General features: G+C 38.9%; 7 protein-coding genes across 13 annotated transcripts in view; 4 read left to right on the top strand and 3 right to left on the bottom strand.

Moving 5' to 3' along the window:
- The window catches only part of abca2 (ATP-binding cassette, sub-family A (ABC1), member 2), a 93941-nt gene extending 47606 nt beyond the window's left edge, over positions 1-46335 (bottom strand). The window contains exons 1-2 of the mRNA XM_079813841.1: positions 46143-46335; positions 3400-3493 (exon numbers count right to left, since the gene is read on the bottom strand). Of these exons, the coding sequence (XP_079669967.1) occupies positions 3400-3493; positions 46143-46208 (160 nt within the window). The 5' untranslated portion in view covers positions 46209-46335. The remainder of the gene's footprint in view (positions 1-3399; positions 3494-46142) is intronic.
- A 6183-nt stretch (positions 46336-52518) lies between these two features.
- On the top strand, positions 52519-53579 carry LOC307125120 (alpha-(1,3)-fucosyltransferase 7; the record flags this gene model as incomplete). Its single annotated transcript, XM_079814753.1, has 1 exon — positions 52519-53579. The coding sequence occupies one exon, from the start codon at positions 52519-52521 to the stop codon at positions 53575-53577; it is 1059 nt and encodes a 352-aa protein (XP_079670879.1). The 3' UTR covers positions 53578-53579.
- An 18360-nt stretch (positions 53580-71939) lies between these two features.
- LOC307124925 (major histocompatibility complex class I-related gene protein-like) lies at positions 71940-79407 on the bottom strand. Of its 2 annotated transcripts, none has more exons than XM_079814427.1 (5): positions 78202-78326; positions 77842-78117; positions 77346-77645; positions 77068-77169; positions 71940-73970 (listed from the first exon to the last, which is right to left on the bottom strand). In XM_079814427.1, the coding sequence occupies exons 1-5, from the start codon at positions 78320-78322 to the stop codon at positions 73885-73887; spliced, it is 885 nt and encodes a 294-aa protein (XP_079670553.1). In that variant the 5' UTR covers positions 78323-78326; the 3' UTR covers positions 71940-73884. The 2 variants fall into 2 exon arrangements, with proteins under 2 accessions (XP_079670553.1, XP_079670552.1); XM_079814426.1 differs by lacking the exon at positions 71940-73970 and adding an exon at positions 79279-79407 and having other exon boundaries at positions 76609-77169; positions 78202-78465.
- Positions 79408-82106: 2699 nt separating this feature from the next.
- On the top strand, positions 82107-88249 carry carnmt1 (carnosine N-methyltransferase 1). The gene is made up of 8 exons (XM_079813847.1): positions 82107-82366; positions 84339-84534; positions 84669-84835; positions 86049-86189; positions 86502-86680; positions 87180-87293; positions 87407-87510; positions 87593-88249. The coding sequence occupies exons 1-8, from the start codon at positions 82176-82178 to the stop codon at positions 87767-87769; spliced, it is 1269 nt and encodes a 422-aa protein (XP_079669973.1). The 5' UTR covers positions 82107-82175; the 3' UTR covers positions 87770-88249.
- LOC307124548 (uncharacterized protein) lies at positions 88206-90237 on the top strand. Of its 2 annotated transcripts, XM_079813858.1 has the most exons (3): positions 88206-89074; positions 89321-89489; positions 90187-90237. In XM_079813858.1, exons 1-2 carry the CDS (start codon positions 88706-88708, stop codon positions 89462-89464), a joined length of 513 nt encoding a protein of 170 aa, XP_079669984.1. In that variant the 5' UTR covers positions 88206-88705; the 3' UTR covers positions 89465-89489; positions 90187-90237. The 2 variants fall into 2 exon arrangements, with proteins under 2 accessions (XP_079669984.1, XP_079669983.1); XM_079813857.1 differs by lacking the exon at positions 90187-90237 and having other exon boundaries at positions 89321-89972.
- A 1264-nt stretch (positions 90238-91501) lies between these two features.
- trpm6 (transient receptor potential cation channel, subfamily M, member 6) lies at positions 91502-115721 on the top strand. Of its 3 annotated transcripts, none has more exons than XM_079814959.1 (40): positions 91502-91644; positions 92090-92168; positions 92545-92624; positions 92758-92796; positions 93335-93518; positions 93625-93838; positions 94222-94346; positions 95200-95371; positions 95465-95639; positions 95734-95857; positions 96818-96890; positions 96976-97076; positions 97158-97292; positions 97387-97440; positions 99205-99345; positions 99566-99688; positions 99794-100041; positions 100211-100439; positions 100991-101146; positions 102328-102429; positions 102531-102659; positions 105280-105528; positions 105689-105863; positions 106051-106165; positions 106369-106559; positions 107150-107282; positions 109560-110476; positions 110565-110641; positions 110736-110856; positions 110989-111032; positions 111138-111193; positions 111282-111304; positions 111415-111465; positions 111561-111626; positions 111698-111999; positions 113800-113882; positions 113998-114203; positions 114285-114336; positions 114459-114568; positions 115238-115721. In XM_079814959.1, exons 2-40 carry the CDS (start codon positions 92166-92168, stop codon positions 115303-115305), a joined length of 5646 nt encoding a protein of 1881 aa, XP_079671085.1. In that variant the 5' UTR covers positions 91502-91644; positions 92090-92165; the 3' UTR covers positions 115306-115721. The 3 variants fall into 3 exon arrangements, with proteins under 3 accessions (XP_079671085.1, XP_079671086.1, XP_079671087.1); XM_079814960.1 differs by having other exon boundaries at positions 91512-91644; positions 99794-100035; XM_079814961.1 differs by lacking the exons at positions 91502-91644; positions 92090-92168; positions 92545-92624; ... (3 more) ...; positions 94222-94346; positions 95200-95371 and adding an exon at positions 96200-96293 and having other exon boundaries at positions 95499-95639.
- A 4059-nt stretch (positions 115722-119780) lies between these two features.
- rorb (RAR-related orphan receptor B) lies at positions 119781-142690 on the bottom strand. Of its 3 annotated transcripts, XM_079814958.1 has the most exons (11): positions 127974-128135; positions 127681-127725; positions 126474-126559; positions 125731-125872; positions 124162-124581; positions 123862-123983; positions 122758-122890; positions 122502-122609; positions 122282-122392; positions 121975-122087; positions 120238-121845 (listed from the first exon to the last, which is right to left on the bottom strand). In XM_079814958.1, the coding sequence occupies exons 4-11, from the start codon at positions 125741-125743 to the stop codon at positions 121687-121689; spliced, it is 1179 nt and encodes a 392-aa protein (XP_079671084.1). In that variant the 5' UTR covers positions 125744-125872; positions 126474-126559; positions 127681-127725; positions 127974-128135; the 3' UTR covers positions 120238-121686. The 3 variants fall into 3 exon arrangements, with proteins under 3 accessions (XP_079671082.1, XP_079671084.1, XP_079671083.1); XM_079814956.1 differs by lacking the exon at positions 127681-127725 and having other exon boundaries at positions 119781-121845; positions 127974-128102; XM_079814957.1 differs by lacking the exons at positions 127681-127725; positions 127974-128135 and adding an exon at positions 142437-142690 and having other exon boundaries at positions 120326-121845.
- Positions 142691-144179: the final 1489 nt, after the last annotated feature.

Raw genomic sequence — 144179 nt, 5'->3', positions numbered from 1 at the left:
GCTTTAAGAGATGTGATCCTCCATTAGAGCATCAGTCAATTCAGATTCAGCTTTCGTCTCCATTCACTTTGGCAGCCTTGTCTGAAATGCAAACATGAGGCACCTGGCGCTGACGAAGTGATCTAGAAGGTTACTTAATGGTAAGTGCTGACTCTTTTTCCTCCCTTAAGTGTTCTGTCACTGCGGCGTGTGGCCTGTGGAGTTCCAACGTCGCCTGCTCTAAAAAAACAAAAGAAAAAAAAAGAGCCCTGACGCAACACACCACGGCGATTTCACCCAGTAGCAGCAGCGTTAGCTAAACAATGCTTGCAATCAGCACCTGTCGACTCTGCAAAAAATGTCCCTCGATTGACGTTAACACTGAGGCGTGTTATATTTCTGCTGTTCCAGTGACAGGTTGTATGCTCACAAGAGGTAGCTATGTTTATTGCCTCGGTTTCCTAACTCTTATATCTGACATCTGCTCCCGCTCCGCAAACACCACTGAGGATTAAAAGAGCAAAGATCAGTTCGGGGAAATAACCTGATGGCTCAGTAAGTAGATGAATTCAGTCAGTGTGTGTGTGTGTGTGTGTGTGTGTGTGTGTGTGAGAGAGAGAGTGTCTGACAATTAGAATTACAGCTCATTGGTTGAGGAAAGCACAGATGTGTCATCATCAAGACAAGATGTTTGAATAACGTGCTGTTGTAAAACAGATCCTTTGTTCACAGTAGATTGTGGATTATGTTAGTGTTCAGACACATATAGGGGCCCAACACCTAAACCTCTTACACCAGGCGTGACGCAATGAAATGGCAATCGATATAAAGCTATGCTAATCCTAGTTCCGGTTCCTATTACTTTTAACATCTGCAGCATAGTGATGGGGAGCCTCGTTTCCATGGGACACTCATTGGATAAAAATCACCCTTCAAATGTTTGAAAACGCCCTATTAGTTTTTAAAATGCCTTTGGACAATATCAGCATAATTTTTTACCATTTTGGGATTACTTTTCATTAAAAATGAAAACTCACATTACTGTTCAAAAGTCTGTAGGCAGGGTTGCCAGGTCTGTGCAACAAAACTTGCCTGATGGCCAATCAAAAATAGCCCCAAAATCGGAGAAACCTTTTACCCATGAAAAAAATTTAAAATAAATAAATTCGACCCGCGGCAACAGTTTAATAGTAGCAATGGGAAACCAGACTTGGCAACACTGTCTGTAAAATGTTTTAATGTTTTTGAAAGAAGTCTCTTATGCTCACAAAGGCTACATTTAAAAAAACAACAACTGTAATTTATTTTAAAAAGGTAATTCTTTGATGGCAATGCTGAATTCTCTGCAGCCTTTACTCCAGTCTTCAGTATCACATAACTTTTTCATTAAAAAAACAATTCTTCTTATTGTCAATGTTTTGATAACAGTTGTCTTTTTGTGGAACCCATTTTTTTTTTAAGGATTCTTTGATGAATAGAATGTCCAAAAGAAAAGCTTTTACTTCAAACAGAAATATCTGTAACATTATACACGTCTTTACTGTCGTAATTTTTGTTTACATTTGATGTCGTCATCCTTGCTGAGTAAAATTATTAATTTCTTAAAGAATAAATGGTTTATTTAATAATATATAATATTTAATAATAAACAAAATAAATAAACAAGGGGCATGTCTGATTTTTTTTTTTTGTATTGCTATTATGTAATGCAAAAGAAAAACATTACAAGTTAAGTTGTTTTAATGCATTTATGGCAAGAAATGGAGGATTTATGCCAATATTGTCCACTTTTTTATAACAGGCCATTTCAAAACTTTTGGTGAGCACTGAATATTTAACATCAAATATGGACGAGCCTTAAAGAGATTGATAGTGGCTGTTGAGAAACATATGACAAATATCTCATGGTAAAACATAGAATGGATGATGTCCGGAGAAGCAAATTGGAAGTTATAGAAAAGTGTTGTGCAATGCAAATGCTACAAAGCACAAACAGACAGAAGTAACCCTTACTGTTCTGATTGACTGGGATTTGATGCATCACAGCTTTTTCACTCTTAATGCATCACGCCTGGTTATATCACAGTGAGTGTTATTAATTTTCTTATGTCGTGTGCATGTGTGTTGACATATAGGCAAGCCCAGTGTGCACACACTGCTGGAGTTATTTGGGCCCTTTTACCATTAGATTGATGCAGTTGACATGACAAATTACACAATAACAGCACAATAAACACGTTAGAGTCCACAGAAAAGCACACTCACAATTAGAGAACACACAGTGAAATGATCCCACAAACCCAAAAGAGTTAAGGATTTAGCCACACACACACACAACAACAAAAAAAAACATTTTGACTTACACACTGGTCCAGCATGCAGTGAACATGCACGGTAAGAAAGAAAGAATGAAAGACAGAGGTAGAGAGAGAGAGAGAGAGAGAGAGAGAGAGAGAGAGAGAGAGAGAGAGAGAGAGAGAGATGAGGACAGATGACAGAAAGAAGCAAAAATAAAACAAAACATGGTGTGATTTCAGCATTGAAAATAACAGACATTGTGATGACATAAAAATGAGGGTGTTCTGTGAAAGAAAAATACATGGCTAAAGCTCTGTCTAACAGCCAAGCAATCTTTGCAATCAATGACAGATTGGCAAAGTTGTATGATGCAACCACATAGAAAAATGGATAAACATCATCATATACCACAAACAACACTTAAAGGGATAGTTCACCCAAAAATGAAAGATCATGTACTCACCTTAATGTCATTCCAAACCTGTATGAATTTCTTTTCTTCAGTGGAACACAAAAGGAGATGTTAGGCAGAATGTTTACTCTTTTGTTCAACAATCATTGCCGATTTGTCTGCAATTTGAACGCACATAAATGCGGTTTAGGAGCTATGGCAGAGAGCAAATCATTTATATTCGTGTGTGCTGTTTCAAGAACAAATCTATTGTGTGACTTCAGAAAATTTGGAATATAGTGCAGAAGTTGTATGGACTCCTTTTATGATACTTTTTTGAAGCTTGACAGCTTTTTTCACTAGAAAATAACAGCTAGAACATTCTGCAAAGTATTTCCTTTTGTGTTCAACAGAAGAAAGAAACATGCAGGTTTGGAACATCATGAGAGTGAGTGAATAATGACAGAATTCTTATTTTTTGGAGTGAACTATCCCCTTAATTACTAATAAAGGCTAAAGGACCCAGTCTAACTAATTCAGACACACTTACAGAGTATTATTACAGTGGGATGTGAACTTCATAAGAACCCCAGGTAACAACAGAACAAGTGATCTGACCACTGGAGGGCAAGAATGAGCTGGGTTGGGGTAAGAGCCACCTTATGTTTCCTTCCTTCCTTCCTTCACCCCCTACTCATGATCTTCTCTCTCTGTGCTGTCATGAAACTTACCTTCTTTCACAGGAATGGCCGGCTTCTTCTGTCGCAAGCCCAGGAGTATGAAGAAAAGCACCAGAGGGATGAAAATCTCAAACGCAAGAACCCACTGCAGAGATAAACAAAGACAAAAAGGTTATGAAAGCCACATGGGCTGCAATGGCTGGAGGTTATGTACATTTATATTGCATGGTTGGTTGCATCCTCTTTGGTTGAACATCTGAAGTGTTACACTTACACTAGGCCTCATCAATAAAGATGGTCTACTCAATTTTAGGGGCCAGTGTGAGAGAGTTCCAGGCCAGTTGATGGAAAAATAATTTGCCCATTCCGGCCAGTTTTTTGCAATTACACTGAAAACATGAATTGAGCTTGAACAATCATTTATTGTGCCTTGGTTTTTTGTGTTGCATTCTACATTGTTGTTGCAAAAATGGCAAAATTACCTCTTGAAAGAATCAGTAAGAATGTGTTGAAAACTACAAGCTAATCAGTAATGATTTGCCCCATATTCCATTGTTCTATGAATTTATTTATCGGCTGAAACTTTACTTCATAAAGTTTTAAATATGGGTATTTTTCTAACACAAAAGCATCGATTCGCTTCAGAAGACCTTTATTAACCCCACGGAGCTGTGTGGAGCATGTTATTTGATGGACAGATGCATTTTCTATGGACTTCAAAAACTGAGCCATTATAAAGCTTGGAAGAGCCAGGACTTTTATTTAAATATAACTTTGATTTTATTTGTCTGAAAGAAGAATGTCATATGCACCTAGGATGACTTGAGGGTGAGTGAATCATGGGCTAATTTTCATTTTTGGGTGAACTAACCCTTTAAGAAAGCTTTTGTGAAAGATCGAGTGACACTGAAGGCTGGAGCTTTCAGTGAAACTCTGCCATCAGAGGAATACATTTAATTTTACAAGCAGAAAAAAAAATCTCATTGTTAAGCCTTGCCAACTGAGTCCAGTCCACTGTCAGGGATTGATCGGGTAAATACAGATTGGCCAATTGAAGAGTTTGCTTAACATGCAATATTTGCTGGTGTGTTGGCTAAAACACCTGCTAGTGCTTCCAAACAGCCCATTCTAAAGATTATTAAATGAGGTGGAGGAGATATGAAAGATATTGCACGCGCACACACACACACACACACACACACTCCACAGCAGGTGGTCGGTAGGAGATGTCAAACGCTTTCAGGCACATTGTTTAAAATGTGCGTGTGCAAAATACAGCAGAAAAGCTGCATCTCTTAACATTTCCCCCTGCATTATTTCCTCTCGCTCTCTCTCTCTCTCTCTCTCTCTCTCTCTCTCTCTCTCTCTCTCTCTCTCTCTCTCTCTCTCTCTCTCTCTCTCTCTCTCTCTCTCTCTCTCTCTCTCTCTCTCTCTCTCTCTCTCTCTCTCTCTCTCTCTCTCTCTCTCTCTCTCTCTCTCTCTCTCTCTCTCTCTCTCTCTCTCTCTCTCTCTCTCACACACACACACATACACACACAGTCTCTCTGCAGGAGGCTCATTTTTGGACAAATCTGAACTGAAGTTACTGAGAAATAAGCTGTTGGTTAAAGTGTAGACTGTGATTAGAAACTCACAGGGATATAGCCAAGGATGCTATTTATAGCTGACCTAAGATCAGCCGCTTATTATTACTCCCTCTACAAATGTGAGAGCCTGCCGTCTGTACTTGACTGAGAGAGGCTGATCTCAGATCAGTATCTAAGGGCATTCTGTCCCCAACCACAATGTGTCTTTCACTGCAGCACAGTGTCACCACAACAGCATTCAGTCCACATCCCGTCTTTGTTGACAAGAGAAGGTGAAGAGTTTTTTTTATCTAGCTGTTAGACGTTCTCCCCATGCATCTCTGCCATTTCTGAAGGTCACAACAAACAAGAAGCTCCTTTTACATGAATCTCTCACAATACACAAAGCTGCATCTGACATGACACACAAAGCTTTGCTTACGAGACCCTCGGAGCTGAGCACGGAGGGGTGCACACCAGCCAAAGAGACCTTGTTTCTTTTTGTTAGAAAGTCCTGTGACTTATAGAAGAGGCAAAGACAAACATTTGAGTTGAATCTCAACTCACAATGAGTTTTAAAGGGATAGTTCACCCAAAAATGAATGTTCAAAAATACTGAAATCTTAATAACAAAAATCTTCTTTCAGAAAAAAAATGTCCTGGCTCTTCCAAGCATTATAATGGCAGCCCAAAATTTAAAGCCCTAAAAAGTGCATCCATCCATTATAAAAGTAATCCACACAGCTCCGGGGGGTTAATAAAGGCCATATACACCTAGGATGGCTTGAAGGTGAGTAAATTATGGGATAATTTTCATTTTTAGGTGAACTATCCCTTTAAACCGTAAGTTGGAGGCTGTTTGTCTACTATTCATGGAGATATTGTCTGTCTATTAGCATTTCTCATAGCCATTACACAGAATCGGCCAGTAATTGTATTTAAAGGTCCCATGGCATGAACATTTCATTTTATGAGGTTTTTCAACATTAATATGAGTTCCCCTAGACTGAATATTGTCCCCAAGTGGCTAGAAAATTTTATCGGTGTAAACCGAGTTCTGTCAGTCTTTCTCTGCCTGTGAGAAAATGACAGCTCAGACGAGCTGATCTGGAATTTTCCTGTTATGACGTCATACCAGGAAAGGTTACCTCCCCTTCCACTGCTTTGCCCGTCCAGAGAATGTGGAGAAAATGGATTCAGTTTATGTCAGCACAGGCTTTACAAAAAGATTTTACGATATGGATTCGACAGCACCGCGACTAACAGTGAGTAACAGTGTTCATTAATGCCTGATCTGTGATCACTGATTTCTGATGTGTAGCTAATCATTCAAGTTCACTCAGAAGTTCCCTCTTTCTAGATCGTTTAATGATCGCCGTCTTGATGCCCTAAGCGTAATGCATCAGTGAATTAAGCCAGTGACTAAAACGATCATTTCTGTTAGTAGCATGAAACAAATACAGGGAGTGCAGAATTATTAGGCACGTTGATTTTCTGATCATATTTTTTTTCCAGGCACATTTGACCAATTCCAAACCACAGTAATCCTAATAACTACTATTGATTTAGTATTTAATAATGTATAAGTGATATATAATTGTTCATGAAGGCTGGAAATGAAAAACACCTCATATTCAGGTGTGCAGAATTATTAGGCATGTTTTCTTTTACAGATAAATTGAGCCAAAAAAGAGATTTAACTCAGACTGAAAAGTCAAAAAGTATTAAATGCCCATGAGAAGGATGCAATACTAATGCAATACTAGACATTGCAGTTAAGGCGTGACCATTGGACAGTGAAATGCTCGTTGGGTCAGCAGGGTCAGACAAAAACATGTGGCGGAGAAAAGACACCTATTAACTGCAAAAGAATTAAGAATTAAGGTGAAGAATTAAGGGTGAAACCATCAGGAACCCTTTAGTCTCCAGCGCCACCATTTTCCAAAGCTGCAACCTACCTGGAGTCTCCAGAAGTGCAAGGTGTCAGGATCTCAGAGACTTCAGTTAGGTAAAGAATCCTAAAAAATGACCCCCACTAAATAAGAATCATAAGCTGAAGTGTTGTAAAATACATGAAGCCTGCTTTTTTATAGGCTTTATAGGTTTTATAGGTTGAGAGTGACTCTTGAAGGACCAGCACCACATCCTCTAGTACCACTGTTTGAAGAATTCATCTTCCAGAATCTGGCAGTACGTTTTGGGAGTTCATTTTAGTCCATCCTGAAGTCCGTTTTGCAGAGATGGACTAAAAATGAACTCCCAAAACGTACTGCCAGATTCTGGAAGATGAATTCTTCAAACAGTGATACTAGAGGATGTGGTGCTGGTCCTTCAAGAGTCACTCTCAACCTATCTGTCCATAAAGCCTATAAAAAAACCTTCTTCATGTATTTTACAACACTTCAGCTTGTGATTCTTATTTAGTGGGGGTCCTTTTTTAGGATTCTTTACCTAACTGAAGTCTCTGAGATCCTGACACCTTGCACTTCTGGAGACTCCAGGTAGGTTGCAGCTTTGGAAAATGGTGGCGCTGGAGACTAAAGGGTTCCTGATGGTTTCACCCTTAATTCTTCACCTTAATTCTTAATTCTTTTGCAGTTAACAGGTGTCTTTTCTTCACCACATGTTTTTGTCTGACCCTGCTGACCCAACGAGCATTTCACTGTTCAATGGTCACGCCTTAACTGCAATGTCTAGTATTGCATTAGTATTGCATCCTTCTCATGGGCATTTAATACTTTTTGACTTTTCAGTCTGAGTTAAATCTCTTTTTTGGCTCAATTTATCTGTAAAAGAAAACATGCCTAATAATTCTGCACACCTGAATATAAGTTGATTTTCATTTCCAGCCTTCATGAACAATTATATATCACTTATACTGTTAAATACTAAATCAATAGTAGTTATTAGGATTACTGTGGTTTGGAATTGGTCAAATGTGCCTGGAAAAAAAATATGATCAGAAAATCAACGTGCCTAATAATTCTGCACTCCCTGTAATTTTTTTAAGTGATTAAACTACAGAGAACGATCAAAGAACACTCTTTATGATGTCCGGAGCTGTCAATCACACGTCGCGAGTGTATCTGCACACTTGCCCAAACTGCCGTTATAATGAATGACGCTGTTATGCTGCACAAAGCTCTTACTGTATTCATATCGACGTCGTGTTTGCTGTTAGTTATGGTGAAAGCATTTTGTGAGAGAACGTGTTGCAATGACGAGATCACTGCATTCACGCGATCAACAGACTGTCTGTACTCAATGCTCATCACTGCAACCGTTCATGTGATAGGAATAGATCATAAAATAATGCTATAATCCACACTTTGACGATTCGTTCATCTCAACGGCTGTAAGGGTACATTACATGTGTTACAAAGTTCGTAGAATAAGGTGGAAGAAGACAGAGTCGACGTGACTGGGACTGTTTATTCAGAACTCTCAGCTACAAATAAGCTCGCGCTAACAGCACAGCGCTCTCAACAACTCAGTACAATAAAACTTCCTCCAGCTCTCCGTGGTTCACGAGGGTCCTGTCAGTCTCTCTCTCTCTTGCATGCTCTAAACCACGCCCCCTCCGCAACATAATCTAACACTCATTTCAAATGCAAAGATGTCAGCCAATCACAACAGTGGGCGTTTTCACTGAAGACTCACAGCAGACACGCCCCTTGAAACAGAGCATTCAAGCCAGAGGGAAAACATCAGTATAGAAAAAATGGCTTTTATTTCTAAATTATGAAATTTTTTGATGTAAAAATCATGCTAACAATATAAGTACACCTCAGGCTTGTAACATACATCAACTTGATGCAACCTGGACACATCATCAGTGATGTTACCTGGGGTCACGGAGTGTTTCGGGTCTTTCAAGCATCATACACTCTCACCCAGGCGACCCAGCTGGGGTTGATCAGGCCCCAGCTTGTGTCCAGGTAGCCCTACCCAACCCATGGTTCTCCTCTCCTTATCCACAGCCACCTTGAGGCAACTTCTGCTGCCTCCGTGGCCTCCTTAATGGCCCTTCGCTTACTGGCCCCTATGATGCCCAGGATGTTGTAGGCCCTGCAGAGAGACTGGCCAGCAAACCCTCTGCATCCCACCTCAATGGGCTCACACCGTGCTCGCCACCCATTGTTACGGCACTCCTCCACTAGCTCAGCGTATTTTGCCCTCTTCCTCTCATTGGCCTCTTCGATACGGTCCTCCCAGGGTACAGTGAGTTCCAGGAGAACGATCTGCTTGGAGGTCTCTGAGATGAGTAGCATGTCAGGTCGCAGTGTTGAGGTGGCGACAGCTTCTGGGAATTTCAGTTGCTTCCCCAGGTCAACTTTCAACTCCCAGTCTTGTGCTGTTGCTAGCAGGCCAGATGAGGTGGCCCTAGCAGCTAATGTTGGCTTCTCCCCAGCCCGGACGAAAGCAATGGTGTTCTTCACTGGGCGGAGGCGCTTACAGTGGCCAATTCCACAGCTGATGGTATTTGCTATGGCCTTCAGAACTTGGTCATGGCGCCAACGGTAGCGCCCCTCGCCCAGTGCTTTCGGACAGCAGCTGAGGATGTGCTCCAGGGTCCCCCTCTTTAGGCAGAGGCTGCAGGCTGGTGACTCCACCAATCCCCAGCTGAACAGGTTGGATGGGCTCGGTAGTACGTCGTAGACAGCCTGGATCAGGAACCGTATGCGGTGGGGGTCTGCTTTCCACAGCTCTGCCCATGAGACTCTACGGTCCACTGCATGCTCCCATCTTGTCCAGGCTCCCTGCTGCCGCATTCCAACCATCCTACTGGCCCGCTCCTCCTCTACTGCTACCCGCACCTCTTGCTGCACCAGTTGTCTCCTGTCCTTCCCCTGTGCCTTGTAATGAGATGTTGTGCCGGTACCCAGGCCAGCTCTTCCCTGAGTCACTGCTCCTATCAGTGCCCTGTGCCGTAGTCGTGACTCAGCCACATCCACCGCCTCTGCTGCCCTCCACTTCCGTCCTGTCCTCACCTCGATCCCAGCCTGGGAGACCTTCGGGTCTTGTGACTCTCTGTATTGCAGCACCTCCCTGGCACGGCCCACCTTGAACTCCTCATTCAGGCTGCTGATGGGAAGCTTCAGCTTGTTGTTCTGGCCATACAAAGCGATGCTGCTCAGGCTTCGAGGTAGGCCCAGCCACTTTCGTAGAAACCTACTGACTCTCCTCTCAAAGCCCTCGATGGTGGAGATGGGAACCTCATAAATCAGGAGGGGCCAGAGAATCCGTGGGAGGATGCCATGTTGATAAATCCAGGCCTTGAACTTGCCCGGTAGGCCTGACTTATCCACTGCAGCTAGCCAGCCTTCCAGTTCAAGGTTGGTTGCATGGATGGCTGCCGTGTCTTTCAGGCTACAGTCGAACACCTTTCCCAAGCTCTTCACTGGTTTCTCAGTGATTGATGGTATCTGGGTCGTGCCAAGTGTGAAGCGGAACTTGTTGGTAACCTTTCCTTTCTTCAACACTAGAGATCTAGACTTTGCTGGCTTGAAGCACATGCGAGCCCAGGTGGTCATCTCTTCCAAGCCCTTCAGGATCCACCTGCCCCCTGGGACGTGTGGTGTTGTCACCGTCAGGTCATCCATAAAAGCCCTAATGGGCGGCTGGCGAATACCGGACTTGGTGAGCGGACCTCTACACTGGACCTCTGTAGACTTTACCAGCATATTCATGGCAAGTGCGAATAATATCACTGAAATTGTGCATCCAGTAATAATACCTTTCTCAAGCCTGTGCCAGTCTGATGTTGTAGACCCTGCAGAGACTCTCAGACTGAAACTACCGTAGTAGTCCAGGAAACATTATAAAATAATAGAAAAATGCCATGCTATGGGACCTTTAACACATGCACACTTTTGCCTAGCTATGAGGACATATACTAAACGTCTATTGTTATTGGTCTAATTTTATTTATTCTTATTACATGGCAGTTAGTTCCTTGAATGACACAGCAGAGTGCTAATATTTAGTATTCAGTATGATATCATGTATGTTTATCTGTGTGTGTGTGTGTGTGTGTGTGTGTACACGCAAAGTATGCATATAACTATGCCCACCCACACACAATTCTAGCCAAAAATACACATCCAGACACCATTATGCACTAAAATAGTCTAGTCAGTGTCTTTCAGCTGTCCACTCTTTATACTTTATCTCCTAAAACACACTTTCCATTCTTCCAATGATTGAATTACATCTTTGTGCCGCTGTCCACCGAGCACAGCATCCATCACCAACCGACAGGCAAATAACGCAAGCTAAAACACTTATCCTCCAATAACAATGCATGCTGAGAGATATGAGGTTTTCTGTCAAGTAAATTTGAGATAATGGAATTGCTTTTACTGTGTGAGAACTGAAGAATGTCTCATATAAACCTCCATATATATACACCTCTGAAAAAATATATCTTCTCTTTTCTCTGCATGTCTCACCCCAGACAGCTCATATGAACGGAGCCTTCATAATCAGATAAAACTCACATGCACAAAACATCATTTAGCATTCATAATTACATTCTTAACAACGAATGCAAACAGGCCCCATAGTAGGGTGACCACCATCAAACAAACCAAATGTGGGACGATTACTAAGTTTGTGTGGGAAAATGTGGGACATGTTACCAACACGACATAACCTGAAACTGTTGTATAATCTTAAATTCAACATCACTGAGCCCAAAGGCAGCAGGCATCATGCAGATAACTACTTTTGAAACAGTTCTGACCAAGTGCAACTAAAATCCAACTAAATAAATAATGAAACAAATAAAACAACATTAAATTAGTTAATCTTATATATTAATTTATATATATAAAATAATAATTTTAAAATAAATATTTTTTTTTGGGGGGGGGGGGTTGTAGTTTATATATATATATATATATATATATATATATATATATATATATATATATATATATATATATATAAACTATATATATAATATATATAATATATATATATATATATATATATATATATAATATATATATATATATATATATATATATATATATATATATATATATATATATATATATATATATATATATATATATATATATATATATATATATATATTATATACACTCTAAAAAAAAGGCTCGTAATCATAGGGGAACCTTTTTTAGTGCTATATAGCACCAATTTTGGTGCTTCAGTGGTTCTTCAGAGGTGCTATATAGCACCTTAGTCAAAGAACCGGTGAAGAACCTCTGAAGAACCGCTGAAGAACCTCTGAAGAACCGCTGAAGAACCGCTGAAGCACCAAAATTGGTGCTATATAGCACTAAAAAAGGTTCCCCTATGATTACGAGCCAAGAACCATTTTTGGTGCAATATAGAACCTTTTTTTTTTAGAGTGTATATATATATATATATATATATATATATATATATATATATATATATATATATATATATATATATATATATATATATATATATATATATATATATATATATATATATATATATATATATATATATATATATATATATATATATATATATATATATATATATATATATATATATATATATATATATATATAAATTTATATACAGAACTGTATTTATTTATTTATTGTTTTATATATGAATATATATATATATATATATATTCATTTATAGCCTATACAGAACTATCCATTCGTTTTCTGACAGGGAACACATGGAACGAATCACCACTCCACATTTTGATTGACAGCCGTCACAACCTACTAGTGACCGTGTTTACTCCTTTCTTTTCAACCATTGGATATGGTTTAAAAAACGGCTTTTGTATTTGTGTAAGGCGGGATGTTACTTCTGACGAAGTGCTGTTAAATATAGGTGAAAAACGATGCCGCAAAAATAAAAAATAAAATGCTTTCTTAAAAAGGCAAAAGAACGCATGCATGTTTTCTCAATATGATCATTAAAAATCAACAGACTGGTGAAAATGCGGGACATTTTCTCAATATGATCATTAAAAATCAACAGACTGGTGAAAATGCGGGACATTTTCTCAATATGCGACATGCGGGACAAGGGGTGAAAATGCTGTGCGGTACAACGCAAAGCGGGACAGGTGGTCACCCTACCCCATAGTCGCCTGGGATCGAGACACTGAGTGTGGTTTGTGTTTGTGTGAGAGATGTTTTTGAAAAGGGTATCTTTAGGGCCCGAGCACAGATGTGAGGACCCTACTGTAATTGCTCAGCCTATTATTCTTCTTCACCAAAATGAATCTTCTCGCATTTTTGAGGGTCTAAACGTGCTCGAAAACTCATGAAACTTTACATACACGTCAGAAGTGGAGAAAATTTACGTCTGATATGGGTTTCAGAATCAGGTGTGGCATTTGTTCAGTCTAATCTTAAGGCCTTGGTGATGTTAAATTGTGAAGATCTTGAGTTTTCGCTGAAGGGCATGTCCGTGGCAGCCTGACAAAGTCTGATGTTTTGCCATGAAACAGAAAGCTCTTGTAAGTCAGGCATACAATGTCCGATCTGCCCCAAACTTCACATGTTTGATAGTCCTGGTCTGAAGACATCTACATGCCAATATTCAGTTAGTCTTAGCGCCACCTGCTAGAAGCAGGGAATGGCATGCTTTACACCGTAATTCACACCCAGAAACACATTTAAATATGCCATGAAGTGCCAAACATGCTAGAAACACATTAAGTCATTCAACACTTGGCTAAGTGCTAATGTGTGCGATTTACGCCACGAAACAGGAAGTTGTTGTAACTCAGGCATACAATGTCCAAACTGCCCCAAACTTCACATGTGTGATAATAGTCCTGACCTGAAGACATCTACATGGCAATGTTCAGTTCAAAGCATAGTCAAAGCACAACCTGCTGGCAGCAGGAAGTTTAGCACATTAAAATGACTGCTATTTTTCTCCAAATTTTACATGCTTAAATGCAAACTATTCACTATATTCCTAAAGTCGCAGGGTGGCGGTGGCCCCGGGTGCCAGGGCCCTTTTATCACTGCTTACAGCTTTAATTTGTAATTATTATCTTGTGCATGATCCAAAAGTCTGTACATTTCAGTGATTTTACCACAAGTATGGCTCATTAAAATGGCGACAACAGCACCAATGGGTCCCATTACATTTATTATCAATAATTGTTGGAATAATTAGTGAAAAGTAATATAGTACAATCCCTGTTGCAACATTTATAGCCATTTTAAGGCTCATCCAATTAGAATTTAGACTTTAGAACCATCCCTGTTTTTATATCTACCTGCTTGTGCAAGACTTGAGCATTAGGCAACAAACTATTTTAATGGTGCTTTAAGACAAATTGTGACTGTTAAAAGCCTGATACATATTCATCTTAACTGAAATAAAATGAGTAAGATGAATTAATGGCAAGTGTGTTGAATGTTCTTCATCTAAAAGGTGTAATGCAGTTCCCCGTTCCTATACTCTACACTTGTGCTCTAGGCAGCCAGGGTTTGAGGAATGGATCTGTGGTCATTCTCACTGGATTGATTACCCATCTCCCCCTCTGTTAATACGCAACAGCTCCAGGCTATAGACATATTTCTCCTGAGACTCACTGGGACATTGCTGTATTTCCCTTCCAAACAGAAACAATTCCACCCAGCCAGCAACAAAAGACGAGGGATCTCAATAGATACAACATGCAATGCTTTGTTTTTTATTTGAATAACTCGACTAGATGATGTACGGATGTAATATTTCAGGCTCTGATCACAGATCATTAAAGTTTTTAAAGTTTGAAACATTAGTGGGTTTGCTCAACCTCAATACAACAGTACATTCAGAAGTGATTAATAAAAGTACATTCTGTGCTAAAAGCTCTCAAGTTTAAACAGTTTAAGTAAGTGCATCTTGTATTTTTAATCAATAACAATGAGCTTTGTACCACCAGCTCCTTTGCAAAGCTATTTCTGAAATTAGACACCCACCAGAGTTACCAAACCTTTTCACCAATGATTTTCTGTTTGTTTGTGATTACTGGATAAGGATTAAAAACATGTTATGTGTGGGATCGAGTAGATTTCCATTTGTACGTCAGCTACAAATCCTTGGAATTAAACGTTTTAAAAGATTAGGCTTAATATACAAATGTCTCTAATAAATCTCTCCTAAAACGTACATAGGTTTGAAGGGTAGATTGACCCTACCTAGTGCTCACATTACGATATAAAAGCTTTAATGAAGAACAATAGCTAGCCAAGGAAAAATATTTTACAGAAATAATAAAATAAAATAATATTCTCTAGGGATGTATGAGATATCAGTACCTTGGCTTATAAATTGTTTCCAGATATTTGACATCTTTAGTTGATTGAAACTGATGGTGGAAATGGGAATTTTCAATGGGGGGGGGGGGGGGGGGTGTCAATAATTCTGACTGTATATAGTAAACATTAAGTAATAATGTACTGTACTTCTACAGCATTTCTTAATCTTTGTTAATTTCAACATTTATAAAAATCGTATTTGTTAACATTAGTTAAAAGGTGCAATAGGTGATCTGGGGGAAATGCTAACTTTGAAAGCATATGATCCCACCCTCCCTGCAAATCCAAACACAACAAGATGACGGTATGGGTTTACATCATGTATCATTCACCAGTGAGAAAACTTTACAGTAGCTACGAGTAACAGTACTACAATAATGAATGTAAACAACTTTTTAAAAAAAGTTTTCAGTTGTGTAGCTAGCAAAACGTATGCCAGGGTTTCCACGAATCTGCTTGCCTCCGAGTCTTTCTTCTCGTAGAACCTTTGCCAGTGCCACTGCCACTTGTTGTCGGTTCAGAAGGAACTTGCCTGCCATTCTCGCTGTCTGCAAGGCGCATGCGAATGCTGATGACGTATGACGTCTGCGTGAACAGGCTACGCAGTGGTAAGCAAATACATGTTGACTGACAGGGAACACATGCTATCATTTAATTTAGACCAAATGCAATGGTTGAACGAAGATTTTATGGTCCTACACCTTCCACAGACAATATACATTTATAAAAATACATTTAGACCGCTTAACATAGTGATTGCTATCACAACTTGGTTTAATGCCAACTTTAGCATTGCCATATCGGTATGGCCCAGAATTGTAATACTAGTGCATTCCTAATATTAATGTTATCCATGATCGTGGGAACTCTGATAGAAACGGAGGAGTGATGTACTTAGTGTTTTCTCTCAAGGTCGATCCTCCTGACCCTGTGATCCTGCTCACCTCTCACACAGCAGTGCTTAAGGTATCACTCTCAAAAGACTCTGTTCTTCATCTACTATGACGTTAGGCTCTATTCAGAGATCCTGTTTCTGTTACTCACAAAGGCAAGCCTGTGCTTCCCCTGTCTTTATTGAGCTTGAAGAGTGTTTGCTCAGCCGTTTCTGGGGAAAATTTGTGATGACCCACTTTGAATCGATTAATCTAACAAAGCTATAAATCCTACAGATATAATTGCAGATATATGTTTTAAAAAAAACTGTATATGAATACTGTATGTAAAAATGCACTGGCCCTGTCTAGAGGCCAGTTAAACAAATGGCAGCATTACAGAAAACGGCTCGTCTAATTTAAAGGTTAATTAACCTCTGTGTACTTCCAGTTGCAAATTCATCTCAATGTAATGACTGAGAGAGTCATTACAGATGAACCCATTATCTATAAAAAGCTTCTGAAAGCTGGAGTCAGAAAAAAGGTGGAATGAGACAAGACATTCACATGCATGTGTTTAACATTGTATGTAATCTCTCTGTGGGATCATTGTGCATGTGAATTAAATAGAGTGGGAGTCAAAATGAGTGAAAGAGAGCGGTAGAGATTAGGAGAGAGAGAGAGAGAGATGAGGAAGGGTTAAGTACAGGTCAGTGGTGGGTGGTGCCTTTTATATTTGTTGAGTAGCTTTACAACAGCTTCCCTTATATCATCATGGCCACAAAGCAAGATAGTACACGTAATGCAAATAACTGAAAAATGAATATGCAAGATGTATTTCCTGCACAACTTTTTTTGTAGGGATCTTTCTACGTTCTATCTAGGGAAGTTTTTCTACGTACATAAACCTAGTAATGACAATAAACCCAGTAATATTTAGTATTAGGGATGCACAGAAATCAAAATTCTTGGCTGAAGCCAAATAATAATAATAATTATAAAATGTTTTTTTTTGCTTTTTACCATTTTGTCCTCGACTCGAAAGCGAGCCAAGACCGCTCCATTTACGATCACTAAACGCTGTCGCTATGTCAGTTCATTGCGATCTCACAAAGTACAAAGTTCAAAGAAGCTGCTAACAATGCACAATAAATATCTTACTTGCGTCGATTCGTGTCTACACTTTGTTTGTTTTCATGAGAGGTTTTGCGAGCCTGTCACCGCTGCAGAAACACGTAAATGGATACATTTGACGTTCTACAGACACAAATATACAATGGAGCATTTACCAATATATTATTACAGTATCAACTGAGGGTGCTCTTGCTTGCATTTGGGGGTGCTTAGACAGTGTCTGCAAACGGCCATTTTTGCATCTATCTCGGACACATTAATGCTTCCACACTTCCGACATTGCTGCATTTAGAAGCGTGCTTGTGTCGTGTGCAGAAAATGTCAATCTTCAATATTGAAGCCTGCACAGATCATGCAACGCACATACACAAAAGCTCCCTATAATCACAGCTCTCCCAAGGTTGGAGAGTCTTAACTACATATCAACAAAACACTTCACCAAAACATGCTGATACTATGTGCTTCTCTCTCAGTGAGAGGTACAGACAGGCCAATTCTTTAGTGTTTCAGTAAAAGGAAATATAAAATATAATGAAAGACAACTCCATATTTAATCTCTGGAACCCGGGCTAAATGAGCAATCCCTGTTACTGCATTCCTGTCGAGTTAGAGGTGTGTGATGCCTCCAAAATCCAAACACACGACAACATGTTCTGAAAACAAGTGTTTTTGCGAAACATCACACACCACCAGGACAGACCTCAGTCACCACTCAGAGACCAAATACAAACTTTAGAAAATATAAAGGAAGAAACAATCATTGGTCCTCTTGATTTAAGCAAAATCACAACTGGAAAGAATCATTAAAGTCATAATAATTATAAAGGCGGATGAATATTGATAGAGGCTTTGATTATGAATTTAAGTAGGATATATATATATATATATATATATATATAGAAAAGAAAAGCTTTTATAGACACCAGGCCCAGAAAACGAGAGCTCTCACAATATATCGACCATTGACGTAATAGGACGCAAGCACCGCCTCAAGCCCGCCCACCGACTCGTGGAGGTAAACGGGTCGAGCAATAAACATGATGGTTCCAGCTCACGTGCGTAAGACATTGCGTTTGTTGGCTTCATTTCACCGCGGAATCGATTGTAAACAAGATAGAGGTTGAGACTGGATTTGCAGACATATTGAGATTAAAACACAATGCTGTGCCTTCTATATTGGATCCGACAGGAACGGTGCAACACACTTATGTGAGTAAAACATGCTTTTTATATGAGATAGTATTGCATTGTTACAGATCGTTTGATATCTATTGATTACTTAGCACGATGTCACAGGCTGGAGAAGGTGTTATTGGTTCATTCGTGATCAGACTCGGACTTGTAACGCCAGCTTGCAAAGCCCAAAGTCCCAGGGCTATGTGTTTTTCACACACCTCAGACAATAGTATAAAAAATAAAAAAAGTCAGTTCATGACACCTTTAAATGTATTCAGTCTTTTCACTTATTATTAATAATTTCGGTTGCGGAACATTCGGTGCATCCCTATTTAGTATGCTATTTCTACAAGTATACCAAGAACCTAACTAATAAAATCACACCAAATTCCACCCTAAGGAAACAATGTGTCCTAATCAAAACTAAATTAAACCGCAAATACACTTGACAGCAAATCTTAAAATAAATAGGCACTTTTCATACATTACAATGTTGTGATGCCTATATTCCTTTGTAGCATTTAAATAATACAAAAATATATTTAATATCGCCATTTAGCGATATGGCACCGAATTGTAATATTGGTGCATCTCTTTTATTAAACTCAGCACGAAACGAGATGTATACTAGAGTGTAATGGCTTCTCGAAGTTATGCACTGACATAACTGATAAAATAAAACCGACAAGAAACAACGTGTCCCAACCAAAACAAAATACTTTGTAAGCTTAACATTCTGGCACAATCACCCTTTAGATGTCCAATGTAAATACTGTCCAATGTAAATACTGTAAATGAGTTCTGGTGTAATAACATCTGCTGTATTTAGACTAGTATATTCCTGATAGATTTTTACACACACTAGTATACTTCAACACAGTGTGAAGGAAAATGGACAGAGACGGCATGAAACATTGAAAAGGAGAATAAAAAATGAGGCAGCCATTCGTGAAAGTCCAGTGGGAATTCAGTCTTTTGTACTAAAACAGGTGTAAGGCTGAGAAAGGGCAAAGGGAAAAACAGAACTCAACTGTGCCACTTCCTTTCAGGGAGAAAGTGATAAAGGGCAAAGGACAGCATGTCAATCCTGTCATGAATTATGCACGGCCGAGAGATGATGAATAGACATGGAACGCTTACCGGAGCTCAAGGCCCGGAGCCTGTTGATGACACAGCTGCTAAAATCTACTGCAAACCAGATCAAACTGACTGACAATCAACCTCATAACCTATAAACACTCATCTACTGGAACGACTCGACAATTTCTCAAATTAAAGGGATAGTTCACCCAAAAATAAAAATTCTGTCAATTTACTCAAGTTGTTCCAAACCTGTATGAATTTCTTTCGTCTGCTGAACACAAAGGAAGATATTGGGAAGAATGTTTGTAACCAAGCAGATCTCGGCAGCCATTGACTACCATAGTATTTTCCCCTCCACTATGGTAGTCAATGGCTGCCGAGATCTGCTTAATAAGAGTCAATGAAGTATTCAAGTTTAAAAACTATTGAAAAACACATCACAAATGCAATTTGTGCAGAAGTTGAAAACACCTCTTTATGACCATGTTTCTGAATTAAAAGTTGTTATTTATGGGCCTTAAGGCCTGTACACACCGCGACGAATATCGCGCGCGCTTATTGCCAGTGTTTTTCGGCACGTATTGAGTGTTCACACCCAAGCGATTTTCACTGACGATGCGCTGAGTGAATGCGCGGAGCGAACCCAAGGCGTTTTTTAAAATGTCTGTTTTACGCCTGCCGTTTTTGCGCATCGGTGTGCACACTCACATTGGCGCCCTTTGTTTAGTCACGAGGCGTTAAACGTCCGCGATAAACGCGCGTGAAAATCATCCCGGTGTGAACAGACCTTTAGAGTCAAAACTAGGTGGTGTAAATGCCCATTGTCCAGAGACTGTAAATGAAAAAAAAGCTAAAATTCATGAGGAAAAAAAGAGAAAACTTGAGCAAAAGTAGTTTCTCATAATCTTTAATAATAATAATAATAATAATAATAATAATAATAATAATAATAAAAAAAAAAAACTTTTACCTGGAAATGAAAGTGTGTTATATACAAGATGCATGGCATTTTGGCGTGTTTTATGTGAAACCATAAAACACAAACAGGAAATGAGATCACAAAATTATTTTCATCATTCAAAATCATCATTCATTTATGTAAATAAACAGCCTGATTTTTTTTTGCAACGAAAAAGATGTTTGAAACAGAAGGAACAAGAGAGAGAAAGAAAATGGAAGACTGAAGCATAGTGAGAAAGAATGAGAGTTAAAGCTCCAACTTCGCATGGCGCAATCCAGTTGTTTCTGCTTTAACTTTAATTGGGAGAAAACAAAAGCAGGTTTGTCAGCAGTTATATTTTTAACTCTACTACATTTTTTCATTAGTGTTAAAGTAACTCAGCTAGTGTACAATATATTAGCTTTCCAGTAACAAGCCATTTTTTCCAGGAAGTAGTGGTTTAGTGAGACAACAATGCTACATTGCTGGTCATTACATCACATTGTATAAAGGCAATAATTGAACACACTCTGAGTCCAACTCATTTTAGCAAACTGGCTCTTTGGGACTGTTCATTTCAATAAACCAATTTAAAAAGGCAATTGACCGATTCATTTGAGTAGCTAGCTCCTAGTCCCTGCACTGCAGTCATTACACTATTAAAGGGATAGTTCGCCCAAAAATGACAATTCTGACAAGTCATTCCAAAACCTGTATGAACAAACAGGATATTTTGAGAAATATCTCAGTGTTTTCCATACAATTGAAGTGGATGCTGCACATTGGTGGTGGTTGAGGAGATTCCCCCTTCCATATGTAAAGCGCTTTGAGTAGCTACCCAGAAAAGTGCTATATAAATGTAAGACATTATTATTTGTTATTATTGTTATTATTAAGTCAACAGTAACCAAAATACAAACATCAAAGTATCTTCATTTCAAGTCGAGGATGGAGTAAATTACGACAGGATTTTCATTTTTGGGTTGACGATCCCTTTAAATATCTAAAAGTGCACTGTTAGTAAACTACATTTTCAAAAGAGTCGCTTGACTACAGTCCTTTGAATTAAAAGTAGCTTGTAACCTAGCAAGCTACAGTTTCAAAGTAGCTTCCCGAGCACTGTACACAAAGACATAGGGGGGAAATCTCAAAGGATTCACAAATCTCACTCGTTTCCTCATTTTTCAATATAAGCAATTCTCAGTTCTTTTCTTTCTCCTTCTCCAATTCAAGGCCTCATTTCTGTGTAAAACAAAAGTCTGCCCTAGTCTCTCCCACATGGCATTCTTGAGATTGCAGACCGTTTTGGTCTTTCGTTGTCTCTAATCACATTCCTTCCCTTTCTCCATACTTCAACGCCACTGAGGAAGGGAGATAATCCCTCTATCAGGCAGAACCGAAGATCGTCTTGTGTAGAATAGGAGTCTCTTGGAGGGCAGAAGAAAAGTTTTAAAAATTCCTTTCCCTCTAGTAAATGGAGCAGTTAGCATTTTTATTCTAACAGCTCTATGCTCCACAGAGCGTAGGCTGCACTGTAATAATGAGCCCAATCATGCAATCTGTCCTCACATGATTCATTCACAATGAGAACAGGATTTTGGACGTGAGAACAATTCACCATAACCACATTTCCATATTGAAGCAAGTAAAGGTCAAAGGCAAAAATGAAGAAAGTTTCTTAACAGTAGTTTTTTTTAAACACATTTTTAACCTAAAAGCTACCAAATTTATAGAGCATCTTTACACGACAACAATGAACTAAAAATGGTTGTACAATGTACTAACAACGTTGTCAAAACAATCACAAGGATCCACGATAAAAACGCTACTGTTATGCATTCAAGGCCAGTGGTTGGTGATGTCACTTTTTTAAAGAAACACTACGTGCCTATAGTATAGACTGAACACATTATACGCATGACGTCACCATTTTTACAAATTCTCGTTTTGGTTGTTTACATGGAGACGATAAGAGTATAGTTTTTAAAAAACTTCAGAGGTTTGTGTTTTTAGGCCCCCAAAACGCTGTTGTGTAAATGAACGGCAAAAAGTCCTAAAAAGTTGTTCGTTGTGTAAATGCCCCTTATTTTGTAAATTGATTATTGCAATAATTTGTTTTTTTACAAAATTGAAAAACTAATATATATATATATATATATATATATTTTAAAAAACTATTTCAGTCTCCCTACTAAAAAAAAAAAATCATTTTTAAAGGTGCAGTATGTAGGATTGACAGCTAGTGGCCGAAATGGGTTCTGCAGTCCAAATTCAAAATATTGGATATCATTGTTTCCCCCGCCCCCTTTCTCCTCAGACTCGACGCTCACGTGGGTTGCCAGCTTGAGGACACGCAACAGGAGCGAGCGTAATTGACAATGAAAGCCGAAAAGACTTAAGGCCTGTTCACACCGGGGCGATTTTCACGCGTGTTTATCGGCGACGTTTAACACCTCGTGACTAAACAAAGGGAGCCAATGTGTGTGCACACCGACGCGCAAAACGCCATGGTGTAAAAACGTCATTTAAAAAAAAAAACTGCCTCGGGTTCGTTTTTTTATTTTGGCGTAGCGCGTTAAAAACTGGCCGACCAATTAGATCGGCACTTTTGTTCATGTGCCTGGAGCTGCTGAAGTGACAGTAAAACACGACTTGGTGGCGCTCAAGGACAAAACGGTCTTGCCGAGCACGCATTGATACGATGAAGAAGTAGTAAGTAGACTAAGAAGAAGATGAACAGCTAATGCTGCTTTCCAGTTAGCAAAAAGTGTGTGAATGGTTTTGGCCATAGACATAATATGTCTTTTGGGTTTTGGCAAGTGGTCTCTCTTCTTCTTCTGTGTGACAAGCGAGTGTCAGAAGCGTAAAGTGCCGCAGCACCAGCTTGTGTACCGGGAGCGCTATCTACTGAATTTGCACGTTCACTCGGCGCATCAGCAGTGTAAATCGCTTGGGTGTGAACACTCAAGATGCGCCGAAAAACGTCATGAAAAATGCTGGCGATAAGCACGCGCGATATTCTTCCCGGTGTGTACAGGCCTTTACACGCAAATTGATGAGTTGATTTATCTGCATTTTAATATGCTCTCGTTCATAGAGATTTTTAGATAGATGCCGAGGCTTTTTAGTTCGGGTAGAATCTGCGATCTCTGACCCAGTTTGTTTGCTGGCTTCCATGGATGCTGCAATATGCCGTGTTTTCCGCCAACTGGCCGGTGTGCGGTTTCACACAGACCAAAACAAAAACAGACAGAATAACTGTCTGTAGCATTGCTTTTCTGAGAAACAAGTGAATTTAGCATATTTCCTAAATATCTGCAAGCATATTATGTTATTTTTATGCTTTAGCAAAGTGAAAAACTTACATACAGCACCTTTAATTCAATGCCATTTTTCTTGTACATTTTTGTGAAATTTACTTGCATACTAAATCCCTAGATGACCTAGCAGCATCTATTAACAAAAATTAACAATGTCCAAGACATCTCTGTAGGCCACTGACTGCTGAAGACAGATCTCAACTATTCTTTGCCCATGGGAAGTCAACCGCAATGTTCCGGTTTGTGTCTGTAACCTCTGTGCCGTTGACACATTAGTCCCTTAGGTCTGTTTCCCACTCTGTAAATGCATGAAGGTGACAGCAGTGAAGACAGCAGCTGTCATAGGCACAAATTAGACTTCATGCCACAGAAAGGTAAGCCTAATGAGAAAAGTATCTCACTTTAAGCTGCATCATTTAATTGAATGGAGGCATATGAGATTCAACTGACTTGGGAATACCAGAATACAGCACAACTGTCGGGTTCCTAAAAAAATTATTATGCTTTTGCAAACAGACATTGTGACATTAACGTCATGCTTTTTTTAAAAGCAAAATTCCTGTTAAAGAACTACACTAACCTTAATTCTAAAGTCACTGCTAATACAGAATCTTGACAAAAGTACTTGCGAATGACGTCATCTAATTTCAACAACTTTCATGTTTGTATACACTACCATTCAAAAGTTTGGGGTCAATACAAGTTTTCATCTATGTTCACAAAGGCTGCATTTATTTGATCAAAGATATAGTAAAAATAGAAATATTGTTTTAAATTAAATACGTTTAAGAAATTATTACTTTTATTCAGCAATGATGCATTCAATTAATCAAAAGCAACAGTAAAGGCATTTGTATTTACTTATTTTGTATTTTTCAATAATTTTGTATTTTTATCAATAACACAACAATTTAAATGTATTTTAAATAAATCCTGCTCTTTTGAACTCTCTATTCATCAAAGAATCCAGAAAAAAAGGATCTACAAAAATATTTAGCAACGGTTTTTTTAACATTGATAATAGTAAGAAATGCTTATTGAGCACCAAATCAGCATATTCGCATGATTTCTATTAGAAATACTTCTGGAAACAAGGCTGCTGACACAGTGGGCAGTTACAGTACCATTGTACTCCTGTTACACCTGCACCAACATGACGCTCCTGAGAAAATGTATCATCTTACAACCAGGATACTGAGTGTGAATCGAAGATGACAGGATCAGTTACAAACCCACGGATGTAGACTGTCTTCCATATAACATTTCTCTCTTTTTTGACTCTCTCTCTCTCTATCTCTCCTCTAATTCCATTCAGAGTGTTCACTGGCTTGATTAAAGGGAAACTGCGGTCTTCATTCCCTCTGTTCTCTCTATCTCTAAGTGCTGGGCTGTGAAAGGGGAACATCTTGGCACATAAACACCCTCTGCAGAGAAAAGCACAAAAAAAAGGATACTTCAGTCGCCAGTGGAGTGTGAGTGAGCCAGGAATATCATGATTCATTAGCTCATTGCCTGGGAAGAATCACACTAAGCCGACCAATGATAGAAGCCTTCTGGGAACACCTTTAAAGTGTCATGAAACCCTCCCTGTTTTAGCCTGGTCGTTCACACCTCTGAGTTGAAAAAGTCTCAAGAAATGGGGGTTTAAAGCTGTGGTAAAGTGGAAGAGTAGATAATAATCAATAATCAAAGCAGCTGAATAACATCCATTCGATTGGTGACCAATTCTGCAGCCTTTCTAATAGTGTATTTCTCTTATTGCCTCAGATGTATTTGCAAGTTTGCATGACAAATTAAGGTGAAAAGGAACATTTATAATAGCTGAATATTTCATGTTTATCAAAGTGGTAAATATTTTATGAAATGCTTTATACATGAGGACAAAATTATCTCCGGCTGAGAGCAATTGCACCTCATTTCAATAAGAACACACGTTATTATTCCTCCTGAGGAGGGCGTGGAGGAAAGACAGGATGTGAGCAGGAAGAAGAAAGGAATAAAAGAGTTGAAAAAGCAGTTGAGCTGAGGGAAAAGAGAAACTGAGAGCAGTGTTCTTGAGAGGGAGTGAGTGAAGAAGAGGGCAGCGAGAGTTCACACTCCCCATGGTGGATACATAAGGGCACGTAAAATGAATAATGATGCTGTAAGTATTCTTTTTGATATTAACACAAATTCTATTAAAATTCTATTAAAAAAAATTAATGAAATGGCACATTCATTTGATAATGCAAAAGTTTAGATCTTAAACTATTAAAGTTGCCATTAAACTAGGGTGGCCCTTTCCATAACACCAAAAAGGAGGAAAATTTGCGGCACTTAGTGAAGCAAGAATAATTGCATAGAACTCTGGTGTACTCGCAACAACAATACAATTTTGTCCATCATATCGATGTTATCATGATACAGTGATTCTGAAATAGCCTACTCTATTCATTGCCAGACCATTTGATCTACGATATATCTTGAAATGTGTAAGAGGCAAAAAAGTCTTTGTTCACAGTATTTGTATTTATTCAAGACATTGTGATGTCTGTTTCAAAAACTGACCACGGAGATAAACCTGTCTTCCAAAATGCACAGTGCCTGAAAACATAACATTTCTGGACTTCTGGAAATAAAAGAAATACATAAATAAACAAATAATCTGGCACAGTGCCAAATCCATGAAAAGCGTCTGCTTTTTTATATAAATCCGTGCTCTTTTCTCCATTCCGGATTAAAAGAGGTCTGACGTTTCAGCATGTTAACGTTATGATATGACGTAGCCAGCACCTCGTGGAGGCTTGTTTACGTTTTTAACCAGTTATATATCAGATATTTATTTGTACCGCTTTCAGCCAATCATTTGTTTGACCAGAGATCTTACGGCATTAGACGCTATGCTGCTGCTTCCCAATAAAGATTCTAGAGCTGGGTTTTTTTAGCAACTTTTCAGTGCAAGTCCAAAAAGGAGGACAAATGAGTGTCCGGCTTGAGGCTGTGCCGGATGCCGGACAGGGGGCTCAAAATCCGGACGTATGGCCACCCTACATTAAACAGAAGTTGCAAATGTCTTTTCTTCGCTATTTTGGCGTATATCTGAGTGAAATGGCTTCTCGAACTAGAAAAAATGTAGGATGGGACATGATTTTGTCCATAGGGAATTAATCGGATCATTGGATCGTTGTGGTTTGCTACTGATATGATCTCATGTGAGCTACTGGATGTCCGCCCTCGCACCAGTAAACACGTCAAAGAAAAAAAAAGAGATGTTGCTGGGAGAGAGGGAAGTTATCTGGAATGGATGAAAGATTATGAGGGCATTTGAATTTAAAAAATATAAAATGTATAATAAATACTGCAATATTCCATAAAAATAAACAAGAATTGTTCATTTTGATTTCATGGTAATTTTAAGGGAATGAATCAGTCTGTTCATTTTATATCAAATACATTCTCACACTTACACAACAATTGTAAACATATTAAAGAGCAGACTTTCTTTCTTTGTCACGGATAACAGGTGACTCACGCTGCAGGACTAGGCGAAGAGCCATCTATGGAAGGAACTTACACACACACTGCATGTGGATACACTCTTGATATCTGAAAAGGAGTACGGGTGAATGTTTAGTTAGCTAGCTTGAAGCCAGTGGGGATGTCGGTAAGAACAGGGGCCTGTTTCAATAAGGAGGTTCAACCAACTCTGAGTTTAAACTTGAACTCTGAGTTGACTTATCCTGAGATGGGGTTTCAGAACAGCTGAATTGAGTTAGTTCAATCAACTCTGAGTAGACTGACAATGGCTGAATCCAAAATCGCCCCCCTTTGCCCTTAAATAGGGCACTATTTGAAGGGACAGCCATTTGTAGTGATGTCCGAAACCATAGTGAACGTTATTGAGTGCACTCATTCTATCCCACATTGCGCTGCAATAACGAGTGTACAGCCGATGTACACACAGCGGCTGTCCGAATTCACTCACTTGTTTTCATTCACTCCTTCAAGTGAACTGTATTAGTGGACTAAAGTAGGGAATAGTGATTGAGGGTTTAGGGGCGATTATATCCATAATCAATGGAGCTCCGAAATTATGATTCACCATGGCAACATCACCCGACAAAAAGACATTTGCATACTTCCGGGTCAATATGTACGTTTATGCTGCATTCCAGGTAGGTTTTTGAGCCTGTAAAGGCCATTACATACTCCACAAAAACAGAGAAAAAAGTTCTCGCTCCCAGGGCTGCGGAGTTCTCGCAGCTTTTTCTCGACACATAGTTTGAGCAGAACTTTTTTCTTGTGGGTGTCCGAGAACTATTGTGTGATTGGTCAGAAATTTAAATGCTTTGTAGCGTTTCAGGCAAAGTCACGCCAAACTGCCTGAGCGCAAGGAATTGTGTGGTACCTAGATGTAAACAAAGCATGGCGTACGGGGCTTAGGCTAATTTACAATCATTTCTATCGCCAAAGGTGCTTACTTGCTTATTTGAGGGAAACGGAGAAGAAAAAACAGTGCATACAGCAAGAGAAGCTGTTTTACCTTTTATTTAACGTTATTTGTATATTTTTTTCATAAACACTGCATCCGTATGAGGCTGTCATTGTTGTTTCGCGGGCTATGTGATGTCAGAGCTCGTAACTGGGAGTACATCAATCTAGTACGAGTTCACGGGTGGGTTTGATTGCCGTTCCAGTGCACTTTCGTGGGTAGAAAGTTGGAAAAACACGGGTTACGGGTTGCCTGGAACTGATGTGAATGTGCTCTAGTTATGATCATGTTAGGGGAGGAGCCAGGCTCCAGTGCGTCATCGACAGGGGCCATATGCACAGTGGCTCCAGTGCGTCATCGAGCCAACGTTTTAGCCCCACCTAAAAAATCCTGAACACAGCAACGGTGAAAAACTGTTTAACGGTCTAACTCCACAGTTCACAGTCTTTGTAATGAGTTTCAGCAATACATTTCTAACATAGTAAGGTGTTTAGAAACAAATCTCAGAATTGCCTTTACAGGGACTTTAATTCTTAATTAGTTTAATTTTCATGGTATCCCTCAGGCAAAAAAAGAAAGCAGCTAAAAAGGAAAAATAAAAACATAATTCAATCAGGTAAAGCTAAGCATAAAAGGTTCATGGGTGTAGGTTTCATGACTTTACAAACATTTGACATTTTAAATAAATATCATTCAGTGTCTATTTCAATGTGCAGTAGCTTTTCCCACATAGTCTAATGCACTTTTCACATAATTAAATGTTCTCTGTTCCATCCTGTTACATTTTATAATTAGGTAATGAAATTAACATTTGACTCAACAGCAAGAAGGCAGAGGCTCGCAAAACACCAGCACCACTGACAGATGATGATGAGATGGAGGAAGAATATTAACATCCAACAGGAAAAAGAATTAAGTATTTGTAGGAAATAAAGATGACCATAGAAATTGTGAATTATTGGTGTTTATTTAACATCTGACATCCTTCCATTCCATACAGAAAGTGTGATGATGGGAAAATATGTGTCATCAATGCATCCAACCACTGGAAATCCTAAAGGAAATTCTAATTATTAAGTTACTTCTAGAGTTTATCAAGTTAAGTGCATTTGTGCAGCATGAATGAATGACGTATTGAAACACCGCTGACGCTTTAAAAAGGGGGAAGAGACTGAAAGAAACTCCGGGTTTACAGAAGAAAACCTGCTCCCGACCAGATTAGGTTCACAGAACTGACTCCGACTCTGGTAACTGACTCTTGAGTATAAGTTACCTCTCTCTCTCTTCAGCAACGGGCTTGACTTACCCTGCTTTCTAGGGTTTGACATACCTCCCATTCTTAAACAGAAAATCCAGAGTTTCCCTCATTTTAGAGTTAACATACTCAGAGTTTTCACTTAACTTCCTTTCTGAAACGGGCCCCAGGTGTGTGTGTGTGTGTGTGTGTGTTCTACAAAAGGAACAAAATACAGAGCAATACACAACAACACCAAATCAGGCAAAATGTATAATATTACATTTAATTTACAGGCAATAAAGTAATACATGAGGCCATTTAGTCACACTAATGAGGATCAAATACACATTTAAATAACTAGAGCACATGTCAACGCAAGGAATACAAGCATGAAAATAAACATTTATACCAAACTTAAATCATACGAAAGGGAATCTTCAAATATCAAACAAAGGCACTCACATCGTCAATTACACACACGTAGGAAACAACAGAAAGTAAGCCTATGAGAGAGTCCTGATTAGCTTAATATTGGGAGGGTGGAGCGTGGGGCTAACAGGCAAATGAACAGGCTTAAGAGGGGGTGTGGCACTTGCCTTGAGGGTGCAGCTAAGAGCTACAAGAACTTCCCAACAATATCTATCATAAAAATCTCACAAACACAAAAACAGATCGATAAGACCGTGACACTATGACACTGTTTGATGGACGGCTTCGATTAATTTCTCTCATTTTCCAAGAACTGGGGCAGGTGACAGTGAGAGAGGAGCGTTTTGAAGCATATAAAAGACAAATGTAGCAATGAAAAAAGGGGTTGGGATTCTGTACTGTTGTTGAAACGGTTTCTCATACATTTTGGAGTGATGATTAGTCTAGCAACTCTCGGTAGACCTGAGAGCTGGAAAAACCAAACTCTGGTCAGGCCAATCACAGCGTGTGTAGAGTCGGTGGGCGGGCTTAACATAATAACGACACGTCACGGCAGAGCTGCGGAGGTTCTGCGTGCTACTCGTAAACAAAGAAGCTGACAAACAGCGGTCTTTTGAATCGGCTTTGGCCACGACTCTGGAAGACTTGGAGTTAAGCTTTTCTTTGAGAAAAGAACGGCACTGAAGTCATTCTTAAGAAAAGAAGATCTGTTCGAAGTTTTTCCTACTGAATATGGCGAAAGTCTATCAACTAACGTTAGCTCGGCTCACCTTCTTTGCTCTGGTTGGTTGTGGCGCTCATGGCGCTATCCAATTGACCTATCGGTAAGCCCCGCCCCCCTTAGTTACTGTTGCTAACTCGGACAAACAAACGGAGTTGCTATATCTTACAATGTACAGCTGTCAGTGTGAAAACCTTATCCCAAGATGTTTTTGGACACAGATTGTAGCATATATCCCGTCCGAATGATGGCCAAACTTTACTGATGGTTTATCAAGTTTATTGCATCGTTATTCACTCCAAAAAATCATAGTAAGAGCTGAACAAACAAAGCATAAGAAGTGCGCATTAACGTCTCATTCACAAGTCTTTCTCTCCGCTGCATTACCATTAACATACACAGCAAATTACACAAAAACACTCAACAACTAACAGTAAATAAACATATACACAGACCGTATGCCTTTTCGAGGGTGCAGTTAATAACTGGTAAACTTTGTATCTGCAAAACAACTCCGATAAACTGCACGCAAGCTCTTCCTTTCGTAACCCGGAGACTAATACCCATCAAAATAGGAGTCCTCCTTAGTAGGACAGATAATGTAGACCTTAAACATATCTAAAATGAAATTAATGTACATATAACCAGTTTAATATGGAGAGGCACTGAAATGTAGACCTTCGTGTTTTTGACCTACAGTGTTACATGACGTGAGAACAGTTAGTTAGTAGGTTTGTATGTTAGCAGGGACTTTAAAGGGTAACTAAACCCTAAACCAACTTTTTTTAGTTAATGATCTGTAATACTGGGGCTTTATTAATGCTGTTCATTGATTTGAGTAAATGTTTTGACATTTGAGTATAAAGTGTTTTAATTCTATAAAATATGGTGTAAAACCGCCAAAGTGCTGCCCTCTTAAGGTTGAACGGTGGCTACTGCAGTTGAATTTTCCTATTGGACGTTGTGGTACATCGAAACGTAGGATGGTACCTCCAACGGCTCACTATCCGCGCCCCTGGCACGAGCTCACCACGCCCTCAGAAATGTTTCCCCCAATCACAGTATGAGAACGGCTTCAAGTTCACTCCAGTATGAACTGTCATGTTACATGAAGGGGAAACATTATGAATGAAACTCACTTGACACTTGCTTTAACATTGTATTGAAGAAAATACGGTTAAATAATGAAGTTGTCAGTACACGTCAGGCTTTTCTTGCGATTTTATTGCCGCCCGTCATGTGTACAGATAATTTTCATACATGAGACGCGCTTTCAAACCCTGACACGCAATTGGTTGCCACGGACGCAGATAGATTAGGTCAGTTCTCTTGCGCGGCTGCTTCACTAGCATCGTCGGCATCGGGAGTTAACGCAGTTTGAGCAGCGGCTCGCATTGATAAGGCTCCGGGTTTATGTCTACAGACAATCCACCCTCCTCCACTTCAGCTGAAGGTAGGAGAAATGACCGCTCTGTTGCAAAGCTGGCGTCACTCCAGTCATTCTCCATCTTTGCGACTCGCGAGTCTGACAGCTGTCAATCAACCCGTCCCTGCGGGTCTCAGGTGCACGCCCTCCGCTCAGCCCCGCCCTCGGTTCGTCCCCTCTGTGTCCGCCGGGCTCTGCCCACTTTTCCAGCATTTTTTGAAAATTGCCAGTGGGTGGAGTTAAGCTCTGAGCAGGGGTTTAGTTACCCTTTAATCGTAACTTAACGAGAGTATGACAAACAGAAAATCCTCTCAGAATCCCAGGAATCAGTGTTACAGTACCTCTGGCACGACGTTTTAGCATTTTGTAGCATAAACACCATCAAACCGATGAGAACATCGGATTTTCCAATGCATCTCTATGGCGCTGAAACCTAAAGATGTCCGAGTTCCGGTCCCAGCGCAACTGATACTCAACTGCTATTGGCACATCTGCGTTCGAGGGGAGGGGCTTGCCGATAGGTCAATTGCATGCAGAGGGAATTTGAAAGACAACCGTTTATCCCACCCCTCGGATTGAGCCCTGCCAATGGTGAGTTTCCAGACCCAACATCTTGATGTGGGTCTGGCTTGTCAGGCTAGGTGATGATTACAGTCACACTAATAGATAAGATAAAAGATAACTGATTTAAATGTCACTACATTTTTTTTTCTGAAATCTATCCCACTACACACACAAAAGGTTACAAACTGCTTTAAAAAGGAAAGTATACTTAACATTTTATTTTATACAACATGTTATGCTTAGTATATTTATAACAATATTTAATGCATCATCCATTTTCACAAGTACAACTGCACAAGAAGAATGACACAATTATAAGTTATAAGTTATAACAAAAATAGGTCCCACTTTATATTAGTTGGCCTTGACTACTATGTGCTTACATCACAAAATAAGTACTTATTGTGTTCATATTGTATTGCTAAACACTTTTGCTGATATTGAGGTGGGATATGGGTAGTGTTAGGGACAGGTGTGGTGGTATGGGTAAGTTAAAGGGTAGGATTAGTTGTAAGGGAAGTACTATGTGCTTACATCACAAAATAAGTACTTATTGTGTTCATATTGTATTGCTAAACACTTTTGCTGATATTGAGGTGGGATATGGGTAGTGTTAGGGACAGGTGTGGTGGTATGGGTAAGTTAAAGGGTAGGATTAGTTGTAAGGGAAGTGTCAATAGTGTAATTATAAATGTAACTACAGAAATTGATTACAGATGTAATTACATGCAGGTAATTTTTTTAAGTACAATATAAAAACATGTATGTACACAATACGTGCATTGTATCAAATTATTAATTTAAATGTTAGTCCATCCCAAATATATTATCAAAACTTGAATCATAGGCTGGGTAGTTGATGCCACATGCAAGATGAATTGCTTTTTACTTTAACTGCTGCATCACTAACTCCTCACAGTAGGGTTAGGAATTTAAACAAATCTATAATATTAAATATTAAACTTTACAGCATAACTTCCTTATTTAGACATTATAAATGTTTTTCCATTTTACTGTTTACCGTTCTTTTGAACTTTGACGCGCAAATGCATATAATGTAAACAACACAAATGTATAGTGAATCGAAAGTGTGTGTGCTCGTGACTCTTTAGCTCCGCCCACTGCACGCCTCCACATGTTTGGCTGTTTTCGGAAATGGTAAATGGTAAATGGACTGCATTTATATAGCGCTTTCAATAGACCCATGGCCATCCAAAGCGCTTTACATGTTGCCTCACATTCACCCATTCATATACACCATTGGCGGTGTCAGCCATGCAAGGCGCCATCCAGCTCGTCAGGAGCAGCTGGGGTTAGAATCGGTACAACCTTTCTGTCTTTTTTAAATATGATAAAACTAAAGACTCTTCGGAGATATGAAGGATGCAATACTACTATATAGGTACTAGGGATGCAACAATACAGTTAGTCCACGGTTCAATACATACCTCGATTTTTAACCATGGTTTTCGGTTCGGTTCGGTTCTGATGGCTTGTCACATCAGCTTTTTACTATTCTATTCTTAGGCGACAGGAACAACAAGAGGTTAAGGAGAATTTTTTTATTTATTTATTGCAATACTCTATAAAATATACATTGATTCTTATTAAAGCTACTGTATTAAAGTTTTCCAGTCAAGAGCGGTGAGTGATTTTCTCTTTGTCTTTTGTTGTTGTATTAACATTTGTTACGTCAGGGGACGTATTGTTGTTTTTCCTTCCCCTCCCTGTCTGTAGAGACGTGCGTGTGCGCGTCTCTCTCTTTCTCTCTCTCGCTCTCTCAGGTAGCTCCGCCTTGATTGGACGTATTGGAGACGTACCCAGTGATAGGTGGACTGGAATGGAACGATCCTTTGAAAGAACGCCCGGGATGTGGACGTGGCAGAGGGGAGAGTGTTATTGCTGGCGGCGTTGTAGCTAGTATCGAGAGAGTAACTGTTGTTGTTGGCTTGTGATCAGCTAAATCGTGTCTGGTTGTCACTAATTCTGATTTACTTCTCTAAAGCCCTCTCATTTTGACTTTTACCTTGTCCATACTGTTTTCACTTGTTTATTATTATTTTTGTTTCTTTCCCGTGGCAGTTGAGTTGCCATCCCTCTGTAAATATTGTATATATAACTTTTCTGGATTACTGAAGCGGTAGGGGTTGGGTGCCTTTTATTTTGTGTACATCTTTTCTCCTGTGTTGAGCTAGCCAGGAAGTTAGGTTTAGATCACTGTATTTTCTTTTTCTTTCTTTTACAGGGTTTAGTTAGCAATAAATTGGGGTTTAGTCAGTGGCCGTTTTGTTTATTGTGTTGGCCTTGCCCGGCCCTGAACAATTGCTTCAATTATCCGTTGTGACGAGACTTAACGAAAAAAAACAAAAAAAAAAACAAGAAAGAGAAACAATAAAAAGAAATTATTGTTTAAACTGATTTCTCCAGAACATTTTCTTTATGCTGCTTCCCTGACCTAGACCAGGGACGTAACACATTAAAGGGATAGTTTAATGACGCTCACGCTCAAGTTGTTTTACACCTGAATAAAGTTCTTTCTTCTGTTGGACATAAAATATATTTTGAAGAATGTTGGAAACCAACCAGTTGCTGGTCCCCTTTGTAGGAAATAATAATATGGAAGTCAATGGCTACCATCCACTGTCTGGTATTCAACTGTCTGTGTTCAACAGGAGAAATGAATACAGGTTTGGAACAATATTAGAGTGAGTAAATAATGACAATTTTAGAGGTGAACTGTCCCTTTAAGGACAGTGTGTTCACTAGGCTGCGCTGCTGTCAATTTAATACCTGCTTGCATCTAATATACAGACACGGCGATTTTACTTTCACTTTAGACATAACCGACTGTGTTTATGTTAACCTTGTGTGTGACAGTATTAGCGCAGTAAGACTACTTAGTCCAGTAATCACGTGTTTGAGAGGCGTTTAGTGCGCGCGCTCGGAAAAGAGCATGTTAAAAACGTGCATAAGCACGCGAATGAAATGTTTAACCCGCAAGGCTTTAAAACGCATGCAAATCATAAACTTTCATGATTGTGAATAACTATAGTGTTCCGCGAGTATAACTCTACCACTAACGGGTGATGTGAATGTATGTCACGTTGTTCAGTATATTGGGATGGAGGCAAATGATAGAATGTGTAGAAAAATAATTAATTAAATGCAAAACGCAATTCACAAGCGCATATTGAACCGTGAATGCCGTACCGAACGGTTCAATATTATATTGAGAATTGTGGCATCCCTAAAGCCTAGTTCAGACTGCACGATTTTCAAACTCGTCGGATCACAGTTCTTTTCACACTGCATGACTATCTGGGCCAGCATTCAGTCACTGCTGTGTTCACACTGCACAATGGATCGGCATCAGGAGGTTTCACACTCCATGACTGTACAAGAGGACAGCTCTGTCCCGTCCGCAAATTACGTTTCACAACAAAGCACACGTGAGAAGTGAGAAGGAAACAACGCAAGATCACACGAGAGTCAGACTGGAGTTCTCGCGTGAGACCGGAATTGTTATTAAAAATATAAACTGCTGTGCAGAAACTTCCAAATTGTCAAACTTTGCAGCAAAAGGGAGAAAAATAAAAAAGATTATGGTGGAGGAAATGGGGAGACACAGGGAGCAAGGATTGTGTTCTGCAAAGAGAGTTTGAGGTAAATAAATAATATTGCAATGTGCTGCTGTTGCGGCTGATCAAGCAAATGTTTGTGCTTTGTTTCTGTTTGATATAACTGTACAATATATCTATTAAAATACGAATATTATGGTCTATAACTCCTCCCCAAACCTCCCGCTGCCCTGTATCTCACTCTCTCATTGGCTGTCGGTCATCGCAGATGTGTTTTTCAGTCAGAACACATTTCACACAGCAGGAGTTTGAATCGCCGACAGGTCCAGATATTTAGCATGCCAAATATCTCGCGGGCGTCTGCGACTCATCGGCGATTCTCTCTGATCGCGTCTTTGATCATTCACACTGCGTGATTGTCACTCGCGTGCACGAGCACCGTTTTGCCTATGATTTCAGGCATTTGTCGGCGATTTCCCAAAACCTGTCGGCGAGTCAAAATCGGGGCTAAAATCGGGACGTGTGAACTTGGCATTATAGGTACTCAAGATTAACATGAGATTGGCAGAAACTGTGTGTTATGTACCCTTTAAAAAGCAGCTTGTCATGGCATAAAGATAAAGTCAGTGGAAATATGGGCCGTTTTTGAAAGAGCTTCACAGACACCATGCTCTGGCATGAGAAAAATAACTATTTTGGTGAAAAATGATCCAGAATGATCTGGAATTAACCTGGTTCTCTCCATTTCTCTCTCTCTTTGCCCCAATTTATGGGTCTAGCTAGGTTTTACAAGGTTAACATTGGTGCAATAATTATAATTTAAGAGGGACCGTTCCTGACTCCGGGCACATATTGTCATTCAATTAAGGTGGGCACACATTGTGGGGCTTACGGGTCAGGGTTTTAAATTAAAAGATTGCCTCACGAGTTCTGTACTCCACAATCCCTCTTTCCAGCCTCAATTCATTTAATTTCTATCTCATCTCATCTCCTTTTGCCTTTTGCCTATAACACAATATTTCTACAACACTTCTATTTTCTTACTGGATCCTCATTTAACACACTGCCCTACCTGTCCTCATTTCAGTCTCCTCTTGTTCCAGCACGTTATTGGCTTTCGCTTGTCAGTGCCGCAGTGGCAAAAGACATTTCTGTCCATCAACTCTCTCCTACTCTAGTCCTGTTTCTCCTGAACGGCTGACCATTACTGTACTTTCCTCCTGTCGCTCTCTCCCACATTCTCTCCTCCAGCTCATGTTTATTTCATCCAATCTTTCTCCAGTGCTGCTTTTATCCCAGGAGTACGGAGAGATCTCAATAATTCAGCAGGCTGTCTGAGCTATGCTGGGCTAGCAGGACACCCATCACTGGACACGGGGAACTTTCAGTGCCCCACTTACTCCATAAGCAGATAGATAATCATCAATATCGCTCCAAAGCACTGCTTTCTACTGTCGAGATCACTATGGTCTAAACTGTCCCTGAACATTGGCGCCGTCTTTAATGCTGCTTTTTTATGCAACCGATGGATGAGTCACAAAGCTCCATTGTTACACAAAATGTTAATAACATTCATGTCACAGTTATCCTACTGTAGTAAATGTTACTTTGCACGTCATTTCAATGTGTCCCATGCACTGCCACACAAACCATTTAACATCTAGGCTAATTAATAATTAGGGGTGCTCCGATCGATCGGCAACCGATCATGATCGGTCGATAATCGCTTTGGGATGGTTGATCGGCGGTCTCCAAAAAGGCCGATCTCATGAACCGATCGCATGCTGACGACACATAAACCCCGCGCCTGCTGTGAGAGCTAGGGCATAATATGCAGCGACACCGTCTCATTCTCTTTCCAGTGCGGGTAAAATAATTATAATGCTGAAGGTGAGGTACAATTCATATTTCTATATTAGATAACTTTCGCAGTCATTTGAAAACGTTCTGTGGGACATAAGTTCACAAACAGCGCGCGTGAATCACAGCGTGCGCGCGCGCTCTCTCTCCCTTTCAAAATGCTCAAATGGCTTCACATCAGCGCATCGCATCTGCACTAAAATCGAGGTGCTCAGTTGACACAGGATTTGCCACTTTGCACAATCGAGGCAGTGTCGCATTGTCACTAAAGTTTATCATTTGCATTTATTTTTAAGTCTTGCCAGTGTTCAAACCGCACTCGCGCGCACGGTCTGGACACACACACACACACACACACACACACACACACACACACACACACACACACACACACACACACACACACACAGGCCATCTCACAAAAAGCTTGCGAGTACAAAGTGCGCTGAAATGGTCAGATACACACATATGTATGTACTAAATGACCGTCTTGACGAGTATGCACGTAAACCCCGTCGTGACTCGCGAGTGAACATTTGTGCAACTGCATGTAACCGTAACCGTGTTCACTCTTAAAGTGACAGCTGTCGAATAAACTGCTGCTGTCTCTGAGTTTCTCTTTGTCTTGTGTTGAACCTTTATGACACCCACTGCTCTTGAATGACTAACTTTTGCAACCTTAAGTGTAAGGATGAATCTAATTTAATTTATTCAGGGAAGACCAATATTAATTTACATTTGATTTCTTATTAAATGTCTTTAGTATTTCTTACCTCAATACTAATGTTAGACCTACCTGAAAAATTGTTTTTAAAAACAAAAATGCACTGCATGATCAAATATTTAGGTGAGAATTATATACATTTATTATATACATTTATTTGGGAAAGATGGCCTACAATAGTCTTAAGTTATCTCATTTTCTAAAATAAACACTTGGTGGTTCTTCAAGATCTTGACTCAGTTAATTTAGAGTTAGTTTCATTTCTACAAATGGTGCAAACTCTGCAAGATTATAGATAAAAGATTGCCATTCTGTGATCGGCAGTGATCGGCAATCGGCAGATCATGATCTTGGTGATCGGTAATCGGTGATCGGCCCCAAAAATGCTGATCGGAGCATCTCTATTAATAATCCTGCGCATTAGAGCCCGACCGATATATCGGCGGGCCGATATTATCGGCCGATATTAGGCTTTTTCCAAACTATCGGTATCGGCATTTATGATGGCCGATAAATGAATATTTAAAAAAAATAATAAAAAAAACCGGACGAAACACCGCTCAAACACATTGAGTGTTGGCGTTTCATAGTTTGTCCACCAGAGGGCACCCTACAACGTGCCGGCTGGCAACACCACCAGCTGATCCAGCAGAGTCATGCTGAGCTTCAGCGCTGTGAGCGCTGCATTCACAACACAGATCATCCTTGAAGTGCATGTAAGTTGGCAACGAGCCATACATTGCTTGAATTGAATAACAATTAAAAGAACATCCCCATCAGTTCTCTTAACTCAAATAACATGACAATTTGTAACTGCCAAGTCCAGTTTTGCTGTTACATGTAAGCCAAGAGAGCTGGTAATTACGCTAGGTTACAGTTGACTGACTAAGTTTAACTCGGACAATGTGACTGAATAAGATGTATTTCTTTAATAGTCTGACAGTTTGACAGCATGAGACGTATCATCTCTCCCCTGCCCGTTATTTTGAAAAAGTATACATATTTCTAAATTATAACTTATCATAGACGCTAACCACAAAGCTAGCTAATGCCATGGCTATCAGTGGGAGACCGCTAACATTAATGCGCCTTGGAAATCACAACAAACTTATTCTGCCTAAATAAAGTAATGATTGCTGTATTTATAACTAGTATATTTGTAGTTCCAGTCCCTGCATTGTAAATCATAAGTTAGGCTCGTGAAGAGTGAACGAAAGTGCGTGACTTCGTTCAGACGTAGCATTAACAAGTCAAATAATGGATTTACTGCATCATCATAAGTAGTAGATTTTAGAAGGCAGGCAGCAAATGATGATTGAAAATGGTTTGTTGTAGCTTGATGGATAGAATTAAAAGAGTGCATGTAAAGGGATAAGCAAGTTGACATTGTAATTATAAGGTGGCTCATATTTATACTGTATATAGTTTATATTTTGCTGTTGTTGTTATTTATCAGAACTTCTAGAACTTAACTGAATATTTTTTTTCCAGTCTTGCTCAAAGTTATATTTATAAAGCTTACCACATCTATTAATACTGGTAACTTAGATTTTTTGTTTTTGTTATTGTGTTTTCGTCCAAACGACTTTAAGTTTCATATCTTAAGTTTGTATTTTTATACATTTTATTTATCAGAACTTTAATATATTTTTATGTTCCTCTGTTCTGTTGTGACAATAAAACAAGTTTATTTTTAAACTGCATTATCATGTTATTTTAGAGAGGCTGAGGGATCATGAATAACTACTTATAACTAATGTATAAGGGAAATCTGTTTAAGTGTTTTTTACGCGTTTCTGTTATTTTATTTATTTATTTTTAATATATATCGGCTGATATATCGGAATATCGGATTTTTAAGTGACCAAATATTTGTATCGGTATCGGCCTTAAAAATCCTTTATCGGTCGGGCTCTACTGCGCATGCATAAATACTAACTAGATTTGCACATACCAGTGCCCGCAAACTATCAACTGGTTGTTGGCGTTGGTCTTGCATACATTTTTTGGTTCTCTTGATTTCGGTTGATGTGTATAAAAATGATATATAACGTGACAGTGCCTTTGCAATGTACAGGAGCTGTGTGTTTCTGTAAACACAGGACAGAAGAAAACCAATCACAATTTAACAGATGGGAAAGAAAGTATATGTTTTTGTATAATATTCTTGTTATAGCAGGAATTTGAAGGCTAAGTCAACACCTCAAACTCATTGTTGTGCTCCTCAAACCATTCCTGAACCATTTTTGCTTTGTGGCAGGATGCATTATCCAGCTGAAAGAGGCAACAGCTACCAGGGAATATCGTTTCCATGAAAGTGTGTCCATGGTCTGCAACAATGCTTAGGTAGGTGGTACGTGTCAAAGTAACATCCACATGGATGGCAGGACCCCAAGGTTTCCCAGCAGAACATTGCCCAAAGCATTACACTACCTCTGCCGGCTTGCCTTCTTCCCATAGTGCATCCTGGTTCCATGTGTTCCCCAGGTAAGGACGCACACGCACACGCACCCGGCCATCCACGTGATGTAAAAGCCCCATACGCAACAAGCTGCGATGCATTCTGTATTCTGACACCTTTCTATCAGAACCAGCATGAACTTCTTGAGCAATTTGAGCTACTGTAGCTCGTGTGTTTCATCGGACCACGCAGGCCAGCCTTCGCTCCCCACCTGCATCAATGAGCTGCAGTTTTGGAGATGCTCTGACCCAGTCGTCTAGCCAGGGCCTTGTCAAATTCGCTCAAATCCTTATACTTGCCCATTTTTCCTGCTTCTAACACATCAACTTTGAGGACAAAATGTTCACTTGCTGCCTAATATATCCCACCCAATAACAGGTGCCGTGATGAAGAGACAATCAGTGTTATTCACTTCACCTGTTATTACAGGTTATGCCTGATCGGTGTATATGATTCGTTTTGCACTGACGCAGGCTTACACTCAAAAGGGGCTCTCTACTGCAGTATAACTTTAATGCTTGCTGAATCAACAGTCTTTGAACACTTAATATTTCTCATAGATCTTCCCACTTAATTTTCATCACAAAAATGGAGCCCTGCAGTTTGCCAAACTCAGATTAAATTTCTGCCAAACTAGTATCAAAGCCCACTGACGTACTCTCTTATTTCTCACAACACTGACAGAAAGTTAATGGAAAGAAATGTGCAATACCCTCATCTCCACATACACAAACCACATTTTTAATGATGAAATGGTAGAGTATCTGCATTTCTATTAGTGAGATCACAGCATAAAACCAGCTCACAGAACACATCCTGTGATTCCATTAACGTACAGTCTGCATGTATAATTCAGACAACTCGCTCTCTCTTGATGACTGTCCAGTTATCAGACTGCTGTCTGTGTCTTGACTCGTTCTTGCTTTATCCATCTATCTGTCTCTCTTTCTATCTCTGTCTCCATAGATACGCAGACAGTTTTGCCCATCCCTGCCTCAACCAATTGTTCAGGGATTGAAGCTTGTAAGTAGGTCAGACTGTGTTGCACTTGACATAAGGTAAAGGCAGCCGATGCATTAAAAGACCAATTTTGGGTTAATATTCATCTAACCTTCAAGTAGGAACTGTAACACAATCCAGAACACAGACTCTATGAAATTAGATTTTTTTAACGATGGGGTAGGAGGTGGAGATATCGCTTTGTTAAAGGTCCCGTTCTTCGTGTTTTTTTGAAGCTTTGATTGTGTTTACAGTGTGCAATATAACATGTGTTCATGTTTCGCGTGTAAAAAAACACAGTATTTTTCACACTATTTACTTATCTGTATACCGCTGTTCTCACCATCCTAAAAACGGCTGGTGATTTCCTTGTTCTATAAAGTCCCTCCTTCAGAAACACGTAACGAGTTCTGATTGTGCAAGTGGTTCCTGTGCTGTGATTCGACCACAGCTTAGCGCACGTGAAAGCGGTTCCTGTGTTGTAATTTGACAGCAGCTTAGCGCACGTTGGAAAGGTCACGCCTCTTAACGGAGAGATGTATGCGTTCAATAATCTCTACAGCGTCCCTGGGAAAGCCAAACAAAGGTGATTTGACTCCTGGATGAAAATAACAGCGTCTCGATGACATGGCGATAAACACACTCAACGCAACAGTTCCTTTTCTCCACGCGACCGTCTGCTTCTCCACGTGGGACAGCAACAAGACCGCGCCCCCTTTTTCGCGTTTCTTTGTGGGCGGAGGTTAGTCTGTTCTACTGCTCTACTGACGTAATTAAAGAAGGAAGTACCAGGATGTAGTCCAAGCCAGCCGTTCGCTGTAGGCTTTGAAAGGGAACTTCTGTTTAATAAAATATCTCGCTTGGCATTGAACTTTGAGCTTTATAATTTTACAGGTATTATTTATGCTCTAACAGCAACATTACACACTAACTAAAGTTTGAACAATGGAATCGTGAAGAAGGGGACCTTTAAAAAACAGCAAGAGTCACCTAGTCTAGTGGGTGAGAGGGTTTAATCAGGGCTCCAGACTGTGACTAAAATGTGGCAAAAAAAAATTTGTAACAGCAATTTAAAATCTTATTGGTATTGCGCAACAAATAATAACAATAGTTTATGAACAAATGGCTCTTATGATCTGATTATTTTTAATGAATAAGTCTCTCTCAAAAATCTAATACCTGGCTCATTAAATGAACTGCAAGTTATTTTTTGATTATGATTAAATTGAAATTAACCGAGTCTTTACTGTGATGTGTTCATTTCTGATTGGGTGTTCATAAGACACTATATTGCTAAAGTTACACATTCTGAAAATAATTTATAATAATGGTTTTCTAATTAAAAAGTACATAACTATAATTTTTTTATATAGCACAAGTACATCACTGTGACATCATCAAACTGGAAAGCCATTTTAAACACAATTAGAAAATCAAACCAAAGGCATCTTTACACAGTCGAGTTAAGGCAGTTCTGTGCCTGCTCAAAATTCAGTGTAAAGATGCAATGCCGCATAAAAGACTCGGACCCACCTAAACCCATTACAGTATACAGTTGTAATTGTGTGTAAATATATTTATGCCACCTCTTAGCAGCATAAAACAGTCCATGTAAAGACACCTAAATGGCACTCCAGAAACGCTGCTATGCCACCTTTACAGTGTAAATTTGACAATAATGATAAAAAGAAAAATTCCAATTTAGATTTAATTCACTGCAACAAAAAAAAAATTACCAAGTCAATGCACAGCACGCGTTCTACTTTATCTAATTTGAGTGATTCTGTAATTTGGCCATTAAGTCCTACTTTTAGGAGCCAGTGGTCCCTGGTATTTATTTTAGTCTGGAGCCCCTTTTATGCTTGTTCCACTATTGTGATTAGCTAATAGAGAAACGTCAATGGGACCCAGACAGCTAAGACAAACAATACAAACTGTGAGGGATTTTATGGAACATAAATGCATCCTCATCACCAAATCAACATAACATATCAGTCTTAGACTACAAACATCAAGATAATTGGCCTACATAAAAACTTGTAGCCACCAACTGCATCCCCATCAACTGCATTTTGTAATCAACACAGATTGGAGAGGAAATCATTACCTCAAGTCTAAATCATAAAAAACACATCCGGTGCACAGTCTTTGACAAACATCTGCTGAACACACCTGCACTCCACCACCATTAAACCACAAACACTCTTGACAAAGAGCTGACAGCAGTAACCAATAAAGGCAGGCAGCCAGTAGAGAGCTGAACTCACTGGACCTGATTCATTTAGCATCCACAGAACAGAGCAGGCTGAACCTTTCGCTGACTAGCCACTTCCCAGGGTCCCATCAATCTACAAAGCCTTCAAACTCCCCCTGAAGTGGACCTATGTGATCAAACCAACCCAGTGACGTAACTGTTACTATTCTTACTGGGGTGATCCTTACCTCTAGGGAGCCTGACGTCTGCTGCAAACGTAAGCTATTGTAAAATGCTACTGCTTCTAAAAATAACAATGGAGCAGTGAGGCTCATAAAGATAGACACGATGCTCAAAACTCCAAGTAGTGTTGCTTTTTTTCCTAATTGAGTGTTAGGGAAAGGCTCTTGAGAGCCCACTTCTGTTCAATACCAGATTTGGTTACACAGTTGCAGAAATGATATGATATCATTGCTATGATAAAGATAATGATAAAGTTAAAAGCACTCTTAAAATGCTGCTACATTTACTCATATAATAAAAAATGGCATGACCTTTATATAAATATTTTGCGTGTTTTTTCACTCCCAGAAACTCTAATTTATCTATCCAAGTTATCCCGAGGTATCTCTAAGACAGCACTTAATGCTAATATTCAATATTCAAATGTAACATCTGAATGCATATGTTGTTCATTTTGTATATGGATACTTAGGCACAGTGTATGTTTTTCTGTGCACTGTACATCGTATGCACAGTGAGGTCCAAAAATCTGCGAACACAAATGAAAAAGCATCTATTTTGCATTTTAATTAAATAACATTTTCCCAATACAAATTATATTAGCAGCATACTAATTAGAGTGAACAAATCATTGAAAATTTATTTTTGCTCTAAAGCCAGTTGCAAAGATTGCTCTTAGTAATAATACCCATTATATTTCAGTTTTTACATTAAGGTTTTCTCTTGAAACTGGGCACAGATTCGTTTTTTTGCTGTTGCAACATTGCATTTATCCCTCCCACGAGGATATATAAAGGAAAATTTACAAAAATGCATACTGATAACTAGCAATTACTGATAACTAATATTCTCATTCAGGGTCAAGTGGATGGTAAACGCCTCAGTAGCCTACTTCAGTCCTTGAAGCAGCAGGATCGTGTTTCCTGGTAGTTAAAGGCCAGTCATAACGCATACATTTTGCATATTTAGGTGAACGTTAGGAGGGGTTGAACCTCTTCTGATTCAGTACACTCTGATACACATCAGGGATAAAATGGTTATTTTCTCAACATCAGCAGCAGCCGGTAATAATATATCACCCTGCTAAGAGGTTGCACCTCAACTTGCCTGAGATGTGTGGTCAAAGTCGAACAAATAAGGCGTTGTAGGCAACCTGTTAGTTTCCTAAACAACCTGTTCGTAGGTAGGTGATCGACTAGTGTCAACACAACTTCCTTTAAGCTAAGTAGTTCCGCCCACATTTCAGCGGATGAGAAAACTGTTAAAGATTTAACGTTAGGCTAGATCGTGATGAAGATGTAACATTAAAGCTTGAGTAACATATTATTTGCCTGTAGACTGTATGTTTTGCAATACCTCAATAAGCACTGACACCCGACTGCTCGTGCACCACTATGTTCAAAAAAAAAAAAAAACCCATCATGGCCTAAATAAAATAAAATAAAATGAAGAAAAAACAACAATAACAAAAAACACGCGATACGTGTAAACAAAGGCATTCTTACCGGTCCCCTCCGTTTTAAAGTCACGTTCTTCCACAGGAGAAGGTGTAGCTGGTGAAGAAATCCCATTTTCGATGAGTTGGAGAATGAAGTCGCAAATTATGATCTATTCATCACAGTGTTGTTGTTTTGAGATTCCGCGTTATTTGCATGTTGTCCTCCCCGGCGCGTGACAAAGCCAAACATCCTGAAATAACAGGGCTGGGTTTATGAACAAACTGCTCTTTTGGTAGCAGCAGATACTGATATTCGCATCTCATTAAGCAGTGGGCGGATACCCCTGTCAGCTTCAGCCAAACGTAGCGAACGAACGTTTCTTATTGCTATAGTAACTTGAGCCCATTGAGCGCGCGACCGATGTGTCAAGTAGATCAGAAGCGATTTTTATTGTAATCTAGCGGCTGCCTCAGCTGGATTTCGGATGCGCTGCCGAATCCTCATCATTCTGCGACGCTGGGCTATTTATAGAAACTCCATCGATGTGACAACATTTTAATCTCCTCATCTTTAGCTTTACTTCTGGGACTGAGGTAAATCCCTCCTGGATGGACAGACTTATCCGAGATCACATTTGTGAGGCTGTCGTGGATTGCATGAAGTCTGTGATCTTTGATCAGCGTACTGTATGTTATTAAAGCGAGTTACCCTTGAAAATAGTTTTGAGAGTGAACAAAGCGAATAGCACCCTCTGCAGCATGGCACTGGTTTCTACAGTAGGCTGTTGGAAACAAATAGCACGACTAACCAGTTGGCATCACGATTTGTAAAGAAAAAACATGACAAATCTTCCTAGTAACAACCATTAGACGCGCATAAAGGCCAGATGTTCTGTAGGGGCAACTCTGTGGGAGACCATTAACTGGGGGATTATAATATTACCAGAAGTAATGAATCCTTTGAAAGATTCGTTCACGTTAAAGTCAATATTCTGACTCCGAACATTGCATACTACTCTTATTATGGATGCCTTATCTTTATATGTCAGAAATAGAAAGATTGGTAGGCTATTCTGTTCCGAAACCTAAATCAGCCAGAGAAAGTCACTCAATCCCTGTCTTTTCTGCGATCAAAGACTATTAGCAGGTCACCTGGGCCTGGGGGGCCATCAGCTGGAGGGGGCGCCAATGAGCGCATAATACTAACACTACATTTTAGCAAGGGTGTGCCTAAGAGACTCACTGCAGAGCCATTAGGAAGTGCCCACCCCTGCCCTAACCCTACCCCTACCCATAACCCTATCTCTCCACCCATTAAACAGGTTAATCTCCACCCTTGAGCTCCAGATGCTCTGCAGCGAGCACTACTTGGAGTCTAAAGGAACCCTGTTCCTGGAGGCACACCAACAGTACACATTTTGGATGTCTCCCTTACCTGACCCATTAATTTCAGGTCTTGAAGTCTCTTTAAACGAGCTGATTAGTATCAGGTGTTTGATTTGAGAGTTTGAAAGGAGTTTTGAAGAGTTGAAGAGTTTGAAAATGTGTGTTGGTGTGCCTTCAGGCAGGCCCGTTGCAAGGGGGGTGTGAGGCCCTGTGCGAACTTGATGTGCGAGGCCCGGGGGCGCATGAATCGCATGAATCACGGGCACACGCTCAGAGCATTATGGTAAATTACTGCATAATACATTTTAAACAAGCAGAAAAATACAGCATCACGATATACATAGTCTACTTTTAGCTATATCTTTTAACTATTAGTCTTTCGAAGGACAAAAACATGAACTATAGGCTTTACATCATTAAGTCTGTCACTTTACTTTGGCGCGAGGCCCTGTGCGGTCGGACTTGGCACAGCCCTTCAGACGGCTCTGCCAGGAACAGGGTTGGGAAACACTGGTCTAAAGGGTTTGCCGCCCCCATTGGTTCCCAACACAACAATGGCTACAATACACACTGCAAATGGAGTATGTGTGAACTTGGTTAGAGTCAAAACCAAAGGTGTGTTCGACTTGAAGCGGGTGCTACGCAGTCACGTTCTTTCACAGGAAAAGTACTGACATCAAAGTACTGAAAGATATTCGAAAGCCTACACCAGGGGTCCTGGAGGACCACTGTCCTGCAGAGTTTAGCTCCAACTCCAATTAGGCACACCTGAACCAGCTTACATTAGCGTCTGAAACCTGGAAATGCTGCCTTCAGAGGACACATTTCAAGGTAGGAACACAGTCAGGGCCGGATTAACTGGTCAACTGGTCACTTGCCCAGGGGCACAGGACATCTAAGGGGCCCTGGGCACTGTCAAATATTATGTTAGATCACGTTATAAACGCAATCCTCACTTTCCTAATTATATGCAGATTTTTGCAACCCGTTCGATCAAAATATTATGATACATCACGTCAAAAACAGTGTCTGTAGCTTCTTGCGCTGTTACGCAGCGAGCATGGACGAGCTGTCAGGTCGAATCACGTGCCTTGACGCTCTGAAACCAGTGTTGACAGATTGGGCGGTTTTGAATTTGATTGTGCGGTTAAAAACGGGTTTGGGCGGATGGACATTTGGGCTGGTTTGGGGTCAGTTTGGTGGTTTTCAAACATCTACATTTTATAGTCTAATTGGTTAATAACAAACTCAAGTGTACATCATGACCAGCTCATGACACATACCGGCCCAGCTTTCAGCGTAGAGTCAGCTGGCGTTGGTGTTGACGTCGCCGACGAGCACGCACTTTCAGCCAATCAGCGATCAGCAGGGAGTCGCGACTCGCGCTCATTCATGAGTCATGAGACAGGTTTTCAGCGCGAAACTGTAGCTGGATATCAAATGATCGCTATGCCAAAGTGGCATTAATGTACAGTAAGTTATTTACAGTAATGAGTGGTGGGAGAGTGAACCAACTCTCAAAACGTGGATTACACCTGTGACTGAAAGACTCTTTATATATAACTAACTCCAAGAGCACGGTTGAATGATTGAATTGAAATCGAATATATGACTCCTGAGCATCATCGTGAGCACACTGGCCTGATCAGGAGTCAGGACATCTGCACCTTTTAAAGCGTCTAGACTGCGCTGTAGGCCTACTCGTCCCAATAGCTCCTGAAAGAGGTTTGAATCAACGATTAATCCATTTTGACTGTTCTGCGTTGTGTTCTATTATATGTACTTAACGAAAGACAACGTTACTGTAGTTATATCTGAAATTAAAGCACAACACAAGAAACCCATTCTTGTTGTTAATGTTTTGTTGTAGGACTATTGTACAATATCAGTGAATGACACATTTTGGCTGTGGTGTGTGCATTAAAGTGTGCATAATGCCTGCTAATTACATTGTTTTTTTCCGATTATATTAGTTACTTTTTGCACTTAAATTAGTTTATTCTCACTGTTGACATTTGAAAATGATGCATGTGTTTTTCCATTGGTTAAAATCATCGGTTAATTTCGTGATTTTCGTGGTTTCCACTTGGACATTTTAGTCATGCATGACTGTTTTTGAATGCCCTGTTTGGATCCATTTTCCTGGGAAATGTTTTTTATTTTTATTTTATTTTGACATCATTATTTTGTTTTAAGGAGATAAAATGGTGCTAATCAGCCTTGATTGACAACATGGCAATAAAATTATATCACATTATTTTGGCAGTTCAAATTTTGGGCGTTTTTTTCTTGAATTGGGTGGGTTTTAGTGAGCTTTTGGTCTTGAAATCGTCGACCCAATCAGTCAACACTGTCTGAAATTTAAGAAGGAGCGCTAAAAGAAAATTTAAAAGAGAAAAGGAATTGAAATTAGTCGACATTATGAAACATATTCCAAAAATAGCCACAATTTCACATTGTAGCATTTTTTAAATAACAAATCTCTGGTTTTAAGTTAAGGCTTCCCTAGCGTCTGCTTTATTTCACTGTTGCAGTCAAAATATAATTGATTGGCTATATTGAAACATTTAATAATTACTATTGTAGCAGCCACCAAGTTCTGTGAAAGATTCATTGTAAAAAGTTATGTTAAACATTAGTGCATCATTAGTGTTCTGTCTCTTGAATGCACTTTATGCTGAGGCTATTACACACATCTCCACTGAGCATTGCAGAAGCCTGATTTGTTAGTATAGAAGTATAGGCTATTTGCTCTTGTTGATGGCGACTTTGCGATTGTTGCTTTGGGGCAGGGGCAGGGAGGGCCATTGAGTCTTGTTGCCCAGGGCACAGGAAATTGTTAATCCGGCCCTGAACACAGTAAAACATTTCTGGCCTCTCCAATTAAAATTTTTCTAGTGACTGGTCACATCTGGTCACACATTGAATTTCTGTGAATTGATGCAATTTAATTCACAGAAATTAAATCTGGCCAACTGAAAGATTTAGATGTGATCAGTCACTAGAACATTTTCAATTGGAGACCTGACATTTTTTTACAGTGAAGGCATCAAGGCACATCCGAATCTAATGTTGGCTTCACTTCCTGTCTCCTGAGATACCTTCATCTGATCGAGTTTTGAAGCCAGCATTATCCTTTGCTGCCTTTGATATCCCACAATCCTGTGCATTCCATTCTGTGACAGCTGAGCTACAAAAAAACAAAAAAGTTGGCGTCCGTAAGTTGTGTTTGTTGGTCATTTTCTGTGTAAATGTACGTTTTTGACCAACATTTTCCACTTCTGATGTCCTTTATAGCTAGAAATTACTACTGTAGTAAATATTTTGCTGTAGATCATTAAACTGTTACACTGCCTTAGAAGTCCGTCCGAAATCCGTGAGGTGCCTTCATGGACAAACACTGCCTTACAAGTCATTACCTGATAAGGCAGCGAGGCAACAAGTCAGCTGCAGAATAGTGGCCCTCCAGGACCAAGTTTGGGGACCCCTGGCCTACACGGAGCCGTGCTTTCATCCAAAATTTTTGGTCAACACCTCCCTCTAGTGTCTAGAAGTATAGCTTATAATGTACCATGGGCTATTTAAGAACAATAATGTGACAAATCAAAATACTCAGAATAATGATGTTTATTAACAGTTGTGTTTACCCTTCAGACAGTGAATTAATTTAATTTAAGATATTTTTCATGACAAATCGTCAGTATGAGTTCCTGTACACAGCACTACATGTCCAGTGCAGGTTAGAGAGCCGGTTGTGGTTTTCTCTCTCTTCAGCACAAGCCCACAACAGGAAAAGAAAAAAGGTGCAACTTCAAAATCTTTTCACCCACCCAAGTTTTTTCCCTATATGACACCAAAGGCACAAATCATTTAAATGGCCAACTCACCAAAAAAATCACAATAAATCATAAAAGCTCAGTGCTTGAAAACCCCTAAACTCTTGCTAAATTGACATCCACTCTTTAAAATCTGAATGGAAAGTATACAGTCTATAATATTACACTGTCAGAAAATAAATCTGTAGAAAAATGAATAATGTAGCCTACTGAAGGAAAATTATACCAGTAGTAGTACATTGTCTGTCAAATGCACTGAAATACGGGTAAAACACATAAAGTTCAGCAAATTCATATTAACACAATAACACAATATACTGGGCCATATTTTGTGTATATTATTTTATATTATATTAATTATATTATTATACATTATTTATTTACAAACAAGGGCAGATATATCTAAAATATCTTTGAATTTGTTGTTAGATTTTGTTTTTAAATGTAGTTAATCAAGATGACCTGTGCACATGAAATGTGATTTGTCTTTCAAAGGGGCAGACTAAAGCATTTCAGATGGAACAGCTCAATCCATGTTCATTTTAGATGTATAAATGTTTCCTTAAACCCCTTATATTAAAATCAACTCAGTATTTCCTGTAAAATATTATCTGAACCACATGTACAGTGCTGTATGTGTGTAGTTTTGTGTAATATCACAGACAATCTTGCCTGCTCTGTGCCAAAACAGGTGTGGCTTTTACACATGTGCAGGGTGAATCTTTGCACCACAGTTGATTTCATGTGTCCAAAATTCGCCTGCCAACAGGCGGGGCAAGAACGGATACACACTTTCTCTATATGTGTCATTCGCCTACAAAGCAGTGGCACTCTGCTTTCAAACAAACACACTGCTTACTTCAATTTCATGTTGCTCCAGGACTCTCAACCCAAGGCAAGTACGCTATTTAATTGTCCCTTTTTTATAATTAAATTATTGACCTTTATTTTAGTATATTTTAGAAAAGTTTAATGACATTTTAGAACATTTTAGAAAAATAAATACATTATTTTGCTATTAAAATGGCATATGATTCCAACTTGCTTTCATATTTGTGCAGTTTTTCTGAAAACAAACCCGAAGTGATGATTAAGTGTTCCTACATGTACACACCATCACATCACAGGGTAGTCACTACTTTCAAATGGAAGAGACAATATAGATTTTATGCTGTCTGATATCTAACCACCTCACTTCTTTGTCTTCACAGTATTTGTGCCATGCGATTATTAAAACAGCATAACCATGCCCTCTATTGTCTGTTTGGCTGTGTACTGCTTTACCTTTTTTTATCCTGGAGTAAATACATGGCACTTTTGAGTCAGATTGAGACCAGCGGACCAACAATTCTCGAGCATAACATCACCATCCTCCTGTGGCACTGGCCTTTCGGAGTTCACTACAGATTGGACAGAGGCATCTGTATGGATGAATATCAAATCCCTAGATGCTTTCTGGAGGATAACCGATCCATTTTCGCTCAAGCAGATGTTGTAGTCTTCCACTATTATGATCTCTGGACTGGTCACTCCAAAATTCCTCTCCACCTTACACGTCCACCAATGCAGAAGTGGCTTTGGTTATCGTTGGAACCTCCCACAAACACCCACAACCTTAGCAACTACAACGGCGTGTTCAACTGGACAATGAGTTACCGCCGTGACGCTGATATCTTCATGCCATACGGAGAACTTGTTTCTAAAAGGACTAATGTCACATACATCATTCCGAAAAAGAGCGACTGCCTAGTTTGCTGGGTGGTCAGCAAATACAAAGACAACCAGAGTCGCTCTCTAATTTTCCAGCAGCTGAAGAATCACATTCCAGCAAATCTGATAGAAGTATACGGTCAGTGGTCCAAGAGGCCACTCTCGAACAAAAAGCTGCTTTCCACGATATCTCGATGCTACTTCTACCTTGCCTTTGAAAACTCAATATCTACAGACTATATCTCGGAGAAGCTGTGGCGGAACTCCCTTCAGGCAGGGAGCGTGCCGGTGGTGCTCGGCCCACCCAGGAACGTTTATGAACTATCAATTCCACCGGAATCATTCATCCATGTAAATGACTTCAGCAGCATTAAGGCGCTGGCTACTTTCTTAAGTCAAGTAGCCGCTGATAGAGAGCGTTATGAATCTTATTTTAGATGGCACCATTACTATGATGTTAGAATGCACACAGACTGGAGAGAGAGACTCTGTAATATTTGCATGCATTATGACCAGCTCTCTAAGCGTAAAAAAGTGTACAATGACCTGTACAGCTGGGTCAACAGCTAACCTTCTGGCATATTTTGTTATGTTTCTGTGACACAATAATATGTAGGCTAAGTGTTTGAAGGAATATTAAATAAATCTCTAATAATAATAAAAAATTATATTTATAATCCTATTTCAAAGTTTGCGTTCTCAAGACACCAAACACTGTTGCCATGCAAATAAACGGCCAGAACGCATTAACAGTTTTCTATATAAGTGGCCCTAAAGTAAATAACTAATAATTTTTTTTTTACAATGGAAATTAATCAATCTAAAAATTACTTTAGCTGGACAATAACTTTTTTCTAGAGCTGCTGTACAGCCAAAACAATGTTTGTTGTCATGGGCTGAATCTGAAATCGCCCCCCTATACCCTTTGATAGGACATTATTTGAGGGGGCAGCCATTTGTAGGCCTAGGGGTGTCCGAAACCATAGTGAACATTATCGAGTGCACTCATTCTAACCCATATTGCATGGCTGTCTGAATTCACTCAACTGTTTTCATTCACTCCTTCGAGTGAATTGTATTAGTGGACTAACATAGGGAATAGTGATTGAGGGTTTAGGGGGCGATTACGGATGGTTTTTGAGTTGCCCTCATGTGCACCACCTGTGTCCAGTTAATCATCTCATTATGTTCTGTGTATTTAAACCCTCTGTCTCTTCTGGTCTCTGCTGTTTTTGTTTTGGTCTTTTGTAAATAAAAATTAGGCCTACTGCTGCAAATAGATCCCGCTTCTACTCTCCTTTCCTACAACCAGCCGTGACATTGATTTTGTACTCTTTTTGTGATAAAATATGTGAGTGTTTGAAGGAATATTAAATAAATCTGGGTTACACTTTAGTCTAAGTTGCAGTGGAATTATACATTTATACACTGAGTAATATTAATTAATTTACATGTATACTTACTATAGGGTTAGGGTTAAGAATAGAATTTGGTTTAGGGTTAGTTGCATGTAATTAAGCATAATTTATACATGTAACGTGTAACAAGGACACTGTAAAATAAAGTGTTACCTAAATCTGTAAAGTCATTGTATTTATAATAAAAACATTTAAAATAAAAAATACTTCATAGAAGAGGTGTTCTTAATTTTGTTAAAAAAAAATTGTGATAAAATAATGTGTTTGAAGCAATAATAAATAATTGTATTATAATAAATATACAATAATACATACATTTTATTTATAATAGGCTTCTAGATACTTTAAACATTCAAACCAAGCCTCAAATTAAGCTTTTTCTTTTAAAAGCATTTCTTTCAAATAAGATTCCTTTGCCAATTACCTTATCTGATCTTTGAAAGTACTGTCAAGTGTACTTGAAACCAGGACTTCAATAAGTGCTAGTAAATTATAACATTGGTTTATTCCAGTGTTACTTTATTAATATTTAACCCTCTATGGTACGCAATATGATAAAAAATTAGTAAAAAATTATTTGTGGTGTTTTTCCTGCTTAAAATTGTCAAGGCATCCTCAAGGCAACATTGTACCACAATGGACAAATTGAAACATTTGACATTTTCAAGTAGAAAAAAGAAATATATTTATTGAAAACATCAATTTCTTTAACCAGACACCTGAACAAACACATTTATCCAGTTTTTCATGTATTAAAAATTTCATATTTGATAAAAAGTAACATTTCAAATTCAGCTGTTGCTCTCAGGCAACATTACCATCGTGGAACACAAGTATTACCAAACCATCATATCAAGTTGTCATATCAAGTTATCAAATCAAGTTATCATATCCATCTTCATCCTCGTCTCCATCTTCAATCTCACCCTCACTCTCTCCCTGCCGGATTTTCACTATGACCCTCATCTTCCTCATCACATGACATGACACCTTATCCTCGTCAACTGGCAGTTGTGTTTTATACCTTTTTTAAGTGCTAAAGAAAATGTGCAGATCATAATATGTGCACTTATAGTATGTGAATTACTATTCTTATATGTGCATTACAAAATCACGCAAGAATGCAAATATATTTAGAGAATTCTAGCTCTTTTCCTTACAAATATACTATATTTGTATCCAACCCAGTGTGTCTAGTATGGCTTTATGCGTACAATGTTGCCTTGAGGCAACACACAGTTTTTTGTTATTTATTATAAAACATTTGATGATATATAATGTAAAGTTATTGAAAATACTTCTTTACTTACCAGTGAAGGTGACTCATATTTTTTGTGGGTGATTAACTGGACGCAAATTAGTGAAAAATGCACTTTTCATTGGAGAAAATATGGAGCCATGTGACCTGTGCACATGTGCTGAAATAGGACACAAAATGGACCCCTGTGGGTCATGTGACCACTTTTTTGCACTTTCATTGATTAGTATTTGAGTTCTTCTTCCCTGAGATAGGTTTGAACAATAAATTGGTGTTTCATTTTATTAAAAATAAACTAAAATAGACTATGTTGCCTGGAGGCAACACCGTACCATAGATGGTTAAACAATCGCACCTGTCATCAAGTGTTACCGAGTTGTTAGCACTCATGTGTGTCGGAACACCCTTCCGATTTGATATTCACATGTCATCAAGTTTCCATGAAGTTCTCTTAAAGTTCCATGCAATTTCAAAGCATCAATGCATGCTTCTAAATCAAACTTTTTTAAACTAAGTAATTTTTTTTATTAACTTATTGGCAAGACTTCATAGGAGCTGACTTTAAACAAAGCAAACAAAATCTTTACCCATTCTGCAATACAATTCTTGTGAGATTGCCACGCCCGAAAGAATGCTGCCCACAGAAAGATGAAATGAGTCAGAAAGAAGCATGGCAGCTCAATCTTGCATCCGTAGGGTGTTGGTTGTGTATGCCAGACACACACGCCGCACACACACGCACACCTGCACAAAAAACTGTTAAAATAAGCTGGAGGGTCTGGGGTCATGAGTCCTTGCAAGAGCTCTGTTTGTTATGGTAGTTTATGTTCAGTGTCTCAGAGGGTATCAATCTCAGAGAGCTGCAAATTAATAATACGTTTGAGATTCAACTCTTTAAAAACTGAAATTTTAAGTGCACTGTAAACCCTAATGCTCAAAAAACTTAATTGGTTTGAGTAGGACATACTTAAATTAAACAAATTAGTTCAGTTAAATTAACTGTCATGCGTATTTAGAACTTTCTTTTTCTTTTGAGCTCACAGCACTGACATATTTCAAGTAAACGGAACTGTTTTATTGTTTTGAGTTGTATGAACTCATTTTGTTTAATTTAGACTAACTTAAGTTTAACTGAAACTGTTTTTTGTGTGCAAGATTAATGGTAATGGAGATTTAGTAGTGATTCATGTTTTGTTATAGCCTAGAAATCTAGACGCACCCAAGCGGCAGAAAATGTACAACCCCAAATCAGAAAAAGTTGGGACAGTATGGAAAATGCAAAAAAAAAAAAAAAAAGAAGTGATTTCTAAGTTTACTTTGACTTGTATTTCATTGCAGACAATATGAACACAAAATATTTCATGTTTTGTCTGGTCAACTTCATGTCATTTGTAAATATGCATCCTTTCCTGTCATTCAGACCTGCAACACATTTAAAAAAAAGTTGGGACAGGAGCAATTTAGGGCTAATAATGAGGTAAAATGGTTAAATAATGATGTGATTTGAAACAGGTGATGTCAACAGGTGATTGTAATTATGATTTGGTACAAAAGCAGCATCCAAGAAAGGTCTAATCCTTTAGGAGCAAAGATGGGCCGAGGATCCCCAGTTTGCCAACAAATACGTGAGAAAATTATTGAAATGTTTAAAAACAATGTTCCTCAAAGAAAGATAGGAAGAGATTTGGATATTTCACATTCAACAGTGCATAACATAATTAAAAGATTCAAGGAATCTGGAGGAATTTCAGTGCGTAAAGGACAAGGGCACAAGCCTAAGCTGAACAACCGTGATCTCCGATCCCTCAGGCGGCACTGCATCAAGAATCGTCATTCATCTATAAGCGATATCACCACATGGGCTCAGGACTACTTTGGCAAACCTTTGTCAAGTACCACAATACGTAGTTACATCCACAAATGCCAGTTAAAACTGTACTGTGCTAAAAGGAAGCCCTATGTTAACAGTGTCCAGAAGCGCCGTCGACTTCTCTGGGCTCGAAGGCATCTGGGATGGACCATCACACAATGGAAATGTGTACTGTGGTCAGATGAATCAGTATTTGAGGTATTTTTTGGGAGGAATGGACGCCGTGTGCTCCGGACCAAAGAAGAAAAGGATCATCCAGACTGTTACCAGCAACAAGTCCAAAAGCCAGGGACTGTCATGGTATGGGGTTGTGTCAGTACCCTTGGCAAAGGTAACTTGCACTTCTGTGAAGGCACCATTAATGCTGAAAAGTACATAGAGATTTTGGAGCATAATATGCTGCCTTCAAGAAGACATCTTTTCCAGGGATGTCCATGCATATTTCAACAAGACAATGCAAAACCACATTCTGCACACATTACAAAGTCCTGGCTGCGGAGGAAGAGGGTACGGGTACTTGACTGGCCTGCCTGCAGTCCCGACCTGTCTCCAATAGAGAATGTGTGGCGCATTTTGAAGTGCAAAATGCGACAACGAAGACCCCGTACTGTTGCCCACCTTAAGACTTGTTTGCAGGAAGAATGGGACAAAATTACACCTGAAACACTTCATCACTTGGTGTCTTCAGTCCCTAGACGTCTTTTAAGTGTTGTGAAAAGGAATAGCAACATTACAAAGTGGTAAATGCTTTCCTGTCCCAACTTTTTTTTAAATGTGTTGCAGGTCTGAATGACAGGAAAGGATGCATATTTACAAATGACATGAAGTTGACCAGACAAAACATGAAATATGTTTTGTTCATATTGTCTGCAATGAAATACAAGTCAAAGTAAATTTAGAAATCACTTCTTTTTTTTTTGTTACGTTTTCCATACTGTCCCAACTTTTTCTGATTTGGGGTTGTATTTTGCCGCGAGTGTAGTCTAGCAACTCTCGGTAGAGCTGAGAGCTGGAAAAACCAAACTCTGGTCAGGCCAATCACAGCGTGTGTAGAGTCGGTGGGCGGGCTTAACATAATGACGACACGTCACGGCAGAGCTGCGGAGGTTCTGCGTGCTACTCGTAAACAAAGAAGCTGACGAACAGTGGTCTTTCGAATCGGCTTTGGCCGCGACTCTGGAAGACTTGGAGTTAAGCTTTTCTTTGAGAAAAGAACAAAGAACGGCACTGAAGTCATTCTTAAGAAAAGAAGATATGTTCGAAGTTTTGCCTACCGGATACGGCGAAAGTCTATCAACTTGAGTTCTGACAACTAAACAAGGGTTTACAGTAAAGTAACTAATTTGATTTGCAAAAAAAAGTTAATTAACTAAAACTTTTATGTTAATTGCTATCAAAATGTATGAGTTAGCTAACTCAGTATTTCAAGTTAGGAGCAATTAACATGCATGAGTACTACTCAAAACACAAACTTTCAACTTTAATTTTTTTTTTGAAAATAGACTCATTTTCCAACTCCCCTAGAGTTAAACAGTTGAGTTTTACCGTTTTTGAATCCATTCAGCCGATCTCCGGATCTGGCGGTAGAATTTTTAGCATAGCTTAATAGAATAGATCATTAAATCTGATTAGACCGCTAGCATCTTTCCTATTTAAAGCTTGACTCTTCTGTAGTTACATCGTGTTCTAAGACCGACGGAAAATGAAAAGTTTCGATTTTCTAGACCGATTTGGATAATAATCGAGGAACATTGCTGCCGTACCATAAGTGCAGCAGGCGCAATGATATTACGCAGCACCTGAAAATAGGCTAACTTCCGTCAACATAACCAATGTGACAACCTGCTTGCACAGGGAGCGTGCTGGAGACTATTTTCAGGTGCTGCTAATATCATTGCACCTGCTGCACCCATGGTACGGCAGCAATGTTCCTTGATTATTATCCATTACTTTTCATTTTCCATCAGTCTTAGTACACAATGTAACTACAGAAGAGTCAAGTTTTAAATAGGAAAAATATCGAAAGTCTTTGGTAATTTTTGAGCGAGATGCTAACGGTCTAATCAGATTCAGTGATCTATGCTAAGCTATGCTAAAAGTTCTATCGCCAGATCCGGAGATCGGCTGAATGGATTTGAAAAAGTGGAGTGTTCCTTTAAAATTGGGAACATCATAACGCAAAAAAAATGTATGTAACTGATTACCACAATTTTTCTTAATTAGAACACATTCGAGGTTATAGTTGAAACACAAACCCGACACTGTGACAATAGTGTGGAAGTTGTGGCCTAATGGCATAGTCAGCCTGGTAACCCAAAGGTTGCAGGTTTGCCCACTGCTCTGTGTGTGTGTGTCCATGGTTTGCAGTGCGTGTGTGTGTTCACTACTCCTAATCTGTGTGCACTAACTTGGATGGGTTATGAGGGATCATACAAAATTCGTTATTTTTTATTTAGTACTGTCCTGAATAAGATATTGTGGTGAAACAGAGACGGATACAAATGCAAGTAAAAGATGGTTTAATGACGAAGATGAATGTAACACAGGTCGGTGACACAAACACTCAGAACTTGAGATGACGCAGGGACTTCAGTGGGCAACCCGGTGAAGGTGCGTGGTGATCGGCGTGCTCAGGAACCAGGAACAATAACAATCCAGACAGCGTGAAGACACACGAAGCGGGTCCACGAAGAACAAGATCCACACATGAGGAGATGAGAGCAGACACGGGAACCAGGACACAACACGACACCGGGGAAGCCACAAACGATCTGACAACATGAGATGGGAATTACTGAACATATAAAGGAAACGGGGATTGAACACAGCTGGCGACAATAACGAACACAATGAGTAACCACACCCACACACAGACACACACACACACATAACAGAAATGAGACAGCTGATTCATGAACCGTGACAGTACCCCCTCCCCTAGGAACTTCTCCTGGCGTTCCCAGACAACCTTACCTGTCGATTGTAATCATCGATAAGGGAGTGATCCAAGATGTCTCTAGCAGGAACCCAACTTCTCTCCTCCGGACCGTAACCCTCCCAGTCCACCAGGTACTGAAATCCGCGTCCCCTCCGTCTCGAGTCCAGAATACGACGTACCGAATAAGTAAGTTCCCCATCTACGAGTCGCGGTGGGGGGGGAACCGGGGCTGGCGGATTAATGTGAGAATAAAACACGGGCTTTACTTTAGACACATGAAAGGCGGGGTGAATTCTCCTGTACGTTGGAGGGAGTTTGAGTCGGACTGTCACCGGACTAATAATCTTGATGACAGGAAACGGGCCGATAAATTTGGGAGCTAACTTGTTAGAAATGGAACGGAGAGGAATATTTTTGGTAGAAAGCCACACTTTTTGACCCACGACGTATACGGGAGGCTTTGACCGGTGGCGATCGGCCTTGGCCTTCATGCACCCCCCCGCTTGGAGTGAGTCTCACGGGCTCTAGTCCAAGTGCGGCGACACCTCTGGACGAAAGCGTGAGCAGAGGGGACCGCGACTTCGGATTCCAGACTCGGAAAAATTGGTGGCTGGTACCCTAAACTACACTTAAACGGAGAGAGGCCCGTAGATGACACTGGTAACGAGTTATGGGCGTACTCCACCATAGAAAGTTGTTGGCTCCAGGACGAAGGATTCTTGGCTACCAAACATCGCAACATTCTCTCAAGATCCTGGTTGGCTCGCTCAGACTGACCATTGGTCTGGGGATGATAACCCGAAGACAGACTAACCGTGGCCCCCAATAATTTACAGAACTCCTGCCAAAACTTGGACACAAATTGGGAACCCATGTAACCGAAAGACATGATCAATGACCGCGACCGCTGTCTCCTTGGCTGAAGGTAATTTGGGCAAGGGGATGAAATGTGCCGCCTTCGAGAACCGGTCCACTACGGTTAAAACAACCGTCATGCCCTTGGAGGGTGGGAGGGCGGTGACAAAATCTAGCGCGATGTGGGACCAGGGTCTCGAAGGGACAGACAGCGGTCGAAGTAACCCATCCGGAGGTCAATTAGATGTCTTACCAGTGGCACATACAGAACAAGCCAAAACAAAATCATGAATGTCGCGAGCCATCAACGGCCACCAGAATCGTTGTTTAACTAAATAGCTGGTACGAGTCACTCCCGGATGACAAGCCACGTTGGAGCAATGACCCCACCGAATAACGTCGGACCGTAACCCCTCCGGAACAAACAAACGATTCGGTGGACAACCGGGCGGAGGCGTTACCCCTTCTAAGGCCGTCTTGACCTTCAACGCGACCTCCCATACGAGTGTGGAGATAACTACTTTCTCAGGTAAAATGCACTCGGGAGTCACCGAGCGTTCGGATGGATCAAAAATACGAGATAAAGAGTCGGGTTTGATGTTTTTGGAACCCGGGCGGTACGAGAGAACAAAGTCAAAACGTCCGAAAAAAAGTGCCCACCAAGCCTGCCTGGAGTTGAGTCTTTTAGCAGATCTAATATATTCAAGGTTCTTGTGATCGGTCCAAACGATAAAGGGTACCCCAGAACCCTCTAACCAATGACGCCACTCCTCCAACGCTAACTTGACTGCCAACAACTCTCTGTTACCAATGTCATAATTACGTTCAGCAGGCGATAGTCGATGAGAAAAAAACGCGCAGGGATGCATCTTGTCGTCTGAGGAAGCGCGTTGTGAAAGCACTGCTCCAACTCCCACCTCTGACGTGTCGACCTCCACCACGAACTGACGTGTGGAATCAGGGGTGACCAGGATGGGAGCCGAAATGAAGCAACCTTTGAGGTTGGCGAACACTGCCTCGGCAGTGTTCGACCACCTGAACGTCGTTCGGGGGGAGGTCAAGGCAGTCAGAGGCGCGACTAGTTGGCTGAAATTGCAAATGAAACGCCGGTAAAAATTGGCGAACCCCAGAAACCGCTGTAGGGCCTTACGGGAATCAGGACTTGGCCAATCTACCACAGCCTTAACCTTGTCAGGATCCATGCGCACTCCCTCAGAAGAGATGATGTACCCTAGGAAAGGAACAGACTGTGCATGAAACGTGCATTTCTCCGCCTTGACAAAAAGCCCATTCTCTAACAGTCTCTGGAGCACTCGTCTGACGTGTTGAACGTGTTCCTGGAGAGACGAAGAAAAAATCAATATGTCATCCAGGTAAACATATATGAACTGATCGACCATGTCTCTCAACACGTCATTAACGAGTGCTTGGAAAACCGCTGGGGAGTTGGAAAGCCCAAAAGGCATAACCAAATATTCAAAGTGCCCCCTAGGGGTATTAAAAGCGGTTTTCCATTCATCCCCCTTCCTGATGCGAACCAAATGATATGCATTACGTAAGTCCAGTTTCGTGAAAATGGATGCTCCCTGCAACCTCTCGAAAGCTGAAGACATCAATGGCAAAGGATAAGAATTCTTTACCGTGATGTTGTTCAGCTCTCGGTAATCAATACAAGGTCGCAGAGAGCCATCCTTCTTCCCAACGAAAAAGAACCCCGCCCCCGCAGGAGAAGAGGAAGGCTGGATGAACCCAGAGGCTAGAGAATCAGAAATATATTTCTCCATGGCCTCCCTCTCGGGAACAGAAAGAGAGTAAAGTTTGCCCTTAGGCGGAGATTTACCTGGCAGTAGATCTATCGCACAGTCATAGGAACGATGCGGAGGAAGAGAAGCAGCGCGAGACTTACTGAACACTTCCTTCAGGTCGAGGTACTCCGCGGGCACGTTAGAAAAATCCGCTGCCTCACTCTGAAACACAGAACCAGACACAGACGAACAAGCAGACAACAAACATGACTCATGATAGGGCTGCACGATTTTGAGAAAAAACCTAATTGCGGTTTTTCTGACAAATATTGCGATTGCGGTGCGATTTTCGATTTTTGCATTCGATACTTTTAAGTGCATAAAACCTAAAATTATGAATAAAATATGTTGTTACTTTTACGGCACAGAGGGTTAAATAAACTACATACATAGTGATTGAGGTAATGAGATTGTTTGATGCTTCGTGATTATTAAATACCTGAACCTAAATACCAAAGAAAAAGACGACATAATGGAAATTAACTTAACCACTTGGTCATTTATTTTGTTTTTAAATTTAACAATCTTAAACACTGAAAAATAGAAAATGAATTCTTATTAGATTTACAATTAGAAAAACAAAATAATTCTGTAGTCCACTGCAATTTACTGAACATGAAACTGTTATATTGCAGACATTTTAAAATAAATGACAATGACAATTAAAAACAACACCTTATCCAGCCTTCTGCAAGATAAGAAAGTGCAAAATCAGAAACTGTGTCAGAGTGCTACATTAAAGGTTTTTTACTATAAAACACCAACATTTTTAAGATGCTGGTATAGATTGGTAGTGTTTCCTCTGGATCTGGCCACGGCACGTCGACATATTTTACATTTAGCACTCTTTTGCTCCACGTCATTCTTCGCGAATCCAAAATAAGTCCAAACAGCTGAACCACCCTTCTTGTTAACCAAGTGCTCCGCTTCCTCTCCCGTCACCGAAGAAGTGCCTTCGGCCATTTCTGCGCAGTTACAAGTAGGGTTGTGCCGATGGATGGCTGACCGACATCACGATGGAGCGCAACCATCGTGATGCCACGCCCCCGTTGCGAGTCTGTTGTGAGTGCCGACAGACACAAATCCTCTTCTAGTATTAGTTAAACTAAAAACTTAGCAGGGATTGCTCTGTAAATTAAATTGAGAATGTAACTAATGCATATATGCAATTTTAAATACTGTAGTCTATGCCAGATATATATATATATATAGTCTACATTTTGAAATCATTTGAGGCTGAAACATCCATAATGCCTGTTTATTTAAGCACTTCCGTCAGTGAAACAACACAGCCTATAAAACATTTAAACGATTTTCAGTAAATAATGGTAACCTCAAGAATATAAGAGAATTAAATATTAGTTAGAAAAATATTTGATTCATACTATTTCCCCGCAAAGATGCGTCATATAGGCCTACCGCTCTGCGCTTTGAGAGGAATGGGACACAAGCTGGATAGACACTTTTTCGAATATCTTCATCTTCATATGTTCTACTGATGTTGCAAAGCAACACTTGTTGTAAAAGGTCTGAAGAGCGGATTTTATCTTCCACGGGGTCAAGACATTTAGGCAATCTTTGATTATTCACTGCCAGAGAAAACGAAACTAAAATCACCGGCGCGCGCGCGCGCGCGTGTGTGTGTGTGAAATGCGCTATTCAAATAAACCAAACTTGACGCGCCTTACCAAGTTTAATAACAAACTGTGTTAAATAAAATTTGAAGTAATAAGGTATTCGTCCTACAGTGTTTTTTATACTTTACCACAGTAAAGGATGTGAATAGTTATAATAGACTTAATTATAAGCAAACGAAAGGAAGAAACGTTTATAATCCCGTTAACATGGGTGCGACGCGAGTGAAGACTTGGGAAAAGAAACTAGATGTCCATGTCCATTGGGATAAAATGGACTAGGCCTATTGTTAAAATTCACGGAAAGTCGAGTGATCCAGATCCAGATCGCAAAACAGAATGAAAAAGTGCAATCTGACCATTATTTCCTTTCTAGGCTAAGCTTTGTGCTTCACTCCTGTGGTAATATTCACGTCAAACAGCATTCACATACAAAACACTGGGTTAGTAAAATAACGAAGTAATTTTTTAAAAAGTAGAAAATAGAATTTATGTAAAGAGTTATATTAAAATAAAAAGAGCTCAACTCTTAAGTGGAAGGAACCTATTTTCCCCCTCACGTGCAAACTAGCGGATTAATCATTATTTGGGTTAGTAAAAATAACGAAATTATAGTTTTAAGAGAATAGTAGCTATTTATGTAAAGATAGTATATTATCTACCTATTTACCTATTATCTACCTACCCTAGTTACAAGCTTTTTCACAATTTGAGGCACAATTCGAGGTAACTTACACGACACGTTGTGTGTTAGCTGCTTTGCTGCTGACAGAAAGCCGCCTGCCACGCCCGGTGCATCGCATCATACAACCTTGTTTCCATTGCCATTTCTAATTGGCCAGCAAGCCACGAACGCGAGATTCGACCATTTTGATTGGCTAATAGGTTTGTCACTCAAATGTCAGAGGCGGGGGAAAAAACCTCCGACTCCTGAGGTTAGGTTATTGCGGGAGTTAAAACCTCAATATCGATGCGATAAAGGTTAATCGTGCAGCCCTAACTCATGACAACGGTTACTCCAAGCGGAAATGGAATGATTGTGCCAGTCGATACGGGGGTTGTGTTGAGTGAGCCACGGGTGCCCTAAAACCACTGGTGCTAGTGGTGAGTCCATGAGTAAAAAGGAAATGATTTCCGTGTGGTTGCCAGAAGTAATGAGTGTGAGAGGTTCAGTAGAGTGGGAGATTCTAGGAAGTTCTTGTCCATTGAGTGCGTTGACGGAAATCTTGTGAGTGAGAGAAGTGATGGGAATCTGGAGTCTGAGTGCAAGTCCAAAGTCCATAAAATTACCCTCAGCTCCCGAATCCAGCAGTGCTTGAGTGCGGTGCATGGAGGCTGCCCACTTCAGTCTTACCGAGAGGAGGGTTGATGATGGTGATGAGGTCTTCTCGGTGGAGATCCCACCCGATAGTAGCCTCATACTTACTACCGGGCTTGCTCTTTTACCGGACAGGAAAAGATAAAGTGGCCAGGCCTGCCACAGTAGAGACAGAGTCCTTGGGATCTCCGCCTCTCCTTCTCCTCCCGGGAAAGCCGAGCTCTCCCCACCTGCATGGGTTCATGATCAGAGACTGGGCTGACCGCGCTCCCACCGCTGGCCCGTGGATTCTCAGTGTGGTACTGGAGTCGACTCTGCTGTACATGAGCGGTCACACGATTTAGACGAGCATCAACCCTCAGCGCCAGCTCCACCAGGCCATCCAGGGTTTTGGGAAGGTCCAGGATGTAAATCTCCTTTTGAACGTGGTCAGCCAACCCATGCAGGAACATGTCCCACTGCGCCTCCTCGTTCCAATGGCACTCTGCGGCCAGGGTGCGGAACTGGATGGAGTAATCCGACACCGAGCCATTACCTTGACGTAGATCAGCGAGTAATCTGGCCGCCTCCTTACCCGCTACCGCTCGATCAAAAACTCTTCTCATCTCCGTGGAGAGTGCCAGGAACGAGGCGCAGCAGACGTCTTGGTTCTCCCACACCGCCGTTCCCCAAAGAGCCGCCCTCCCAGACAGAAGTGTCAACACGAACGCCACTTTCGGCTGTTCCGTGCAAAAGGTCCGTGGCTGCAACGCAAAGTGCATGGAACATGCTGTGAGAAAAGCCCTACAATACTCGGGCTCACCTGAATATTTCTCAGGCGTGGGCAGACGAGGTTCCGGCTGATTCTCTTGTAGAGGCGGGGAGGGCTGAACGGGCGGTGTGGGCGGCGCAGTGGGAACATGAAGAAGTTGTAGCTGTTGGGTGAGCTCGGACACCTGCGTCACGAGTGCTTGAACCGCCAGACCTGTGTTAGCGATCTCCACTCCTTGTTGATCCATTCTTGTGACGCTATGCGTGAGGAAGTCACTCAAAGTGATCTCACTTGCTGCATCCATGATTGGTCAGATCGTTCTGTGATGAAACAGAGACGTATACAAATGCAAGTAAAAGATGGTTTAATGACGAAGATGAATGTAACACAGGTCGGTGACACAAACACTCAGAACTTGAGATGACGCAGGGACTTCAGTGGGCAACCCGGTGAAGGTGCGTGGTGATCGGCGTGCTCAGGAACCAGGAACAATAACAATCCAGACAGCGTGAAGACACACGAAGCGGGTCCACGAAGAACAAGATCCACACACAAGGAGATGAGAGCAGACACGGGAACCAGGACACAACACGACACCGGGGAAGCCACAAACGATCTGACAACATGAGATGGGAATTACTGAACATATAAAGGAAACGGGGATTGAACACAGCTGGCGACAATAACGAACACAATGAGTAACCACACCCACACACAGACACACACACACATAACAGAAAGGAGACAGCTGATTCATGAACCGTGACAGATATTTTACATATATTCCACAAGACAAAAAAATAGCGAAATGTATTCAAATGACCCCGTTCAAAAGTTTATGAACCATTGATTCTCAATACTGTGTGTCGTCACCTGGATGATTGTCACTGGCTGTTTTTTTGTTTTGTTTTGTTTTGTGATGGTTCTTCTTGAGTCCCTAGTTTGTCCTGAGCAGTTAAACTGCCCAATGTTCTTCAGAAAAATTCTCCAGGTCCTGCAAATGATTCAGTTTTCCAGTATTTATTTTGCACATTTGAACCCTCTTCAGCAGTGACTGTATGCTTTTGAGATCCATCTTTTCGCACCATCACAAAACAAAAAAAACAGCCGTGGATCATCCAGGGAACGACACACGGTATTAAGAATCAATGGTTCATAATGTTCTCCGCGAACATCGCTCTGGACTCCGGGCGGCAGAGAGGAAGTGGCGCAAAACTAAAAACGCTACTGACCTAACCCTGTATCAGTCTCTTCTTGCTTCTTTCTCTACTAATGTCTCCACTGCTAAAACTACATACTACCACAACAAAATAAACAACTGCTCTGACTCTCGTGCACTTTACAAAACATTCTCTTCGCTCCTTTGTCCTCCTCCTCCCCCTCCTTCATCAACTCTTACAGCTGATGACTTTGCATCATTTTTCACAAACAAAACCTCCTCCATCAGCAGTCAATTCTCCACACCACAAACTGACACGTACATCTCAACAACCATCACACACTCACTCCCCTCCTTCTCTCTGCTCTCTGAAGCAGATGTCTCCAAACTCATCCTATCCAATCATCCCACTACCTGTCCGCTTGATCCTATCCCCACCCACCTCCTTCAGGCCATTTCTTCTTCTGTTACTCCTGCACTCACTCACATTGTCAACACCTCTCTTCACACCGGGACCTTCCCCACAGCATTTAAGCAGGCTCGGGTAACCCCACTGCTTAAGAAACCCTCTCTAAACCCAGCACTTTTAGAAAACTACAGACCGGTATCCCTTCTTCCTTTCATTGCAAAGACACTTGAGCGAGTGGTGTTTAACCAGTTGTCTACGTTTCTTGAACAGAACAACCTCCTGGACATCAACCAACCCGGCTTCAAAAGCGGGCACTCAACTGAGACTGCCCTGCTCTCGGTTACGGAGGCACTCAGACAGGCAAGAGCAGCTTCCAAATCCACAGTACTTATCTTACTGGATTTGTCTGCTGCTTTTGACACAGTTAACCACCGGATCCTCCTGTCAACTCTCATGAAGATGGGCATCTCAGGAACTGCTCTCTAGTGGTTCAAGTCTTACCTCTCAGGTAGGTCCTTCAGGGTGTCATGGAGAGGTGAAGTGTCTAAGTCACATCATCTAGCTACTGGAGTTCCCCAGGGCTCAGTGCTTGGACCACTTCTCTTCTCCATCTACATGTCATCACTGGGATCGGTCATTCAGAAACATGGCTTTTCCTATCACTGCTATGCCGACGACACTCAACTCTACTTCTCATTTCAACCAGATGATCCATCGGTTGGTGTTCGTATCGCTGCCTGCCTAACAGACATTTCTGCCTGGATGAAGGAACATCACCTTCAACTTAACCTTGCAAAGACAGAACTTCTTGTTGTCTCTGCCAACCCAGCACTTCACCACAATCTCTCCATTCAGCTAGGTTCATCAACCATAACTCCGTCCAGGACAGCCAGGAACCTTGGAGTTGTGATTGATGATCAGCTAAAATTCACTGACCACATTACTGCAACAACCCGATCCTGTAGATTTGCACTATACAACATTAGGAAGATTAGACCCTTCCTATCAGAGCATGCCACACAACTACTGGTCCAAGCTCTTGTTCTCTCCAGACTGGACTACTGTAATGCTCTTCTAGCGGGCCTTCCGGCATGCACTATCAAACCCTTGCAACTGATCCAGAATGCAGCGGCGAGGTTGGTCTTTAATGAGCCGAAGAGAGCGCACGTCACGCCTCTCTTCATCAGTCTGCACTGGCTGCCAATAGCTGCTCGCATCAAATTCAAGGCACTGGTGCTCGCCTTCAAAGCAACCACTGGCTCTGCACCAATATACCTAAACTCGCTCGTTCAGACCTACACACCCTCCAGGAACTTACGTTCTGCTAGTGAACGACGCCTTGTGGTGCCATACCAGAGAGGCATGAAATCGCTCTCACGGAGCTTTTCCTGGGCTGTTCCCACCTGGTGGAATGACCTGCCTATCTCAATTCGTGCGGCCGAGTCTGTAGCTATTTTCAAAAAACACCTAAAGACACATCTCTTCCAGCAGCACCTGACCAATCAAGAATAGCACTTATCATTCTATTCATTTTCTGTCTGTCTAATTTATTAAAAAAAAAAAAAAAAAAAAACTGTCCTGTGTGTTCTGAGCTAGATTAACTGAGACTTGCTACAGCACTTGCATACTGTTGCCCTTGACTGTTCTAGTTGCTTCTTTTGCTCTCATTTGTAAGTCGCTTTGGATAAAAGCGTCTGCTAAATGACTAAATGTAAATGTCTGCTAAATGACTAAATGTCATAAACTTTTGAACGGGGTCATTTTAATAATTCAGATGTTTTTTTGTCTTGTGGACTATATGTAAACATTGTTTTTTCATGTAAAATATCTTATTCAGGACAGTACTAAATAAAAAATAACATGCATTGTGTATGATCTCTTTTATTTAGTTAAAATTATTCACATTTTCACAGATTCTGCAAGCGGTTCACATACTTTTTCTTGCAACTGTACTTTGCCTTCGCATGTCACTTTCACTTTAAAATCTTCTTGTGTGAACACCACTGATGATTTGCACCACAGCTGTTCTGTCATCACCAGAGACCACAACAGACCAATGGTGATTTTTCAATATTATTGATATAAGTACTTTTCGGTGCACTAAGCTATTGCTCTGTGAAATTTACTCTAGTCCAGTGGTTCTCAAACTTTTTATACCAAGTACCACCTCAGAAAATATTTTTCTCTCCATGTATCACCATAATGAAAAATGTATTGTGTTTTAACATTACTTTATTTAGTGATTCCTCTGCATACCACTAGAGGTAGCCTGAGTACCACTAGTGGTACTCGTACCACACTTTGAGAACCACTGCTCTAGTCCATATTAGAAGCCATGCAAAGTTGGGAGTGAAACCTAACTTTCATAGTGTGTTGGTTTGAAAAACCTATGATGTAACTTTACAGAGCAACAGTTTGATGTGACCAATGCAATTTGCAACCAATGTCTCAAGATCGGAAAAAGCTCACAAAGGACAAAATCTCACATCCTCTTCGACAACTAGACTGACTTTTTGTGGTTTCCTTTTATGCACCTTGAAACAAATTAAAGTTCAACTGAAGCTTTTTGACAGGTAGGAATTCTTGTAGAGAATATGTATAAATATTTAAGATTTTTGATGGAAATACAAGAGATTCCAGAAGGTTAATGGTTAAAAACCCATAATTTTATCCTGTGCCCTGTATATTTTAGTGACTGCCCTGGCCCCTGGGTAGATGATCATGTTACTCTCATCACTTTGTGATCAGTAAACTGTTAACTTAAAGGGATAGTTCACCCAAAAATGAAAATTCTGTCATCATTTACTCACCCTCAAGTTGTTCCAAACCTGTATGAGTTTCTTTGTTCTGCTGAACACAAAAGAAGATATTTAGAAGAATGTTTGTAACCAAGCAGATAGAGCAACCATTGACTACCATAATATCCCCCCCCCCCCCCCCCACTATGGTAGTCAATGGTTGCTCTATCTTCTTGGTTACAAACATTCTTCAAAATATCTTCTTTTGTGTTCAGCAGAACAAAGAAACTCATACAGGTTTGGAACAACTTGAGGGTGAGTAAATCATGACAGAATTAAAATTTTGGGGTGAACTATCCCTTTAAGTATAGCCTAGTCCACCACATACATGCTCATGTTTTAAAACAGAGTAACAAATATGCTTTTATGTTTAACTTCCTCTTTAATTTGCTGCATTTAAATAACATTCCATTATATACACTCTAAATTAAACATTGAACTACTGATTGTCATTGAATCTACTGTCATTAAATTGATTTATTGGCACAAAAAGATGGTCACTTGTCGCCTCCTACTGGCGTAATGTTGTAACAATGGTGTAAGAGTCATTGAAAAATTCCCACCATTAATCTAGCTTATAAATTGCACCATATTAATTGAAAAATTACAAATGGTATCAAAGGGTGTTACTTTTGGTTCACTCAAATGTACTTGTCTTTCAAAACAGAATAACAAGACTATTACTGAGAAATGACTGGTTAATAATGGCAGAAAGTGTTGACATTACAGTGCATTTTATTTGTAAGTATTAGCCTTTAAAGGGATAGTTCACCCAAAAATGAAAATTCTGTCATAATTTACTCACCCCAAAGTTGTATGAATTTCTTTGTTCTGCTGAACACATAAGAAGATATTTTGAAGAAGGTTTGTACCCAAACAGATGTGGGGCACCATTGACTTCCATAGAGTACATTTTTTTCCCATACTATGGAAGTCAATGGTGCCCTGCACAACTGTTTGGTTACAAACATTCTTCAAAATATATACCTATAGAAAGAAATGTATACAGGTTTGAAATTTTGAAATTAGTAAATTACAGAATTTTCATTTTTCTTTAATTCGGAAGAGTAAAGTGATGACAAGAAAAAGCAACCCACATCCACATGTAAGATCTAATATTCATAAGCAATCTGACATCTGAAATTCTGCATTTACAGAAAATAAATATCTGCATATACAGGGGCTCAGAACTGAAAGAGTTCTGCTGTCGAGTACTGTAAAAATAAATTTGCCGTCATAAAAAAATCTCTTTCCATTTCTGTTAATCATTATCCGTCATACAGTATATTATATTAATTGCAAGGGAACCACTACCTAAAGGCAACTATATATTTTAATGCATAAAGACCCATACTGTGTGAGAAAAAAAAAACTATAATATTATAAAGACATTTCATGTTTTGATTTGAATCTGAATTTCAATTGTCTTTTAAAGCTGCTGTCCGTAACTTTTTTGTGTTCAAGATTTACAAAAAATATATGAGAATGTATAACATGAATCCATTTTCCAAACCGTGTTTTTGTCTTACCCTGAATCATTATGGTACACTTAAGGCCTGTACACACCGGGACGAATATCGCACGCGCTTATCGCCAGCGTTTTTCGTGACGTTTTTCGGCGCGTCTTGAGTGTTCACACCCAAGCGATTTCCACTGGCGATGCGCCGAGTGAACGTGCACATTCAGTAGATGCGCTCCCGATACACAAGGTGGTGCTGCGGCACTTACGCTTCTGACACTCGCTTGTCACACAGAAGAAGAGGAGAGACAGTATTTACGTGCTTGCCAAAACCACAGATATATTATGTCTATGGCAAAAGCATTCACACACTTTTTGCTAACTGGCAAGCAGCATTAGCAGCTCCTCTTCTTCTTTGTCTACTTACTACTTCTTCGTCGTATCAATGTGTGCTCGGCAAGACCGATTTTGTGCTTGAGCGCCACCAAGTCGTGTTTTACTGTCACTTCAGCAGCTCCAGGCACGTGAACAAAAGCGCTGATCTCATTGGTCGGCCAGTTTTTAACGCGCCGCGTCAAAATAAAAAAACGAACCCGAGGCGTTTTTTTTAAAATGACGCTTTTACGCCTGGCGTTTTACGCGTCAGTGTGAACACTCACATTGGCGCCCATTGTTTAGTCACGAGGCGTTAAACGTCGGCGATAAACGCGCGCGAAAATCGTCCCGGTGTGAACAGGCCTTTATAATAAGTGTTTATATTGGGACTATTTCAGAGCAGACTGGTAGGAACCGCTGCGGAGGAGCACAGTTCCTGCGTGACTCGCCATAGACATAAACAGAGAGAAGTAGCTCCGGCTGCAGTGTTCTTACTCAAGACGCATGCAGTTCTGTTTATTAACCGTTAGAGCGCAAAAAGTTACGGACTGAAGCTTTAACAATTTTACACAAAACACTGTTCTTAAGTAGATTTAGAGAGAATATTGACCTAGAACAGAGCTAAATAAAGTACAAACTATTTGAAAGTATGTACAAGGATGATTCATAAATACTAAATGAATAAATGCAAAAGTACTTATGACAGTTCTTCTTGAAGTAATGTGTGCATGCCCTGTTCACACACAATGGTGATAGCTCACGAATCATCCCTATTGGGGTACAAACCAACCACCTTTCATTATCGCCATTTTGATGCCACCCAGTCTTTACTAACATGCATTATAACTCCTTGAGGGAGAGGACAGGTCAGCAAGTGCGATGTTGCTCCCGTTTCTTATTTTGTTTGGACAGTTGTCTGAAAGTGTATAAGAGAGCAAAAGTATTATAAAAATTCTGATAAAATTAATCAACAAATTAATAAATAACAATACTGCTATATCATTATTATAATTAGTTGATATTTAAAGGTCCCATGGCATGAAATTTTCATTTTATGAGATATTTCAACATTAATATGAGTTCCCCTAGCCTGAATATTGTCTCCAAGTGGATAGAAATGTTGATCGGTGTAAACCGAGTTCTGGCTGTCTTTCTCTGCCTTTGAGAAAATGACAGGCCAGACTAGCCAATCCTGAAGTCTCCTGTTTTGACGTCCAAGCAGGAACGGTTACCTCCCTTTCCTCCACCCAGAGAATCTGGCACGCCCATGCAAATGCTCGAGAGATCATGGCTTGTGAACGAGTGAATGCTGGCAGTTTCTCAGTGTTTGGATGTACAAATGAAAACAGAAGTCTTTTTTCAGTTCCTTCTGATCTGTGATCAGTGATTTCTTATGTGTAGCTAATTATTTATTATTCGTGCACACACTGCTGCTTCTCTCTCCCGACAGAGCAGTGTTTTCGTGTTTTCTATCTTGTGAGTCAGTGTTTTTGTACGTCCTCGTCGTGTCTATCAGTTCTAAAATGTGCATACAGTTGTGAGTTTCTGCTCAACATCAGCAGACTCACATTTCTTTAGAGATAAACCTCACACATGCCGAGGCTCGGGCTGCACTGACCGGTCGGCCTTCAACATCACCGACCCCCAGTACTGCATCTCACCCACAGCGGAGGCACCAAACGCGGGGCGAGATTAAGCAGAAGGGGGGTAAGCGTGAGCATATCCGGGCTAGCCATCTTTCCCCACAATAAACTGGATTACATTCGATTACTGCTGTTGTGTCTTTGTTTGTGCTGTGTACTCAACAAAGTACACTGACGCTTTTCATATGATTGGAACATATCTAAAAATAATGCTATAATCAACACTTACTCGTAACTCGTTCATCTCGACAGCTGTAATGGTACATTGCATGTGTTACAAAGTTTGTAGAATAATGATGAAGACGGACTCTGCGTGACTGGGACTCGTGTTTATTCAGAACTCTCAGATACAAACACAATAAAATCACGCTGACCGCTCTCTCATAACTCAGTAGTTACTATAAATAACTTTGTTAGCAATCGCTCTGTCTCTGGTACATTAGTGATGTCCGGTTCGCGAACTAATCATTCTTTTGAACCGGTTCTTTTTAGTGAACCGAATCAGTTCACCAAATCGGACTGAATCGTTCTAAAGGGTTCGCGTCTCGAGTCAGCGCTGATCCATAATTTACTAGAGTTACTAACTTTCTGACATGAGTGACAGCCCCTCCAACTAGAAATAAACTAATAACCTGAAGTATATTCTAGTAACTACAACAGTTCACTGAACTGAGATGTGCTGAGAACTGATGTGAAGTGAACTCCGGTCCATCCGTCTCTCTGGCAGCAGCTTGTGCCTGGTAGACCTCGTTAAACCACGCCCCCTCCGCTCATTTCAAATGCAAAGATGTCAGCCAATTACAACAGTGGCCGTTTTTACTGAAGTCTCACAGCAGACACGCCTCTTGAAACAGGGCATTCAGCCAGAGGGCAAACATCAGTATTGAAAAAATGCCTTTTATTTCTAAATTATGACATTTTATGATGTAAAAATCATACTAACAATATAAGTACACCTCAGGAAACATTATAAAATAATAGAAAAATGCCATGCCATGGGACCTTTAATAAAGACACAAATGTACAGGTATTGCCAACACTGGGAACTTAGTAACTTAATTAATATAATTTTGTATTAAACACGTTTTTGACAATTAAATGGTGTGTGTATTATCTTGAGTAATGTTTACAAGGTTTTTTAGACGTGTGCCTTTTCAAGATACTTTTTAAGTAAAATTTATTTAAAAGACTAAACAAGTGGATTTGGCTGTTGCAAAAACACAAATGTTCACAGACGCCATTTTGATGGGTGACAGGACTGAATTTGCCCTGCTGGCAACCCAATGACACTAAAAAAGGTAAGAATGACAATAAATATGAACTGTTTAATGGTTTGATGCTTATAGACAGATGCAATGATAAAGCTAAATGTTTGTATTATTGATAAATACTTAAATTTGCCTTGAATTATATGGCTTGGCTAACGATTTCTCTGACTGGCGCTAAAACGAAATTGTTGAATAAAGTCATTATTTTTGTTTGTTTTTGCACATAAAGTGTGTTCTCATTGCTTCATAAAACTAATGTTGAACCACTAGAGTCACATGGACTATTTTAACAATGTCTTTCCTACATTTAGGGCCTTGAAAGTGTTCATTACACTGCTGTCTATGGAGGGGTCAGAGAGCTCTTGGATTTCATCAGAAATATCTTCATTTGTGTCTGAAGATGAACAAAGGTTTGGAATGACAGGAATTAATAACAGAACTAACCCTTTGTTCACTTTTCTTAGAGATTAATATTTTATCAGCTGATGTATTAATTATTTGAATTTGAAGTTTTAACTAGATGAGTGAATTACTGTTCTCAGTGGGCTAAACAGACCAATGGTCTTCGAAACTGTTATACGAATATGAAATACTCTTGCTACCCTCTTGTAGTACATAAAGTTTTTATTTATTTATTTTTTTTACTTGAAGTCAGCTTTATGTAAAGGTAAAGCAAATAAAGTACTGTGTTTTGCACTGTTGCATTGTAATTTTAAATTGAATAAATGTTTTGTATTGAGATGCTGGTTTACTGTTTCATGGTACTTAATAATTTAATTTATAGAAAATACATTTAAAAAATAAAAGTAGCTTGAACTTAATGTGTGGCTTACAAGGAGACATTTGTAAACGTTACTTAAAAGATTATGTTGGATAAACTTAAAACTATAATTTTCTAAATTGATAAAATTGAGTTTCCATTACTTAAAAGTCCATGTTGAAAACATGCAAAGTCTAATAGGATAAACACAAATAAAATGAGTTTAAAATACTCAAAAAGCTGATGCAAATAGTTGCCTCAATTTTACTGAGTAAAACAGGCACAGTATTTTTTTACAGTGAATTTTGTCCTATGAGAAATACAATTCTAATGAGGACTCACCAGGTTTTCTAATTTTCAGAACAATCAGACACATCAGACCAATCACAATGGCTCCAACAATAATTCCAATCATGAATGGATAAGGTAAAGAGTTGTTTAATTCTGTAAGTTATAAATCACACACACAACAATAATGAAATAACAGTGAATCAATGGCTGATTCCACTACTAAACTCTAGAGTTTCAGGCCTTCAGCTGCATTTTTATCCCTGTTGGTCTTCCATTTGTAGACCTGTACAATAAAATGGAAAAAGTTGAGTATTATCCATTACACTTACTGTAGTTGCTTATGATCTCATCCTCTGTCAGAATCTTCTGGATGTCTTTTATCAAACTCTTGTGTTGCACCACACAGCTGTACTGGTTCCTCTTCCACTCTTCCCTCTTCACTCGGAGACTGACATGCTTTTGGAAGGTTTCGTCCTGATTTGGTAAAGTTTCTCCAGTCTCCACATATTCACGGTACTCCTGTCCATTTTTTCTCCAGGTAATATTCACTTTAGCTGGGTAGAACCCTGTGGCATGACACACGACTGGAGAGGAGGAGTTCTTCTGAAGCAGAGACACTTTAGGAGGGACTAAAAAATATTGCTTTCATTAATTCTTCTACTTTGCTGCATTTATGTGTGTAATGTTACGATTACACAACAATTATCTGAGAGAAAGCTTTCAGTTTGAGCAAAATCTAGTATTTTAGCTAAATTAAAATACATTCACACATTAACATGTATGACTATAATAATAAAAGAATAAACATTCACCACAATGCAATACCTTTTCTGTTAAAAGTTGTTCTGCCATACTCCAAGTAGCGTTGTAGAAAGATAACACAATCATCCATGATGAATTTTAGGGAATGTTCAAGGAGATGTGTTTTGTTATTCCAATTTTCTGCAATGTTGTCTGCCTTCTGCATTTCAAAGATGTATATTTTATTCTCTGAATCCAGTGTTATGAGGTTCTCTCCATCAAAACCAACATGATTGAACCTATTTATCTGTCCAGTTTCATCGTCCCACTCACAGAGGCATATCCACAGATAAGTGTGCACTGAAACAGAGTTTGGGGGTGTAAAGGGGTGAAAAACAGACATACCCTGTATAATACGTAAAATTGAGGAGGGGGGACACAAACCTGTTTTGCTGTAACTTTTCTTCAACTTAAAAGTGTCAAAAGTCTCTTTTAATTGAATGTACACTTCATCATGATAGGCGTTAATGTCGTTCCAGAAGTCTTTAAATTCATCCGTCATCATCCAATCTTTCTTGGGTATGCGCTTATTAATATTACTGTCATAGTAATGAACCTCTAGCTTATCCACTCTGGTAACAGCAGTAAAATCAGGAAGTTCTGGAATTCCCATTACTCCAGTATAGGTGCTGGTGTAGGAGTGTAACTCTAAAAAAACATAACACTGTAAATACTTAAAAAACAATACAAAATAATGGTTAACACCATATGTATACATCTGTAATGCCACACAAAATATTGTTGCAACCGCCAAAACAATCTTATTTCAGCCAATTCCAGTGTCTTTCATTTGAAAGACACTACAGGTTTCTATCATCGAGGAAATGTTGTAAAAACAGCTTCTTCACCTGCAGCAAGAGCCCTTCATTCTTTATTACATAACTTCAATATAACATAAAACTCTTCTGTAGTGTTAATCACTTATTATATTAGAGTTGCTGCCCATGCACATTTTGCATGCTGTCTCACATGGCATTTCTCTGCTGTTTGTGGTTTCTTTCAAAGTTTCTTAGTTTCTTTTTCATCCTACTAACACATTAGAGCGTTTTTAACTTATTAGTTGGGTTTTGTGTAAGGCTGCTTTGACACAAAATGGATTGTAAGACAACACTAACCAAAAAAAGGAATACTTTTAATCGGTTTAAATTTGATCAAACAAAAGAAGAAGAAACATAGCTTAACCATCATTTTCATAATGTAACCTGCCTATTGCATTTAAATGGATAACATTCTTGTAATTTAACATTTCTTACTGAACAAATAGCCTAACGGAACAAGAACAAGTTGTTTAGGCTATATGAGCCACCAGAGGCTATGCGATACAAAATAGGCTATATTCGATAAAGTATAGCGTTATTGTGGTAGGCCTATATGAAAAGTTTGAAAATGTTAATTCGACGAAATATCCTACAGTGGAAACAATTACACTGTAGTCTATATTAAGCCTGTAAACATTCTCACCTGCGTGCGCAGAGGCGATGATGAAGACAAAGAACAGGTCCATAAGAGCTCCGGGTCCGAATACAGCTTCTTCTAAATAGCCTAGTTATTTTTCCGAGGAGGAAAAGCAGAAAAACCGCTTAGGCTATCATTCATCACAGCACGTGACATGTCTTCTGTCAGTCATGCACTCAGCGTTTTGCAGCTTTCAGTTTAGAACGTTTAGATTTTCTCAAGAGGGAATATAGGCCTAATATGAACGTTTTATTGTCAAACAAATAGCCAATCGGATGGAAACACAAACAGGAACTTATTAAATTAAATTCACAGGAAATATTGTGGGGCTTAAGTAGCAGAGGACTTGACCTTCAGTACCCCATCCATGAACTGTTTAAAAAATAATAAAGTTGCATTAAAAAAAAAAAAAAAAAAATAGGCTAATGGAAGAAGTTCTTCTAGCAACTAAGGTCTTCAATTCTGGTATTAGAATATTCTGCTTAAATATTACAAAGACACATTTATTTCCTTTAATTTCAATACAGACTTTGTAGCCTATATGTACCATGTTTAAAATTGTGATTTTGATTGAAGACAGAGGTAGTTCCAAATCTACATGTGTTGCAGAAATCATCACAGCTAGGCCTATTTATTTACATAATGGAAACATTTCACTCTCTGACACTGTATTCGTTATCACTGACCAGTTTAACGATTCATTAAATGATACAAAACATACTATGTTGTATGGAATCCTTCATTTTTGTTTAGCCTTCCTTTACATAAAACCTAATCATTTATAAACAAAGTTGCTACAGTGACTGTAGTTTGGTTTGCTAGCAGATTAACTTGGAGAAAGCATAGTGAAAAAAAGAGATTTCGGGACAGGAATGGGGAGCAGATAGATTGGCTTTAAAACACACACACACACACACACACACACACACACACACACACACACACACACACACACACACACACACACACACACACACACACACACACACACACACACACACACACACACACACACACACACACACACACACACACACACACGCACACACACACACACACACATGTTGGGTTTTCATGTTTTATGGGGACTTTCCATAGGCGTAATGGTTTTTATACCGTACATACCGTATATTCTATCCCCTTACACTGCCCCTAAACCTAAACCTAACCCTCACAGGAGACATTCTGCAATTTTACATTTTCAAAAAACATCACTTAGTCTGATTTATAAGATGTTTTCCTCATGGGGACCTAAAAATGTCCCCACAAGGATGAGGATTTCGGATATTGCTATCTTTGTGGGGACATTTTGTCCCCATAACGTGATGATTACCAGTCCACACACACACACACACACACACACACACACACACACACACACACACACACACGTATATATATATATATATATATATATATATATATATATATATATATATATATATATATATATATATATATATATATATATATATATATATATCCATGATAAGTGAGTAAATATGTGAATAAATCAGTAAATCTGATTGAATTAAACTAGAAAGAATTCAGTCTCAAGCACTAAGAATTTGTTTGCGGGGCATATCTAACTTCTCCAGTTTCTACTCTTCAAGTAGAGATGGATGGGTGAAATGCTTTTGCAGATAAGAAGACAACAATTATATAGCATCTTTGGGTCCAAGTTGGGAATATGAGAAGAAAGAATGTAATGGTTTTGGATGGAGTGTGGAGAAATTAGTAAGAGATATGAGACTGGAATAAGTTGGATATGCTCCAATAATTCCTTTATCTAAGATATGGGGAATATATGCATATTTTTACAGATGCTTCAAAAGATCCAAAAACTGGCCATGTTGGTTCTGCATTCATCATTTCAAAGGTAAAAGTGTATAAGAACAACAGGACATCAGACTGTCTATCAGTATATACTGGAGAGATGTTTGCAATAATTATGGCAATAAGGTGGATTAGTGAAGTTAAAATATCCAAGGCAATAATATGTTCAGATTCTATAACTCTAATAAGCTTGAAGGAGATGAAGTCAGAAACAAGACAAGATATGGTAATAGAGATATTTCAATAATTATATTAAATTAAACAAACTAGTCTAAAGGTACAGTTTTTGTTGGTCCCGGCTCATATTGGGTTGAGAGGTAATGAGGAGGCTGATGCATTTGCAAAAAAGGCCAGAGAACTAGATATCCAGATTTGATTTAGTAGGTCAGAAATTAAATCAATAATCAAAAAGAATATTCTGAAACAGTGGGACATTGGGACAATGAAATAAAAGGTAGGCCTAGACATTTGTATCAAATACAGTCAACAACTGGGTAAGGGAAGAATATCGGTGGGAGCAGGACTGAGGAGAATATGATTACAAGATTAAGATTGGGGCATACAAGATTGAATAGTAGCCTACATTGCACTTATAAGCAAGCATCCAACAGGTTTAGGTATGTGACGTTAATGAGGTGAACATGTAATAATGCACTTTAGGAAATATAATGCTGAAAGGAAAGAGTTGAAGGAAGAATTAACAAAGGGAGGGCAGTTTACAATTCAAAATGTATAAAAAACAAGTAAAAATATAATATTTTTAATGGTAAATATTTGGGAAGTACTGGTTTAAATAAGCGTATTTTATTATTATTTTTCCCTCTTTCTTTCTTTTCTCCGTCATAGATATGTGAAGCCTCTGTTTGTGGGTTGGTAGCATAGGTTGGTGTAGGTTCAATAAAAAAGTATAGGTACAGTTTCAAAGTGCATTCTAGAGATAGGTGGCGGTAATGCACAAATATGTTTGCGATCCGCCGTAAAATGACAACAACAAGAAGAAGAAGACTGTAGTTGAACAAACTCACAAATCGACTGTGCAGGTTCCATTATCTTCCCTGTATTCAGTTATGCTGCCGATTGTCGATTACTTGCGCCTACATGGTACAGCAATGGCTGACGGCAAGGATGAAACAGTAGCAGCTTCCAAACCAGAGGTATTTTACAACTATCGGGAGAGGATTACATGTTCACCCGAGGAAGAGTCGCAGTTAGAGAGACAGCATTTCTGGAATGTCATAAACGCGTTTAAATACTACAGGTAAACATTGCTGTAGCATCAAATCCCATCTGCTCAAAACACCAACACAAGATGCCACTGTTATTTGAGCTTTATGCGAGAGCATGAATATATCTGTACAGAATTCTGTTTTTGATCTCCACTGCTTGATTTTAAATGTAAAATAGCGCCCGTGGTGCCATCAATTGAAGTCCAGATTTTATAAATACAAATCTTACTTTATCTGTCTATCCATATAGGGCGATTCGGGTTGATTTTTGCAATTGAGATGAGTGGGAAAAAGTGTTCCAATCAACATCAGTACACACACACGCACACAAATATGAAAAATTAAGTAATGTATCTATATAGGCAATATACAGTTGTGGTCAGAATTATTGCCACACCTGGTAGATATGATCAAAGATGGCTGTAAAAATAAATCTAATTTTTTTATCCTTTTGATCTGTCATTCAAAAAATTCCCCAAAACCTAACATTTCATGGAAGTAAAAGAATGGAAAGTCAGGGGAAAATCACATTATGAAATAAATGTTTTTCTCCAAAACATGTTGGCCACAATTATTGGCACCCCTATGATTTTTTATGAGTAAAATATATTGTATATAGTATATAGTAATATTTTTAAAAAAAAATGTAGCACACCAGGGTGACTAGGAACATGAAATTGTCTAGCTAGGATGTCTTGTTTCACAGGAGTATAAAATGTGAGGAAACACAAAGGCCAAATTCCCTTAATCATTCATCATCGCAATGAGTAAAACCACAGAATATAGTTCTTTTGTGCAGCAAAAGATTGTTGAGCTTCACAAAATAGAAAGTGGCTGTAAGAAAATAGCTTGAGCATTGAAAATTCCCATTTCCACCATCAGGGCAATAAGAAGTTCCAATGTCAAGAGGACATGTGTCTATATTGTCTTAATGCACTACGAGAAGGAAAGTTTGAGTGGCCAAAGACTCTCCAAAGATCACAGATGGAGAATCTCAGAGATTAGTTCAGTCTTGGGGCCAGAAAGCCTAAAAAAATAAAACAACCCCTATAAATCACCACATGTTGTTTGGGAGGGATTCAAGAAAAATCCTTCTTGCTCATCCAGAAACAAACTCCAGAATATTCAGTTGTGTCACACACGACTGGAAATTCAAAAGGGACCTGGTTCTATGGTCAGATGAAACTATATAAAGAGCTTTCTGACAGAAAACCCACCAGATGTGTTTGGTGCAAACAGGGATAAAAGTACCCCATGCCCACGGTTAAATATACTGCTGGATCTTTAATGTTGTGGGCCTATGTTTTTGCTGGAGGTCTTGGACATCTTATTCAGATACATGGTATCATAGATTCTTTCAAATACCACCAGATAAAAAAATCAAAACCTGATGGCCTCTGCTAGAAATCTGATAATGGGCCGTGGTTGGATCTTCCATCAGGACAATGATCCAAAATAAACATCAAAATCAACACACAAATGTGTCACTGAGCACAAAATGAAGATTCTGCCATGACCATCCCAGTTCCCTGACGTGAACACCAACATGGATCTAGAAATCTGAAGGATCTGGAGATTCTGTATGGAGGAATGGTCTCTGATCTCTTGTCAGGTGTTCTCCAAACTCATCAGACATTATAAGAGAAGACTCTTGCAAAAAGTATTTAATAAAAGGGTGCCAATAATTATGGCCAACGTGTTTTGGAGAAAAACATTTATTTCATAATTTGATTTACACCCCACTTTCAATTCTTTAAAGAAAAAGAAAAAATTAAAAGGTTACATTTAAAAAAAAACAAAAAGACAGATCACAATGCAGATTAATTTTTACAGCCATCATTTTATTTAAATTTTATATACATGCATGTGTGTGTATTTATATATACATAATAATTATACACAGATATTATGTAAACACAAACTTGTGGATGCAAATAATTTTCCCCCAGCACTAATATATGTACAGAGGAAAGGTATATATATTGTGTCTCCCACTGTGTTCAGAATTCACGTTCATGAACGAGTGAATCGAGCCGAGAGGCAGTTCAGATGCCTTCCAGATCACCACCAGCAACTTTTGACAAACTTCCTTCCCAATCTGAGCAAGATCCGCTACTGCGTAGACCGAAACCAAGAGGTGCTGCAGGCCGTAGTGAACAACTGCCTCGATATGTTTGAGAACATGGAGTATGGACAGGATGTAGGTGGCAATCAGTAGGTCTTACAATTAATAATGTATTTTTTCATTTGGTTGTTGTGATGACAGATGTGTGGCTTTTATTATCCTGTTTAGTAGTAAGTCAATTCATCTAATAGTTTCCCTGCTTTTTAAAGGGTGACCCAAGGAAAGTACGGCCTTCCTCAACTTTTGACATGGACAAGCTAAAGTCAACCATAAAGCAGTTTGTCCGTGACTGGAGTGAAGCAGGAAAGGCTGAAAGGGACAGCTGCTATAAACCTATTATAGAGGAGATCCAGAGACTATTTCCTCCTGACAAGTGGTAAATATACTTTGATGAACAAGCATGTCATTCTGTGGTCTACTTTCTAAGTATAAGGTGCACGTACAGTATGTATATACACTACCATTCGAAAGTTTGAGGTCATCAAAGTTTCAGCATCATTACTTGGTGCTCAAGAAACATTTCTTATTATTATTAGTATATAATTATTATTATTGTGCTGCTTAATATTTTTGTGGAAATTTTCTGATATATTTTTTCAGGATTTTTTGATGAATAGAAAGTTACTTTTGATCAGTTTAATGCACCCTTGCTTGAATAAAATGATTGACCCAAACTTAAGGAATTTTTTTTTTTTTTGTAAAAATGTCTGCTGATTAAAATAATTTGTTAAAGGGTTAGTTCACCCAAAAATGAAAATTCTGTGATTAATTACTTACCCTCATGTCGTTCGACACCCGTAAGACCTCCGTTCGTCTTCGGAACACAATTGAAGATATTTCAGTTGAAATCTGATGGCTCTGAAAGGCCTCCATTGGCACAATGCATGGTATACTCTCAAGACCCTTGAAAGGTACTAAAGACGTCGTTACAAAGTCCATCTCACTACAGTGGTTCTAAAATAACTTTATGAATCGCCGAGAATAGTTTTTGTGCGCAAAAAAACCCTAAATAATGACCTATATAGTGATGACGATTTCAAAACACGGCCTCATGAAGCTTCGAAGCGTTATAAATCAGTGACTCGAATCATGATTCGGATCGCGTGTCAAACCGCCAAACTGCTGAAATTTGGCGATCCAAACTGCTCATTCGACTCACTGATTCATAACGCTTCGAAGCTTCATGAGGCCGTGTTTTGAAATCGTCATCACTATATAGGTCGTTATTTAGGGGTTTTTTGCGCACAAAAACTATTCTCGCCGATTCATAAAGTTATTTTAGAACCACTGTGGTGAGATTGACTTTGTAACGATGCCTTTAGTACCTTTTAATGGTCTTGAGAGTGAACTGTGCATTGTGTCAATGGAGGCCTTTCAGAGCCATCAGATTTCAACTAAAATATCTTCATTTGTGTTCCGAAGATGAACGGAGGTCTTACGGGTGTCGAACGACATGAGGGTAAGTAATTAATGACAGAATTTTCATTTTTGGGTGAACTAACCCTTTAATGTTATTATGTTTTGTGTCAAATTGACATTAATTTATAAATGAGAAAGAAATTAGTTATGAGTTATATTTGTCTCTACAGTGATGTGTCCCAGGTGAGAGTGTTAGTTCCCGGGTCCGGTCTAGGTCGACTTGCATGGGAAATTGCTCATCTGGGCTATTCGTGCCAAGGCAACGAGTGGAGTTTCTTCATGCTCTTCTCCTCTAATTTTGTTCTGAATAGGTACAACACATTAACATCATCACAATTTAAGTAGTACTCTTCACATAAATAAAGCTTATTATATATTTTATAATTCTCTCTTGGTCTCAACAACATTCTGTCAATTCTTGCTGTATAAAATGTCATGTAATGGCCTGTAATTTAGAGGCATAAGGTAAAGTATACTAGAACTTGTATTCCTGGTTGAATATTTTTGACTTCTAGCCAGGACAGTGCACATGACACTGACAGCAATTAGACATTAATTGAGCAATCAGAATGGCATATGACATCTGTAGTAAGGTGGAAACTAACTGATATTTTGTCTCTCAGGTGTGATGAAGAGAATGCTTTGACTCTGTATCCCTGGATTCACCAGTTCAGTAATAACAAAATGTCCTCCGATCAAACAAGACCTGTGTCCTTTCCTGATGTCAATCCACAGAGTCTTCCAGCAGACTCTGACTTTTCTATGGTCGCTGGAGACTTCCAGGAAGTATACAGTGAGCCTGGTGAGGAGTTTATTTTTTTTTTTTTTTATAAACATCAATTATATAAATAGTAGTACTGGGAATCGATTAAAAAAGTTAACTAATTAATCGTATTTTTTCTGTAATTAATCGCAATTAATCATACGCTTTTAATATTTTGGGAGTTTTAAATATTTTGATATTGTAATAATTTCAGTTACTCTCCACATTAATGTAGAACCAATTTAAAGACAGCATATTTTAAATATGTGTTGTAATGGCATCTTTTTATGAATGAAGGCCAGAATCATTGATACTAATGTGATACATGAATAAGAGAGTGATCATATAATGTAACGCTAGGCAAAAATGTATATAAAAACGAACGCTGCGTTAATTTGCGTTTAATATTTGTAATGCGTTAAAATGAAAAAATGAATCGCCCGCGTTAACGCGTTAATTTGCTCAGCACTAAAATTGTACTTAAATGGAGACGGACAGATCTGAAACTTGAACATTTTAAATTTTATCTCCTATACAGAAATGTGGGATTGTGTTGCTACTTGTTTCTTCATTGACACTGCCCACAATGTTCTTGATTACATTGAAACTATCTGGAATATTCTAAAACCTGGTGGTGTCTGGATAAATTTGGGTAAGTCATATTCTGTATAATCTTAATCGTTCACAGTCAAATGGTATCTACATATGAAGTGCTGAAAACAGCTGTGGTTGAGTTTTTTTATTTGTACGTATCTTTTCTCAAAGGTCCACTACTTTACCACTATGAGAATATGGCTAATGAATTGTCCATTGAGCTGAGCTATGAGGATATAAAGGCTGTCCTTTTAAAATACGGTTTTGTCCTGGAGGTAAACAGTTAATTATCAACTGTTTAAATTATTATTAACATTAATACTGTAGTAAACTGTATTACTGTATTTCTTTCCACAGTTGGAGAGAGAGTCTGTTGCCAGCACATACACAGAGAACGATCGCTCCATGCTCAAGTACCTTTACGACTGTGTCTTTTTTATCGTACGGAAACCTGAGGAACAGTTGATCAATGGAGATCAGACACCTAAAGATGGCCAGATTGAGGATTCTTTACAGATAAGAAACTCAACATGACGTTTGGAAGGCTGAAGTTCTGGATGAATTCACAGACACATGGCCCAAATAATAAACAGGATTTTAATCATGAATGTCAGCATTATAGTAAATTCCTGGTAATACATTAAGACTGGAGCTTTATTATGTACTGAATTATTTGAGATATTTACCAAAAATATGTCGTTTTGGTGCATCGCTTTGCAGTCATATTCCTCAGGTTTCGGGTGCTGCTTCACATCTCACTAATTAATGCCTCTCGTCACTCACATACATTTCAGTGTTTTTCTTGCAGTTGTTTACACCATCACAGTTTCCATGTCCAAAATTATATTCACAGAGTTCCTAGTTTCTCTGGATCTTGCTCAGTTACTCCAGCCCCTCTGAGGAAACTTGTTGGCCATTAAAATTGTAATAGTTGGTAGTACTAAAATAATGTTGTTTTAAACTTGACAGATTTTCATGATCTTGTACATACTGTAATAAAAATGTTTTACAATTAAGACAAATTTGAATATTGTTGCATATACATGACTGTTGTAAGCCTTTAAAACGACTTAAGGTTCACCACACAAATTTCACATTAAGTATTTGGAAGTTAGTTAATATATTATAACATTTACTGTTTGAGGTTATTTGACAAAAAAAAATTTGCAATACAACTGCGTTACAACTTCTTTGTCAAGGATAACACAAAGTTGCATTAGCTTATTTCCACATTTTTATAATTGAAATGATTCACAACCGTTTATCTCTACCATAAAGCGATGTTATTGTCGTTCGACCTCTCTGGCTACAGAGGGCGCTGTATTCAAACTAGCGTTTCAACTTCAGTTACGACACAACTGTCGTAAATGGGTAGAAAATTGAATGCATCTGCTGCGTACTAAAAAAAAGTCTTACCGCTCTTATGTATAGGTTAGGTTTTAACCCTTTTGAACAACTTAGATTGCACAGATGACCAAGCGGAGAGCAGAGAACATTTTGCCTCCCGAAATCCCCAGTAAAAGAAGTTTTGGTTCTCTCGATAAACCTATCGTAGGTGAGAATGTGATCCAAAACGATAATCCATCCTCTTTACTGTCATTCGCTGGACACCGCTGCAGGAAAAGATCGAAGTATCTCGAAGACCCACTGGATACCGATAACCCACTGAGAAAAGTGGCCGCAAACAGGGTTTATTCAGTGCTGGCAGATAAGAACACGTGCAAGTCTAGAACATTCGAGGATGCTGCCAGACCTGTCACGCGGCGGTCATCTTGCGAGCTTCAAACTGAGTCAAATAAACAGCCAGACGAAGAAAATAACCTTACTGCAGGAGACAAGGTAAAGTTTCACACAAACAAGTGCAAGCACTTGAGAGCAAAGTCATAATACTGTGTGGCGGTTCCCGAGGAATATTGTGTAATGATGGCAGAGGAACATATGGTGGCGGTACATGACCACTGTTAGTTTTCATTCTTTCTTGTTTAATGTTTAACGTCAAGACTATTAAACTTTCAGGTACTCCAACCTATTAAACTTCACCCTTGTTGGTTCACTGTAGTGAATGCTTTGCTTGTATCCCACTAGGTGATGCACACAGATGAGGACTTCTCTCCATTCAATTCCTTCCAGTTCTGGCGGGTTCCACTGCCTGAGTTGGATCTCTCTCTCTTGGAGACAGAACCCTCTAGGTCCTCTTCCACCAAAGACTTAGAGGCGATGGAAACCTGAGGAGATCACCAATGCACATTGACAGGTTAATTCGTGTTTAGATGTTGTATATTTGGTGCTGTCAAATTGCCTCTGGACATGATAAGATGATTCCCCCTGGTCTGATCTGCACTAGATGAACAAAGCCTTGTTGAAGCTCTAGCAGAAGCTTTCGTTCTGATGGGAACACATCATGGTCATGTGACCTCATTCCACTTCTACATAGGTCATTTGTTCATTTGTGCTGCATATACTGAACTGATCATGTATGTTTTTTTTCTGTCAGTAGCCGTAAAAGCAAGTGACTTTTGAAGATGACAAAGCCTTTCTTTTGCTTGGATTGAGCCAGTTGTTTTAGCCCTGTTTATGGTGTTCAGTAGGTGTTAGCCACTTTTATTTGAGGCTCTGTTCCTTTCCTCTGAACAAAATTATTGTTGTGAGTGCTTTGTACTGTATGTTCCAGTGGCCTGTAACGGCAGTGTTTTTGAAATTGCCCAACAGCAATAAAATGTATTTTTTTTAAATATTGGCTTTTCTTTGGTGCCTGTCTGATTTCATGACTCTACTTTTCGACATAGTGAAGTACATTACAGTTGAACTACGGTTCATTGCGTAGTGTGATTTTTTTTTTTTTTTTTTAATTTTTTTTTTATTTTTTTTTTTATTATTATTTTTTTTTTTTTCTTTCCTCATTCCTCATCCAAAGGAAGTGAAACATACCTGTTTCCACCCTGTTGTGTCAGGTGCTCATGACCTTTGGTCTAAGAGGGAATACGCGCCGGAAGCATGCCAGCTTTATTGGGATTGCATTGCCAGTGATCAGCGTGCAGAGATGAAATAAGCATGCAAGTTAAATGATACAATGGTAAGCCAAGTTTTGATACTTTGTCCTATTTAGGTGGTCCTCTGGGAATATACGGAAAAATCTGTAAATGGGATGTACCGTACATGAAAAATGAAAACAATGTGTGGTTTTGTTAGGATTTAAGCTAATGAAACAGCTCGGTACACTAGACACATGTTTTAACCTCAAGGACAACAAGAAAAATAGCATTTTATGGATCAGAAGACCCAATATTGAGCTCACTGTAGATGAGATCTCATTGTCCTCTTTCCAATCGTTTAGTATACTGGACATTGGGTTTTGTGTACTGGATTTGTTATAGACTGAACTGGTGCATGGCAACAGTTCTGGGTGGCACTATTCATAAGATGTGTTTTTTACTTTTTTTTTTTGGACCCATAAATAAAATCAGAAACGAACGCGTGTGAGATTCATTCTCCACATGTTTTTTTTTTTTTTTTACTATTAAATGAATACATATTTACCTGATGTACAATTATAAAATGTTACAGTTATGGAACGTGGAAAAAAATATGATCGATTTTTTTTTAAGGCCCTATATGGCATCCATCAGTCATTCTGAAAAGCTTCAAATTGTCAGTAAACTTGGTAGGCAAATGTAGGGTCAGAAGAATGATTGCAAAGTTTCATCCGGTTTGGACAGAAGAAGGCGCTGTAACAGTGGGAAACAATTTACATACCAGTATTTCATCTAAATGGCAACTATTATTAGCTAAATAGATTTATAAACACGAATAATCGTAAGCGTATGTGCAAATAAACCCAGTGAAAACAACCGGTCCTTGCAACTATGTTTGCTACTTATTATGCAGCAATTAACATTTTCATAACTAAACATTGTTTGTTTGTAAAGATGAGATCTCGTGATCTGGCTTGACGCTGGTCTTTCCATTATTTGCGCTCTCATAACTACCTTTAACAACCTGCGTGCATTTAGTCAGTCATTCACGAACACACTATATTCCCTTTTCGATGCTCTTGAAACCAGTACGAAATCATATGACACTTGAAGCGAGAAAAAGTAACAATCATTTTCATCTAGCATCTGAAAAACATTTCGAAACTGACGTTGGAAGAAAGTCAAGAATGAAGTTACATTTGTTATGTTATGCAACTACGATTGGTCTCTTGAATAAGCACGGGCTTCCCAGAACGAAACACAAGTTCGCAGTTAAAGTTCCAGATGCGTGTCCACACTCGACACTTACAGCACCCGGTAAAGCCCACCCACTTCCTAGCTGATCGCACCTCTTCTTCAATTATGCGCGTTTAATGCAGGAATAAGATACGCTGAATTTATGGAAAGCATGACTGGAAAAACAGGACTATTACACAGGTAAATAAAGCGTTAAGCAGAGCAGAATGTCATCTCGGCTAATAGCCTTTTTGTATGAAACGAAAACTTATATCCACAGGGCTTTTCGGCATGTTAAAACTTGTGTTTCTGTTATCTCATCCCCCATTCCGCACAGGGTTGTTGTCTTGCATGCGTAGTTACAAGAGTTTGCGACACTTTTTCGTTCAAACGCACGAATTTATTTGTACAGTAAGTGAACGTTGCCATACTGTATGTTTTTTTTGAGGACACCCTCCACCCTTTATTCGTTTTCCTTTCTTCGGCTAGATGGCGGTATTTTAAGTTAGGAATTTTGTTTCTCATTTGAGTCTCATAATTTCATCCAATAATTCCCGGAAAAGGATGTGGACGTAAGTTTCCACATCACGCTAAAGCATTGTTTTTTTTTTTTTTTTTTTTTTTTTTTTTGTGTTGTCTGGCGAAGATGTGCAATGCTGAAAGTATTCAGAAGTGCCTGAAAGTATGCATGACTGACTACTGCAAAGAAGATTTGAGGGGAAATGGTATGTTGCAACACACACATACATAGGCTACACCACACACCACTTTGTGGCGACTCTCCATAGACGTAATGTTTTACAAGCTGCATATTTTATCCCCTTACACTAACCATACCCCTATATCCATCACACAAAACTTGCTGCATTTTTGTTTCTACTTCTACTTATTATTTAGTACTTCATCTTATTTTATTTCAGTTAGTTACGTCAACATTTCTCATTTTTATCTAATATTCTATTCCACATTGATTTAAATGAATGGACATTTTAATAGTTGTAGTTAACAATAACAATACTTCTTATGTAGTGGTAATATTGGCTCATAATATGAGGCCTTTAATATGACAAAAAAACCCTTAAACAACTGTTTTCCCTTCAGTCTAGACGCACTTGGATCCAGGCCACTTTTTACAAGAGAGAATGTGTCAAATTTCTGCCAGCCTCACGTGATCATCACAGGTGTGCTTAATCTCGGTTGTCATATTGCATATTATTTATTGATGATAATGTGAGTTTATCAGGTGTAATTTAGGTAATTCATTTTGTTTTAAAAGACCCATATGAATTGCAACTTTTACTTACTGTTTTGCAGGTGTTATCCAGTGTGTCAAGTGTGCCAAAGCTTAGTAAGGTATTATTTATTTTGATCATCAGTACATACATTCTCTATTGATTTCCATGAAAATGTTTTAATTTTCCTTCTTTTTAAGTAAAAGCTCGCAGCCATGGAAATTTTTAATAATTTGTAAGAAATCATGGTAAAATTGGGGAAACAAGGGAACAAATTACAGCGTGGCCACGGTTTAGTAAATCAAGGGAACGATATATTACATTGTGCGCACAATTTTCTTAAAATGAGGGAATGAATTAGTAAAATGTGCCGCCGCATTAGTAAGTCATGGGAATAAATCGTTAATTTGTGGCCATGATATGCATATTTGTCCCCCCGCATGTGCAGGGCTCCGTATATTCATGCAGCCATAAAATATTTAATTGTAAAAATATTGCTCTTCGAGAGTCCGATCTCTAAGAAATCACGACTGGAAAAGGCACAGTAATTAAATGGTCAAAAGCTGTGGGAAACCTGAAAATATGAAGTTTCAACAGTCTCAAAGTGGTGTCTTTTTTCTCTCTTCATTTGACTTGGCTCATGTCATCTCTGTCCTTAGATGTTGTTGTGGGAGGCTGATCGCGGAGCATGTGGGTCCGTATTCTGGCTTGCTGGAACATGGCCCTGGGCCTGACTCTGCTGATGAGGAGTGGTCAGTGCTGCGACACACCAGCATCAGCCCCAGCGATGCTTTCGGATCGCTGGACTTCCAGGGCAGCACAAAGCGCACATGTCGTGCCAAGGTTGGTGCATACAAGGATGAAAAACTCATCATCTAGATGCCTATTAACAGAGCATGTGTATGCTATAAGGTCATGCATAGTGCATAAATTGCTATTTTCTCTACAGTATGTGCGTCTTTCCTGTGACACACCACCAGAGCTCCTGGTGCAGCTGATGCTGAGAGAATGGCACATGGAGATGCCCAAGCTGGTGATTTCCGTACACGGAGGGAGCGATAACTTCCCTCTGTCTCCACGGGTGTGTCAGGCCTTCAGCACAGGGCTCATCACAGCTGCAGAGAGCACTGGAGCTTGGATACTGACAGATGGGATCAATACAGGTTTGTATTTGTGGGTGCTAGTGGTATATGTTGAATGCACTTTTAAACGTCTTGTGTTTGCTGTCACACTATTTTCTAGTGAAGTAGTTATATGTAGAAGTACATATAATGTCTTTGATGTCGAAGAGTTTATGCATACCATGTAATTCATTTTGACCTTAACAGTGTTATTGTAGTATTATTTATATACTGTTGTAGAATTTATTAATATTTATTACATTTAAATTACATTTTTCATTTCATTTTATTTGTTTATTTCAGTTGTTTCTCTTTTTTTTACTCTGTTTTTTTTCTATCAAATATTTATATTTTATTTTTTACAATTTTAAACCATTTTTAATAGTTTTAGTTAACAATAACAACTGAACATTATTTGCATCCAGGTGTGTCTAAGTATGTTGGTGATGCTGTAAAAGTGCATGGGTCACATGATCACAGGAAGAGGAATGTTGTAGGGATCACACCCTGGGGGATTATTGAGAATAACAGTGACCTTATCGGCCGGGATGTGAGTTTTAAAAAAATGTTTTGTATATATATATATAATTTTATTTTTTTACATTTCTACTCTATATTATTGAATTATATTGCAGTGCACTGTAGGATCTGAGGTCAGTGAAATTTGAAATCAGATTGAGAAAAGAAAAAAAAAAAGAAATTTACAGACGACAACGCTGTCAAAACGATCCCCGTTCACACTGATCCACAAACACGACTAAAAGCGCTGTATTATGCATGCCAGGCCAGTAGTCGGTGATGGGACTTTGTTTGGTTGTCAGGTACTAGTGACACGTATGTGCATGACGTCACCGTTTTCACAAATTTCGTGTTTTTGTAGTTTACACTGAGACAATAGCGGTATTGTTTTTAACAACAAAACAAAATTTTGCATTTTCAGGCCCCCAAACCGCAGTTGTGTAAATGAACTGCCAAAATGCATAAAAGTTATTCATTTTTTGTTGAAAACTGTATTTCAACATGAGACTCTTTGTACCAACGGTCAGATGTTAGATCTCTTTAGATCATTCTCAGATACTACTGGAGACCATGATCATCAGTTTTTCCTTAAACTTATGGAGTTCATGCAGCCTAAGTGCATGTGTGATTATAGGGAGACGGACCAAATATTCAAATTCAGTTATTTAAATTATAAAACTTCTCAATAGAAAGAATTTTGACTAGTGGCCTCAGACTTTTGGACCCCACTGACTGTATGTAATAGAACAACATTACGTTCTGTTGTTTTGTGTTGACAATGCAAAGAAATTAGCACCTAGCATTGTAATTATTGTTAATTGTTATTTTGTTATATTATTATTTCCTGTATTTTGTTGATCTTGGGGTTTATGGTCCTATGTCAGGTTCTACGACACTACCAGGCTCTGGGTAATCCCCTGAGTAAACGTGCCAGTCTGAATGGCATGCATTCGCACTTCCTGTTAGTTGATGATGGGACTATGGGTAAATCAGGTTGTCAAATAGACCTGAGGAAGAGACTGGAAAGGCAAATACACTTTCAGAAGATCCACCCTCGTAAGTGTTTTCAGTCTACGTCAACTGTTTTTGTTTAGTTAAATGATACAGTATGTGCATGTGTGATGTGTATGTGTGTGTGTTCATTTTAAGGGCTGCCTCAGCACGTGCCTTTAGTGTGTGTTGTAGTAGAGGGGGGTCCTGCCATCCTCTCTGTGGTGCTGGAGTATGTGCGCAGAAGTTCCCCTGTGCCTGTGCTGGTGTTTGAGGGAACAGGTAGAGCTGCAGACCTGCTGGCTTTAATACACAAACAAACAGCTGTAGACAGGTGTGTCTGACATAAATGTGTATAATGTTTAGGTGCCATTATATTGAATATTTTGACCATTGTTTCTGTGTATGTGAACATATATTTGTCACAGAAAGTTGGATTCCGATATTAAAGAGGATGTCCTGCTGAGGATTCAGGATATGTTTGATGTGGAGAGACCAGAATCCACCGAACTCCTCAACATACTTATGGAATGCATGGAACATAGAGAGCTTGTAAGTTAAATAGCCTTATTTTAGATCTCTCTGGAATACCTAATTTTACCTAATACCTAATTTTCACCTCATTTTTTACCCTTATTCACTGGATAGATGATGATTAATTACTTGATCTCTTTAATTATGTGCTCACCATAGTCAAAATGTTCAGACCCATTAAAAACATTTTTAAAATAATCATTAGTCATTTCAAATAGTGGTATCCGCTGTCTTTGGTTTCACCACTTTCAGGAGATACCGATCTGTTTATTGTAAAATTGTAATCGTCAGGTCAGGAAATGCTATTCAGTCCTAACTATCTTGAACTCCTCCCTAATCAGAAAAGTTATTTTCTCTAAGCTGTGAACCTAGTGCAAGACATTCCAATCTCCTGCACTTCTTTGGCTGTTTCCTCCTCTTCCGTCTTCTTCTTCCTCTCTCCTCCTACTTGGCGGTAAACACTGGTTGTTTTGTGTGATAAGATGCCTGCTGTGTATCGGTCTCTGTCACTACGCCGAAAGCTCTGATGCTAAGCCTCCATCAAACGGAATGTTGTAGTTTACCACACCCATCCCACATCTCTGAGCGTCTAAATTGAGAGAGAACAGAATAATTGGAATGATGGCGCATGAAACGTATTTCCATATTAATCGAGTAGAAGGGATTAATTTGGTCCCCAGGCGTACAGATTCTTTGATTGGGTATGAATCACTCTTGTGAAGACGAAATGCCAAAGGCATGTTAAGAGAAGAACATCTCCTTTGGGTGTCTTATAGAGTTACATGCATTTATATATTGGCATGGGATGCTGGTGGTTTCAGAGTAATACCAAACAAAATAAATAACTGCTGGCTATATTGAACACGACACAACGGCAGTGGCACTAGTTTACAAATCTGTTTTAATGCTGGCCATCTGTGTTGGTTAAAAACTTAAGGACTCTTTTTTTTTTAATGAGGTCAAACTTTTTCATTTTAGATCACCATTTTTGACTCAGAATCTGAGGACCTTCAAGAGGCAGATGTTGCAATCCTGTCTACATCACTGAGAGGTACAGTATGTAATGCATAATAATAACTATCATATTATTTAAAGGTTGGATTAATGTGGTAATTCCCCCCAAAATGAAAATACAGGTACCAGAGCTTCCCCTGAGGAGCAGCTGAGTATCACGTTGGCCTGGGACAGGGCTGATATTGCAAAGGACCACATTCTGGTGTACGGACAACAGTGGCAGGTACAGTAAACAAGTTATGATTTTACAGCCAGCCTTTATGAGTTAGAACAGACGTGTATAATCCAGCACTGGATTTTGTAGGTGGGATCTCTGGAGCAGACCATGTTGGATGCACTGGTTATGGATCGTGTCAGTTTTGTGAAGCTGCTAATTGAAAACGGCATGACCATGTGCCGCTTCTTGACCATCTCTCGTCTGGAACAGCTCTACAACATAGTAATTCTCATTTACCACTTATATGAAGCTTTTGTCTCTGATATAAGTGAGTATCTCTGATCCTTCTTACGATAAATATATTTGTATTTTCCAGCATAAAGGCTCATCAGATCATTTCCTTAGACACATCATTGAGGATGCCAAACAGGTTTGTGTAGAGGAAAACCTTAAAAATCTGTTCTGCATTGTGAATTTCATAGGTCAAGGGTTGTTAATTGGTCAGTTGTTTTGGAAAACAATTTAATTATTCGTCAAGCAAAAATAATAAACTAAGTTAATTAATAAACTTAATTAACTGAGCTTTGCCATCACAGGAATACATTTTAAAATATATTAAAATAGAAAGCAGTTATTTTTAATTATAATATTTGACAAAATTCCTCTTTTTAATGTATTTTTGATCAAATAAATACAGCCTTGGCGAGCATAAGAGACTTTTTTCAAAAACAAAAAATCTCACCAACCCCAAAATACATACTATTATATATACACTCACCTAAAGGATTATTAGGAACACCTATTCAATTTCTCATTAATGCAATTATCTAATCAACCAATCACATGGCAGTTGCTTCAATGCATTTAGGGGTGTGGTCCTGGTCAAGACAATCTCCTGAACTCCAAACTGAATGTCAGAATGGGAAAGAAAGGTGATTTAAGCACTTTTGAGCGTGGCATGGTTGTTGGTGCCAGACGGGCCGGTCTGAGTATTTCACAATCTGCTCAGTTACTGGGATTTTCACGCACAACCATTTCTAGGGTTTACATAGAATGGTGTGAAAAGGGAAAAACATCCAGTATGCGGCAGTCCTGTGGACGAAAATGCCTTGTTGATGATAGAGGTTAGAGGAGAATGGGCCGACTGATTCAAGCTGATAGAAGTGCAACTTTGACTGAAATAACCACTCGTTACAACCGAGGTATGCAGCAAAGCATTTGTGAAGCCACAACACGCACAACCTTGAGGCGGATGGGCTACAACAGCAGAAGACCCCACCGGGTACCACTCATCTCCACTACAAATAGGAAAAAGAGGCTACAATTTGCACAAGATCACCAAAATTGGACAGTTGAAGACTGGAAAAATTTTGCCTGGTCTGATGAGTCTTGATTTCTGTTGAGACATTCAGATGGTAGAGTCAGAATTTGGCGTAAACAGAATGAGAACATGGATCCATCATGCCTTGTTACCACTGTGCAGGCTGGTGTTGGTGGTGTAATGGTGTGGGGGATGTTTTCTTGGCACACTTTAGGCCCCTTAGTGCCAATTGGGCATCGTTTAAATGCCACGGCCTACCTCAGCATTGTTTCTGACCATGTCCATCCCTTTATGACCACCATGTACCCATCTTCTGATGGCTACTTCCAGCAGGATAATGCACCATGTCACAAAGCTCGAATCATTTCAAATTGGTTTCTTGAACATGACAATGAGTTCACTGTACTAAAATGGCCCCCACAGTCACCAGATCTCAACCCAATAGAGCATCTTTGGGATGTGGTGGAACGGGAGCTTCATGCCCTGGATGTGCATCCCACAAATCTCCATCAACTGCAAGATGCTATCCTATCAATATGGGCCAACAATTCTAAAGACTGCTTTCAGCACCTTGTTGAATCAATGCCACGTAGAATTAAGGCAGTTCTGGAGGCGAAAGGGGGTCAAACACAGTATTAGTATGGTGTTCCTAATAATCCTTTAGGTGAGTGTAGTTATGTTAATAATAAACATTTTAATGGCTCTGCAAATTTAACATAATACAGTATGTAAAAATATAAATAGGAAAAAAATTAATTTGTTATTATAGGCCAGGCTTAAAAAGTAACACACAATTTTGTTCCATTTGTCAATCCACCAAGGGGCCTTTGACCTGAAAAAGTGTTTCCATTAGCATTTTCTGTGTTTTTGTAGACTCGTCTGCCTGCTGTTTATAGGATATCTTTAATTGACATCGGAATGGTGATTGAATACTTGATTGGTGGAGCTTATCGAAGCACATATACACGCAAGAGATTCAGAGTCATGTACAGCCGCTTCCATGCCCCAGCTAAGGTCTGCCTCCTTTCCAGCTGCTACATAATGTAAAATATATTGTATTTTGTTTTTGTTATTTAACTCTGACATAGTATGTTTGATCTCTGATGATTCATTTGTATAATAATTTTAGCCAATAACCGTGCATGTCTGTGTTTGAAATCTTTCGGCCATGAATTTCCATTTCCTTTAGACATTATCAAACTTACATTTAATGAGCTATGTTGATCTGGGATAGGAGGGTGGAAAGGAGACATCCAGCCCCTTCAGCAAGAGCAAGGCCAGGAAAGCAACTCAAACTCCAGAGACCCCCCAATCTCGCTCCCACTTCCACAGAACCGCTCAGCCGTTCAGACACCAGGTCCTTTGTACTTCATTCTGTTTATAGACGCAACAAGTGATGCATTTACGAATAAATTCACAGTCATTCCATTTATTAAAAACACCCAGAATTGTGTCTTTGCAGGAGGGTGCGGTAGCACCTCAGGACCTGAAGTCAGCCCAGGGCCCCGACTTTGTATGCACTTTTAACGACCTGTTTGTGTGGGCAGTGCTCAAGCATCGGCAAGAGATGGCGCTGTTCCTGTGGCAGCATGGAGAGCAGGCTATGGCCAGGGCGGTTGTGGCCTGCAAGCTCTACCGCGCTATGGCAGTTGAAGCCAAGGAGAGCAATATGAGTGACACCATGGCCGAGGAGCTGAAGAAAAAGTCTCTGTCAGTTTGCGTTTTTTCCTCATTCCAAAGCTAATTACAAACTCCATGTGCTAAATGCCGTTTAATGGAGAACTGTATCTCAAAAGCTTAAGCTGAGTTTAAAGATTTTGTTTTTGAAACTTGTAAAGTTTACTGGTAAATGTGCAATGTGATTGTACTGATCTCTTAGAGAGTTTGGACAGCTGGCTGTGGATCTCTTGGATCAGGCTTTCAGAGAGAACGAGCGCATGGCGATGAAGCTGCTGACCTGGGAGATGAAGGACTGGAGTAACTTCACCTGTCTGCAAATGGCCGTCTCCTCAAGACTCAGGCCCTTTGTTGCTCACAACTGCACTCAGATGCTCCTCACTGACTTGTGGATGGGCCGCCTCAATATGCGTAAGAACTCCTGGTTCAAGGTGTGTTGAATTTCTTGATAATTGTGTTTGAAAAGTGTGACTTACTTCAAGGATTAACATATATAGCTTAGCAGTTGAACATTTAAAAAATATTTGTTATTTTCGTAGTTACAAAGCTGCAGAAAGGGTGGATATCTGTTGAATTCGGTTGCATTTAAAGGGTTCGTATTTGGGGTCTTGTTTAATTATAAACATTACCGTTTTTCGCAATAATTACACATATATGCTATTATTACTCGTAGAATCATGGTGCTTAAATGGAAAATGCAGGTTTAAGTCTTTCTAGCAGAAAGCTGTAAGCTCCATGGTTCAAAGAGGCAAAAATAAAATGAAGAAATTACTCAGAAGCTTTCCTAGAAGCAGAACGGAAATGACACAAATAACTTGCATTTCAAACATATTTGAAGCTGGCAGCCATAGATTTCAGAGATTTAGCATATCAACAGATTCATTTTATTGTCTTTCTTTTGACATTTATTATTTTACAGCACATTTGTGACCCAGTTTTTTTTTAACGGCTGTTGTCCCAAACCACATCCTTTCATGTCCAGATTATTGCCAGTATTCTGATGCCTGTGGCCATTCAGATGCTTGAGTTTAAGAGTCAGGCAGAGATGTCCCATGTTCCTCAGCCCCAGGAAGCCTTGCAGTTTGGGTGGGACCCAGGAAGTCCTGGGGCATCAGAGCAAGAAGGGGCAGCAAATGAAGTAAGTAATTTAGACAGACACTACACACTGTGACAATACACCACACACCAGTTATGTTTTTGCAGCAGGGGAGCTCATTGAGTTTGTTAGACTGATTCAAACTGACCACTCTTTTTCACCAGTTTATCAAAAGAACAGAGTAATGAGAGTCATTCATTTGTAAATCAAATTACACTGGTCATGCTGTATAAACTACAGTAAACTAACTACATTTACTTTAACTTAGTTTTAAATCTAATAGATGATATTTTCACTGTAAATAGCTACTAGATTCTATTTGCACTAAGTGAAAATAGCATATTTTCATAGCGATAAATGCTATTTACATTAAGTACAAATAGTGATAGATGCTATTTACACTGTTTAAATAGCAATAGATTCTATTTACACTAAGTGAAAATAGCAGCATTTACTTAGCAATATGATATTTACGCTGTGACACTAATATTTTTTTTACAATAGACTCTATTTACTCTATGTAAATTTATAAATAGTGGCAGAGACCATTTGCACCTCAGTGTTGTTGTACATTAAACGGAATGCAATAAAAATAATAATAAAAAAGTAAATTATTATATTTATAAAAAATTATTTAATGGATGCCGATAATAAAGCCCCCCCTACACTTACCGCTAACCGAGACACACTTTATTATTTAACACGTTATACACTTTATTTCGACTTTTCGGCTATTTTCTTCATTTTTATTGAAAATAAATGGCTTTCCAATCTGATATGTGATGGAAAAAGGGTTTAGAGTGATTCTCTTAGAATTAGGACAATTATTAAAACTTTTTAGTTATAGTAGTCATTGTCCTTGGTGTGAACAACCCTTCAGAGAGGATAGTTTGAAGAGTTTGTGTCTTTCCTCAGCTCACGCAGCTTATTTGCAACTCTTTACGCAATACAATTTGAAATTAACACAGAAATGTAGCCACATTATTACTTGCTTAAAAAAATTACTTCTTACTGGAAAAAGCTGTATTTTGGTAAGCTAGTCATGCTATGACCTCACTACTCTCACTAGGTTGTGACTTCACTACTCTCACTATGTTGTGACCTCAGTACTCTCAGTTAGTCACTCCCCAATACTGCTGCCAACCTACTAACACGCTACTCACTCTTTGACTTCTTATGGCACAGTGTGTAATTTACGTTGACAGTGTTTTTTCTTTCTCTAGATTCAGGGTGATGAGGAGAGAGGGAGCAGATGTCTTTGTCCCTGGACCAGAAAGGTGTATGACTTCTATACTGCTCCGGTGGTCAAATTCTGGTTTCACACAGTAGGTTTCCGCTTCATTCCCCAGAGCTTTCCCCATTGTTTCATTATACCCTCTCGCTTCAAAAAACCTTCCATCTCTGAAAATCTGATTTGTCCACACAGATGGCATTCTTGGGTTTCCTCATGCTGTTCTCTTATACTGTGCTGGTGAGGCTGGATGAGAAACCCAACATTCAGGAGTGCTTGGTCATAACTTACATCCTGACCATGGCAGCGGAGAAAGCTCGAGAGGTAAAAGGCATATACAGTATGACATCATCAATGTCTGCCTTTGTCTGTGAATGGTTGGCTCAGTGCTCTTTGCAGCTGCTCAGGGCAATTAAAAAATAAAATGTTTCTTTGAAAAGTCTTATCTTAAGCAAGCTAGATTCCAAAGGTCTTCTGGAAGGTGCTATCTCTTTCTGATTAGGGTGTTTTCAAGTTGACCCTGAGAATGCCACTGTCCGACTCCCCCATCCTCTGTTATCTATGAACTTAGCAGCAGTGCAATGGTGGGAATTATTAACCATAGAGTTCTGCCATAGACTGTATGTTTCAATGATTGTTTATTGTAATTTGGTTAGAAAAATACTGTGTTAGAATAGTACAAAATTATTTCCAAAATAGTGAATATACAGTAACAACACAGTATACAGGTGCTGGTCATATAATTAGAATATCATCAAAAAGTTGATTTATTTCACTAATTCCATTCAAAAAGTGAAACTTGTATATTATATTCCTTCATTACACACAGACTGATATATTTCAAATGTTTATTTCTTTTAATTTAGCTGATTATAACTGACAACTAAGGAAAATCCCAAATTCAGTATCTCAGAAAATTTGAATATTACTTAAGACCAATATAAAGAAAGGATTTTTAGAAATCTTGGCCAACTCAAAAGTATGAGCATGAAAAGTATGAGCATGTACAGCACTCAATACTTAGTTGGGGCTCCTTTTGCCTGAATTACTGCAGCAATGCGGCGTGGCATGGAGTCGATCAGTCTGTGGCACTGCTCAGGTGTTATGAGAGCCCAGGTTGCTCTGAAAGTGGCCTTCAGCTCTTCTGCATTGTTGGGTCTGGCATATCGCATCCTCCTCTTCACAATACCCCATAGATTTTCTATGGGGTTAAGGTCAGGCGAGTTTGCTGGCCAATTAAGAACAGGGATACCATGCTCCTTAAACCAGGTACTGGTTGCTTTGGCACTGTGTGCAGGTGGCAAGTCCTGTTGGAAAACGAAATCTGCATCTCCATAAAGTTGGTCAGCAGCAGGAAGCATGAAGTGCTCTAAAACTTCCTGGTAAATGACTGCGTTGACCTTTGCCCTCAAAAAACACAGTGGACCAACACCAGCTGATGACATGGCACCCCAAACCATCACTGACTGTGGAAACTTTACACTGGACCTCAAGCAACATGGATTCTGTGCCTCTCCTCTCTTCCTCCAAACTCGGGGACCCTGATTTTCAAAGGAAATGCAAAATTTACTTTCATCAGAGAACATAACTTTGGACCACTCAACAGCAGTCCAAGTCGTTTTTGTCTTTAGCCCTGGCGAGACGCTTCTGACGCTGTCTGTTGTTCAAGAGTGGCCTGACACAAGGAATGTGACAGCTGAAACCCATGTCTTGCATACGTCTGTGCGTAGTGGTTCTTGAAGCACTAACTCCAGCTGCAGTCCACTCTTTGTGAATCTCCCCCACATTTTTGAATGGGTTTTGTTTCACAATCCTCTCCAGGGTGCGGTTATCCCTATTGCTTTGTAAACTTTTTTCTACCACATCTTTTCCTTCCCTTCGCCTCTCTATTAATGTGCTTGGACACAGAGCTCTGTGAACAGCCAGCCTCTTTTGTAATGACCTTTTGTGTCTTGCCCTCCTTGTGCAAGGTGCCAATGGTCGTCTTTTGGACAACTGTCAAGTCAGCAGTCTTCCCCATGATTGTGTAGCCTATAGAACTAGACTGAGAGACCATTTAAATGCCTTTGCAGGTGTTTTGAGGTAATTAGCTGATTTGAGTGTGGCACCTGGTGTCTTCAATATTGAACCTTTTCACAATATTCTAATTTTCTGAGATACTGAATTTGGGATTTTCCTTAGTTATCAGTTATAATCATCAAAATTAAAATAAATCAACATTTGAAATATATCAGTCTGTGTGTAATGAATTACTATAATATACAAGTTTCACTTTTTGAATGGAATTAGTGAAATAAATCAACTTTTTGATGATATTCTAATTAAATGACCAGCACCTGTACATGTAAAATACATGCAACACAGTTCCAAAATAGTTTATTATGCAAATGTAAACAAAATTACCTTTTTGTATTTTATTGATTGATTGATGATCTTAATATTGATGACATATATGTAAATGTAGTGTTTTCATGTGCTCAACAGCTAATATTTAACAGTAAATTCATAAACAAACCATTCCTGTATCCTTATTGTTAGTGAAACTGTATTTCAATTTGACTGGGTCGTATATTATTTTAACTTGCATAAAGTTTTGCTCCTGATAATCAAGGATGCATGCCAGTTAGCCTGTTTATTTGTGTCTATCTAATTTGGCTAGCTTTTACCAAGAGACAGATGAATTTGTGCCAAAATACAGTACTGTTTGATTTCATGCATAATATTGGACATCAGTGACAACAGATATGGGAAGGTTTGATCTTTTAGATGGTTAGGAACATTTTATTATTTCCAATTAGCAGTTTTTTTCCCTTGTTGTCCACGACCCTTAAGAAAAAACCTGCTACTCAATTTTGGTTCATAACCCACCAGTTGAGAGCCAATGATTGACATATTAAGTATATTATTTTGAGAGTCATGATAATGTGTACCATGTGTTTTCTAGGTGTGGGTTTTGGAGCCCAGGAAGTTCACTAAGAAGTTGAAGGTGTGGTTCAGTGAGTACTGGAATATCAATGACTTCATGGGCATCCTCCTGTTCCTGGTCGGGGTCTCCCTACGGTGGTATCAAGAAACGCGCTTAGCCAGTCACATTGTCTACTCTTTGGATTTTATCTTCTGGTCTGTCAGGCTTCTGGACCTGTTTGCTCTGAATCAGCATGCAGGACCCTACCTGACCATGATCACCAAAATGGTGTGTAATTTAAATGTATTAGTAGATATGCAACATTTACTGTTATGTTTTTCTTAAACTTAGAATTAAAAGATCTTTTATAACTTTGAGATGTATTTCACAAGTATAGATAATACAATTTAAAATGTGTATATTAAATGAATATGTCTTTCTCCCACAGATGAGCAATATGTTCTATATCGTAGTCATTATGGCGATTGTGCTGGTCAGTTTCGGCACGTCCAGGAAGTCTATCCTGTCCCCTGATGAGGATCCATCATGGAGTCTGCTCAGAGATGTAGTCTTCCAGCCCTACTGGATGATCTTTGGGGAGGTGTATGCTGGAGAAATTGATGGTGAGTACAACAAAAAGACAATACCATTCAGTCTATTCAGTTCATCTGATTTTAATAATACTTTTCCCACAGCTTTGTTGTCAGGTTATAGTTCACTTTTCACATCTTGAAAATGATTTACTCTATTATTTTTTATAAGACATTTGATTTTATATTCCATTGTGATCATCCTTTTTGTTTTTGCCAGCCTGTAGTACACCTGAAACCTGTGTCCCTGGAGCCTTCCTCACCCCCTTCCTGCAGGCCGTCTACCTTTTTATTCAGTACATCATCATGGTCAATGTACTCATTGCATTCTTCAAGTATGCACTTCATCAGACTTGTCATTTGCTCACATTTTTTTAATCTGTTTTCCTGGTGTGATGATCGTTTTTTTCTGTTGAGTTGTTGGACTAATATACGGCAAGGCACCCAGATTGGAAGAGCGTTGCAGCTTTGATGTATTGTTGAGTCTTCGTTGCTTTGTGATGGTTTAACCTACTTTGCCTTATTATGCACTTCACAGCAATGTTTACTTTGACATGAGCTCCATATCCCGTAAGCTGTGGAAATATAACCGCTATCGTTACATCATGACCTATCAGGAGAAACCGTGGCTGCCGCCTCCTCTCATCCTTCTCAGTCACATGACTCTGTGCCTCAGTTCAATGTGGCAAAAGCACAGCAAGGCATCCAAACGGGGAAGAACTGGTCTGAGTAAGTGCGTGTTTGTATGTAATTTTTTATTAACTATCATAGTCCTCTGTGTTGTCTTACAAAATTGACACACAGGGGTAGTACACACAAAATGATAGTAGTGGATACATGGATATGTTCAGTATTACAATAGAACAAACACACATGTGTTTTAATGTTATGCTATTCCTATTGTGATGCATTGGAAATCTACAATTTCACAATTCATTTGAGTCACAATTCAATTATTTTGGAGAGGATATATATATATATATATATATATATATATATATATATATATATATATATATATATATATATATATATATAATATATATATATATATATATATATATAATTTATTTATTTATTTATTTTTTTTAAATGTGCTGAAGAAATAAATTTAAAAACAGTTTGCACTATAGTCAAAATGATCTACAAAATAATCAGGCTTTACTTTCACAGTCTCAAATTGATTCTTGCACAAAAATGTATGTTCATTTGTTATTTATCCAATACAAAAATAGAACGTTCTGTTGTTTCTTAGAATCCCATTTTTATACAGGATATTATCACTGTATTATAGTATTGGTGGTACTGTATGTTTACAGAATTACTCCTGGCCCCCAATGATCTGAAGAAGTTGCATGAGTTTGAGGAGAAGTGTGTCGCTGGATATTTCAGAGACGAAAAGGAGAGTCAACAAAGCAGCCAAATCAACATGATTCGCTCTGCAGCTGACAAGTGAGTTCATCTCTCAGAACTCATTTGGATGCAGCATGAAATCACATCAGTTTTTCAGTTTTGTTTTAGTTAAAGGGATAATTCACCCAAAAATCATCATTTACTCACCCTCAAGTTGTTCCAAACCTGTATGAGTTTCTTTGTGCTGCTGAACACAAAAGAAGATATTTAGAAGGATGTTTGTAACAAAGCAGATAGAGCAACCATTGACTACCATAGTTGGGGAAAAAATACTATGATAGTCAATGGTTGCTCTATCTGCTTTATTACAGACATTCTTCTAAATATCTTCTTTTGTGTTCAGCAGAACAAAGAAACTCATAAAGGTTTGGAACAACGTGAGGGTGAGTAAATGATGACAGAATTTTCATTTTTGGGTGAACTATCCCTTTAATCTATCAGTTGATTGAACATTGTATATGAACTTATGCATCTGAATACCCATTTTAAATAATTTTGATTTTGAGTTTATTTTTTTATAAAGGAATTAAAGTATTTTCTTGTAAAGAACACACAATACAATACAATCGTAAAACCTAATGTAACACAATTAAAAATATTTCAGTGCATCTGGAAAGTATTCACAGCGCTTCCCTTTTTCCACATTTTGTTACGTTAAAGCTTTATTCCAAAACAGATGATTAAATTCATTATTTTCCGCAAAATTCTACAAACAAGACCCCATAATGACAACATGAAAGACGTTTGTTTGAAATCTTTGCAAATTTAATAAAATAAAAAAAACACTCAAAATTGAGCTCAGGTGCATCCTGTTTCCACTGATCATCCTTGAGATGTTTCTACAACTTGATTGTAGTCGTGGTAAATTCAGTTGATTGGACATGATTTGGAAAGGCACACACCTGCAGTGCTGCCGTTCCCACCACGCGCATCACGCGCTGCGCGTAGGGCACCAAGTGCTGAGGGGGGCACCACAAGAAAATGCTCTCTCCACCCCACACGGTTAACTCTACAAAGTCACGAACACCGCCACCGCGGGCATCATAAAGTAATTACGCTTAGGGCACCAAGACAGCCAGCAGCGGGACTGCACACCTGTCTATATAAGGTCCCACAGTTAGTGCATGTCAGAGCACAAACCAAGCCAAGAAGTCCAAGGAATTGACTGTAGACCTCCGAGACAGGATTGTATCGAGGCACAGTTCTGGGGAAGGGTACAGAAAAATTTCTGCAGCATTGAAGGTCCCAGTGAGCACAGTGGCCTCCATCATCCGTAAATGGAAGACGTTTGGAACCACCAGGACTCTTCCTAGAGCTGGCTGCCTGGCCAAACTGAGCTATCGGGGGAGAAGGGCCCAAGAACCCGATGGTCACTCTGACAGAGAGTATTCTCTGTATTGCGTCTGACAGATAGTACTCTGTATTGTAGAGTGGCCAGACGGAAGCCACCCCTCAGTAAAAGGCACATGACAGCCCAGCTGGAGTTTGCCAAAAAGCACCTGAAGGACTCTCAGACCATGAGAAACAAAATGCTCTGGTCTGATGAAACAAAGATTGAATGTCATGTCTGGAGGAAACCAGGCACCGCTCATCACCTGGCCAATACCATCCCTACAGTGAAGCATGGTGGTGGCAGCATCATGCTGTGGGGATGTTTTTCAGCGGCAGGAACTGGGAGACTAGTCAGGATCAAGGGAAAGATGAATGCAGCAATGTACAGAGACATCCTTGATGAAAGCCTGCTCCAGAGCAGTCTAGACCTCAACCTGGGGGAAGGTTCATCTTCCAACAGGACAGTGACCCTAAGCACATAGCCAAGATAACAAAGGAGATACAACTCTGTGAATGTCCTTTAGTGGCCTGGCCAGAGCCCAGACTTGAACCCGATTGAACATCTCTGGAGAGATCTGAAAATGGCTGTGCACCAACACTCCCTATCCAACCTAATGGAGTTTAAGTGGTACTGCAAAGGAGAATGGGAGAAACTGCCCAAAATAGGTGTGCCAAGCTTGTAGCATCATACTCAAAAAGCCAAAGGTGCTTCAAAAAAATATTGAGTAAAGGCTGTGAATACTTATGTAGATATGACCCCCCCCCCCCCCCCTTTTTTTTTATTTGTAATAAATTTGCAAAGATTATGGGGTAATTATGGGGTATTGTTTGTAGAACTTTGAGGAAAATAATTAATTTAATCCATTTTGGAATATGGCATAACACAATGTGGAAAAATTGAAGCACTGTGAATACTTTACGGATGCACTGTAGCAGTGAATAGAAGTTGTAGAATAGTTAGTTTACTACGGTGTTTGTTTCTAGGACTGAAGAGATGGCTGGAATATTAGTTGAGGTTGCTGAGAAGGTCAATATCATCCAGGACGATCTGCACACTTTAGATGGGCACTTGGGTCAGTTGCAGGACCTGTCTGCTTTAGCAGTGGACACTCTAAACCTTCTCTCAGCCACAGACAATCAGCAGCTAGAAGTGGCCCGTCTTGGTCAGAGCCAACCAGTTACATGCCACCATGAGCAAGTGTCCCATAGCTGCTGTCTCCGCATTGGTGGAAGTGTCGCACCCAGCCAAGCACTTCCGTCTCCGAAGCACTTCCGCAGTATGCCACCTTCCCTGCTCCGAGGTTTAGGGCCTGGCCGGCAGCATCCTTCCCTGGAGTTGCCACCAGGGACGAGTGTTGGACCCTTTGAGGTCAGGAGCAAATGTGTGCTGGCAAACCCTGAGGAAGAAGATTATAATTTTAGGTGGCCCCTACAGCATGGCGATTCGGAATGCCATCTTTCTTTACCTCACCTATGTGCTGGATGGAGGGACAAAGGAATGTATGGATCTGGGGAACCATCACGTGCCAGTTCTCCCACCATGCCTTTGATGAGGGACTTCCAGCTTCAACCGAGCCATGAGGAGCCTATGGAGGAAGAGGATGATGAGGACAACTTGCGCACAATATCCAGAGCCTCCAGCCACACGTTCCTCCTCGCGGACTCCCAGAGTGATGGAGACCGAGCAGTTGGGATCAGAAACCCGGCATTCTACACGCTTGATGATGGTGAACACTTCACAAGACCTCAAGGACTTTTAGGCAGTAAATGGGCTTTTGATCTGGAGCAGAGCCGCTCCCTCTCAGCTAGCGTGGAGACTATGGCCATGCCTGATACAGCAACATCAGAGCACGGCAGACGGACACTTCTGATGCCTCCCCACCACAGCCTTGACCAGAGAGGTATAATGGATGCATATCATAACAATATACTAAGTAACAACCTCAGTATCTGTTTAATAATCAATTTATGTCTATCTGTTATCTGTAGGATTATCTAAGATCTTTAAGAGACAAAAGTCATTTGGTAAAAAGTCCATAAAGACCAAAGCAAGAACTCCTGAGAATGTAAGCCATTCTGCAATGTCTGTTTTACGTGGTGGTCTTCCATGTAGCATTAGTTATGGATATATTGTCAAGTGGTGCCTCTGCCTCCTCTTAGGTAAAACTAGATGAAATGCGGGGATGCATGCATGAGTTTGATCCACACAGAAAAAGGAAGAGGAAAGTTAAAGGCCTGTTTGACCGGAGATTCAGAACCTCAGTCAGTCTAACCCAGCTGAGTATGTTTTTTTTTTTAATACGTTTACAGTTTATTTATTTTATTATTTTATTTTATATGAGTTTTTATGTCTTATTTCTGGAATTACTGGCAGCAAATAAATGACACAATAATTTTTCATTTTATTTACTAGATGTTGACCAAGTGGATTCCACAAAACTGGCCCCATCATGGCTGGTAAGTTCACCTGTAGTGCTCATACCATGAAGGTGATTAGATTTTTTTTCCTGTTTGATTTGATTTGGACATTTTAATTGGCTGTGTGTTATGATCTCTCCTCAGAGTTCTGGGCAGCCACTTCTAAGCAGCTGGGCCAGGTCTATCAGTCAAAGACCCCCGTAAGTTAAGTTTTTGATTTGTTGAGACATTTTAAGTAATCACAGGAAACATTTCGAACTGTTCACCTAATTTATCTACTTCTTGTAGGGTAAGCAGTATGACACAAGAAGGTAATTGTACTTACTTTATATTATAAGTCTGTTTATGATGCAAGTAAATTGCATTGGTTTAATTTGGTGAAGGACGTGTTTTTTTGTGCTCTCTCTTTGTCTGATGTTAGTAAGGAGCTCTACATTTAAATTGACAGAGGATTTAGGCCAGCATTACTCAGGTGAGTAATAACTATTATAATCACCTCAAATATATATACATATTTTTTATATATGGTTGATCTCACTTTTGGTGATTTTGTTTATTTTCTTCCAGCAATGGAGAGGAACAACCTAATGAGACTGGCTCACTCTATACCATTCACCCCTGTGTCGTTATTGGGTAAACAATCAAACTATGGTTGTTATTTAATCTGTGATAGACTTTTCTTAAATGTCCTCTGCTTTATTCAGCTGGTGTTGAGGTCTGTATATATACACTAGAGGAGTCAGAAGCAGGGTCTTCACTTGGAGATCAGTCTTCTAGCATCTCCACCTGGCTTCAGCACGGACGTACAGCTGTTCTTCAACCGTTAGCCCACCAGGAGGTGTTGGATGGGGGTCTGCGCAGGGCCACCAAGGTGGTGTGTACCTGGGCTGAGGGTGATGTGTTGAAGCTGGGCTCAGTGTATGTGGTGAAAGCCTTTAGGCCCGAGGTGGTTCGCATCTGGCAGAAAGTGTTCCCAATCAGCACTTCACTTCATCTCTGTCTGCGGGTAAATATTTGATATTTTGAAAGATTATGAACAGTAATATAAATGAAATGTAAACTATGCAATTTAGTATATTTACAGAACTTTATTAACAATTGATCTCCAATTATAATTAATAATAACTGAGCATCAAATCAGCATCTTAGAATGATTTCTGACTTCTCTCTCTATATATAAATATATACACAGATCAGGCATAACATTATGACCACTGACAGGTGAAGTGAATAACACTGACTGATTATCTTTTCATCACGGGACCTGTTAGTGAGTGGGGTATATTAGGCAGCAAGTTAATTTATTTAACTTTGTCCTCAAAGTTGATGTGTTAGAAGCAGGAAAAATGGGCAAACGTAAGGATTTGAGCGAGTTTGACAAGGGCCAAATTGTGATGGCTAGACGACTGGGTCAGAGTATCTCCAAAACTGCAGCTCTTGGGGGCTGTTCCTAGTCTGCAGTGGTCAGTATTTATCAAAAGTGGTCCAAGGAAGGAACAGTGGTGAACTGTTAGGTAGTGTGTGATGCTTTGGGCAATGTTCTGCTGGGAAATCTTGGGTCCTGCCATCCATGTGGATGTTACGTACCACCTACCTAAGCATTGTTGCAGACCATGTGGACCCTTTCATGGAAATGGTATTCCCTGGTGGCTGTGGCTCTTTCAGCAGATAATGCTCCCTGCCACAAAGCAAAAATGGTTCAGGAATGGTTTGAGAAGCACAACGAGTTTGAGGTGTTGACTTGGCCTCCAAATTCCCCAGATCTCAATCCAGTTGAGCATCTGTGGGAAGTGCTGAACAAACAAATCCGATCCATGGAGGCCCCACCTCGCAATTTACAGGACTTGAAAAATCTGCTGCTATCATCTTGGTGACAGATACCACAGCACACCTTCAGGGGTCTAGTGGAGTCCATGCCTCGACCGGTCAGGGCTGTTTTGGCAGCAAAAGGGGGACCAACACAATATTAGGATTAGGGGTGTGCATTGGGACTGCCCTCACAATTCGATTCGATTACGATTCACCAGGTAACGATTCGATTCAATTCGATTCTACGATGCATTGCGATGCATCAAAATTCTATTGCACACAACAAGACAAATTTTTAATCAGTCATGAGGCAATACAAGCAGTCAGATATTGAACAACAGAGTTTATTGGCTGCTATTTGTGTATTATCACTCTCCTGTATCTTTGACATAAATGTCATTAAATAAAATAAAATTGAATGGTACAGGGTATTGGATATGGCATTTTCAAACCTGAAAAAGAAAACATAAATCACTGCTTTCAGTGCTTTGAATGAGAAATGTTTCTCTTCTCTGCTTTAGAACCATTTGAAATTAAATAGAGCAATAATAACAGCCAACTTTTTTCCAGCAGTGAACATAAGTGTTTTAATTAATCAGTAATCTCCCTCCGCCTCAGCCATCTTGATTGTTGTTGTTGTTATGACCCCGGAAGTAATTGAAACTTCACAACTTTATTGTCCAACTCAAGGCCAGAAAATAAACAATGACATAATCGATTATGGCACTTAGCCGCATCGATGCTGAATTGTGCATGCCCCGCATTGCGATGCATTGCCGAATCGATTATTGTTGACACCACTAATTAGGATGGTCATAATGTTATGCCTAATCGGTGTGTATATATATAAAATATCCATTTATACTTTGTGATGAAAGATAGTAAGTGTATGTATGTGTATATATATATATATAATTAATATGTTGATAATAATAATAATAATAATAATTATTATTCTCTCTGCTTATCTATTGAATATTTCCTCTCCAACCTTTAGGAAATACAACAACAGAGAGCAGCACACAAACTCATGCAGCGATTCAACCAAGTTAAACCCAGCAGTGTTTCCTACAGTCCTAGGTCAGCATTATGAATTCTGTCTTCATTATCATGAAGATAAGAAGTTGATTTCTCCATGACTATGGATATATGTCCACATAAGTATACAAAAGTCCAAGCATGTGCATGTGTGCAGGTTTCTGGATGTCTCCTTGCTGCACTGGCGCTCCGACGGCCAGTGGTTGACTGTTGAGAAGAACATGAGTGGTCATTTCAGGAAATACAACAATAATACAGGAGAGGAGATCTCGCCCTCCTCTGGTCTGGAGGAAGCAATTTTAGCGTTCTCTCACTGGACATACGAGTACACCAACAAGGAACTGCTAGTGCTGGATCTACAAGGTATAGCTTGTATAATTATTATTATTGGAACATTTATTCTGTTGGAAAGTTGGTGAAGGGAATCTTTATTTTTGGCTGAAGGTGTGGGAATGGACCTCACTGACCCCTCACTGATCAGAGTAGACGATAAAAGGTAAATAAGCACAACAAATATGTAGCATCATAAATGTTCAAATATATTTTTAATATAGTGTTTGGAAATGTGCACATGCATTTGTTTACTCTGCAACTAAGTAAAGTATGCTCCTGTTGTAGCTCCTCTGGAGAGATGGCGTTTGGACCTGCCAATTTGGGTGATGATGCAATCCAGAGCTTTGTTCTCAAGCACACCTGCAACTCCTGCTGTAAGAAGCTCGGTCTCTCAGGTGAGGTAACACTCATGTCACAGGTTGAGGGAGGAACTTTCAGTATTCTTATTTTTTACTTTCTGCTGTGGCAGATCTCGCAAATACGTCCACGTGGCACACCTCCATGTTTCCAACTTTAGAAGTGATTTGATAGTTCGTTTGAAAAGAGCAAACTTCAAAATGAACAGGAAAAGCCGTCTAATTAAGCCTGAAGGTTTGGAAAAAAATTCTAATGAGGCAGAAATTATTTCATTTCCATGACAGCAAAGGCAAGCAGAAGAGGGGCGTGGTTTCCTTTGTGGCATGTGGAGTGTTCTCTTTGATTACATATTTAATAGTTCTTTGTGCGTTGGAGAGTGTTGACTTTGATTAGATATTAATTACTGTCTCATGGAAGACATATGAGAAGCCTGTTGTTTGTATCAAGAGGGAGGCTTAGCTTCAGAAGTACAGGGATAAAAAAAAAAAATAAACAAACAAACGAAAACCACTCCGCCACATTTGTTTGATATTTCAAAGGTGCTTTGTTTTTCATTCGTCTTGCGTCCTCTCCAAGAACCACATCAAATCAAAACAATTTATTAATGTACAATCCACAAATTTCATTTCGGATCTTAAGAAAAGCATCTCTCTGTGATAAATTATGTATATGCATTGCAATTGTGTATATTGTGTTTGGCTTTTCAGATTTGAAGAGTTGCGGCAGCCAAAGGAAGTTGGTTCCTGCCTTTGATGAGATGAGCAGCACAGTTTAACCTATGACCTGGAAGTACTTAATCATACCCACAGAGGGTACGCAAAGACTTTCCAATTCACAGATCAGTTTCCAGTGGAACTTGTCTTGTTCACGTTCTGTTTCATTCTCTAATCTCTATTTGCAGTTTTTAATGACTGAGAATATATATATATATGACAAAACATTTTTATTTGTGTTGTTTTTACCTGATGCTTGTTTATGATAAACAGTAACGTGTGCAACAGTTGACGTCACGTGTCAAAGATCTGACCTGACATTTTTCCATGTCACCTTTTTCTATTTAGTATAGTATATGGTTTTAAACACTGTTTAAAATGTGTTTATGTTTAAAGAGTATGTATACATGTTAATATAATATGCAATGCCTTGAAACACACTAAATAAAACACAATAAAATAAACCCTTTAAAAATGTAATAATTTTTCTAGTGAAATATGGAATATCTTTACTCAGCTATGCTCAGCTGTAAAATATTATTGCACTCTTAGTTGCTTTCAAATAGCCTTTCTGAATAGTTGAGGTCACAAGTTTACATACACCAGAATCTGCTAAATGTTGTTAGGTATCATAAATTGCCTATTTCTTTTTATGTAGTACTGTCCTGAATAAGCTTCTTTTTTTTACATAACATATAGTCCACAAAACAAAATAATAGTTGAATTTGCCCAAATAAGCCATGAATGTTTTGTGACAGTTGTTCAAGAGACCCTTGTTTGTCCTGAGCAGTTAAACTGCCCACTGTTTTTCAGAAAAATCCTTCACTGACCCTTTCCAACAGTGACTGTATAATATTTAGATTCAAGAGACTCATACACAACTATTACCAAAGGTGCAAACATTCATTGATACTCAAGAACCTTTTGATCATCCAAGTGACGACACACATTACCGGTATTAAGAATGAAGCATGGAAAATTCTGAACTGGGTCTTTTGTGTAAAATCAGTTATTATTTGTTCCTGTGGTCTATATAAACATCTGTTATGTGAAATAGCTTGATTTAAAACAGCAGTATTCAAATAAAAACTAAATGCAATTTTTATGATCCCTCTTACTTTTAATGCAGATTATGCAAGGGTAAACTTGTGACCTCAAAACAAAGAAATGTCTACAAATATTTAACGCATATTTAATGTTACCACTGACTTTGGTGCAATGAAGCAGTTTCTTTTTCTTGCTCAAGACATGTTAAAAATGTATAAAAAACCTCAAAAAAATATAAAAAACCTATGAATCAAGTCTAACCAACCCAGCAATCCTAGAACTGGGTCTGCCCATGAAATATATTTCAGTATTTATGTCTTGTTTTACAAAAAAAATAATAATAATTAAACATCCTTAAAACAATATTTATTTATTTTACAAGATAATAAGAGAATGTATCTTGAAGTTTATTTTTCTTAGCCCACTGGCAAAAGTCTTTATCTAATGTTTTTTCTCCCTTCTTTTTTACTTCCAAAAATCAATTTATTCCATACGATAACCACATAAGGTAATAAGACTTGTTCCCTAAATTTTTTTATTTATTCAAAGTTTATTTTTCCTAACCCACTGGCAATTTTTAAAATAATTATTGAAGCAATCTAAACAGGTTTATGATTACAAGAACATTTGTAAAAGGGGTAAACAACTTAAGTTATATTCTCTTACATTTACACACTGCTAAATAAATGTATATTGTTTTAAGTGTGTTTAATTCGCTGGAACACAAGAAATGAAGACAAGATTGCATCCATAAAATGTTCTTTATTTTTTTTTTCCCACAAAGAAATGTCTACAAAAGCCATAAAATATAGAATTTAACAAAAATCACTTAAGTCCTTCGCTTAGTATATACAACATGGAGGAGACACTTTAAGGTCTTGATTAATCAGTACTTTTGCATGTCCATTCCACAATGCTTGCACCTCAAGCTTACCCCCCCCCCTCCCCTCACTCATACAAGCAGACATATTCAGTCCATCACACAAAGTGCTATTCACCCTTCAGTTATACTGTATACTGTTTTACAATCCAACTCACATATATACATACACACTTATGCACACACTCACACTGTTGGCAAGTTAACAGAACCCCCCACCCTCCCATGCTACATGTGCTTTACTTGTATTGTGGACATCTGCTAAAGTTCTGTCAATCACAGCCCGTTCTCCATGAACAACAAACAGTTGGTTGTCTAAATATTCACACTTGCATCTGAATTCCACTTTTTGATTGCTTTTCAAGTAAACAACTTGTACAGTAAAGCATCTACCCCGTATGCCATTCAGCTTCACTTCACACTAGCTATGGCACTTGAAAACAAAAATGTTTCGTTTACATTTAGTACATAAAAAGATTCTGCACGCTAAGTACAGTCTTAAGGGTTTTGGTAACAGATGCTACCTTTGTTTGTTGTTTGTTTAGTTTTGTTCATCCAGGGAGATAGACACATTCTGATTCATTAATTAACAGAAAAAGAAAATAAAAAAAGAGAAAAATAAAAATGTGTAGTATGCTTCAGTACTTCAGTAGAACATACTATAGCCATCTGTGGCCGCACATGAGTTTTTAACTCAAAAACACACATACATTTGTTATTTCCTTCATGTCAAGTGTAGGACTAGTTTATGCCTAACTGATATTTTCATACGGGACTAGCGGAATACAGTGTAGGAGGCTTAAAGGGTTAGTTCACCCAAAAAGAATAATTTACTCACTTTTACTCAATGTTGTTGCAAACCTGTATGAGAAGAATGTTGGTAACCAGAGAGTTTACGGTAGCCATTTACTTCCATAGTATATCCTACAATTGAAGTCAATGGCTACCGTAAACTCTCTGGTTACCAACATTTTTCAAAATATAGGCTAATTTGTTTTCAACAGAAGAAAGAAACTCGTACAGGTTTGCAACAACATAAGGGTGAGTAAACGATGACAGAATTAATTTTTTTGGGATCTTAAAGGAACTATCCCTTTAAAATCAGTCTTCAGCAAACATTTTAGGACCGAAACATTTAACGTACGCATGCGCAGACGCGAGTGCTTGGTCATCGCACTTACAGCTTTAACTTAGCTCTTGCATTGATCTCGCGGCGGTAACAATCCTCAAGGGGGAGATAGTTACATTCGGGTAAGTTGCCACAAACAAACAAACTTTAACTAACTGTAGGTCAGCCATGACAGTAATTGACTTAAAAGAGAGAACAGACCGCAATAGAATATATGTTCCCGCCATAACGCCCAACGCGGCAACGACCAGTGGATCTCGCGTCTGCGTTCACATAACTTAAGTTACTTGCGTAGTGTATGTTTTGACCTTTAGTGCCCTTATATTGTTTTACTCCTACACAGTAAGAAATACGCTGTTCTTATGTCAGTGTGTGCGAACAGAATGAAGAGGGTGTGGTGTTATCAGTCAACAGCAACCCAGAAACATTCAGATTAAAAACAAGCCCGACACCCCCCACCCCTGTTGCCCACCCCCTCTCAGCAATACATAAGAAAACACAAAAGCCCAAAGGTTTCATTATTATGAACCAGCATGCAAGAATAACTGAACAACAATAGGCTAATAATAATATAATTATAATAAAATAAAAATAATCTTAGAATGCAAAGATGACTGTAGTAAATGCTTCCAGTTATTGCTACAGTACCTAACAGTGTTGAACCTCTCAAATAGATACAAATTCCTCTCGCCCTCAATTCACAGTCTAATACAAAAAGCCTTCATCATATGTCTAAAATGATTTCTGACTGAATCCATTGTCCGTAATGAGCATAGAAATAGATAGAGAGCAGCTTATTCATGCTCTGTATAAATAATCTAACTTACATAAAATCCATTTAATTTCAGGAGATGCTTAATAATTACAACATTTTAATTTGGAGCTCAGAACTGGCACCATTGCTGGTACACATTGATATTTACACAGAGATAAAGAGAGCTGTTTGCTGGGACGTGCAACAAGCGGTGCAGTGTGGCAATCGAGCCTGTTTCACCCCTCACCGATGGGTATACGCTTTACACACACACACACACACACACACACACCAAAGCCTTGTCTGGGTAGGTTTTGTATGTGAAGAAACCACTGTGATTGTATTTAATTCCCTAAAAATGTCCATATTACTTTTAAAATAGTACTCTCTTTCTATTGAAAACATTAAAAGAGAAGTCCCTGAGATGGGTGCCAAGAAAAAAACGCACCCAGAAATGATTGTCTTGAACAGGACACTAACATTGAAGGAATTGGAAACATTCCCTCGAAGTTGGGCTGAGAGCGTTTGGTTCAGTAGGACTTGAACAGGTAGTATGATTGCTTCTCAGCAGACAATATTTGTGCTTGTATTTAATACCATGTATCTGTAGTTATCAATCCTTCATACAGTAGTTAAGTGCTTTCAAGTGCATTTCACAATATAAATGCATCAAGATGTACTACAAATTCACTGAAACCGAATGTCCTAGCTTGTGTATTTGTTTTTTCCTTCGGAAACTGACATATGGCTTTACATCCTGTGAGTACAGGCCAAGAGAAGGGGAAAAGCGCTCTCAGTATCTCCACCTGGTGGCATGGGATGGTACTTTATGAGATTTATCTTTGGACCAAAAGGGTCCAAACCCAAACTGCCCTTTTAGAATTCCTCCAATTGAACTACTTGTCGTCCTACAGTAGCGTAGCTGCATTTGTAGTTCTATACGGCAATGTGAGTACTCAAAGATGATTGTCATTACCACTTGCATTAAGCTTTTACAAAGTCTTTTAACAGTGGATTACAGCAATTTATGGATGCTCAGTGTATTGAGTGACAGGAAACATCTCTGTGCTTAAGAATGACTGTTAATGCTGTCATATTTAAATTTCTGCTTTCCTAAAATGTTTTTTTTAACCAGCTAAATTCCAAGACAATCACCTAGATCTGAATTATATTTCTTTTTTATTCCCAAATAAGCAGTTTTGCCAATAAAAATAAAATAAAAACAAAAAAATAGGGGTTTCCATTTATCCAGTAGGAGATTTTTTTTTTTTTAAATTTAAGAATTTCTATTTGATTAGGATAAAATAGGATTAAAATGAAAAATTCCAAAGGAATTCCTGAAAGAATGTTTTTGAATAGAACACTGTTCCAATTGATTGATTAAATCCCATGACTGTTATCTTTGAAAAAATTTTTTTTAGATGTCTTCAGATGTTCGCCTTAAAAGAAGTATTGCCAAACGCAGAACATTATTTTATCTAATGAAATATAAAGATGTTCAAAATAAGGATGAGTACTTTACAATTAGCATAATGGTTCAGAAGACCACAGCCCAAGCCTGACCTGGGCACGTAATGACAGATTAGAAATTATTGCTCAAGTCAGAGAATCTACGATAAAGGCAGCAGAAAAGAGTTCATGCCAGTGGCAGTAAATGATAGAGCTAATTTTGTACTAGCTATTTATGCCTTCACAGAGAGAGGGCTGCAGCTTTACATATGCTAGTGCTGTATTATTTTTGGCAGTAGGAACAGCATCTTGAGGCATTTAGAGCAAACGGGATTATAGATTTGAAGTAGTTCTGAGGGCTTCCCATAATGTCACATTTGACTGGATTGTTTTTCAGCAGTTACAGAAACTGTTATTGCAGCTATGACTGACAAGATGGTAATCGGCCTTACAATTTTTGTAAAATATATATATATATATTCGTATGGAAAAGTACCCATAATCAATTATTTTTCCACTTAAAAAATCCTTAGTGGCAGGATTAATGTTGTGGTGCTGTTTATACATATCTACATAGCCCAGACAAGGCTTTTAAACGTGGCCAAACAAAGTTAGTCCCCCGTTAACCTTATACCAGTTTCAACTTCACATATTATGTACAGGTAAAACTACAAAACAAATACGAAAAATTACATAGACAAGGTACGGGCCTTTTAGGCCACTGTTGTTTTTAAATTATGACTAAAATATTAACAGAACAAAATTTAATACTGGAATACCGCTTTGTACTAGAGAAATAACTACATTATCATTTTTGAATGCACTCCCCACTTTCTCATTTCAATATAACAATATTTTATATAAAAAAGAGAGAAGTCAAACAAACAAATTAACTTACCCAATTTAAAGACAGCTTAAATTGTCCTAAAGTCTGTACATTTCTTGTCAAACTGAAGGCGCCTTTTGCTGCTGCCGCATATATACATTCTTATGACTGTACCGGTGAAATTGAGTTGGATTTTTTGAAGTGCAGGACATTCCTAGAGAGTTTTTTGTTGTTGTTGTTGTTGTGGCTGCAAATTCTGCAGATGCTGCAACACTGTTCATTCTCTGCAACACCTCCCAGGGACAGCCTGTCGATTGTTGAATGAAAGACTTAGAAGAGTGTGGGTAAACGTGTCCGGTCATTTGGGCATGACGCCAGCGGCATCAGGATTGAAGAGCTCCTTATAGAGAGGAGGAAAGAGCATGTTAACGGTCTCTGGGTGGAGCTGCTGGAAGGCCTGAAGCTCCTCCGTGTGGAGAGTGCACAGAGCCGACAGCGTGGGGATCCGGCTTATCAGCTGCGAAAACAAATACGGGTACAGTGGAATAAGGGTCACATGCCTATGATCAAACGGAATGTATTTAAGCTCAATCAGCCGTGGTCAATTCCTGTCTGAACTGTGTCATGGTCACTTGAGACGCCCTACCTTGGCCAGGGCGTCCTCGTCCAGATGGTTCTTTTGCATGATGTGCTGCAGGGCAAAGTAGATTTTCTCTTGCAGCTTCTGCACTTTCCTGGGCTCCATTAACCACGGCCGGTCTAGAAACGCAAGAGAATTATCTAATAATATCTGCTGGTGTGGGGCAGATATAGCATAGCATATCATATGCTATGTAGGTTGGTAATATTAATAAACAAACAAGAACTAAATGTTGATTTGACCACATCAATACTCAATGAACACATCTTTATGTTCCAACTAAGATTTGTAGGGGTTTGAAGTGAGGTCTGACCTGTAGAAATGAGCACTGCAGCAGAAAAAAGGGCAATCTCCTCTTCTGTTAATTGCAGTGAACATAAACTCTTGGCAAAGTCAAACACCGCACTGACCAGGTCGTCACAGCCTGCAGATATGGTAAATATGTCAGAATTCATAAATTATCACTAGCAGTGATATTAACATGGTGTTTAACTATATATATAAAATTTGTGATTGAGCATGGGAAGTTGTACCTAGAGCTTTAAACATCTGCATTCCTCCATATTTCCCCTCAAACAGAACCATGTTGTTGAGAGGATTGAATGCCCGGCACATTCGGACCAGCACTACCTCCAGACAACCTGAGTTTGAGAGAAAAGGCTAATTTGAATCACATTATTTACTGTACTACAGTCTTAATCAGTGTGTAATAGCAATAGAGTATATATCATGGTCTTTCAGTATCATAGTGTGTATCTAAGCAAAAGTCGATCAGAGGCTGTTCTTTACCTGATTTTAGTAGCAATATCTGGTCGTTCTGGCAAAGCTCCATGAAGCCGGTGATGCGCTTCGCAAACTCTACCACATACTGAATGGCATGAGTTATCTGTATAGCACACTGCTGCCACAACACATCCCGTGTCTGAAACACACACACATAGGCCTCATAGGTAAGCTTGTCATCTGTTTTGTTCTGGAGAAACGATTGCATGCTTCTGGGAAACTTTTTTTTCTCTGTTAATACTTTGCAGTAATTGCTCATTTTAAAGTCTCTAATGCTCACCAAAGCTGCATTTATTTGAATATACAAAAATACAGTAAAAACTATTATTATAATTTTTTTCTATTTTAATATACTTTCAAATGGAATGTATTCCTGTGATGGCAAAGCAGATTTTTCAGCAGCCATTACTCCATCAGTCTTCCAATTGGTGAGGTGAAAAAAAAAAAAAGAATTTTCTGCACTCTTCTGTATAAAAGCTAAATTAAACAACTAGAGTAGACTTTTACTCTTTAATTTAGTTTAAAAAAGTAATGATTGAAATTTCCAGTGCTCATCATGAAAAATCACAACAAAAAAGGCAGAATCTGTAGTTTCCCATTTATGAAACATCCTTACAGGGCACACAGAATACTGAAAATGTGATATCAGCAAATTGCTTTTGTGAGCTCTGCAATTCTCTCCCTGTATAGCGAATCTTCATAGGCACTATTTCAAAGGGCTTCTCGGTAATTACCCATAATCCATTTGACACAGGGAAATGAAGAGGGCTTGTAGTACGTCTGGCACCCTCCCCTATTGTGCTTTGAGTGTTCGTTAGCTAAATCCGTTAGCTCTCTCGCTTTCTCTTTTTCTCCCTATCAGTGCGAAAGCTGGATAGGATCAGCTCCAGGGGGCTGAGATACTCTAATGAACTCTGATCTCAAGCGTACAATCTGACTATGAAGAGGGAACGAAGTACGAGCAAAGAGGACTGAAAGGGTGAGAGATGAGAGTCAGCACCAGGTGTAAAAGCATGTCAATGAATGTACGACTGAGAACTTGGCGGGGACAGGGGAAGTGTTTGGCATGTAAACTGAGCTCTTTTGCTCATTGAGGGAGTGACCTCGCACCTTGCTTTGGTACATCTTGACTTCTTCATAGGAGTGCGTCTGCCAGGCTAGCTGCTGAAGCTCTTCTGCTGTGTACTGACACGTCTCCAGGTGGGACTTTATGATGTTCTGTGCAATTCGGTCTGGGAAAGAGACAAACAGAGGGAAACAGTGCAATGAAGGGAAAAGTGCAAATATTGGACCACGATTTCTTGCAACCAAGGTAAATGTGTTTGCTAGCACTCTTATCGTACATCCATGAACCATGCAACTCGAAGGCCAAATGTAATCTTCTCCAACTGGCTTTACTATTAGACGTACCTAATTCCCCCATAGACACTCCAGGTGCTAGCTGGCTATCTTGATAGGAGCCGTAGGTGAAAAGGTTGGGAACAGGGGTGAGATCATATATGGGTTCCTGTTTGATCTGCTTCATTCCAGTCATGTCCAGTCCAGACTGATCCGGGCTGGCCTGTGTGGAGTCCATGCCATAGTAACCTCCAGGAGCGCCGTTCGGCTGACCCTTGGGCATGTCTATAATGTGACCATTGGCGTATGTCCCTCCGATCTCGTGATTGAGGGTGCTGAGGCCGTTGGTGAGGCTGGAGGAGTAAACACGAGCGAGGGCCTCCGCTTCGCCCGTCTGCTGCTGCCGCTGCTCCTGCAGCCTCTGCTGGTGTTTTTGAACCTCTGCGTACAAGGAGTCTCTCTGTTTCTTGGACATGCGGCCAAACTTAACAGCTGGTGGGGGAAGGCGAAAGAAAACAAATGAGATCAGTGCAGGTTTTAAAGCTATCAATAAGATCAATCCAGCTTGTCGACAAGCAGATGATTAGTGATGAAATGTTACAGGGTTCCTACTCAGTTTGGAAAAGTATGGCATTTTACTCGAATCATTTCCAGGAATTGAGAAGCATGGGGAAAAAAAAGCAGTGTATTTTTTTAAACAAGTATTTCTGTCAGGACGACTATCGTCAAAGATGATTGATTGACTATTAGCATATAGTTTGGATTGGCGGTATGGTTCTGTTCTGGGCAAGAACTCCCTGCGCATCCATGCAGCCTACCATGGATACGAGCAGGGAGAGCAGCAATAACCCCCCTTAGGGTAAACAGAACAGAACCAGCATAATGTATTGCAGATATCATTAATTCGGGAATTTAGTCTGATTCAAGGGGAATCAGAATACCAAATCCTGACTGGACGAGAGGAGGAGCTGGGGATGGAGGAGGGTAATTGAGCTCTGGAGAGCGTGATAGCTACTGATAGTACTGAAGGAGCTTATATATGTATGCTGTGATAGACGTCGTATTCCTATAGGAAGATGTAATCAGCTGACAGTCAGCTGATGCGAGCTTGACTTGTGTGACCTGCCAGAACTGACGCTATGCTTGATTTTCATGGTAAAAGTTTCGAGATCATATAGCTAGTGATTGTCGAACACAAGAATTCAAGGCGCATGTTTTCATTATGCAAAACCTTTTTGAGTTTACCTTAAGCAAGTCTCTTTTGAACTTCACTAAAATAATTTTTACTCAATTGCTAATTAAACCAGCAACAGATAAAGGAGTAATTGTAATTCAGACTACTTTGTTGTTTAATGATCATGCAACATCAAACTATGTTTACAGTATCAAACCAGTGTGTCAGAGGTGAATATATGCAAGTTATGTTATTGCATGTTATCAAGTGCATGTTATCACTTTGAGAAAACAAATGGAAGAAAAACCCAGAAATATATTTACAGATGACTGTACTATATCAAATATAATGCTGAGAATAATGCTGTATGGACCATTTATGGTCTACAGAGAAGTTTGGAAAATTAGAGTCTGGAAAACAATGGAATTTTGAAATGGAAAATGTGTAGGAACACTGGTGTCTCTCACCATCCCGGGACATGCCCAAAGCCAGGCACTTTTGGAGCCGACAGTGCTGGCAGCGGTTGCGGTTTGTTCGGTCAATTAGGCAGTTGCGCTGACGAGGACAGGAGTAAGAGGCGTTGTTCTGTTGGCTGCGCCTGAAGAAACCCTACAGAGGACACAACAACAGAAGATTTAGATATGTTACATGCAGAAAAATCATATCTATACAGTCTAAAACAAAAAGAGTGGCAGAAATTACGTTGCAAAAATATATTTCTTTGATTTATGATGATTCGCAACACCGACACTGTTATTGAACTGAAATGAATCAACACTAAAATTACTTCAGCCGATAAATGACACTATTGTTTTTTTTTTTTTAGAGCTACTTTACAGCAGAATTGAATTCTGTTTGCATCATTGATCATTATTTTTCAGTTTCTCACTGTAAAGCTGCTTTAAAAACAAAGTGCTATAAATAAAGGTGACGACTTGATTTCTTAGTTTCTTTATTCAGTAAAAATCTACTAAAAAATGAATAAATGAAATGTGTTATTGTTAATCATTAATTCTCTGAAAACAAGTCTGCGTATCCAATATACTTCTCAGTAAGTTTATCATGATTTAAGAAAGCTTAGATAGTTTTACTGGAAAATAAGATTAAATATTGATTCATGTATATTTTTGCAGTGTACAACGTCCATGGATGGCTGAATCACATGGATGACTAATAAATTCATAGAAGAAAAGGCACATCTTTCACTGACCTTACAGCCTTCACATGTGATGACTCCATAGTGGATGCCTGATGACTTGTCCCCACAGATTTTGCATGGTATGACTTCAATTTGGGCTGAAAACAAACAAAAAATACAGTTACATAACCATATGCCTTTGTTTGCGTGATAAAGACTGTATCAGGGCTCGCATCAGGGCTCCTCTCTTGACCACCTTGGTTCTAAGAGTGATCACTTTTAAAATGGTGCGGGATGTGCCTTTTACATTTTTGTCAAGACACTTTGACATTTTGTAATGTGCGGTTCTCGGTAGACAGTGAGAAATGTCCAGCTGAGAGAGGCAATTCAAAGTCTAAACCCTCAGTATTCTCTCAGTTTCCTCAGTAAACCAGAATGGATTCTCACTTGTACCTTTGTCATAATCTCTTCTTCCATTATACATTTTAAGCATAAAGTTTGAGAGATTGCCTTCATGAAAACATCCTTGCATATATACATGGAAAGCTACAGTACACACTGAATTATGTAATCAGAACACGGCAAGTTGTTTAATGAGGAACCAAATACAAATACATGGCCGTGAGGCTCTGCTCCAACCTTTAAGTCTCTTGCACGTGTCACTGGGAAATGTAAAAGAAAAGATAAAAGGAGACAGAAAACCTTTAAGAGAGAGAAAGAGAGCGAGGGAGAAGAAGACAGAGAGAGAAACCCATCTCCCTGCTGAGACTGCACACTCACAATAAAGAGATTAGCCACCCAATCTAATCCTAAATTATTTCTACACATGCTTGTTCCCCTGCTCTCAACTGGCTTATCTGATGCAGCAATTCTCAATTAATCTTTCTTGCACTCAAACGCGAATTCACATCTGCCTATAATGACAAATGTACAAAGAGAAAAATGCTATATTTCTCTCCCACTCTTATAGGCCATTTTATTCTTGTACATTTGCATTTATATATACATTTCTATTTCCCCCCTTTAGGAACTCCCAATTAGTATAAGCATCTAGCTATATGAAACAAATACATTGCAAGAGCAGTCTCAGAAGAAATTCTGATACAGTTTATAAATAGGGACCATTGCAAAGTGAGTTCCATGCCAGATCCATCACTCAGACATTAATATAACTCACCAAAAAGGACCACAATATTAATAATGTCAATAATGAGCAGTTTGAGCTAAATTACTGCAGTATTAGTTTGCTTAGATCAAAGTTATAACATTTTTTCCTCACTTGTGAGTTGTTTATTTCCGTCTCTGCATCACAGTTTACAGGACGCTGAATTAAAGAATAAGACAATACATAAAAACAAAACCAAGCAATAGGATTTTTAGAAATCAAAATGTTACAAAATACATAAAACACAAAGGCTTTTTTTGTTACTTGCCAAATCCATTATTAAGAGTAGCAAGTTGCTTTAGATAAAAGTGCTCAATTAAATGTTACTGTACTTGCTTGAACGTGAAGTGAACGTTTTAAACTGCAAAACAAACTAAGATCTTTTTAAACCTGAAATGTTGTCTTACCTACAACATCTGTCTTCATTTTTAGACAGAAGCACTGTTGACGCAAGCACACACCTGACTCGAGACCGCAGTGTGAAGCTCGGAGGTTTGGAAGTGTGAGTGCATATCTAGTTATGTGTGTGTGTCTGTGTGTGTGAGTGTGTGCGCTGCTAATCTGACTGTGAGAATATAACTCAGAGACTGACTAGTCTATATATTAGATGTTGACTAGTTTGTATCTTGTATTTATACTGTAAATATGTATTCATGTTTTATGAATGAATATGTAGGCCTATTTTTGTACAAAATGTATTAATATATGAAAAGTTTATGTTTGTTGTAATAGTATATACACACTGTGAGCAATGTAATGGGATTAACACACACATATACATTAACTAGTCTGGGCTGTAGTAGCTCTTCTCAGTCTAGCCCACTAGACTTAAGCCACAGTGTCTGTGGGTTTGGTGGTAATGGGGGTGGGTGTTTTCCCCCAATGACCCTCAGCTACAGGTCGCACACAAGCAAGGTCGTTTCCATGACAATGTCACCTTGAGTTTACTCCTCTGTATGAAAATTGAAGCAGTATTGACAACTATAGGGAAAAAATACTAGAAAGAACATTTTAGTTTTCTACTGGGCTAGGTTGCAAAATAATGATGAATGCAAAATATTAAAACAAACTCTTAAGTGAATATTAAAATTTTTTTTTGAATGTCAGTGAATATAAGTGAATATTTGTAATAAATTTGAATGTCTTATTTTTGGCAAATTTATTTATTAGCTTTTACTATTTTCACTTACAGATAGATAGATAGATATATAGATAGATAGATAGATAGATAGATAGATAGATAGATAGATAGATAGATAGATAGATAGATAGATAGATAGATAGATAGATAGATAGATAGAAAGATAGATAGATCGATAGATCGATAGATCGATAGATCGATAGATAGATAGATAGTAAATGTAATATTGAGAACTAATATTTTAATAAATTTCAATATCTTTTTTTGGCAAAATAAAGAAATATTCCTGACTGTTCCAATTTCACATAAATGTCCTTTACCTGCTTTGTATCAAAACTGAAACCATTCTGCTTAGTAACTTATGAATGCTCCTGAGTGTTTTAATTTTACTCCATTACAGAATGAGCTTTGTACACGTTAAGGGCTCCTCAGATAGATCAATTACTCCGTAATCACTGCATTTCATCTTGAGGCGCTAATACTATCATCTGCAGGGACTGTGGTTCACATTAAAACATGTGAAAATAGTTTTTTAAAAAGAAAAACTAGCACACCCTGTCCTTGCTTTAAGGTCAAATAATAAAGAATGGTGTTTTATGCCCGGGTACTTAAATCTTCAGGCTTTGTGTGTGGTAACGAGGGCTGTGAGTTCTGTGCGATTGGCCCCAGACTCAGAACACTGGACCGGTTCCTCTCATGACCCACTTTGACCAGTGCCAGAGCCAAACTGGGTCAAACAAGCACAGAGACTTGAACCTGTTGTGAATGCAATCAGGCACAAAACGGTGTTGTAAAATACTCTTTTAACTTTACACAGCAGGACGCTGGATCGCTCGGCCATGGCAGTATTGACCACCGACCGATGCGCATGTTTATGTTGTGTTAGAACTAGCTACTATTCTCAAGTCAAAATTTGGATCTACATGCTAGCTAAATGAATGTATTACAGACGAAAGTTGAGAAATATTCAGCTTATGTGTGTTTAAACGTTTTGTGTGTTGCATATATGGCAGTATTTTGGTCTGAATGAATATATTGGATGTGTCTGTTTGTGTGAGAATGGCCACAGGGCCTCTGTGTGTAGACCTGTCATATGAAATAAGGAGACGTCCGTGTCTGTGTCACTGTTGCCAGGACGACCACAGCCTCCCTGGGTTTGTGGGTAGGAGGCCTGTATAGTCTGCCTGTCAGAGCAATCATCCACACCACCATGACATTCCAACAGGACATGATGTCATCGCCATCCCTACAAATACAACAACGCTGCACATTTGTCATTGTGGTACATATACTGATTTTACTTCCTTAAAGGATTAAAAACCTAAAAGGACGAGATGAAATATGTAAATAGTAAAACCTGGAGGGATGTTAGCGCCGGATTTAACTACCTCTTTTAATGTTAACATCTTAGTGTTGCTAAAACCATTATAGATGTGCAAATTCATTTTCTATTTAACATCAAGATGCGTGCATTTTGCATCTCAAAATGCATCAGTGCAGAACCAAGGAATCAGAATTAGTGTACACACGTTCTACATTCAAAAACGCTGCTATTATTGAATAAAAACAAGCATGTGCTATAGGCTCCTTGCACCTGTCCGCTGTTACGCATAAGGGTTAGGCCTATCAGAGGGTTACGTAAGAGAGGGAGTGCAGCGCTGGCGATTCCATGGTTAAGAGGAGCTCAGCCCTCAGGCTTAGCCGAGGACAGACAGGAGCCGCGGAATACCGCGCACATGCTAGTCTCACAGTTAGCGACAGAAGCTTAGCACACTCTGAGTGGGAACTCAAAGATTCATAAGGAGAATTTTTTTTAATGTGTATATTTTGTACAATAATGCTATGTACTGTACATCAAAAAAAAAAAAGAATGTTCTGTCATTGTTTCCTCACCCTCATATCCTGTTCTTACAATCATTTTTATGGCTTCACATGTAGTATATGAATCATTTGAAGCACTTTTATGATACTTTGGTGCTTGACGACCTTATTCACTTTCATTACACTCTTAAAAATAAAATAAATAAATATAACCTTTAATATTCATGGAGCCTTTACATTCATTTAAAATCTAAATAAAACGTTCTTCACAATAAGAAAAACTGAAAGGTTCTTCTGGAAACCAAAAATGGTTCTTCTAAAAATTGTTCTTCTTTTGGAACCTTTATATTCAAGAGTATATGGAGAAGAGTGGACAGGATATTCTTCAGTATTTACTTTTTTCTGTATTTTTTACTGAAGAAAGTAAGTCATATAGGTTTGTAACAACGTTAGGGTATTTTCGTCGTTTTTTTTAGCCAACGATTACATTCATTTGTGTGTGAGTGAAAAAAGAGCCACACACACACACACACACACACACACACACACACACGTGGATTGTATAATTGATTCCTAATGATATGAAGCTCTTTTCTGTCCCAGGAGTAGTTCCCTCTCTCTCTAAATAGTTCTTTAATTAGCTTCATTAAAGTGGATATGAGCACCCCTGCAACTTAATTTATCATCACGCATGCACACCGGTACACGCTGGAGAACACTGATAAATATTTGCTGTCGATACCAGCTGTTTGGGTGACAGATGTGTACCAACATGGCCAACAATGCAATCATTTTGTAATTCATAAGTTAAATGATAATACCATCACTTGTGCTAAGTGATAGCAATGTCATTTAACAGTAATGTACCAACAGCTTACTTCTGATTTCTGCCTGTGCGTGTTAAACTATTTTTGTGTATTAGTTTGATGAGATGATGATCATATTTGACGGTTGCCTCGATGATATCCGCAAGCCTTGTTTGCAGCATTCCTTCAGGTGAATATACTGATAATGTCGCCGTCTTTTAATTTTAGCCTGCAGATGGAAGGCCATTTGAAGTCTTTGTTGTAAATCTTGCCTGTATGCATATGATAAGATGTTGTTTTGTCATTTGGCATCAGGCCCAATGATATTCCAAAGCCTTTTTGGGATATGCTAAACAGTGATACTAATACATCGTGTAGGTGGGAGATTATCTTCAGCACTCACACTTGTGAGCATGTCAACAATCCACGTCTCTTTAGTACAGACAAACATTAGAGGACGCAATCATACTCAGAATGCCGGAGATTGTCCGTCGCAGACAAATGTGCATGTGTTTTCGAAGGTTTAGGGGTGAGCTGGGGTGAGAGGGAAGCTGTAATGGCAGCTTGTCACCATTAGGTGGCACATTGTCCAGATTGACAGCGGCCTAAGGGGGGGAGTGGTTGCAGAGGGGCAGCCTGCGACAGCATGTGGTGTTCATCCATGTTTTACATTATTTCCTTCAGGGAAGGACTCTGAGATGAAGGCCCTGGGCACTTAGATACTAAACAGCTTTCACTGTCAGCAACATTAGCATTCTGATTCTAACATTGATCCCACTGTGTATTGCTAAGAAAATAATTAGGACAATTCCACAGGGATTAAAAGAGATATTCCACTCAGTGCTTTAAAATATTCAGATATATGTATCTGACCACCTGAATTATCATTACTTAAATATCAAGTCTTCAAGTTTCCAAGAGATCAGCTTCTGCCAAACTTCCCACTCCATCCGTGTGAAACCCCTACAGCATAACTAATCTTCCGGACAGTCTGTATGCTCATTGATATAATCATTGACATGAAATCCTAAGCATTTGGGTTCAAGCAAGTCACGTAAATAGGCTAATAATTAGTGTATATTGTTGTGAAACCCAGGATTGTTTAATTGCTCTGCATCTCCTAAATTAACAAATAACAGAGTCCTGTTATACTGATTCTTTTTCTGTCCCAGCACATCTATGTAACATGTTGACATTTATTCAAATGAATGTATATGGCTATATGCTAAACTAAACTAATTGGGTTAAATTTTGCGGTACATTTCAGGCCATTTTGGAGAAGCCATCTGTGCGTGCACTGTAGATCTTTTTAGTCTGCTGTGTAAAACTTTTTATGATAGTACAGGCTAACTTATCACTGACCTCTCAGCTTCATATGCCCCTTTAATACCTTCATTTATGTTGTCAAATAAAGACGGTTGCATTATGGGTAATAATACCCGTACCCCCGTTCAGGGTTATAATAGTTCACCAAAACTAAAACCATAAAAAAATTGGGTAACACTTTACAACAAGGTTCATTAGTTAACTACACTAACTAATGTAAACATGAACTAATAATGAACTGCACTCATAAAGCATTTATTTATATTTGTTAATGTTAATTTCAACACTTTATTAAAATCTTGCTAACATTAGTTAATGCACCGTGAACTAACATGAACAAACTATGAACAGCTGTATTTTTATTAACAAAGATGAACAAATACAGTAACAAATGTTTTGCTAATGATTAGTTCATGTTAATACATTAACTAATGTTAACTAATGAAACCTTATTGTAAAGCTTTACCAAAAATTCTTACTTGAAATAAAAGGAAGTAGTGACCTGTGTTCGCTTGGTCCCAGGGCATGCTCCCTCATGAGATTTATTTGTTTGTTAGTTTGTTTGTTTGTATTTATTTATTTAGCAAAATGGTCTTTTGTGGTACCATCCACATATGCAAAGTTGGTTGATAACATAACTGCAAAAAAGTAATAGCCTAGTTAACAATTGCTTGTAGGATATATAATGTATTTTATATTATTTAAGCACCTGGAACCTTATAAGTTTGACAGAATTTTTCAAATTGGGAAGTCAAACTAACTTTACCTAACATTTTCTTATATTGAAATTGTTTATTTCCTACTCCTTAAATGTTAACCTGGCTCTTAATGATTTCAGCTACATCATCTCTTGAAATATCTGAAGCTCACCTTTTTCCTGTCAGTCATCATTAGAACAGAACACATTTTAAACATGGGGAAAAAAAGAGATTTTAAAGCTCTTGATTCTATGTTGTACTTGCCTTTATGAAAAAGTAACATAGTCCTTGTAATTGTTTAACTGTTTGCATTTGTTACTATAAGGATATCATTTCAGGACTATGGCTCTTCATTACAATGCTTAGTCCAATATGTATTTTTTTCATCTATACCATTTATAAAAAATAGCAACCTACACATTTAGAAACTATACGTTGTAATATAAATCTATAGTGAAAATCTATTCCCTTAACAGATTATCTATATATACAATAAATAGCTACAATAAAACATGATACATTCTAGTAGTGGTCATGGGTTGTTTAAAAAGCTTTTTCATTTGCAAGGTGACGTTTTCCCCTCTTTTCATCAGTGTTTTAGTTTATGTGGCCATTTCAGATCACGTTTGACTTTCTCCATAGCATTTTAAAGTTGTAAATTCTCAATAGAATTCAAATGGGTCGTGATAGGAGAGGCTCCCACAAATCGTATCACACGTTTGGCACGCTGGTGAATGCATGCACAGTATACAGATTCAAGCACAACTCATGCAAAAAAAAAACGATCTTCAGTCATATTGTGCTAATAATTGGTCCGTTCAGTTCAGACGGGAACCTAAGCTCTGAATGTACAGTACAGTGTATACATTTGATGAATAATTCAATATGTTTCCATTAACCGTGATATGTATTGGTGGGGGGTTGTACTTGTTTTGGTTATTGGGTTGGGGGGGGGGGGGGGTACCTCACAAAGACTGTTAGAAAGTGCTCTCTACTGTATGTGCAACATTCCCAAATCATCTTGCTCCGCCACAGTGTGTGAGAGAATTTGCTGGGATTATATCTCTGATAAGTATTTGTTGATGAGGCTGTAGGCATTTCCCCATTGGCTTGTCATCAGCTGTGCCAGACTCAGGCATCTTTGATCTGAGATGCGATTGGCCGCCTCAATGAGGCTACAGAAGGGGACACGCTGGCATGCATCCAATATTTGAACAATATAAAACAACATATATCTGAACCTACAGAACTCAATGTATACTACAATACTCAATTTTGCAGTTAGTTACAGCAAGTTTTAGGAAGAGACCAATAAAACTACACTACTGAAAGAAAGTCTCCTGTAGTCAATGACTGAGGCTGCATTTATTTGATTAAAAATACAGTAAAAACTGTGAATTATAATTACAGTTATAAAATTCAGCATCACATATGATTCTAATATGTAGATTTGGCTGACTTATCAATGTTAAAAATTGTTTCAATGTAAAAACATCTGAGATGGAAATATTTTGTAACCATTTTAAATGTCTTTACTGTCAATTTTAATCAATTTAATACATCCTTGTTGAATAAAGTATTAATTCAAACAAACAAACCAAAAATACTGGGTTGTTTCAATCCATGTTTGGGTCAAATATGGACAAACCCAACCGTTGGATTACATTTTTTAATTAAAATTTGAAACCCAATAGTCTGTTCATATTTGACCCAAACATGGGTTGGAACAACTCAGCATATTTTAGTGTGTACAGTTCATATTTTAGTGTATGTCCTAAGTATACATCAGAAAAATCACTTTTTAAGCATTATTTAAAGAAATTTCACTCTAACATTTATGAAATAAAATGCTGAAAAGGGTATGTTGAATTTTTTGAACATGTATGAATTAGTAATGCTTGTACTTAAAAAGCATTTAGTCAAAATGTGTGTTTTTAGCATTTTGACTGCTAAGCTTCCACTAAACAACTTTGCATGCAGGTTCTCCAATATTATGGAGAAAAAAAGAGATTGATTTATGTAATATTTAATTCCTGAATTTAACACATTGTGTGTAAACATAAAAAAAATAAAAAATTCCCATCTTTTTAAATACTCTGTCTAATATTTTGAATTAACATGTTTTGGAGCAATTTTTTATCAAAAAATGATAGTGATGCAATAACGTGGCAAAGCAATATCTCGTATTTCATTGAAATATTATTTTGTTGCTCTATTCACCTGTTGTGTCTCCCAAATAGTGAAAAGCACATGCAGTGAGATGCAGCAGTCCAGAAGGAACACCTACTCTACCTATCGTGATTTTATCGCTGTCAGTGTGAACATCTGCATCTTTTTTTATCTTAGAAGATTTCACAAAACTGAATCGCTGGAACCCAGAAAAAAGAAACAGAATTAAGAAACTGCATGGAAGTCAGTTCTGATCCTGTGGGTGTAACCATTTACTAGCCACAAAAGGGCTGGTGCTCCTTAGGTCTGACCTTTATGACCTGCCCGGCCTCCACCAACACAAACTCATTGACCTCATCAACCTTTGAACTTTCCTTTAAGATACTGCAAAGCTGGAATGAATAAGTTCAAATGTTTTCTCTCTGACAAGCCATCAGATAGACATAATCGTCACTGCTCCTAATTGTAGTATCAGACTATATATATATATATATATATATATATATATATATATATATATATATATATATATATATATATATATATATATATATATATATATATATATATATATATATATATATATATAACCATAAAACATTTCCATAACTTGAGTAATGTACAGTTTACTTTATTACAGTAAACATTTATTTCAAGTCATGAAGACGGTTTTATTAACTATAATAACCCGGGTAGGTACTTATTACATATTTTTACATGTTTTTGATAACCATTTCTAAGTTGTTTCTAGTTGAAAGCTACAGTATACTGTAGTTTGCTGGAGATTCATAGAGTGAGGTCTGTTACTGTGACCCAATGGGTTGTGTGTGTGTGTGTGTGTGTGTGTGTGTGTGTGTGTGTGTGTGTGTGTGTGTGTGTGTGTGTGTGTGTGTGTGTGTGTGTGTGTAAACTGTTAAAGTGGGTTAGTAAGTCACTCAGCCTAAGGGTAGCATAGCCGTGTCATATCTGGGTGTTTGGACAGTGTCCTCTCTCACTCTTCCCTCTTCAGAATTACATAATCCTACATGATTGGTAAAAGTAAGTTTATGGATGCACTGTAATGCAAAAGAGATTACTTTGGATAAGGAGCTATCTAATTGAATTAATCAGAAACAATACACTGAAAATATGTTTTGTTGGGTAACTTTATAAAATGCTTCATATGGCATTCTTTAAATGAACAGGCGTTACATTCAAATAGGAAAATAGCAAAAGTAATATTCTCTCTCAAATTAGAATATTAATATTTGATCAAATTTATGGTCATTTTTGAGTGCCTCTCGTAGGTGACATGCCTCTGATTATTACCATTTTAAAATATCTCTACATATATATTTATTGGTTTATGGCATTTTGGTAACACATTACATGCAATGGAAAAGGCAGGTGCTGTCAGCTGCTAAATATAGATTTATAGTTATAAATTGTCCTGATAATCATCTAAATGTCTGTTCTCTAAATGTTGGTATCTCGTAGTGTGTGTGTGTGTTCTGCATGCCTCTTTATGGCTTCCCTCTCAGGACGGGATGGTAATAGCTTGCCTTAGGCCACAATTTAATTCCATGTAACGAGGTCCTTCCCCAAAGTGGCCCCAGGAGCCCCTCTCTGTAAGAAGCAAATTGATCACAATCTAAGGGCCTCTCTTCACCTGAGAGCAAAGTCTCTCTCTTTCTCTCTGTCTCGTTCATCTCCCTTGAACACTCCATCTCAGTATCCTTATCTGTCTTAAGCTTTCTCTAAGATCACTCTTGCTCTTCATCTAAATCTCTTTACAGGCCTCTGTTTCAAAAGCTCGCACAAACAGTTCTTCTGTTACACACCTTTTGTTCGACATTTCCTCTTTACACTCAATGCCATTCCTAATGTAATTTTCCTAGAGGCTTCCTAAAACAGATATAATCACATTAGCATGCTTTAAAAATCTGGTTCAAAGAGTTCACTGTGTAAGCGCGTGCATGCAGTCAGGAGTCTTTAAGCACACAGGAGGACTGAAGGTGCAATGGATCTAAATGAGCGAGGTTTAAAAGTCTGAGACCCCACTGAAAATGAGCAGGAAATGTTTAAGATTCTGCACTAACAGGTTGTTATTTAAATAAGCAAATTTGTGGCATTGATCATGAGACCCTTTGTACAGGTATGAGCGCAAGATGCTCCTTGATCATGCTGGAGAACATGGTCATCAGGTTTCACAGCAAACTTGTGAAGTTCATGCAGTTTGAGTGCTACTGCAATTAAAATAAAAGAGGGAACCCCCCAAATACTTAGTAATTCAAATTGTCACAATTATGCTGATAATTACATATTTTGTATTAAATTAGAAAAAAAAAAAGCCTTCTATAGACCTCTCTGTGGACAGATTTGTCTGTCTTGACATCTATGACCAAACAAGTCTCTGCAAACAAATTTTCTGATGCAACTGAAAGTGAAAGAAGTGTAAACTAACTGTGAGCAGTGGGCACACAAACCCATACACTATAGGAGAGAGAGAGAGAGCTTCAATCTAGATCCGATTTCTGCGTTACATAAAGCAAAAGACAAAGTTTCTCCTGCCTCCGTGCCTGAGGTAGAACAGTAAGCCTTTCAGCGGAAAGTTGCTTTCTGGACACCCGCTGAACTGTCTTTGGGATAAAACCAGGACCATTTTACAAACCTTACAGAACCCCCCATCCCCTTTTCGCCCCCCCCATTTTGTAAGTTCAGGATGCAACATCACTGTCATGTGGAACGGTCCCAGTGGTGTCAGCTCCCCTTCTGCACCATATCAAAAGCCCCAGGTGCCACTCTCCAAAGCACACATTACTGAATGAATGAACACTTAGTGAAGGGCGAGACCAGTCGAAGAGAACTAATAAAACCGAAATGCAGCAAAGCAGAGAAAACATGCAGAAATACCGCAGGGAGGGCAAAATTAAAACATTAAATGGACATATTTAGCCTTACAATTCAGCCACTCTCGGAGCTTCTCTCTCATGCAAACTCAACAATCTCAAACAAGGGCTCTGCAAACAGATGACACACTAGTCTACACATTCTCAGTCGATACCAAGACGTGTTCACAAAAACACTACAGGGGACAAGAGCCGACATGGTCACACTCGGAAATAGATGTCAAGACACTATCTGGTTGGTGTTATAGTAGTCACCTAGAAAGTAAAGTACTACTACTACTGTAGAATGCAATCCAGAATGTATTATATAAGTGTAAATAAAAGTGCAAATACAAATGAGAGTAAAATAGATTGAATAAAGAACGCAACATACTGAATGGATTAGTTTTGTGCTGGCTCACTTTTGGAGATTACATATCTTGGTTTTCTTTGTGTAATCTTTCTCAGGTTACGTGAACGCAAGCCATTAGCCAACCAAGCAAAGACTAGAAGCTATATAAACAACTGACCAGATGAAACCTGGGCTTCAAACTGAAAGTAAGTAACAGTAATGGCTGGTTATTGATAGTTTTACTCCGTTATTGTTGGCCTACTGCCTGGTTAGAGATTTGGAGCAGTTTTCAATGCGTAATCCATTTCTGTGATGTCAACATGTATGGTGTCAGTCAAACAAACAACGCTATGCTTATTGATCTGCCTCCCAACTGTAATATGAAAAACATATATAAAATAAACAACATGTTGGTAAGCTATATATGTATATATATATATATATTAGTTATACAACACACACATACAGTATTTATGGGACAAAAGATCTGTCAACTGGATCCTGTACTTCCTGTACAGCATCCTGTACAGCAATAATATCTATATACACAATTTATGTTCGTTTACAGTAGAAATAAAGCTCATGGTTGAGCGGGCCACGCATATTGATCCTGCTCTTCAGCGAGCTGAGACACGCAACGTCAAGCAGGTCGATGGAGAGATGGCCTCTCACTCTGGAAGCCAATGTGATGCTAAAAGCTATTGGCATTAGCAGTTCATGCGTAACTGTCTCTCTTTGTGTCTCTGGCTCAGAGTTTCAGGGGTGCAACAAGGACTGAAATGAGCATGGACAAAGCAACACAGCTCAGAGACATTAGTGAAAATCATGGTCAGATATGAAGTAAACACAGGCCAGATATGGTACTGTGCTTTAAAGAAAACCGACCAAAACAGGGGTCGAACAATTAAGACTTCTTGTGTTGTGTTGTGTGTGTGTGTGTGTGTGTGTGCAAACAGTTTTAACGTGATCTGCGTGTGACAGAGTTGTGGGAAAACTAACACCAGCCCTGAAGCAGCTCTGCACACTGTAATGGAGAAGACGAGGTTTGGAGCGGATGTAGAGCTAGAGTTACTAGATTGGGTACCACAGTCCATCAGATATATGCATTGGAAGACACTGCAAGTTCATCTCTGATCAATGAAGCAAAATGATAAATGTTTTGATCAATAGGACACATATCTGTGTACACAAATGACACCCTCAAACACATAAACAACAAACAAGTGCATGTTACCATTAGTGCTTAATCATTTTCTACCTCTTATAAAAACTATTTTTGTACAATTCATTTTTAATATTCACAAAGAAATCAGTAAATATGAAGCAAAATTAAATGTTTTAAGATTAATTTATATACATATCATAGCTTTTCCCAACACTTAAAAGTTTCCCAAAAAGGAAAATTCCTTCATAGCATATACACCATATGACTTTATTTATTCCATGAAAAGATGTTATGTAAAAAAATAAGTCAGTTACCATTACTTTGATTGTTTGAAGAAAATATGCAAAAAGTCATTTAGGTATGGAACTACATGAAGGTGAGTAAATTATGATTTTGTTTTATTGAACTGGCCCTTTAAGAAAAAGCTTGCTGCCTAACAGTTATGCATGTCTATAATCAGCTCAAAGGTGGAATCAACAGACAGATACATAAATTATAAAGAAACATACCCACCATTAACTAGAAATAATAACTACTTTCACTTTTACAAACTATCAACAATCAGTGAAGGATTTACGCAATTGTATTTTTCTCATTATATCGACTAAAATGTTTCTCTGTCGGGCGATTGAGCCACACAAAATGTAGGGTAAATGCAAAAAGCAATTTTACAAAAGTGTAAATTGATTAGTTCCATCACTAATAAAAACAAATAGACGTAGCAATTATTCCCGTCCTGTCACTGACATTGAAAAGACAAGTTGATCTTCTAAACCTAAAGGCTATCTGGTTCGTATTTCTAAACACAATGTCCATGCAAGCAACAAAAAATAATGTGATATATGTTTGTAAGAAGATTTCATTTGTAAATCAGATTACCTCACAATGAAGTAATTTAATTGTTATTTTAAAATGACATGAAGCCCGCGCTATGCTGATGTCAATGTCGGAGACTTGGGCTCCGTGAGAGGCCCCAGATACTGATGTGATTCTTTCTGACACGGTCCTTTGGGGCACAGAAAGAGAGAAGAGAGGTGCTCTGGGGGCGTGTAGGTTGTGACACAGAGATGGAGAAACTGAGTTTTGGTGTTTCCCAGGGCACGCGCGTTCGACTTTTCCCCCCTTGCAACGAAGAAGGGAAAAAAAATCTGCCTACAAATTTACAGATTTTAGCTACTTTTAAAAAGTCACGACACGGCATATTGAAAAAAAAAAGTGTTGATTCGAGTAATGTCATGCGCGTGCATTGTGTGCTTTTGTTTTTATATTTGACTATGATACGAAAATCGAATAAAAATTAAACAACAGCAGAAGATTGCATGGTTACAATACAAATACATGTAGGCTATGTGAATCAATCAGAGAGCGCAAAATCTTTTAATCTATCCTATATTTTAATTATGCTTGTAGTTCAGCATCTGTAGGCTATTTCTTCTTCGAATAATCTGAATATAGCCCATTTATCAATGCAATGATAACGACCTGCGAACTGCAAAAATTCTATACATCTTTAAATACTTAGAAAATGTTGGCTTATATCTATTTCAAAATATCATAATAGGAATTTAAACATCTTTGCAGGATTATGACAGAGTAGGTTACACTTTAAACCATAAAACATCTTTATTTGAAGTGTTTTTACTACATTTTAATTTTGAAAATTACAAGACACTTTCTTCTGTCCTTTTTGTACTTTATTATTGAAGCACACCTGCCTTTTTTCTTTACACAAGGTCTACCAAGACTTTTGCGTTCATCCATTCAGGTGTAACCGCAATAAGTCCGAAAAGAGCGCGTGGGATGGGCAAAGCGCGCGCTGCTCCACGCGTGTGCGAACTCGGCTCGCGCGGACATTGCTACTGCACTTCGACGCTTTCAGCGCGCAGCGGCGCCTGACTGACGGAAATGGGTCAGTAGAACGCATGACACTAACTCCACTTTACCCACACAGTGGTGGTCCGACCGTCTGCCTTAAAATACTATACCACCTCACTTACAAAAATAACACGAGGAAGTTTTGATGCAAATGTGATAACCTGCAACAGTGTTAAAAAAGCAACAATTTCTCACATTTAGGCTACCTACATAAATTAAACACAAAGAGCTGAGTAAGATACATAACTGCATTTTCAGTGCCAAGTCTTTATAGACTCATAAATACATTTCCACTCTCTAGGAAAGTTGGAGTGAAGTTGTCCTGGATGAACTGTCGGAGGAAGTCGCGTGCACTGATAAACACGAGACTCGGAATGATGCGCGGTTTATTTCTCGTCGGATATGCTGGCCTGAATATAAAAAAACTGCTGACCAAAAACACGTTTTTTTTTTAAATTCATGTGCTCTCATGAATCTGACAGAGTTCCGTACCTATCACAGACTGCATATAATCACTACAGTATTACTTTATGAAACAGACAGAACCTGGAAGGATGGACTAACTGTGGAGACAGACTCTGGGATGAGAATAAAAAGACACCCTGTACTTCATTATTCAAATGAGCTGTCACAAACAGTTGTATTCCTACCTCGCATAGTGGTGGCGACTCGCTCCCGAACGCGTCAGGCATGAAGAAACAAACACAAACCAGAGTAAAAAAACAAAATCCTCGGTGGTGAAGTTTGGTCTCGTCAAAGTGGGAGACTACTGTGCAAAACCATTCCAGAGGTGAGTGAAGCGGTGCTCGAACTCTTCAGTTGTGCGGTAAGGCCAGCATGCGGGTTTTCACATGACATCTGCGAGCGCATATACCCAACGGAGGTTTTCACTGCCTCCGTGAGCGCAGGGGAGAGCGCAAAACAGGTTTACGGCAGCCCGGATTGGGCTGACACTTTTCGCTCCGCCCACTTTCTAGCGTCTTCAGAGGCATGGAGCAGTTACTGACACTGTGCGGTCTGCGCGTACGCGAGCGTGGCGCGGGGCTTTGAGTTCATGCATTGACTTCGTTTTACAGGAAAAAAAAGGCTTTTTCTAGTACCTATCATGTTATTATCTTTTTGCTTTTTTTTTGCTTTTCCCTTTCACGGGTTGCTTTTACTGTTAGTAGCCTAGTATTTGTTGAAATAGCTTTTACTAGGACTAGTCTAAATATCACACATGAATTGTGTTGTACATGGTTGGTCATAACGGAGTAAAAAATGTGCATGCTTTTTTATTTTCTTTATGCATTTAAGTTTTAAACAAACTTTCAAGATCTATATGGCAGTCCACATTAAACACTAGTTATTGTGAGATGTATATAATTTGATTTAGAAATGTTTCCTGCCAGAGAGAGCAAACACCATAAAAGGCACAATATGTGACCCTGGACCTCAAAACCAGTCATAAGGGTCAACATTTTTTTTTTTTATATTGAGATTTATACATGACATGAAAGCTGAATAAATAAGCTTTCCATTGATGTATGGTTTGTTAGGATGGAAAATCGTCTTCAAAGTTGTCCAAATGAAGTCCTTAGCAATGCATATTACTAACAACAGTACATTTTGTATACATTTACGGTAGGAAATTTACTAAATATCTTCATGGAACATGATCTTTACTTAATGTCCTAATGATTTTTGGCATAAAAGAAAAATCGATAATTTTGACCCATACAATTTATTGTTGGCTATTGCCACAAATGATGACTTATGACTGGTTTTGTGGTCCAGGGTCACATATCCCCCTCCCACAAATGCATTGGCTCCTTTGTATGTTCTGTCATTCAAAAAACAAACCAAAAAAAACAATGAAGTGACTAATGTCTTTTTTTTATGTATATGGCGTTTTAATGATGGACATTTGACTCTCAAATAAAATGTATAATAGAATACAGAAGCCATGCAACCAGATTTTATAGCTACAATGCATATCATAATAACTCACTGATGTTTTCTTTAAGAAGTCCACATGATCAGATGTTTTTTCAGTGTGTATTGTAGACTAATGAGCCAAATCAAACAAGAGGGATGTGCAAAAAAGAAAAATCAATGATGCAAATACATATATTTTTTAATTGTCTTTTAAAAAATTGCATAATATGGTTTAATATTTCTATAAATCTGACCGATGAACCAATAAGTGTACTTAATGGTAAATCACCTATTCATTAAGGTTCATCTACGAGCCATCAATTTAAACAAGCAAATAGGAGAGTGTGAAATTGCCCACTGCCTGTGTGTTTATGGGGGGAGGTGGAGACAGAGACTGAGCTACAGACCCATCCAGGGAAAGGCAGAGACTAACTGCCCAGAGCACATCACCACTGACCTACATTTCTTTCCCCCCT

This window comes from Gobio gobio (assembly GCF_949357685.1).
Source record: "Gobio gobio genome assembly, chromosome: 4".
In the NCBI taxonomy this organism is placed as follows: Eukaryota; Metazoa; Chordata; class Actinopteri; order Cypriniformes; family Gobionidae; genus Gobio; species Gobio gobio.
Note: the sequence above shows the minus strand (reverse complement) of the source record. Positions and strands in the feature narration are given on the sequence as shown.

Coding starts and splice junctions, on each gene's coding strand:
- rorb (XM_079814956.1), bottom strand. Junction 124,582..125,730: donor TTTGGGCATGTCCCGGGATG/GTGAGAGACACC, acceptor TTCCCCCACCAG/CTGTTAAGTTTGGCCGCATG. Junction 123,984..124,161: donor AGTGTCTATGGGGGAATTAG/GTACGTCTAATA, acceptor TCTCTTTCCCAG/ACCGAATTGCACAGAACATC.
- LOC307124548 (XM_079813858.1), top strand. CDS start 88,706: ATGACCAAGCGGAGAGCAGAGAACATTTTGCCTCCCGAAATCCCCAGT. Junction 89,075..89,320: donor ACCTTACTGCAGGAGACAAG/GTAAAGTTTCAC, acceptor GTATCCCACTAG/GTGATGCACACAGATGAGGA.
- carnmt1 (XM_079813847.1), top strand. CDS start 82,176: ATGCTGCCGATTGTCGATTACTTGCGCCTACATGGTACAGCAATGGCT. Junction 86,190..86,501: donor TCTAATTTTGTTCTGAATAG/GTACAACACATT, acceptor TTTGTCTCTCAG/GTGTGATGAAGAGAATGCTT. Junction 86,681..87,179: donor GGAAGTATACAGTGAGCCTG/GTGAGGAGTTTA, acceptor TCTCCTATACAG/AAATGTGGGATTGTGTTGCT.
- LOC307124925 (XM_079814426.1), bottom strand. CDS start 79,321: ATGGACCTGTTCTTTGTCTTCATCATCGCCTCTGCGCACGCAG. Junction 78,118..78,201: donor GAAAAGTTACAGCAAAACAG/GTTTGTGTCCCC, acceptor ACTCTGTTTCAG/TGCACACTTATCTGTGGATA. Junction 77,170..77,345: donor TGAGATCATAAGCAACTACA/GTAAGTGTAATG, acceptor TATAACTTACAG/AATTAAACAACTCTTTACCT.
- trpm6 (XM_079814959.1), top strand. Junction 95,640..95,733: donor AAACAAACAGCTGTAGACAG/GTGTGTCTGACA, acceptor TATTTGTCACAG/AAAGTTGGATTCCGATATTA. Junction 106,560..107,149: donor ACGGGGAAGAACTGGTCTGA/GTAAGTGCGTGT, acceptor GTATGTTTACAG/AATTACTCCTGGCCCCCAAT.